Raw genomic sequence first — 144,179 nt, 5'->3', positions numbered from 1 at the left:
TTCAGATCTGGATTCCTCAGTGTGTATGCCTAGAAGTGGTATTGCTGGGTCATATGGCAGTTCTATTTCCAGTTTTTTAAGAAATCTCCACACTGTTTTCCATAGTGGCTGTACTAGTTTGCATTCCCACCAACAGTGTAAGAGGGTTCCCTTTTCTCCACACCCTCTCCAGCATTTATTGCTTGTAGACTTTTGGATAGCAGCCATCCTGACTGGCGTGTAGTGGTACCTCATTGTGGTTTTGATTTGCATTTCTCTGATGATGAGTGATGTTGAGCATCTTTTCATGTGTTTGTTAGCCATCTGTATGTCTTCTTTGGAGAAATGTCTGTTTAGTTCTTTGGCCCATTTTTTGATTGGGTCGTTTATTTTTCTGGAATTGAGCTTCAGGAGTTGCTTGTATATTTTTGAGATTAATCCTTTGTCTGTTTCCTCATTTGTTATTATTTTCTCCCAATCTGAGGGCTGTCTTTTCACCTTACTTATAGTTTCCTTTGTAGTGCAAAAGCTTTTAATTTTCATTAGGTCCCATTTGTTTATTTTTGCTTTTATTTCCAATATTCTGGGAGGTGGGTCATAGAAGATCTTGCTGTGATTTATGTCGGAGAGTGTTTTGCCTATGTTCTCCTCTAGGAGTTTTATAGTTTCTGGTCTTACATTTAGATCTTTAATCCATTTTGAGTTTATTTTTGTGTATGGTGTTAGAAAGTGTTCTAGTTTCATTCTTTTACAAGTGGTTGACCAGTTTTCCCAGCACCACTTGTTAAAGAGATTGTCTTTTTTCCATTGTATATCCTTGCCTCCTTTGTCAAAGATGAGGTGTCCATAGGTTCGTGGATTTATCTCTGGGCTTTCTATTCTGTTCCATTGATCTATATTTCTGTCTTTGTGCCAGTACCATACTGTCTTGATGACTGTGGCTTTGTAGTAGAGTCTGAAGTCAGGCAGGTTGATTCCTCCAGTTCCTTTCTTCTTTCTCAAGATTACTTTGGCTATTCGAGGTTTTTTGTATTTCCATACAAATTGTGAAATTATTTGTTCTAGTTCTGTGAAAAATACCGTTGGTAGCTTGATAGGGATTGCATTGAATCTATAGATTGCTTTGGGTAGAATAGCCATTTTGACAATATTGATTCTTCCAATCCATGAACACGGTATGTTTCTCCATCTGTTTGTGTCCTCTTTGATTTCTTTCATCAGTGTTTTATAGTTTTCTATGTATAGGTCTTTTGTTTCTTTAGGTAGATATACTCCTAAGTATTTTATTCTTTTTGTTGCAATGGTGAATGGTATTGTTTCCTTAATTTCTCTTTCTGTTTTTTCATTGTTAGTGTATAGGAATGCAAGGGATTTCTGTGTGTTAATTTTATATCCTGCAACTTTACTATATTCATTGATTAGCTCTAGTAATTTTCTGGAAGAGTCTTTAGGGTTTTCTATGTAGAGGATCATGTCATCTGCAAACAGCGAGAGTTTCACTTCTTCTTTTCCTATCTGGATTCCTTTTATGTCTTTTTCTGCTCTGATTGCTGTGGCCAAAACTTCCAACACTATGTTGAATAGTAGTGGTGAGAGTGGGCATCCATATTTAAGAAGAAAGATGATATTATCAGATCTATAATTATGATCAATCAGGCTGGATGCCTCTTGCACAATTTAAATATTACAAGGTTTATATATCAGGGCTTCCCTGGTGGCTCAGAAGGTAAAGAATCTACCTGCAATGATGGAGACCCAGATTTGATCCCTGGGTTGGGAATATCCTCTGGAGAAGGGAATGACTACCACTCCAGTATTCTTGCTTACAGAATTCCATGGACAGAAGAGCCAGGTGGGCTACACTGGTCTGTCAGAATAGTGCCTCTTCCACTTTTTAAATATCAAAAGGTTTACATGTTATAGTTCCCAATATGTGACATTCTCCTAATCAAAATCCTTCAGTAACTCCCCATGGTGCACTGAATAAAATCCACCTCCTTGCTTGATACTCAACGTCTTTCACTTTTTGGCCTCAAATATATTTTGAGATCTATCTTCCTCTACTCCTTTTCATACATTCTATAATCTGATGAATTATTTCCAAAACTCAGCCCAGGCTTTTGTATTTGCCTTTGATTCTTTTACTCACTGAGGCTAGGAGATTCTTCCACATTATTTTCATTTGCTACAACATTCAAGTGTGTGTTAGCTGCTCAGTTTTGTCTGACTTTTGCGACCTCATGGACTGTAGCCCACCAGGCTCTTATGTCCATGGAATTCTCCAGGCAAGAATACTGGAGTGGGTTGCCATTCCCTTCTCTAGGAGATCACCCCAACCCAGGGTTCCAACCCCGGCCACCAGGGAAACCCAAGGTCATTCAAAGTCCCATTCAAATGTCTTCTTTCCTCTAAAGAGTTTCTTGATTCCCTAAGGTGGTATTACTCTCTTTCCACAGAACATCAATAATTCACTTTTTTAAAAATTTTATTGGGGTATCATTGATGAACATTGATTAACATTGATTAACAGTGTTGTCTTAGTTTCAAGTGCACAGCAAAATGAATCAGTTATTCACGAATCAGCTACACATGTACATATATCCACTCTTTTTAGATTCCTTTCCCATATATGTCATTAGAAACTATTGAGTCGAGTTTCCTATGCTATACAGTAGAACCTTATTATCTACTTTATATATAATAAAGTATATAAGTCAATCCCAATCTTCCAATTTATTCTTCCCTCCCTTTTCCCTCTGGTAACTATGCTTGTTTTCTGCACCTGTCACTAGTTTTAGTCTTTTATCCTTTCCTACTAAAATTTGAATTGTATATATTTGTCATATATTTTAATTGCAAATATGTAAAGGCACTCAATATAAATCACTTGATAGCAAAGGATAAACTTTCTCAAGTTTAATGCTTCCTGCAAATCTAAAGGCCATTCCTGGATGACGATAGATGCACAATTAATTAGTGAATAGATGGATGAACGATTGCTTTACCACTAGAAGAAAAGATGTCTCTGTTTCAAAGCTATAAATGGCATTATAATTTATGGTTTCACTTTCTCAGAACCTTGTACCAAGTTTTCATATTATAAGATGTCACAAAATGCTTGAATTTATGTCTAATTTGAGAATATTTATGAATTAATAAGATAATAAAGGAGGAAAAGCCTCAAAGTTGGATCATTGTGAGAAGCAGTTGAGAAACTTAAGAATTTTTAAAAGTATAAAAATTTATCACCTTTAAACAATATTTTAATATAATTTCTTATATTGAATATTGGCTGCCTGATAAAGCTACCTACAAATAGATTACACATTATATCTGTTCTGGATAAATTATGCGTACATGTTTATGTTGTTATTAATTTTGTAGCTTACGAAATGAGCCTTAGTATAGTGAGATGAGAGCTTCCCAGGTGGCTCAGTGGTAAAGAATCCGCCTGCAACGCGGGAGACGCCAAAGACAAGAGTTTGATCCCTGGGTTAGGAAGAGCCCCTGGAGTAAAAAATGGCAGCACCTACTCCAGTGTTCTTGCCTGGGAAAACCCATGGACAGAGGAGCCTGACAGACTACAGTCCATGGGGTTGCAAAAGAGTCAGACAGGACTTAGCAACTGAGCACACATGTCATAGTGAAAAGAATATGGGACTTCGAGTTGCTAGAATTGATCTGAATAATGAACCTATATATTACTTCTTACTTATGTGAACAAGTTACTCTATGGGCTTCGATTTTCTTAAAATGAGGATGATAATCCTACTACCTCATAAGATATTAAGGAGTGAGATAATGACTATAACAGTGTTTTTGTAAACCAGAACATCCTTTGCAAATATTATTTATTATTCCCATTGATCCACTGAAGATCATGATATACACAAACTATGTTACAAACCCCATCTCAAAAGTAGGAAATGCCTCTCCATAATCTATATTGTGTGAAACAGGATTTCATGTTTTGTCTGTTTATTGAAAAGTTCCGCTGGCATGCCTGGAATGGTTTTTAAGGTTGTAATGGGCAAAACATGAGATGTACAGTAGGCTTAAATGTTTCTTGATGAGAAAGATGGAAAGAATAACTACACCACGAATACCAAGTAAATATCTCTCATTGTAGACTTCAATTTAACTATAAAAATTCCACCCATATTACAATCTAGTCAAAGTGCTACTCCATCTCCCAACTTGTACATAGCATTCTGATTTTAGGAAAATAGCATAAGCAAATTAGCTTATGATGTATATTGTGATATATATTACATATATTAGATTATGATTATATAAGTTATATATTTATTTATTCTATAGATTTTTATTGAAAGTCCCATCAAGCATGCTGGATAGCTGAGAAATGATAAGGCAAGGTTCTTCCCCTTAAGATTATCATCAGCACAAAGACAGAAAATGCAGCTTGCAAGTGTCAAAATAAAGGTGAGTACAGAGTATTCTGAGTAAAAAAGACCAACTCTGGAAATAGAACAGGAAAAGCTTCAAAATATGACAAAACATTTGCCATGCCCCAAAGAATATGGTGCAGTGGTTAAGAACCAGCCTGCCAATGCATGAGAATTAAGAGATGTGGGTTCAATCCCTGGGTCAGGAAGAGCCCCTGGAAGAGGAAATGGCAACCCACTCTAGCACTCTTGTCTGGAGAATCCCATGAACAGAGAAGCCTGGTGGGCTATGATCTATAGAGTAGCAAAGAGCTGGGCACGACTGAACCGACTGAGCATACACAAACAATGAATTGGAATTTTCTAAGAGAATGGGCAAAAGGGTAGATGGGAGGAGATTCCAAGCCAAAGAAATAGCATGTAGAATCAAATCTCAACATATTTGAGGAAATAGAAATCCTTTTTTGCTATCTCTTTCTTTAACTGGAATGGAAAGCTACTAGGTGGTGATTACAACATAGATTAGACATAGGTCTCTTTCATCATTCATTTTATTTAACAACCAGCACTTAAATCTTCCCACCATCCTTAAAAGAGGGAATGATTCAGTATGACAGAATTGATGCTGACATATCTGCTTCGCTTTAATAACAAGCTAATTACTACACTTCATCTTATCTATATTACATGTAAACTTTACATGTGCAACAGTATATCAAATGAGATGTTCCCTCATCATGTTAATTTTGGCTGGTTCCCCAAACGTGAAACCAAAAGGTAATGAGTACCCCCAGTTCTAAAGAGAGATACCAGAGTATCTAACAGTTAATCCAACAAACAGGCTTGCTAAACATTGGGCCACGTAGAGGGCATACACAACCAAAGATGTTTGACAACTAGAGAGTAAGCATTTCTTTAGCAAGAACATTTCAAAATCTTATTTTTCTTTCTCCACCCCCACCCCCATCCAAATAAACTAGAATTTAGAAATCCTGGCACCTGTGTTTTCTAAAGTTTGGGGGAGGGAGCTGGTACCTGGCTTATAACCACCCCCACAACAAACTACAACAAAAACTTGTTAGAAAGAGAAGAAACTGTTTAGAGAAGATTGCATGACAGAGAATAGATGGGGTCACATTGAGAACATCTTTCATGTTGAGAATTTCTAGTTTCAAGGATAAGAAAAGATGTAGGCACTGGGGCAGGGAGTCAGACATGAGTCAGCTCAAAAGGAATCCTGTCCCAAAGGTAGACTTGGAGGAATAAGTCATCTTCAAGAAAGTTGTTTGGAGTAGATAGAGACTGACTGAAGGAGCTTTTCAGCAGATGACCGTGAAGACAAAGGAATGAGCAGATGGAAGATTCTCAGAAATAAGATGCTTTGAGAAACAGAAAAAGACCACAAGAGAGAAGCGCTAGCATTTCTCTCTGCCACACTGTGCTCACTGGTGTCTGATTCTTTGTGACCCCATGGACTGTAGCCAGCCTGTCCATGGGATTCTCCAGGCAAGAATACTGGAGTGGGTTGCCATGCCCTTCCTCAAAAGATCTTCCTGACCAAGGGATAACACCTGCATTTCTTACGTCTCCTGCATTGTCAGGCAGGTTCTTTACCACTAGCACCACCTGGAGAGCCCTGAAAAATAAAACTATATGCTAACACTTAAAAATGATCAGAAAACTTGTGTTTATTTGCTTGAGATTTCAATCAGCTGAAATCAAGGAATTGGCAGAACAATTTTATTTTTTTTTTCCATTTATTTTTATTACTTGGAGGCTAATTACTTTACAATATTGTAGTGGTTTTTGCCATACATTGACATGAATCAGTCATGGATTTACATGTATTTCCCATTCCGATCCCCCCCCCACCTCCCTCTCCACCCCATCTCTCTGGGTCTTCCCAGTGCACCAGCCCTGAGCACTTGTCTCATGCATCTAGCCTGGGCTGGTGATCTGTTTCACCCTTGATAATATACATGTTTCGATGCTGTTCTCTCTAAACATCCCACCTTCGCCTTCTCCCACAGAATCCAAAAGTCTGTTCTGTACATCTGTGTCTCGTTTTCTGTTTTGCATATAGGGTTATCATTACCATCTTTCTAAATTCCATATATATGGATCAGTATACTGTATTGGTCTTTATCTTTCTGGCTTACTTCACTCTGTATAATGGGCTCCAGTTTCATCCATCTCATTAGAACTGATTCAAATGAATTCTTTTTAATGGCTGAGTAATATTCCATGGTGTATATGTACCACAGCTTCCTTAGCCATTCGTCTGCTGATGGGCAACTAGGTTGCTTCCATGTCTTGGCTATTATAAACAGTGCTGCAATGAACATTGGGGTACACGTGTCTCTTTCAGATCTGGTTTCCTCAGTGTGTATACCCAGAAGTGGGATTGCTGGGTCATATGGCAGTTCTGTTTCCAGTTTTTTAAGAAATCTCCACACTGTTCTCCATAGCAGCTGTACTAGTCTGCATTCCCACCAACAGTGTAAGAGGGTTCCCTTTTTTCCACATCCTCTCCAGCATGCAGAACAATTTTAAAGAAATATTGGAAACAAAAAAGAAATGTGTCTTTTTGTCTATGCTCTATTGAGTCCCTAATGTTTATCAATCAGTTACACATATTTCATATAATTGTCAAGAAATCCTATGAGCAATGCATCATCATTCTGCTTCTGTAGATGATTTAAAACTAGGTCTTGCATAGATAAGGTAAATATTTGAGAATCAGAACCTGTAAGGGTGGATTTAAATGCAGATCTGCCTAACTCCAAATCTGGCATTTAACATCTAAGCTACTTTTGCCTTCTCATCATATACTTTATCAATTTAAGTTCTCAATAACATTTAAACATACCTGTCTGTGAAGGTTCTTAACAGTTGACTTAAAATTCAAGTTCTAGAAAAGGATGATAAGAGATATGGAAAGAAAGGACTAGAAATAGCTAAGGGGTGGGGCTTTCCAGGTGGTTCAATGTTAAAGAATCTACCCGCCAATGCAGGAAACACAGGATATGCAGGTAGGATCCCCTGGACAAGTCCCCTGGAACGGGAAATGGCAACCCACTCCAGTATTTTTGCCTGGGAAATCCATGGGCAAGAGAAGACTGGTGAGCTACTGTCTACGAGGTTGCAAAAGAGTCACACACAACTTAGCAACTAAACAACAAAAAATAAACATGTATTATAACTTGGCCAGAAGTTACCTTCACAAATTCCTCATTTGTTATATGAGATACAGATCAAGCATATTGATTTAACAAATATTAATTGAGTCCTTTTCTGTGCTGGGCACTGGATACTATGCTTGATCCAAAAATGAGCATGGTTTCCACTTACATGGGAATACAGGATCAGTGACTATTACAAACAGACAGTATGTTGTTTTACTATAATGTAAATGTAAAACCACACAGAAGGGACGCTGACCCTGACTCGATTGTCAGAGAAAGTTTCCTGGAGAAAGAAAGCTGTAAGCTGAGACCTGAAGGCAAAGCAAAGGGGGCCTAGACGTGTTTTCCAACAGAAGAAAGAGCCTATGCGAAGGTCTAGTTGCAGGAAAGGCTATGACAGTTCAAAGAACTGAGAGAAGCTAAGAAATGCCGAGTCACATAGGGTAAAGGAAGATGAGAGGGCTGAAGGAGGGTAAAGCTGAGAGATGGGGCTGAAGGAGGAGGGAAGATTTATAGGCCACGTTAAAAGGATCTGGACTTTATTCTAAGAGAAGTGCGAAGAAAACGAGGCTACAGCGAACAACTCATGGGTTACACAAATTCCTGAAATCATATAAACAGTTCAACTTCTAAAAAACCTCTCCCTCTGAACTCAATCCAAACCACAACTCTGGTCCAAAATATGGGGAAAGTGGGTGGAATGCAATGAACTGAATTTAATCACTCATTTCAAAAAGCTCTTCTTTTTTTTTTCAGATCTGCACCTCACGCTGACACGTGTCAGGGAAAGGTTCAGCTCCATTGAAAGGACAATACCGCAAGTGGTCCATGCATTTAGGCGTCCACATAGATACAGATCCACCACAACAAAAACCAAATTAAAAAAAAAAAAAAAATCCGGTCTTGAAAATTTCTAGAATTGTTGGAATTAAGGTTGAGAAGCCCTTTCCACTTCAAATCACAGATATAATCAATTCTGTCATGTTGACTACAATGTACACTTATCCATCATCGTATTATTAAGTATTCTTCCATGCTAAAAGGTTTTTTGTGTTTCTGTTTGTTTGTTGGCAGTATTTGCTTTGTTCTGTGTAGAAACAGAAAACTGATGAACGGAAATACAGATCCAAAACTCTGTCTAATCATTAGTTCAAAGTCCAAACAGTTAGTCCTTTGTTATTCCTAAACTCTTCTTTACTTCCTGCCTTTACTTACCTTTTGGGGCACTAAAAGGAAAGAAATGGGTAAGGGAACTTGTATTCATTAATAAATCATAATAAAGACAATAAAAATTAAATAAAACCATCATTTATTGAGCTACTATTCAGTAAGAGGCACAGCATTGGATGTTTTGCACATATTTTCTCATTAATCCTCTTAAAACTCCTATGACATATTATTTACCAGATGAGGAAATAAAGCTCAAGAAGATTTACTTAGAGATCTCTCTGACTCTGGCTTTCCCTGGTGGCTCAGCGGTAAAGAATCCACCCGCAATACAGGAGATGCAGGAGAACCGGGTTCAATCCCTGTGTTGAGAAGATCCCTTGGAGTAGGAAATGAAGACCCACCCCAGTATTCTTTCCTGGGAAATCCCACGGACTGAGGACGCTGGAGGGCTACAATCCATGGGGTGCCAAGAGTTGGACACGACTTAGCGACTAAACCACCACCACTCTCTGATTCTACCATCATTATATGCTCTTAGTTACTCTAGAAAAATTGGAAATAATCTTTGGTTCCTTCATAGTTTTATTCAGGGCTAATCTTGGGTAGGTGGGAGAGGAATAAAAATAGGGCTAGTCTTCTTCAAGACATATAATATATTAGCTTCAGAGACTATCTGCAATATTCAGGAAAAATATGCAAAACTTCAAACTTATTCTTAATCCCTATTCTTAATTTTGATAAAGGAGAAAATAAAAATTTTCTTTTGTGCTGCAAATCTATTTTTCATTAAAAGCAGACATTCTCTCAAGTAATATTAAATATTGGGCAGGCAACCAAAATATATTGCCAATTTCCGTTCTTAATTTGCTCATGTGAAGCGATTTCTAATTTTCTCTGACAACAAGTTTTCCAGACAGACAATTGTTCAGCAAAATTGCATTATGATAAGTCCTCCAGCCTTGAGAGATCTTGCAATAGCAAAATTAGAAATTTCAGAGCTATATCTCATGAAAGATTTCATTTTAAGGTGAGACACATGCAAAGGACTACTATGAAAATTAACACACAGGAAAGGCATCTGGTCCCATCACTTCATGGGAAATAGATGGGGAAACAGTGGAAACAGGGGCTGACTTTATTTTTGGGGGGCTCCAAAATCACTGCAGATGGTGATTGCAGCCAAGAAATTAAAAGACGCTTACTCCTTGGAAGGAAAGAACCTAGATAGCGTATTAAAAAGCAGAGACATTACTTTGCCAACAAAGGTCCATCTAGTCAAGGCTATGGTTTTTCCAGTGGTCATGTATGGATGTGAGAGTTGGACTGTGAAGAAAGCTGAGCGCCGAAGAATTGATGCTTTTGAACTGTGGTTTGGAGAAGACTCTTGAGAGTCCCTTGAACTGCAAGGAGATCCAACCAGTTCATCCTAAAGGAGATCAGTCTTGGGTGTTCATTGGAAAGGCTGATGCTGAAGCTGAAACTCCAATACTTTTTCCACCTCATGCAAAGAGTTGACTCATTGGAAAAGACCCTGATGCTGGGAGGGATTGGGGGCAGGAAGAGAAGGGGACGACTGAGGATGAGATGGCTGGATGGCATCACCAACTCAATGGACATGAGTTTGAGTAAACTCCGGGAGTTGGTGATGGACAGGGAGGCCTGGCGTGCTGCGATTCACGGGGTCACAAAGAGTCAGACATGACTGAGCAACTGAACTGACTGAACTGAACTGACCCTCACAAACCCATTAAAGAAATAATTTGTCCGAAAGACAAAGATTTATACTTAGACATTGCTAGTCAATTAAAACTAGTATTTATTTTATTAAATAGTAGCTTTAAAAAGGGAACTTGTTAAACATCTTTAATTTTTTAATTTTAATACAATTTAAGGAAGTATGAAAATTCTTAAGCAGACGGAAACATTCATTGAAATGAAAAATCATTAGATTAACAAATACAGTTTCTGGAAATTTAACAAAAACCGAGAATATTTAATTTTGAAAATATAATTGGGACAATTAAAAGCTGATTAATTATTATAGAAGCTGTGTTTATGAATAAAGAGAAAAACTTGAGATTCTCATAGAACTAACAGGAAAGGATAAAGATGAAAATGTTTGAGTCATTCAAGAAAAAGGAGTCCCTCTTCCCCTCCTCATCTATGCCAAGTAGCAGAATCATTGGCTCAAAGGTGCGTGTCAATGGTTTAATATCAGCAAGTAAAGACCTTAAAAGTCATCACTCCTGCCCTTAGAATAAGAGCATGTTAGGCAAAGTAAAAGTCCTAATAATCTTTCTTGAACCCATTAAGAGATTGAAAGTTGCAGGGAAAATGATCACCTCAAACTGAAAGAGAATTACATTCAGAGAGTCATATTTAAAATAGGTTTATCTGCAGCAGAAGATGCTAGAACCATAACCTGGTAGCAATCCTTAAGTGGTGATTTTGATGAATTGTTGGAGCCTGAATGTGAGCTGGTATGAGAGTAAGAAACTGCTAGGGAAAGCAATATCAGGGGCTGACCCCTGCTCCCCGCCTCCCACACACACACACAATTTTCATGGGTTTTACTACAAAGAACACCACCACCTTGTGGTCCTGATGAAAGAAGGGAAAAATAGTCATTGTAAAACATGTACGGTTGTGAGAGTTGGACCAAGGAAGGCTGAGCGCCAAAGAATTGATGCTTTCAAATTGTGGTGCTGGAGAAGAATCTTGAGAGTTCCTTAGACTTCAAGGAGATTAAACCAGTCAATCCTAAAGTAAATCAACCCTGAATATTCATTAGAAGGACTGATGCTAAAGTTGAAACTTCAATACTTTGGCCCCCTGAGGCAAAGAACAGACTCATTGGAAAAGACCCTGATGCTGGGAAAGATTGAGGGCAGGAGGAGGGAGCAACAGAGGATGAGATGGTTGGATGGCATCACCAATTCAATGCACAGGAGTCTGAGCAAACTCTGAGAGATAGTAAAGAACAGGGAAGCAGTCCATAGGGTTACCAAGAGTCGGATACAAGTGACTCAACAACAACAACAACAAAAGATACCCAGACTCTTCTGCATAAGAGAGCCCTACTCTCCAGGTAAGAGACCTTTCCAGAGCATTATCTCAGATGGACTATTGGGCATTCCTCCTGCTCTGGCGCCCTTTAGCTTTCCTATCTCATGTAAGTGGAAAACCAAAGTTAACATGCCACAGGGCTTCAAGGAATTAGATTGGAAATTCTGTAGTCACAGAGGGGAAGAATCATTGCTTAGAATTTCCCAAAACTAATGACAGACATCAAACCACAGATCCAGGAAACTCAGAGAACATTAAACAGAATAGGCACCAAAAATATCTATATGTAGGCAAATTGTATTCAAACTACAGGAAAACAAAGACAAAGGAAAATATTTAAAGAAGTCTAGGGTGGAGGGGAAACTGACTTCTAGAGGAAATGGGACAGGAACTACAGTGGACTTCTCATCAAAAATCATGCAAGCCAGAAGTGAATGAGATGGACTATTTTAAATGTTTCTAAAAGAAAAGCAATCTAAACATCTACATCCAGTTAAAGTACCTATCAAAAGCAAAGGAAAAATAAAGACTCCTTCAGGTCATTCATTGTTGTTACATCTGTCCTGCAAAAAAAATAAGGTTAAAACAAGTATTGAGGACAGAAGAAAACTGATATGTGTTAAATACTGAAAGTGAAGTGAAAGTTGCTCAGTTGTGTCTGACTCTTTGAGATCTCATGGACTGTACAGTCCATGGAATTCTCCAGGTCAGAATACTGGAGTGGGTAACCTTTCCCTTCTCCAGGGGATCTTCCCAACTTCGGGATCAAACCCAGGTCTCCTGCATTGCAGTAGGATTCTTTACCAGCTGAGCCACAAAGGAAGCCCAAGAATACTAGAGTGGGTAGCCTATCCCTTCTCCAGTGGATCTTCCCAACCCAGGAATCAAACTGGAGTCTCTTGCATTGCAGGCAGATTCTTTACCAACTGAGCTATGAGGGTCCATATAAAGAAAGGAAAAGCACTTGAGAAAGAATAAATGAGGGAAAAAAACTTTTATATTTTTCTTACTGTTAATTGATCTATAAAATATGTGTTTAAACTAATGATTAGGTTCTCAGTGATGTCAGCATCACAGTGGTATAAGATTTTGAGGTGGTGGTTTTCCCTGAAAATCCCTAAGGAGTTCCAGAAAAGTCATTAGGATTTTTTTATTTCATCCAAAGTGCTCTTTGTCCCAATTTTAAACAACTATTTAGGCATCCATTCATGAATGGAAGTGCCTCTCTGGGAATTGTGGGATCCAGCACCGTAAGCCAAAAGACCAGGGAGGAATCTCACTGACCTGTGCATTCTGCAATAGGCAAACAGACCTCCATGCAGGCTATGGAACCAGCAAACCCACCCCAACCCTACTCACCCTGGTCAGGGCAATTTTGAAGAGTGCTGACTTAGGGAGAAACTTAATGATGAGAGAGATTTTATAGACATCCATCCTTCTAGAGGGACTATTCCAACATATGAGGTTGCAAACATTTCGAAGAGGCTGAGTGAAAGCTTGCCAGCACTGCTTCTCCCCAGGGTGACAAAGTACATGGCTGAATTAGCCAGCAGCAACTCCTCCTGAAGGGGAAAGTCAGTGCCCAGCTAACGTACCTGTCCAAGACACTGCTGGAGAAAACTGTTTCCCTCCAGCAGCTTCCACAATGGGAACTCCATGACTTGGGAGGACGAAGATACTGGGAAAGAGGCAGATGAGCAGATCAAAAGGCATTAAAGTGATGCAGTTCTTGCTGCATGTCTTGGGACTTGAGCAGGAATTCCACCCACACGTCTCTGGGAGAACCTCACCTGAGGAAACCCCCCACACCACGTCTGCAAACACCCCCAGTACTCCAAGTACTAAACTTACACCTCCTCACACTCTGCAGCCAACTGCTTGGGCACCCCCACCCCTTGTGCAGCAGTGAGTTGAGCCCCTGTAACAAAGTGTTTTCAGAAAAACAGACCAGGTCTGTGGACAAGGGAGGAACCATAAATAGAAGTTATAGGGTCGCTTTCAGGACAACAAAAGCTTTCCCTCAGTTAGCCTGGTGACTTGAGAGGCAAGGACATAAAAATTTAAGAATTCTGCCACAAGAGGGAGCAATAAGTGTGGAGCAGGTGAATATACAAGGTTGGAGGAAACTAGATATAATAGGACAAATGAACAGTTAATTATTAAAGGCAACTAGTAAAGATTTGGCAACCCACCAAAGTTAGTCTCTCCTAAATTTAGCATCTGTATATATTGAGCTATCCCATCTTTCACTTCTAGCTTATTTCCTCCCTGTCTTTGTCTACTATAGAGACTATAAAAACCAAGACTCCATTTCCAGCCTTTCTGTGTACATGCGACACAATTCCGGCTAATGAAATGTACACAGACTTTTGCTGGTGTCACCTTTTCTGTTTCCTTTTCTACTGCCTGAAGTATGAACCCAGGATAGGAAACTACAGCTGTCATCTGCAACCACAAATTTCGGTCCACTCCTTGGACCGAAAGTGATAGAACAGAAAAAGTGGACAGCACCCTGGACTTCCACCACCAGCCCCAGACTGTCTAGCCTCATGTATCTCGTGATATAGCACAGCAAGTGTCTACTTGTTGAAGTCAATCTTTGCCAGGTTTTCTCTTACTACAGAGAGACTTTCTAAGTGATACACTGAACCCGGTAAAACTCAAAAGGTAAAAAGAGTGATGGATTGCACCCCAAAAGAATTTAAACTTTCTGAATAGTATAAGGCACCATAAATAAAGTCAAAAGATGAGTGAAAAGTTTGAGAAAAATAACCAACAAACAATACAAGCTTAAGAACCTAAAAATATATACAAGCACTCATACAAATCAATAAAAAATTACAAACAGCCAAATAAAAAGAGAAAAATGATATGAACAAGAAAGCTCACAGAGGAAATTTAAGTGGTCAAGATACATTTGTCTGTTTTGTTTACTACAGTATTCAGAGGATGGGCAACTAAAAATGGTTGAAAAAAATGAGAAATAAATGGAAGCATTTGAAAAAATTGTCAACAGTATTTGTATACTAAGGGGAAAAGACAAGTTTTTAAAATGAGGTATTTTCTCCCATCCAGTTACCTTTCCTTCACAATACATAGGAAATAAATATGAGATGTATTGTAGACACAAAAATCAAGTATAAAACAACATAGTTTCTAGAAGAAAACATTGTAGAATATCTTCATAAACTTGAGAGAAGAAAAGACAAAGTAGTAACCATATAAGAAAAACTGATAAATTGAGATTCATTAAAATTAAGAATGCTCATTCATCAAAAACATGATTAAGTGAGGAAAAACAGGCAAGCCACTGCTGGGAGAAGATATTTGCAATGCATGTTCTAATATAGTATTTATAGCCACAATGTAAAAAAACTCCCACAAATCAACAAGGCAAAGACAAAGAACTCAAAATAAAATTGGTCAAATATAGGTACAAAAAAGAATTTCTAACTGGCAAACGGGTGTATGAAAAGGTACCCAAAATTAGTACGGCTCAGAAAAGTGCAAATCTGAACCACAATGAGATATCTCTACAGAGTGCCCCACACTTAAAAAGACTGACAATGGCATAAGATACAGAGAAAGTAGAATGATTTGAACAATTGTTTTACAATACCCACTAAAGCCAGAATCATGCCTACCCCATGACCTGTCAGTTCTGCTCACTGGTATATTTACAAGAGAAATTAACAGGTCTGTCCTCCAAAGGACATACCATAGAAGTGTTATTCATAATAGCAAAAAACTTGAAATAACTGAAATATTCATGAATAGCAGCAAGCATTTTCAAATTATAATATATTCATACCATAGAGTATAATGAAATACTGTGTAACAATCATAAAAGAGAAAAACTATGGACTGAAGCAAGACAAATCTTCAGATATAATGCTGAATAAAGAAATCCAGTCACAAGGTCAATGTATAGTAAGGCTCCATAAAAGTTCAAGAACATAAAAAATTAACCAGAGGAGCCTGGTGGGCTACAGTCTCAAAAGAGTCAGACATGACTGAGCACACACACATGAAAGGAAACGAGCTATCAACTGAGAAGCTATATGATGGAACTTTCTGGGTTATGGAAGTATTCTATATTTTAATTTGGATGATGGTTACTGGATACATTGAAATTTTTCCTTGATTTGTGTATTCTATACACTACATTGCATATATTTTAGACTAATAAAAAGAATATTCAATAATGAAATACCATTGTTTTCATTTTTAAGTGCATGCAATATAATACTCTTAAAATCAGAATAAATATTCTTTAGAAAATTAAACCATACTCATAGCTTCAGGATGCAGTGGATATTATAAAAAGAAGACCATTTGTGCCCTTTTCAAAAGATACAGACTCCAGAACTAGTTCTTAGTAGCCAAGGGACTTTGAAAAGTCACTCACTTCACTTTGTCCTAACTTCTATATCTATGCAATGAGGTGATCAATCCAGCACGGATGCTGTGCAAATCAGACAGGATAATGCATGTGTCAGTGTTTTGTATATTCTAAAACTGTATTAACATAATTTTGATGTGGCTTATGCATTTCAGAAGTTCATCACTGGCCAAACAAGCAGAACAGTAAAATAGATTCTGCTTTTCATCGTGAAATGTTATTTTAGTTTTTATTTAAAAGAATTTTGATGGGTGATTTCTAATATTCCCCATATTTAAATATTATAAAGCAGAAAACAAGTCCCCTATAAAGTCATAGATTATTATTGGCATAAATTCTATCCTTAGTTCACATATTAAAGAATGAGCTACTTGCAGAAAGAAACTGTATTTATCAATGTTGTATTCCCATGCAATACCTCAAACAGTGCCAGGAATTCAGTCAGGCCTCAGTAATTATTGTATGGTGGATAAAAGAATTTTTGAAAATGAATGAAACACCTCCATCTGCCTCAAACTTTCTTAATCTAAATGTGTTCAGATATCTTTCCAACTCCACCTTTTTTTTTTTCAAATTGATTTTTATTCTATCTTCCTTTTTCTTTAAGGCACTCTTGCCCTTCCCATTTTCATGATTAACTTAAATCAGCTATTAATGGGACTCTAGGATGCTTTGTTTGTTTGATTCTTCTTAAGACTACTTAGTAATATCACTAAGAACTCAGGAGCTTCTTTCAAAATATCTCCATAAACATACTGAGTTCGAAATTCAGTACAAATTTAAAAGAAAACGAACTTACCTTTTTGGGTAAAATTATCCCCCATCTTGAGGCCTCCCCAGGGGCTCGGTGGTAAAGAATCCACCTGTAATGCAGGAGATGAGGGTTCATTCCTTGGGTCGGGAAGATCCCCAGGAGTAGGGCATGGTGACCCACTCCAGTATTCTTGCCTGGAGAAAGAATCCCATGGACAGAGGAGCCTGGCTAGCTACAATCATGGGGTTACAAAGAGTCGGACATGACTGAAGCAACTTAGCATGCACCCACGCATCCTCCATCTATGTTATGAAGTCAAACATTGACCTTAAGCACAATGAAATCTGGTAAGTCTAGTTTGCATAGGGGTTTAGGGCCTGGCCTTATAATAGGTAAGAATGAATTTGACTCCATATCAGATCTGTTCCTTCTAATTTAACCTCTATGCTTTGGTGCCTGTGTTTGGTCATTCTGGGGCTGCACGTTTTGTAAAAGAATGTGGCCTATAGACTGAAACATACAGGATAGCCTATTCTCAGGGCTCTGATCTTTAAGAGTCTATTCATAAAGAGATAAGTTGCAGAACAGAGAGTAACATTTGTCTGACTAGAGATTTATAGGAACATCATGACCTGACATAGGAGGACACCTACTAGAACAAATGATTCCAACACCAAGAAGTTTGCAACAACTAACCATAGTCCTTTCCTCACCTTGCCTTTAAAAATGCCTTCCCAAAACCCTTCTAGAAGTTTGGGACTTTTGCAATGCCCTGCAATTTCTCTGCTCCAAACTCCAATATTTTGGTTTGTTTGGTCTCACTGTGTGTCAGGCACACAAACTTGCATTTGTTTAATAGCATTTTGAGATCATCCAAGTACACACTTGACGTTCACTTGAATATCTCTTGAAGTAAATACTTATTGAACCAAAACACTTATTAGTGATGAGCTGGCTTCCTTCAAGTAACCTGCTTGGATTCTGGCTTCCAATGAAACTAGGCTTATATCTTTGATTTTCTTTCATTCTTCTCCCCACACCCACACATATGTGGACAGACACACATACTCGACTTTGTGTATCTATGCATATGATACTGGGCACAAGGTGGGTGAACATTTCTTGACTTCTCTGCTGCCTTCTCGTTTAATGCTGTTATAGCTCAACTTAACATTCCGCTACTTATAAAGAATTATCCTTTTTTTAAATCCGTATGGTTCTACTGCACATGTCTATTTTGGTAAAATATCCCTTGAGATAAAAAATCTTTCTGGATGCTGCTGATGTTAACAAAGAGGTGGGGATTTTCAAAGCCAACATTTTAGATGCATTGGTGGTAACCACATGAATTTAATCTTAGAGTTTTATAGATACCTATTCATAAATGGGTTTGGAAATGACCCCAGAAAGAAGAAACAAAAGTTGCATTTGGTCATCATCACATGTTATCTGAAAAACTTGGATTACATGATCCTTAAGCAACAATCTAGCTTCGATAACGTACCAATCTAGATAAGAAAGCAGCAAACTGATATTTTATTCTGGGAGAGGAAAAGATGGAAGGGAAGGAAGTATTTATTGATGTAAGCATCTCTTTTTACAATTCAGGGCAATGAAAAGACCAAAGATTATCTAATCAGATGCTGTGTGAACTCATTTAATTAAAAATGAAACTTTTCACTGATGTAAAAAGGAGGTCTATTTTATAATAGACAATACTTTTGAAGTTATATTCCTCAATTTTTAAGTAGAAAGTTAAAAGTAATATTTCCAATATTTCTTAATTCAGCTGATTTCTTCACTTAAGCAACTCAAGACTCCTTTGGTTACAAATGAATTACAGAAATAGTGTCAAACATCCTTATCTAAGGACATCATTTTTATTTTAAGATAAGTGGGGAGTTATGCAATTTTTTAAAAAGCACACCACACAATTTCCAAAATGACTGTATCTCTGGTTATGTTACCCCATTAATATTAAGCATCAAGTGAAAAATAAATAAAAAAGATGCTACTGAGTCTTGTAAATCTGTTCTAAAGAGCTATTACAAATGAAGGTGATCAAACTTGAAGAACTGCTGTAAACTTCCTGAAGATTAACAGAAAATTAGCAGCCACTTTGTCTTCCCGTTTGTGCACTGGGCAAAATTAAATTCACAGGAAAGTCTAGGATCCCTTTAAATTCCAGTTAGTCATCTTCTAAGAAGGGGCATGGGTGCTTGCACCCTCCTACCCTCACCCCTCCCCCTCCCCCCAGTCCTTGATGTTTCCTAGCGATAAAGGTTTATAAGTTCTCAGGCTGCTTCTTGCCACCCCTCCCCCCAAGCATCTGACTTGTTTGTGCCTTTCTCTCCCTGCGATTTCACTGTGTATTTAGCCCTCCCAGAGCAGCAGTTTCCTTAGCAACAAGCTTGCCCTTTTAGAGGCTCAAAAGATGACAGCGCTTTATGGGCCTGCGTTCGTTCTCCCAGGCCTCCTTGCTGCCTGCTCCTGTCTCCCTCATGAATGCTCAAAGGTCAAAAAGTAAAGTCCGTGTTGTTTCACTCTTTTCAAACAAAGGGCAGGAAGCTACACCGGGTTGGGAAAACATTTTCACAGGGATATCTCATGTAGAAGTCATATTCTAAGGTTTAGATGAAAAAGAACCATTTCCTCTGACACAAGAGGACAGAGAGGTTAGAAACGGATGACAGAGGTTAGACCTGGAGGGCTGGCTATGTGGGGAGATACACGTGGGGACACAGGATGAGGTGGTGGAGAAGCAATGTCATCGTTTCCCTCCTCTAGATCTTAGAGACACAGTAATGGAAGGAATATTGGGACCACTGCACAACCAGGTACAAGCATGGGTTCCGCACTTTGGGGTCTGTGCTCTGAGTCTTTTTATTTAAAATTCACCTTTTAGTAGTTATGACTCTGTACTTCCCATGCAGGGGCACAGGAACTAAGGTCCTACAGCCTGCGCTGTGCCATCAAAATATTTATATATATATATATATATATATATATATATATATATATATATATATTCACTTTTTAGGCATGAATTTTGGACATTTAAAAGCTATAATCAAAGAAACACTCAGTGAGTCATTTACTGAATTTTAATAAAGTGCCATTAGATCAATACTAATTTCTATGTACAGAATTTCTAATTCTTTCATGGAGTCATCAAATATTCTTCACGGGCCTACAACACAAAAGTGAATCTTCTAAGCTTTGGGGAATGTCATTGGGCAACACAGACTTTCAAAATAGAAGAGCTGAAAAGCCAAAGGAGGGATGGTGACACAATCAGATATAATCCAGGCAATATTTGTTACCACCTTTAGGATCAGAGGGGACCCAGGGCAGAGATAGTATTATCAGAACCCATAAGCCAGAACCCGTTAAAAAAAAAAAAAAATCAATTTCATTTTCAGACCCTAATACAGTAATTTTGAAGGTCAAGTTTGAGAGCCTGTATGTTTTTTCAGTAAAAATCACAAATGATTTTGATCAGGGCTGTCTTCAGAGTTTACTTAATAAACACCAGAAAGAAAAGTAGACACAGGAGTACTGATGACCAAGGAAATACAAGTGTTTTGGGAGGCTGTGACAGCAGGGGGCTTCCCAGGTGATGCTAGTGGTAAAGAATCCATCTGCCAATGCAGGAGACTTAAGAGACTTGAGTTCAGTCCTTGGGTTGGAAAGATCCCCTGGAGGAGGGAATGGCTACTCACTCCAGTCTTCTTGCTGGGAGAAACCTATGGACAGAGGAACCTGGAGGGCTACAGTCCATGGGGTCACAAAGAGTCAAACACAACCAAGTGTCTGAACACACAGCACATGACTTCAGGGGTGAGGGGTGCTGATGGTAGTCTGTAGAATCACAAGCCCCTCCCTGAGGGTTGAATTGCGCTTAGGAAGAAAGCTTGACAGAAAGAGGAGAGAGTGGGTAGGACACAGGGCCTGCATGTGTAAAGCCTCATTGAGCAAGGATGATGAGGGCTCATCTGGGTTGCTGACAGATGACTGGAATAGCTGGAGTTTGGAGAGTAGAGTGGCTAGTCATCAAGCAGGAGAAGTGGGCAGGGACCATCTATATGAAGCTGTTTCAACTTCAGAGTAAGAAAAGTCAGTAAAGGGCATTAGGCAGAGAACAATTTGTGTTTTATAATTTGTTTTGCAATAACATTGGGTATTTTCATTTTGGTTTGCTTATTCTTTTCCAGTGTCCTTATACTGCTTGGGGCTATTTCCTGCCCAGCCTTTTCACATTTCATTACATTTCAGTTCATTCATTCACTTAACCAATATGCCTTGAGTACATTCTCCTTACCAGCCATTGTTCACACATTTGAGAACGAATGATTTTTTTTGAAAAAAAGCAAAACAATCACTCACAAAGCTTATATTCCACTGGCAGAGGTGGGGCTGGATACAAGTAAATAAACAAACAAAACACAGTAATCAAGTGAGGTAGTTTCAAATTGGGATAAGTGCTCTAAAGAAAAGGAAAAAATGTGGACACAGCAGGGAAGGAGAAGGTGGGACAAATTGGGAGAGTGGCATTGACATATATACACTACCATGTGTAAAATAGAAGTTAGTAGGAACCTGTTGTATAGCACAGAGAGCCCAGATCACTGATCTGTGATGACCTAGTGGGGGTGGGGAGGGATGGGAGAGTGTAAAGAGAGGCTCAAGAGGGAGATGATATATGTACATATATAGCTGATTCATTTTGTTGTACAAAAGAAGCTAATACAACATTTTAAAGCAATTATACTCCGATAATAAAAAAGAAAACAAAATGACAGAGAAATAATGGAGGAGGTTTCCGAAGTGGCTCAGCTCCTTACCTATAATGGTACCTCTCTGAGGAATTTACCTATGATGGTACCTCTCTGAGGAACTTGTACTTACCTGAAATCTCAAAAATAAAAAGTGGAGATCTGGACAAAGAGTATTTAAGCAAGAGGGAACAGTGTAAAAACCTATAGCACGCCAGATTAAGGAGGATGAAGGGCTCTGGGATGGGAGTATTTTAGATTAAAAATGCTTCATTAGGATGACCAACAAAATGATGCATTTGAAAAATGTTGAGGTTATGATGATGCAATATGACATAATAAAAAAGGAACTTTAAGAAAAAAATTAAACCTTAAAAAGGAAATAAAGCTTAGCATACTAGTTATCTCTGAAGTGAATATTTATATGGTAGTAATAATTGAACATCCCTTGTGACTCAGCTGGTAAGGAATCTACCTGAAATGCGGGAGGTCTGGGTTCAATCCCTGTGTTGGGAAGATCCCCTGGAGAAGGGAAAGGCTACCCACTCCAGCATTCTGGCCTGGAGAATTCCATGGACTGTATAATCCATGGGGTCACAAAGAGTTGGACACAATGAAGTGACTTTCACTTTCACTGTTGTAAATAAAAATGTAAGACCAAAAGAACGGTGTGTGCAAAAACAGATCCTGAGGAATTCTCTGGCACTCCAGTTGTTAGGACTCCTTGCTTCCACTGCCAGGGGCTCAGATTCCATTCTCTGGTCAAGGGCCTAAGATCTCACAAGTCCATGATGAAACCAAGTAATAATAAAAACTCAGATCCTGGGAGGGGAGGGTTCAATTACAAGTAATTCATTGAAGAAATAAACAAGAGAAAGAGGAAAGCAGTATATGGATGGTTTCAGGTCAAGTCCCCACTGAGCACGACTCAAGTCAGAAGGAGGAAAAGAGGCTGGGATTTCATAATCCCTACATACAGCCGCCTGGGGTGACATTAAATTTTATGTAGTTAAATTTAATGTAATTTAATTTAACATTAAATTCTTTGGACTCTCTGGATGGTAGGAACACTAAGCATCTCCAGTGGCCAGAGTCTGGTAGAGAGAGGGCAAAGTGAATAACAGAACAAAAAGCATACAAAATCTTCTGGGGAGTGGCATGACAGTAGGGGGGGATGGGAAAGGGAAAAGAAATAAATGTGACCTTACTTTGTCACCATGATAACATAGCATTTATTAAGTACCTAATAATCACCAGACTCTGTTAGGATTGGCTGGCATTTATATTAATTATTTAGCCCTGAAATTGACTTAAACCCTTTCCCCCTAATTCTTACATTTTATTTCCAAAGTATGCTTAGTTGTTCCACTTGGAACTGTGCTCAGAATTTGTCATATGTTCTTAAATTTTCAGGATATTCAGAAACAGTCTAAATCCCTTCACAGCTGAGTTTTCTAATATGGTATGCAGTCAAACTCAGTTAAAAATTTAAATGTACTTTTGATATGCTAGCAGTAGTTTCTCTGAGTGGCTAGTGATGAATTCTAAGGACAACTAAAAAATGGAATTTGTAAAAATCATCCTATGCAATGACAGCATTACTGGTATAAACATGTTGTCCTTGAAGAGGTCTCCCTTTAAGGAGACACAACACAGTGGGATGATATGTTGGTTTATTGTGAAAAAGCAAAGGGATGAATTCATTCATAGTCATGCCTTCATGGTATGTCTTTAACCAAAGATGCAGATAGAATGTAGATAAGCCTGGAATGTTCTTTTCAGGCTCTAATTATGTCAATCTAGCACAATTCATCCCTTACGATTATACAGTGGTGGTGGTGGTGGTGGTGGTGCGTTAGTCGCTAAGTCGTGTCTGACTCTTATGACCCCATGGACTGTAGCCCACCAGGCTCCTCTGTCCATGGGATTTTCCAGGCAAGAATACTGGAGTGGGTTGCCATTTCCTTCTCCAGGGGACCTTCCTGACCCAGGAATCGGACCCAGGTCTCTTGCATTGCAGGCAGATTCTTTACCAACTGAGCTATGAAGTGACAAATAGATTCAAGAGATTAGACCTGATAGACAGAGTGCCTGATGAACTATGGACAGAGGTTTGTGATATTGTACAGGAGGCAGTGATCAAGACCATCACCAAGAAAAAGAACTGCAGAAAAGCAAAATGGCTGTCTGAGGAGGCCTTACAAATAGCTCTGAAAAGAAGAGATGCTAAAAGCAAAGAAGAAAAGGAAAGATATACCCATTTGAATGCAGAGTTCCAAAGAATAGCAAGGAGAGATAAGAAAGCCTTCCTCAGTGATCAATGCAAAGAAATAGAGGAAAACAATAGAATGGGAAAGACTAGAGATCTCTTCAAGAAAATTAGAGATACCAAGGGAATATTTCATGCATAGATGAGCACAATAAAGGATAAAAATGGTATGGACCTAACAGAAGCAGAAGATATTAAGAAGAGGTGGCAAGAATACACAGAAGAACTATACAAAAAAGATCTTCATGATCCAGATAACCACGATGGTGTGAGCACTCACCTAGAGCCAGACATCCTGGAATGCAAAATCAGGTGAGCCTTAGGAAGCATCACTACAAACAAAGCTAGTGGAGGTGATGGAATTTCAGTAGAGCTATTTCAAATCTTAAAAGATGATGCTGTGAGAGTGTTGCACTCAATATGCCAGCAAATTTGGAAAACTCGGCAGTGGCCACAGGACTGAAAAAGGTCAGTTTTCATTCCAATCCAAAGAAAGGCAATGCCAAAGAATGTTCAAACTATCGCACAGTTGCACTCATCTCACATGCTAGCAAAGTAATACTGAAAATTCTCCAAGCTAGGCTTGGAGATATTGCCACATATTGCCAGCAACACCTGATCCATGAACTTCCAAATGTTCAAGCTGGATTTTAAAAAGGCAGAAGAAGCAGAGATCAAATTGCCAACATCCAGTGGATCATCAAAAAAGCAAGAGAGTTCCAGAAAAACATCTACTTTTGCTTTATTGACTACACCAATGTCTTTGACTATGTGGATCACAACAAACTGTGGAAAATTCTCTAAAAGATGGGAATACGAGGCCACCTTATCTGCCTCCTGAGAAATCTGAATGCAGGTCAAGAAGCAACAGTTAGAACTGGACATGGAAAAACCAGAATGATTATAAATAGGGAAAGGCATACATCAAGGCTGTATATTGTCACCCTGCTTATTTAACTTATATGCAGAGTACATCATGAGAAATGCTGGGCTGGATGAAGCAAAAGCTGGAATCCAGATTGCTGGGAGAAATATCAGTAACTTCAGATATGCAGATGACACCATCCTTATGGCAGAAAGCAAAGAAGAACTAAAGAGCCTCTTGATGAAAGTGAAAGAGGAGAGTGAAAAAGTTGGCTTAAAACTCAGCATTCAGAAAACTAAGATCATTACATCTAGTACCATCACTTCATGGCAAATAGATGAGGAAACAATGGAAACAATGAGACTTTATTTTGAGGGGTTCCAAAAGTCACTGCAGATGGTGACTGCAGCTATGAAATTAAAAGACACTTGTTCCTTGGAAGAGAAGCTATGACCAACCTAGACAGCATATTAAAAACCGGAGACATTACTTTACCAACAAAGGTCCATCTAATCAAGGCTATGGTTTTTCCATTAGTCATGTATGGATTTGACAGTTGGACTATAAAGAAAGCTGAGCACCAAAGAAATGATGCTTTTGAACTGTTGTATTAAGAAGACTCTTGAGAGTCCCTTGGACTGCAAAGAGACCAAACCAGTCCATCCTAAAGGAAATCAGTCCTGAATATTTATTGGAAGGACTGATGCTGAAACTGAAACTCCAATACTTTGGCCACCTGATGCAAAGAACCGACTCATTGGAAAAGATCCTAATGCTGGGAAAAATTGAAGGTGGGAGGAAAAGGGGACGACAGAGGATGACATGGTTGGATGGCATCACCGACTCAATGGACATGAGTTTGAGTAAATTCCAGGAGTTGGTGATGGACAGGGAAGCCTGATATGCTGCAGTCCACGAGGTCACAAAGAGTCAGACATGACTGAGTGACTGAACTGAACTGAGGATAATTAATGATTAAAAAATGGAAAAAGTCACCAGTTGCTCTGATCTCATTTTATCAACCTTTTGTTAATATCTATGTTTGAAAAAAGTGAAGAGAGGAAAGTCATCCTAAAGATTTTTTTATTCTTACTTTACCTCTGTAATTATAGCCTAAATAAAAGCTGGGAAAGTGGGAAAGCAACACATTTTACCTCAAATGGCCTCAACATACTGTATGGCACTTTTTAGTGAGTGGATTCTTCTGACTTCAGCAATGAGAAAATGGTGCAATAACAAAGATACGGGTCAATTAAAATGAGAAACTTGGAATTAAAACTCCCATGCCCAATTTGCCACTTTTCTGCTTTGAGCCAATCTGCTTGCCACTTTCAGGAATAATTGATTATGGCTTCAAGGTGAAATTTGGCTAAAGCCAAGTTAAACATGTTCCAGGACTAGCCTGGGGCTATCAAAGCCTAAAAAAGAGAAGAGTTGGACCCATAAAAAACTACTTTCAGGACCCAAAAAACTTAATTTAATTCCAAACACAATATTCCATCACCTTAGCCTCATTAAATATATCATTATTAATATAATTATTAGTAATACTTTAATGAGAGCAAATGGAGAAGGAAATGGCAACCCACTTCAGTACTCTTGCCTGAGAAATCCCATGGACAGAGGAGCCTGACAGGCTACAGTCCATGAGGTCCAAGAGTCAGACATGATTTAGCAACTAAACAATAACTATATACGTTTATATGGCTGATCCATTTGCTGTATACTAGAAACTAGCACTCTTGCCCCTTTTCTAATTCGTTCAGCCCACAGGAGCTGCTGTGACTTTTTAAATGACATTCCCTTGCCTAAAAATTCTTTCATTGGTTCCCTTTGTCTTGGAATAGCTGCTGAACGCTGTTTGTTTGTTAAGACTCCACCTAATCTGAATTCTCCTACCTATCTATGTCATTATATACAACATTCCCCTGACTCTCAATCCATAGCTACAATTCCTGTCATTCAATCCAAACACATCAATCCTTTCCTACTTCTTGGTCTCTCCAATTTCCTCTGCCAAGAATGCACCTCTTCTAGCTCTTTATATGGTGGCGTCATTTTTATTCTTTATGTATCTACTCAAATACCATCTTCCAGAAACTGTGGCAGACTTCATCATCCTCACCATATCCTCTTATCTTTGCCTTGCAGGCCTGACTTGCAACTGCTTGCACTTGCACTTCTTTAGCTGAGGGTTTTCGCCTGGCCATGTGTGCAGCATGATGGAAAAGCCAGGGAATGCCCTCTTTGGTGCCCTTCATCTGCAGCCAGTCTCAACCAATAACTGAAAATAGTTATTTTGTAAATATCCCAACTCTTGCTCCCCTGGAATAGGATAGTGCAGAGACCATGTTCAATACCATTTCCAAAAGTTCCTCAGCTGCAGTTGCCCAAGTGATAACATGATGGATAAAGCATCCTCGATTGGCTCTTTTCCCTCTTTGCCTCATCCACTGTCCTTCCAGTGATTCTTGGGATGACCTCCCAAGTAAACTACTTGTGCTCAAATTCTTATCTCAGAGTCTGTTTCTGGAGTAACCAAACAAAGAAAAAGGCCTTTCATGGCCACTCTCTCTAGAGACCACCCTCAGTTACTCAAATTTATTACCTACATTGTTTCTTTCATAAAACACATCATAATTACTAAAAGTCTTGTTTGTTTGGGTTTTTCTGTATACTTGTTTTCTATTTGTTTTCCTGAGACTTTATCTTCTCAACTACTGTGTCCCCTTAGTTGGTGGTCCTATGTCAGAGAGATTAATAGATACTCAGTAAATATTTGTAAAATGAATAAACAAATGATTAAACCAGTAATCTACTTCTTCCTTGTCATGCCATGATTATAAAGTAGCTACATTTTTATTAAAAGATTTGTAGATTGTCTTTTTGCCTTTTCATACTGTTCATGGAGTTCTTACTAAGGTCCATACAGCTAAAGCTATGGTTTTTCCACAGGTACAGATGTGAAAGTCAGACCATAAAGAAGGCTGAGAGCTGAAGAACTGATGCTTTGGAATTGTGGTGCTGGAGAAGACTTTTGAGAGTCCCTTGAACTAAAAGGAGATAAAACTAGTCTATCCTAAAGGAAGTCAACACTGAATATTCATTGGAAAGACTGATGCTAAAGCTGAAATTCCAATACTTTGGCCACCTGATACAAAGAACTGACTCACTGGAAAAGACCCTGATGCTGGGAACAATTGAGGGCAGTAGGAGAAGCAGGAGGGGATGAAATGGTTAGATGGCATCACCAACTCAATAGACATGAATTTGAGCAAACTCCAGGAGATAGTGAAGGACAGAGCAGCCTGGCAAGCTGCAGTCCATAGAGTCACAAAGAGTCTGACATGACTTAGCAATTGAACAACAAGATTGTATTAATGAAGACTTTTATGCTATTTCCAGCCATGTCAGGTAACCAAAGCACTGAAACATTCTGAAATGTTCTGAGAGCTTTAAGAGAACAATACAGAGAGAGATTGCAATTCAGATTTTCCAAATCTAAGTCTAGTAGAATTTTTACTGTACTTCACTATTACAAATTTTATAGAGATCTGAGTTTCCTTTTCAGGCATTGAGATGGGTCCATATCAAAACATTCACAGCTCTAGCCTGCCTGATTTGCCTTGTGTCAAAAATTATGTGAGAGTCAATTGGTAGCCCAAGGTCAGGGATGCAGCTGTGTCCAAAAAAATAAATAATAAAAGCAACAAAGTATTCATTATGGAAGGCTAGCTGGACCGAATGGCATCTGAACCCTTGGCCTTGTTAAAGTATCCTTCAAGTGGGTTGCAACCAAAATCTGCAGTCCTTATCTTTTTATTTCTTCCTTTCATTTGGCTTAAACCCACTTTATATTTCTAGCCTAAAAAGCCCCTCACAGAATATTTTGTCCTTCTTATACTTGTAAATTTTATTTCCTTTCACAGTCAAATTCAGATCCTCATTGTCTCCAGTGCTCACAATCCATCACAATTAGCCTATGTTTCTCACCTCTTCTCATGAGGAAATCACCCAATAATTTCCAAATTGAAGTATCCTTCCATATTAAATCACCTGCCTATCCCTCTTTTCCTGATTTTTTTTTTTTTTATTACACAGCAAAGGTGATCATATTGCAAGTATTCAAAAAGTTATCTGTAGACTGGCTATGAGAAACTCGTGCCTCTGAGGGTATTTCTCTGTCTTCTTCACTGTGTCCCCATTTTGTGAGGACATTTCTCAAGACTGTGTCCTTGGTCAAAACCTTTTAACCTCAAGCAGTGACCAAGGAATCATCTATGGGTAGTTTGGCTATAACATGTGTTATATGAAGAGATGTTTATAGGAGATATAGATGAAATGGCTGATGAATTAATTGAAAGTCTAAAATACTAAGCCATCAAAAGTGGTTTTAACTGTATAAGCAAGAGGGGTCACGGATGGTTCCCCATGTATATAACACTCTCCTGAATGTCACAGGAGTTGAAACAGATATAAACCTATGTTTTACACCTAATATACACACACATTCTCACAAACATCCATTCTTCTGGAGATTCTTTATTATATAGTGTTTGAAACATTTTAAATTTCTTTTTTAATAATTTTATTTATTTATTTTGGTCTGTGCTGGGTCCTCACTGCTGCACAGGATTTTCTCTAGTTGTGGCAAGCAGGCGCTACTCTCTAGTTGCACGTCTTCTCGTTGCGATGGCTTCTCTTGTCATGGAGCACAGGCTCTTAGGGTGCACAGGCTTCAGTAGCTGTGATGCACTGGCTTAGTTGCTCCGTGGCATGTGGGATCTTCTTGGATCAGGGATTGAACCCGTGTCTCCTGCCTTGGCAGCTGGATTCTTTACCACTGAGCCACCAGGGAAACCCTAAATATCTTTAAAAATGTTTGAATCAAATTCTCATTAACATGTGGAAAAGAATGTGGTGCTAAGATAATCTAAGTCATATAGGTGGGAAAAATGACTACATTCTTTTTTAAGCAGATTCAATTTAGAATTATATCAATTTCTCATTTTATTAGCATGCTATGTGATAAATATCAAAGGCTATTTCTAAATGACCCAGTGTTTTATTTAGATCATTCCTTTTTTATTTAGATCTCCCTTAATTATTTCTAGCAATGTACTTTTCATTGTACAAGTCTTGCACATCTTTTGTTAACATTTCTAAATAGTTCTTCTTTTGATGCTATTGTAAATGGAATTGTTTTTGAATTTTATTTTTTAATTGTCCCACATCAGTTTATAGAAACACAATTACTTCTTACATATCGATTCTGTATCCTGCTGCATTGCTGAACTTATTTGTTCAAATATTTTTAGTGGATTCCTTATGAATTTCTATGTATGAAATTATACACAAGATCATCTGGAAGTAGAGATGTTTATATTTCTTCCTTTCCAAAGTGAATACCTTTTGTTTCTATTTATTGACTAATTTCCCTGGCTAGAACTTCCAAGACAAGTTTTAATAGAAATGGCAAAAGCAACTCTTTGTCTCATTCTTGATCTTGAAAAGTGAAAGTGAAATTTGCTCAGTCATATCCGACTCTTTGTGACCCCATGGACTATACAGTCCACGGAATTCTCCAGGCCAGAATACTGGAGTGGGTAGCCTTTCCCTTCTCCAGGGGTCTTCCCAACCCAGGGATAGAACTGGGGTCTCCTGCATTGCAGGAGGATTCTTAACCAACTAGGCTCTGAAGGAAGCCTTGCTCTTAGGAGAAAAGTAATCTGTCTTTCACCGTTGTTTTGAAATGGTGAAGTATCTTTGAAAATATCTTGATTTTTCCTGATTTTAAAAGAAGAGATTATGCAAATTCAGGATTCTTGGCTGACAATCTTTGATCTCTTTCATCAATTTGACTATGATTCATATGTCTATGTGTAGATAGATATCCCAAAGTTCATTGACTTTCTTGAATGTGTAAATTAGTATTTCAAGTTTGAGAAGTATTTGGTCATTATTTCTTCATCTGTTTATTTATTTATTTTTGCCATTTTGTTCTCTTATCCTTTTGGAATTCCTATTTTGTGTATGCTTATGGTTTCCCACAGATCTCTTAGACTATTCATTTTTACTTATTCATTTTTCTTTCTATTCCTCAAACTAGATAATGTCTATTGACATTTTTGAAGTTCATTCCTTCTTTCTTCTGTCAGCTCAAATCTGCTCCTCTCCTATATTAAATTTTTGTTTTTGTTATTGTATTTTCAATGTCAAGACTTCAATTTGACTATTTTTATAATGTTTACCTCTTTAGTAATATCTTTTATTTAAGGTGACATTATGTTCATCTTTTCCTTTAAGTTTTGATTTCTTTGAGCATATTAAAAATAGCTGATACAGTCTTTGTCTAGTAAGTCCAATATCTGGTTTCCTTAGGGACTTATTAGACAAGCACTTTATTATTTTTTAAATGATTAATAAATTTCCTAAAAATATATATTGTAACAACTGTGGTATCAGTTTCCTTTACTCAGCCACCCCCAAATTTTCTTGTTACTCTTATCATTTCTGATTATTTCTTAGCAGCATTTCTAGATTCTGTATACCCTGAAGTGTGTTGCCTCTGAGTTCTCTGCTAGTTTCTTTACTAAGTTCTAGTTTTTATTTTTAAGTCTGACTTCCTAGGCATCACACGCCTGGTTCAGTATAATTTAGTGGTCAACAATCTTATTAGTCGTCAGATAATCTTATTAGATATTTTACCTTTAAAACTTCTACCCCTTTCCAAGGGGATCTGTGTGAAAATCTAGCCTTAAAACTTCAGTCAGCTTATAAAACAGTCTTAGCTTTTATGTCCTACTTACCTAGGGCCTCAAGATCATCCAAAGGTGAATGAATGGTATCCTCCTCTCTTCCCAGGTCTTTCCTGGGCATTAGCAAATGTACAGCCTTTTAGATTTCCAAGAGTATGTCTGAGTTTTTTAAAGTTTGCTGTGACTGTCAAGTTCTGCAGGATTTCCTTTAAAATTCCTCCTTTAGTCTCTTGTTTGCCCAATTGAAATGACAACCTTAGGCAACTGACATTTTGCCAGCAGTTTGCTATAGTAAAGGCCTGAGGTAGGCTTCTCCCTAAACACAGACACAGACACACACACACACACACACACACATATGTGCACACACACTGAGTTGAATTCTAGTCCAATAAAATAATCACTACAGTCTGAGAACAGAGATTTCCCACAGTTCATCTTTGAACAAAATGTTGACTGTGCTCTGTGGATGGTGCATTTAGCAAATTTCAAAAAGCAGTCAGGTCTTTTCACTATCTGCAATGTTAACAGATTTTGGCTACCATACTACTGAACAGGGGAAGGTGAAGAAAAGGAAAGAGCTACAAGTTAAAATGTCACAGACCCCATCATCTCACTGAGTTTCAACAGTTTCTCCTTGATGGATCAATTTCAGTTTATCCTATGGCTTTGATTATTGCCAGATTTGTGCACTTGATTTTAGATTATTGATTTTAGTTTTTTCCCATAATTGTGTTGTTTGACACAAGGGCAAAATTCACTGAGATCTTTACTTTGCCATTCCAGGTGTTCACTCTCTAGTTCATTTCTCTTTCAACTGTTAAAAGCTTCTGTCTTGTTGTACTGTTTGGCCAAGTAAGGCAGATTTTCTCTCTGTGCTGTTTCTTTCACCCAAAATGCATTCCTAACGAATGCTATACATTGTAAAGGGCCACTGAAAAACCAAGTATTAAAAAGGCCTAGGAAACTTCATTGAATATGTATGTAAATATGTGGTGGTAGTGGTTTAGCCGCTAAGTCATATCCAACTCTTTGCAACCCCAAAGGCTGTAGCCTGACAGTCTCCTCTGTCCATGGGATTTCCCAGCCAACAATACTGAATTGGGTTGCCATTTCCTTCTCCAGGGGATCTTCCCGACTCAAGGATTGAACCCACATCTCTTGTTGGCAGGTATTTCCTTAGCACTGAGACACCTGAGAAGCCCATGTAAATATGTACCTACATATGTGTGCATGTCTGTAAATAAATAAGTACTTATACTTTCCTTTCTTTGTTCTAAAAATGATTTAAAAGAACAACAGCTATTTTAGCATGATGCCTTCCACTGAAAAAAATTGGCCAGAATAATTTGGCAGCTGATAGTAAACTTGGACCAAAATGTTACATGATTTTTCAAAAAGAGATTTATAAAGATAATCATAAAGTAACTATTTTTTCTACCACTAGTAATGCTATGGGTTTGTTTGTTTGTTTGTTTTCTGCCATTAGGTGAAAATTCAGTTAGCTCCTCTAGATACTTTATAGAAATTTTTTAAAAAGACAGAGCTATTATCAGTTTGAGTCACAAACACTCTCTCAATTCAGTAATCAAAATGATTCAGTTTAATAATCTATACTGATCAAAGTAGAACTTATCCTCATACATTTCCTAAGCTGAACTTACTGAAATCAGGTATACACCTTTAGAAAAGAATTGCAAGTAACTTTTCTCTTTCTCCCTCATTTCTGGCCCTTACACACAAACTACTAATTCTTATTCCCTCTTCTGAGGTTTCAGGAAAGGAAGAGAAAAGAAATATTGTGAACTGAAACAACCTTACTTGGGGAGTTGCAGTCCCTGCTGTGTTCTGTCCAGTCATGGGACTTTTTGCCCTCTGTTACTGAGAACCTCAGGCAGCCACACCCGTGGGCACATGCCCAGGGACTGTTCCTGCCCTGTGCTCCCTCCCTCTGCCTTTTACTACTCAGCTGCCAAGATCTTGGAGGGCTGAGTATTCCCCAGGTACTTCAGTTGTGCCTTATGTGAAGTTCAGAAGACCCACTGTTCTGGTTGCCACCCTGTAGATGTGAGTGTTGATCCAGTACAATTTTTGCAAGAATGAATCAGGATTTTCATGACCAAGTGGTAGGGAAGAGAGGTTTTTCCTCCTCAGTTTCTACCTGTTGTAGCCTGAAGTTTCTTTGAAGCTCACAAAGAAAGGAAATCCATTGAGAACAGTCTGCCAAGAGATCAAGCTCTGAGCCTTTGGAGTGGGAGCACTGGCACCCACTAGACTACCTAGACTACCCAGACAACTAACCCTAGAGAGTATCAAATAGTGAGAACTCACACAAAGGAAAACACGTGGCATGACCCAACCACCAGTAGTACCTTGTGCAGGATGCCTCATCTAAACAACAAGCAAAACAAAAATACAAACCCAATCATTAGCAGACAGGATTACCACCTCACTCAGTCTTGCCCATCAGAGGAAAAATCAACAAACAAAAACTCAGCACAAATCTTACCCTATACAAAGCTTACAGAAACCATTGGACCAACCTTAGGAGGGCAGAAATCAAAAGGAAGAAAGAATTCAACCTTGAAGGCTGGAAAAAGGGGACCTCAAACACAATAAGTTAAAAAAAAATAATAATGAAAAGATAGAGAAATACTACACAAATGAAGGAACAAACTAAAAACACAGAAGCCCAAATAAATGAAGAGGAACTAGACAACCTACCTGAAAAAGAATCAGAATAATGATAGTGAAGATGATCAAAAACCTTGAAAACAAAATGGAGAAAATGCAAGAATCAATTAACAAAGACCTAGAAGAATTAAAGAATAAACATACAAACAACACAATTACTGAAATTAAACATACTCTAGAAGGAATCAATAGCAGAATATCTGAAGCAAAAGAATGAATCAGTGAGCTAGAAGATAAAATGGTGGAAATAACTTCTGAAGAGCAGAATAAAGTAAAGATTGAAAAGAACTGAGGATAGTCTCAGAGACCTCTGGGACAATATCAAATGCACCAATATTCAAATTATAGGAGTCCCAGAAGAAGAAGAGAAAAAGAAAGGGTATGAGAAAATTTTTGAAGAGATTATAGTTGAAAGTTTCCCCAACATGGAAAAGGAAATAGTCAATCAAGTCCAAGAAGCACAAACATTCCCATACAGGATAAACCCACCAAGGAGAAACACACCAAGACACGTACTAATCAAATTAACAAAGACTAAACACAAAGAAAAAATATTAAAAGCAGCAAGGGAGAAGCAACAAGTAACATACAGGGGAAACCCCATACACGTAACAGCTGATCTTCCAGCAGAAACTTAGCAGGCCAGAAGGGAATGGCAGGGTATATTTTAAGTACTGGAAGGGAAAAATCTACAACCAAGATTACTGTCCCCAACAAGGATCTCATTCAAAATTGATGGAGAAATAATAAGCTTTTCAGAAAAGCAAAAGTTAAGAGAATTCAGTACCACCAAACCAGCTTTACAACAAATGTCAAAGGGGCTCATATAGTTAAGAAATACAAGAGAAGAAAGATCTACAAAATCAACCCCAAACAATTAAGAAAATGGCAATAGGAACATATATATATCAATAATTACTTTAAATGTAAATAGATTAAGTGTTCCAACCAAAAGACACAGACTGGCTGAATGGATACAAAAATAAGACCCGTATATATGCTGTCTACAAGAAATCCACTTCAGACCTAAAGATACATATAGACTGAAAGTGAGAGGATGGAAAAATATATTCCATACAAATAGGAAGCAAAAGAAAGCTGGAGTAGCAATCCTCATATCAGACAAAATAGACCTTAAAATAAAGAAGATTACAAGAGATAAGGAAGGACATTACATAATGATCAAGGCATCAATCCAAGAGGAAGACAAAAATTCTTTGACAAAATTCAGCACCCATTTCTGATTAAAAATCTTTTAAAAATGGGCATAGACGGAACCTACCTCAACACAGTAAAGGCCACATATGATAAGCCCACAGCAAACATTATTCTCAGTAGTGAAAAATTGAAAGCATTTCCCCTAAGATCAGGAACAAGACAAGGGTGTCCACTTCCACCACTATTATTCAACATAGTTCCAGAAGTCCAAGCTACAGCAATCAGAGAAGAAAAAGAAATAAAAGGAATTCAGATTGGAAAAGAAGAAGTAAAGCTCTCACTGTTTGCAGATGACATGATACTGTACATAGAAAACCCTAAAGATAGTATCAGAAAATTACTAGAGCTAAGGAGTGAATTTAGCAAAGTTGCAGGATACAAAATCAATACACAGAAATCACTTGCATTTCTATATACTAACAATGAAAAATCAGAAAGAGAAATTAAGGAATCAATCCCATTCACCATTGCAACAAAAACAGTTAAATATCTAGGAATAAACTTACCCAAGGAGACAAAAGAACTGTACACAGAAAAATATAAGATATTAATGAAAGATACCAAAGACATACCAAAGACATAAACAGATGGAGAGATATTCCATGTTCATGGGTAGGAAGAATCAATATTGTGAAAATGACTATACTACCAAATGCAATCTACAGATTCAATGTGATCCCTATCAAATTACCAAAGGCATTTTCCCTGAACTAGAAAAAAAACTTTCACAATTCATATGGAAACACAAAAGACCCTGAAGAGCCAAAGCAGTCTTGAGAAAGTAGAATGGAGCTGGAGGAATCAACCTTCCTGCCTTCAGATTACACTACAAAGCTACAGTCATCAAGACAGTATGGTACTGGCACAAAAACAGAAATATAGACAAATAGAACAAGCTAGAAAGCCCAGAAATAAACCCATGCACCCACGGGTATCTTATTTTTGACAAAGGAGGCAAGAATATACATTGGGGCAAAGACAGCCTCTTCAATAAATGGTGCTGGGAAAACTGGACAGCTACATGTAAAATAATGAAATTAGAACACTTCCTAACGCGATACACAAAGATAAACTCAAATGGATTAAAGACCTGAATGTAGACCAGAAACTATAAAACTCTTAGAGGACAACATAGGCCAAACACTCGATGACATAAATCAAGGCAAGATCCTCTATGACCCACCTCCTAGAATAATGAAAATAAAAACAAAAGTAAAAAAGTGGGACCTGACTAAACTTAAAAGCTTTTGCACAGCCAAGGAAACTATAAGCAAGGTGAAAAGACAACACTCGGAATGAGAGAAAATAATAGCAAATTAAACAACTTGACAAAGGATTAATTTCCAAAATATACAAGAAGCTCATACAACTCAATGCCAGAAAAACAAACAACCCAATCAAAAAGTGGGGAAAAGACCTAAACAGACACTCTCCAGAGAAAGCAAACACATTAAAAGATGTTCAACTTTGTTGATTATTAGAGAAATGCAAATCAAAACTACAATGAGATATCACCTCACACCAGTCAGAATGGCCATCAACAAACAGTCTACAAACAATAAGTTCTGGAGAGGGTTGGAGAAAAGGGAACACTCTTGCACTGTTGGTGGGAATGTAAATTGATACAGCCACTATGGAAGACCGTATGGAGATTCCTTTAAAAACTAGAAATAAAACCACCATATGATCCAGCAATCACACTCCTAGGCATATACCCTGAGGAAACCAAAATTGAAAAAGACACATGTACCCCATTGCTCATTGCAGCACTATTTACAATAGCTAGAGCATGGAAGCAACCTAGCTGTCCATTGGCAGATGAATGGATAAAGAAGTTGGGTACATATACACAATGGAATACTATTCAGCCATAAAAAGGAATGCATTTGAGTCTGTTCTGATGAGGTAGATGAACTTAGAACCTATTATATAGACTGAAGTGAGTCAGAAAGAGAAAGATAAATATCGTATTCTAACGCATATATATGGAATCTAGAAAAATGATACTGAAGATTTATTCACAGGGCAGCAATGGAGAAACAGACATAGAGAATAGACATATGGACATGGGGAGAGGGCAGGAGAGGGTGAGATGTATGGAAAGAGTAACATGGAAATCTACATTACAATATATAAAACATAGCCAACAGGAATTTGCTGTATGGCTCAGGAAACTCAAACAGGGGCTCTGAATCACTCTAGAGGGATGGGATGGGGAGGGAGATGAGAGGGAGGTTCAAAAGGGGATATATGTATATCTATGGCTGGATTCATGCTTAAGCTTGACAGAAAACAACAAAATTCTGTAAAGCAATTATCCTTCAATAAAAAAATAAATTAAAAGAAAAAAGAGATATCAATTTTGGAGATACAATGAAAGCATATTCAATACTGAATTTGTTCAAAAGATGGGAGGAAAAAAGAGAAAATGGAGCCAAGAACAGATGAAACCATAAATTAAAAAGCAAAACCTCTTACTTGACTAGTATAATCAAAAGACACCTTCTGGCCGAGAGATAGTTAAATCTGAGTCTTTTTTCTATGAAACTTCCAAGCTTGGGTTTTTCGTGATACCCTCCATCCAGGTTTTTTACTCAATAGAGTGTTGTTCCTTTTGCTAAAGACTCCAACTTTGCCTCAAAATTCCTTGAGAGGCCGCTTGCACTTCTATAGCTGTTCCATCCCACATGCCCCCCCGTTAGCCTAACCTTGAAAGCCAACTGTTTCAGTCATGTCCAACTCTTAGCAACCCCATGAATCACAGCATGCCAGGCCTCCCTGTCCATCACCAACTTCCGGAGTTCACTCAAACTCATGTCCATCAAGTCGGTGGACATCCAGCCATCTCATCTTCTGCCATCCCTTTCTCCTCCTGCCCACAATCTCTCCCAGCATCAGGGTCTTTTCCAATGAGTCAGGTCTTCGCATGAGGTGGACAAAGTACTGGAGTTTCAGCTTCAGCATCAGCCCTTCCAATGAACACCCAGGACTGATCTCCTTTAGGATGGACTGGTTGGATCTCCTTGCAGTCCAAGGGACTCTCAAGAGTCTTCTCCAACACCACAGTTCAAAAGCATCAATTTTTTGGTGCTCAGCTTTTTTCACAGTCCAACTCTCACATCCATACCTGACCACTGGAAAAACCACAGCCTTGACTAGACAGACATTTGTTGGCAAACTATTGTCTCTTTTACTGCTACTTTTCCTTGTTATTTAGCTATTTGGGCATCATTCTTTGACTCTTGAATCAGACCTAAGCTTCTTACAATCAGAAATTAGGTCACTTGTTCTTTATGACCTAGAATCATCTCTATTGCTATCAACATTTGAGTAAAAATGTGCAAAAAAAAAAAAAAAAAATGGGCTTCCGAGGTGTTTCAGTGAGTAAAGAATCCACCAGTAACGCAGGACACAAGAGATGAGGGTTTGATCCCTGGGTAGGAAAGATCCCCTGGAGGAGGGCATGGCAACCTACTCCGGCATTCTTACTTGGAGAACCCCATGGACAGAGGAGTCTGGCTAACTATAGTCCCTAGGGTTGCAAAGAGTCCTACACGACTGAAGCAACTGAGTGTGCACACAAATGTACACCAATGAAATTCTAGTTGGTGTAACAATAACTAATAGTAGCTAACACTTACTGAACACATATTAGGTATTGCTCAAGAATATAGTTACTTCACATATATTGATAATTTTACATATATTATCATATGTAATCACTTTATAGGGCAGGTAAAGCAAACCCTTAGAGAAGGCAGTATCTCCATGTTATATATGATGAAGATGAGTTCCAGAAGATCAGGCAAATGACTTAAGAATATACAGCTAATGGGTGGCAGAATTAAAGAGTCCAATTCTAAAATACCTATACTTTGGTATTTTAACATTCTAGTTATCCCTAACATACTCAACATACTAGTATCCCTAACATATTCAACACACTACTATGTTTGGCATCCCTAACAATCTCAAGAATCAAAACACTAAGATCATGGCATCCAGTCCCATCACTTCAGGCAAATAGATGAGGAAGCAATGGAAATAGTGACAGACTTTATTTTGGGGGATTCCAAAATCATTGCAGCTGGTGACTGCAGCCATGAAATTAAAAGACACTAGCTCCTTGGAAGAAAAGTTATGACCAACCTAGACAGTATATTAAAAAGCAGAGACATCACTTTGCCAACAAAGGTCCAGCTAGTCAAAGCTATGGTTTTTCCAGTAATCATGTATGGATGTGAGAGCTGGAATATAAAGAAAGTTGAGCATTGAAGAATTGATACTTTTGAACTGTGGTGTTGGAGAAGACTCTTGAGAGTCCCTTGGACTGCAAAGAGATCCAATCAGTCCACCCTAAAGAAATCAGTCCTGAATATTCATTGGAAGGACTGACGCTGAAGTTGAAACTCCAGTACTTTGGCTACCATCAGCAAAGAACTGACTCATTGGAAAAAACCCTGATGCTAGGAAAGATTGAAGGCAGGAGGAGAAGGGGACGACAGAGGATGAGATGGTTGAATGGCATCAGCGACCCGACGCAATGGACATGAGTTTGAGCAAGCTCTGGGAGTTGGTGATGGACAGGGAAGCCTGGCGTGCTGTAGTCCATGGGATCACAAAGAGTTGGACATGACTGAGCAGCTGATCTAAACTGAACTGAACTGAGCTGAACATACTAGTGGCTCTGACACTAACTTTTCCCATGGTCCTAAAAAAACCTTTTTTTCATCCTCAATTGTCCTTTTTACAAAATGAGGACAGACTGAAGCACCAAAGACCACACTCCTGCTTTGTCATGCTATGGTTCAGTGAAGACATCTCTAATCACATCCTCTCTATAAAGCTCTGCCCATTAAAACTGTCATGGGCGAATTGCCTTGAACAACAATAAGAACAGTCTCTTCTCTCCACACCTATCACTTCACTTCATTCTTAAAGCATTTCTAAGCTATAACAGAATCTCCAGGAATAGAGCCTTAAACACAGGTGCAAAACTAACAAGAAAATGCTGCATTCTGACTCTTTAAAACTTCAATATTTTAGTGTTCCTTGACCTTGAGATACCTGAATTCAGCACATGAACTTATGTAGCCCTGAAAACCTAATAGTAGGACCAGAATAAATAAGAAGCAGCAAAAAAGTGCAAAACACTATTATCTGCTAACTCTTAAAAAAAAAAAAAAATCATTCCCTATCACTTTCTTCAAGACAAATTTTCTCAGTGGTTATATCATCTCTGCCCACCTCCCATCCATCATTGTTCTCTTTCCTTGGTTTTCCAAACTCCTCCTTCTTAATACATAAACAGGTTTGCTTAATCCTTTAAAATACACTTTCTTTTGTGTGCTGATCCGAACTTGACACAGAACTCTCATTTGTGAGCTGTCTGAAGAGTATCAACAGAGGTCTTGGCAGTACAGCACATGCAAGTTGGAAGTATCCAGAATACAGGTGTGACCTAAAAATGTCTCAAGTGTGAGAAATGCAGGCTTATCTCTTGACAAAACATAGATTTAATCTCATCAAAGTGTCACTTGACAAGAGTTTATAGGACTGATGCTGAAGCTCCAATACTTTGGCCACCTGATGCAAAAAGCTGACTCATTGGAAAAGACCCCGGTGTTAGGAAAGATTGAGGGCAGGAGGAGAAGGGGTCAACAGAGGATGAGATGGTTGGATGACATCACCGAGTCAATGGGCATGAGTTTGAGCAAACTCCAGGAGATAGTGAAGGACAAGGAAACCTGGCATGCCACAGTCCATGGAGTCTCAAAGAGTCAGACACAATTGAATGAGTGAACAGCAAACAACAAACAAATCAACTATGGAGAAGCAGGAGAGCAGCTTGGATCTGCTGCCATCTTCAAAGTCAGCATTCAGCCTAGACTGACAGGCAGCATGTTTTCAGCTCTATAGCTCACTATCATTGAGTTTCATGAATGGGATTTGTGCATCTGTTCAGTATCTTGCACCCACTTCAGTAGTTTCTGGCCTGGATATCCATAACAAGTTGATATGCAGCAAGACCGATAAACACAGTTGGTAGAGGTTTAGGGATAACAAGTACCATGGAAAAGTGTCCATGCGAGACAAAGAGCTCTACTTGGCTCCAGAGATCCAGACCGTATCTTGACCAGGTACGTCTATCTTTTATTAGCATTAAAAGTCAGGGGCTTCACAATCTTCAATGAGAAAATTGTACTGAGTTTGCATAATATGATAAGCAAGACAAGTTAGAATCTATAGTCAACTAAAATGATTCATAACTACCAGAACATGCTGTGCTTATCCAAAAATCAGTTCAATTTGGCTTTGGATTATGTCACTTGAAAAACAGATAAAGCAAAATTTACTTAACAGGTTCACAGTTATGCAATTAGTCAAAGAGGGCCCTGAATCTAAAGTCTAGGTCTTCTCACTCCCATTAAGAAGATCTTGTATTTTTATCAGATTACTGTCAATTTGTCAGCAAATTCTAGTATTTGACAGAATAAGAAATTAGAATAGATATGGTTGCAAAGAAAGGAAGAAGATATAGTCTTGGGGTTCTCAGAAAAGTTAGATCCTACTGAAGATAGTAACAGAGGAGAATAAGAAAATAGGCTAGAATGTTTCATGCAGAAGGAATAAAACACATCCACTCATTTTGGGCTTCCCAGGTGGTGCTAGGGGTAAAGAACCCAACTGCCAGTGCAGGACACATAAGAGACATGGGTTCAGTCCTGGGTTGGGAAGGTCCCCTAAAGGAGGGCATGCATCCACTCCAGTATTCTTACCTGGAGAATCCCCATGGACAGGGGAGCTTGGCAGGCTACAGCCCATGGGGTTGCAAAGAGTCAGACATGACTGAAGTTACTTAGCACACACTAATTATTTTAGTTAATTATTTATCTATTATGATTTAGCAACAGGCCTTCCCTGGTGGCTCAAACAATAAAGAAGCAGGAGACCCAAGTCACCTACATGACTGCAGGACTTAGCAAATCAGTTTATTTCTTAAAATTCTGTAAGTCCATGAGTCTTATATATGACATTCCAGTTAATTATTACCTAAAAAGCTTAAGTCTGAATGTGGGATTCTGTCACAAACATTCATGTAAGCCAACTGCTCCTCTTGCAGCAACCTCCTCTGAAAAAGCAGACAGAGCAGAATTGATGCAGCTGGAAGTCTAAAGCATTTTATAGAAGAATCTGAGTTCAGCAGAAAATTTTATCATCAAGTTTCTTTTCTAAAAATTTCTATACACATGTGAATTATAAGAGCCAAAATAATTAGATCACATATAATAGTAATGCATGCATTATAAACTCAAGGTAGTGTGAATGATAGCTGATATTTATGCCCTAAGAATTATGAAATAATTTTTCTACCTCCTCCCATTTAATGAGCTTCTTCTTCACATATCCATTGGGTTTTCAACTTCTGACAAGTGCCGCTATGGAAAAGGAAAAAGAGGGGAAAAAATGAGCACTTCTCAAAGTTTGAAAAGCTTATTAACACCAACAAACTTCACACCTGATTTTTTTCTCACGTAAGTATTAAATTTCAGCAGAATTTATTAACTCAGTTCAAAAAACGTTTCCAGGGACACGGCTTCTTCCTATCTTCTAGTTTTGCATCTTTGATCTGTTTTCTTTCAACTATATGCTTGTTTCTCATTGTCACAAGTTAGCTGCTGCTGTTCTTTGTAGGACAAACAATGCATTGTAGGAGTCACAAAAGTGTTGAGCTATAGGAGAAAACAAAAATAGTTCCTCCACTGTCAGTATTTACCAGTGAGAAAAAGCTTCCCAAAAAAACCCTTCAATAGACCTTCTCTCACATCTCATTTGCCAAAATTACCTTAAATGTCAATGATAAAATCATTCATAGTCAAGGACAATGGTTAACATCCATCAAGATCCACTTCCTCCTTGCGCAGATAAAATCAAGTTTACACGTCTGCCTGCATTCAAAGGAAGAATAACCAAAAGTATCTTCTCATTTGACATACCTACTTGCCATCCAGCAGCTTTGCCTGAGTACTTTGCAGTAAACCTCAAGCATGTCATTTTCCCCATAGATTAGCATGCAACCTAATAAGAACACCATGCCATAATTACACCTCATAGAATTAACAGTGACCCAGTGCCAATGCAGGAGACATGGGGTCAGTCCCTGGGCTGGGAAGAACCCTCGGAGAAGGAAGTAGCAACCCACTCCAGTATTCTCACCTGGGAAATTCCATGGACAGAGGCGCCTGGCAGGCTACAGTCCATGGGGTCGCAAAAGAGTCGGACACAAATTAGCAACTAAACACCACCACACCATTTGATGAAGGATAAAAATTCCAAAGAGCAAGACAGGATGAAAATCCAAGAGGTCAGGAGTCACAGGAAATGACTATGGTGTGAAGTATGGAATAGGAGCTAATATGGCAAAGTGTGGAATAATTAAAACCAGCAGCTGGAGCAGTTTTTTTAAGTTATATGAGAAACACAGATAAGGGAAAACCTGAGGCCAGATATTACTGCCAATTTTATTAGTGTGCAAATGTTACCATGTGACTTCATTTAAATAAGTTAACAACCCCGCACCTTCAGGCACCATCATGCTTCCTTCCCTCCCCCCAAAAAAGGCTCAGACGAGATTTAGCATATGCCATTACTTTTAAGAACATTAAGATACTTAAGTGCTAATCTTTCATTATTATGAGATGACATCACATGGAAAAGGTGCTAAACAGCTCTTAAGCAACATTTTTAAAATAAAAATTGAAGATAACTGGAGTGATCACCAACTGCCACAGAGGTGCCAAACCATGAATTAGACATTTAACTTGGAGCAGAAAAGAAAGAAAAAGAAAAGCATTTTTAAAACTTGAAGATAATCAGAAGAATTAATGTTTTTCAGCTGTTGTTGTTGGAGAAGACTCTTGAGAGTCCCTTGGACTGCAAGGAGATCAAACCAGTCCATCCTAAAGGAAATCAATCTTGAATATTCATTGGAAGGACTGATGCTGAACCTGAAGCTCCAATATTTTGGCCATCTGATGCTAAGAGCCAAATCATTAGAAAAGACCCTGATAGAAGGCAGGAGGAGAAGGGGATGACAGAGGACGAGATGATTGGAAGGTATCACCTACTCAATGGACGTGAGTTTGAGCAAGCTCCGGGAGTTGGTGACAGACAGGAAAGCCTGGCATGCTGCAGTTTGTGGGGTCGCAGAATCAGACACGATTAAGCAACTGAATGGTGACAACCAAGATAGTCAGAAAGACATTTGTGAACATGCTAATAATAGGTTTATCTTCATAGGCACCGTGGGCATCCAAGGTAGGCTTTGGAAAGTGAATTGTTAAACTAACAGAGGTTTTTTGATGGGCTATTCACAATAGTTAAAAGATCTTTAGGTTTGGAATCAAACAAACTTAAGCTTGTATGCACTCATTCGTTTTAGTCGTGTCTGACTCTTTGAGACTCTATGGACTGTAACCTGCCAGGTTCCTCTGTCCCTGGGATTTCCAGGCAGAAAACTAGAGTGGGTTAGCATGCTCTCCTCCAGGGGATCTTTCTGGCCTAGGGCTGGAACCTGTGTCTCCTGCTTCTCCTGCATTGGTTAGATTCTTTATCGCTGAGCCACCAGGGAAACCCTAAATTCAAGTTTACTCCCTGGCTTTACTGATCACTAACTTTAATCACATTACCTAATCTTTGCAAGGATCAGTGTAATCTCATAGTAGGAGGACAGCAATGTAGGAGTCTTGGATACTTGGAAAAGAGCTAGAGACAACGCCTAGCACAGTGGTGAACGTAACAGCCAAGAGTGAGAGCAGTAATGGAAGCAAGTAGTGTTGGAGGCGGCAGTGGCTGTGCATGGCCAGAGGTGGTGACAGAGGAAGAAAGTGTCATAAAGCCATGTTAGCAACCATACAGGGCATCTGTTAACATATCATTGACTATATAGAAGAAATATACTAATGAATAAAGAATAGTCTCTATATATCAATGAGCATTATCCTTTGAGAAAATGTTCTCCTTAAGAAATGCCATGAAATAGTGAAGGAAGACGAGAATACCTCCACAACCACTCAGATGCTTCCATCAGAGAGGTGATAGACCACTTCTACATAGAGTTTCAGGCAAGAACTATGGAGTGAGATCACTGGGCAGGTCAGGGGAATATTAATTAAGGCTTCAAAAGCAGCACAAGTTGTGATATGAGGAATGAATTAGAGATATACTTTAAAAGAGAAAAAATCTAATATGCAATAAAGCAGCAGGACTGAAACAAGAGAGTGTGGAACTAAGAAATATTTGTCCTTTGAAATAATGCCATTTGCAGCAACAAGATGCAGCTAGAGATTATCATACTAAGCAAAGTAAACCAGAAGGAGAAAGACAAATACCATATAATGTGTGTGGTATATGATACAAATACCATATAATTCGACTTATACGTGGAATCTAAGATACAAATGAGCCTATCTATGAAACAGAGAATCACAGACATAGAGAAGAGATGAGCCAAGGGGGAGGGGGTTGGGGAAAGGATGGAGTGGGAGATTGGGGGTAGCAGATGTAAGCTTTTACATTAATATACAGAATGGACAAACAAAACAAAATCTTACTGTATAGCACAGAAAACTATATTCAATATCCAATGATAAATTATAAAAGAAAAGTATGTGTGTATATATATATATATATATATATATATATATATATATATATATATATATATATATAAACTGGGAACTGGGTCACCTTACTCCAGAAATGAACACAACTCTGTAAATCAACTATAGTCCAATTTTAAAAAAGAAATAATTATTGTTTTTCAAGCAAATTTTTCTCAAGTCTGAAAGTGATATTCTCCACTAGACTCATTATTACTTTCTCCATAGCTGATTAAACTCTCTGCCTCCCAGTTCTGCTTTTCTCACTCCAGTAATTCATTAACAATTATTAGACACAGCTTTATGAAAGTAGAGTTGCTTTTGGAAAGCTGTGTAACAAATCACTGCTACCAAAAGGAATGGGATGGAATAGCAGAAAAGGATGAGCTGCAAAAATATAATTTATAAAATAATGAGACACTGCTCTACAAAAACATTTTGCTTAATGTCACAAAAGTATTATGCCAACCTCTCTGAAATTATATGCTACCATTTGCAACTTGAATTTCTCATTCTAGACAAGCTTATTTTCACTAAACTACTTCTACCAAATGCCAGAATTGCCATCTTGTTTACTCTTGTTTAGTTAATAACTGTTTTATAAATCCTTCTTTTGAGTCCCATTCACTTTGTGGAGTCTTTCTTGGTCACTTCAATCCATGCTAACCTCTCCTTAATTCCTTTTGTGCTGGTATTTGATCCAGCCATTAGACATTTACCACACATATTTCTTTGCTCTCTTGTAATCACTTTTCATTTCAGTATGTTCCATGTTCTCAAGCAAGCATCTTAGGGATGAGGTCTATGTCTTAATATCCCTGGCATCCATCACAGTTGTGTTTTATTATGTTTTAGCATTTCCATGACAGACTATTCATTATATTTCCCCAAGCACAATTTTTAAGGTAGCTTGCCTGTTGGTGGTTTAGCCTCTAAGTCGTGCCTGACTCTTTGTGACCATGTGGACTGTAGCCCGCCAGGCTTCTCTCTCCATGGGATTTCCCAGGCAAGAATACAGGAGTGGGTATCCATTTCTTTCTCCAGGGAGTCTTCCTGACCCAGGGACCACATGTCCTGAGTCTCCTGCATTGACAGGTGGATTCTTTACCACTGAGCCACCTGGGAAGCCATCACAGTATGCTGTTCCAAATGACCTTCAACCAAGAAACAAATTTTGATTTAAATGTTTGTACAAGGCAAAGGACAGAATAAAGGATATGGAAATTCATGTTGTAAGAGTCTTGAATCATCCATGAAATGGTAATCTGTGAAAAGTTAAAGATTCATACTGTAAACTTGTTCAAAATTGTTCAAAAAATAAAACAAACCCTGAGGAAACCAAAATTGAAAAAAGACACATTGCTCATTGCAGCACTATTTACAATAGCTAGAACATGGAAGCAACCTAGCTGTCCATTGACAGATGAATGGATAAAGAAGTTGGGTACATATACACAATGGAATATTATTCAGCCATAAAAAGGAATGCATTTGAGTCTGTTCTGATGAGGTAGATGAACTTAGAACCTATTATACAGACTGAAGTGAGTCAGAAAGAGAAAGATAAAGTTTGTATTCTAATGCATATATGCAGAATCTAGAAAAATGATACTAAAGAATTTATTCACAGGGCAGCAATGGAGAAACAGACATAGAGAATAGACATATGGACATGGGGAGAGGGGAGGAGAGGGTGAGATGTATGGAAAGAGTAACATGGAAACCTACATTACCATATGCAAAACAGATAGCCAACGGGAATTTGCTGTATGTCTCAGGAAGCTCAAACAGGGACTCTGTATCAATCTAGAGGGATGGGGTAGGGAGGGAGATGGGAGGGAGGTTCAGAGGGGGGGGGATATATGTACACCTATGGCTGGATTCATGCTGAGGTTTGACAGAAAATAACAAAATTCTGTAAAGCAATTATCCTTCAATAAAAAAATAAAGTAAAAGAAAAAAGAGATGTCAATATTTGAGATACAATGAAAGCATATTCAATACTGAATTTGTTCAAAAGATGGGAGGAAAAAAGAGAAAATGGAGCCAAACAACAGATGAAACAAATAGAAAACAAATAGTAAGATGCTAAATAGAAACCAAACCATATCAATAATTATGTTACTGTAAATATTTTAAACATTTTGATTTAAATACAGTGATTTTCAGATCAGATAAAAAAGGTAACTCCAACCAAATGTTGTCTAAAGGAACCTCACTTTAAATATAAAAACACAGATTAAAAGGAAAAGGAGAGAACAAGGAGGTAAATACTAATAATAAAGAAAGCTACAATGACTACACTGATATCAGAAATAGTAAACTTAAGTCAAGAAAAATTACTAGATATGTCAAAAATTCTTATTTTAATGACTAATGTGAATTTTACTATAGATTCAATGATTGCCATCCAAAATCTCAATGGGTATTTTGCCAAAGCTGACAGCTGATCCAAAATTTTCGATGGAAATTGCTGGGTTTTGAGGAAAAGATTAACCTTAGATTGGAAGAGAAAATGTTATTAACAGAAACAAAAAGTGGAGATTAGGATGAATGCACAAAAATACATTGTGGAGCATGGAAAAAATTTGTCATAAGTCCCACCTGATGGCTATAGGCAATGAGGTCATCAGCTGAATAAGTAGCTGGACAGTAGTCTGAAATTTTTAAAGAGATGTTTGGTGTATTGGGATATCCTCTGAATTTAACTGTAGAATAAATGGTCTTGCAACTCAAAGTCAAATGAACAAAGTTAGTGGAGGTGATGGAATTCCAGTTAAGCTATTTCAAATCCTAAAAGATGATGCTGTGAAAGTGCTGCACTCGATACGCCAGCAAATTTGGAAAACTCATCAGTGGCCGCAGGACTGGAAAAGGTCAGTTTTCATTTCAATCCCAAAAAATGGCAATGCCAAAGAAAGCTCAAACTACCACACATTTGCACTCATCTCACACGCTAGTAAAGTAATGCTCAAAATTCTCCAAGCCAGACTTCAACAGTACGTGAACTGTGAAATTCCAGATGTTCAGACTGGATTTAGAAAAGGCAGAGGAACCAGATATCAAACTGCCAACATCCACTGGATCATCGAAAAAGCAAGAGAGTTCCAGAAAAACATCTACTTCTGCTTTATTGACTACACCAAAGTCTTTGATTGTGTGGATCACAACAAACTGTGGAAAATTCTGAAAGAGATGGGAATACTAGACCACCTGACCTGCCTCTTGAGAAATCTGTATGCAAGTCAGGAAGCAACAGTTAGAACTGGACATGGAACAACAGACTGGTTCCAAATAAGGAAAGGAGTACCTCAAGGCTGTATATTGTCACCCTGCTTATTTAACTTCTATGCAGAGTACATCATGAGAAACGCTGGACTGGATGAAGCACAAGCTGGAATCAAGATTTCCGGGAGAAATATCAATAACATCAGATATGCGGATGATACCACATTTATGGCAGAAAGTGAAGAATCAAAGAGCCTCTTGATGAAAGTGAAAGAGAAGAGTGGAAAACGTTGGCTTAAAACTCAACATTCAGAAAACTAAGATCATGGCATCTGGTCCCATCAGTTCAGTTCAGTCGCTCAGTCTTGTCTGACTCTTTGCAACCCCATGAATCGCAGCACACCGGGCCTCCCTGTCCATCACAAACTCCCAGAGTTTACTCAAACTCATGCCCATCAAGTCAATGATGCCATCCAGCCATATCATCCTCTGTTGTCCCCTTCTCCTCCTGCCCCCAACCCCTCCCATCACTTCATGTCAAATAGATGGGGAAACAATGGGAACAGTGAGAGACTTTAATTTTGGCTTCAAAATCATTGCAGATGGTGACTGCAGCCATGAAATTAAAAGACACCTGCTCCTTGGAAGAAAAGTTATGAGCAACCTAGACAGCATATTAAAAAGCAGAGACGTCACTTTGCCAACAAAGGTCCAGCTAGTCAAAGCTATGCTTTTTCCAGTAGTCATGTATGGATGTGAGAGCTGGACTATAAAGAAAGCTGAGCATTGAAGAATTGATACTTTTGAACTGTGGTGTTGGAGAAGACTCTTGAGAGTCCCTTGAATTGCAAGGAGATCCAACCAGTCCATCTTATGGACTGTACATCATCCTATGGACTGATGTTGAAGCTGAAACTCCAATACTCTGGCCACCTGATGTGAAGAACTGACTCATTGGAAAAGACCCTGGTGCTGGGAAAGATTGAAGGCAGGAGGAGAAGGGGATGACAGAGGATGAGATGGTTGGATTGCATCCCTGACTCAATGGACATAAGTTTGAGCAAGCTCCAGGAGTTAGTGATGGACAGGGAGGCCTGGCATGCTGCAGTCCATGGGGTCGCAAAGAGCTGGACAAGACTGAGCAACTGAACTGAACTGAAGGAGTCTAGGGGCATGTAAAAGGATGTTGAGGGGAAGTCTGAGACCTGGAGTAAGGTTTGAAAACTTGTACTTGTAGAAGAACCACTTTGGTAATTTATCTTCAAAGATTCTGAGAGGCTAGGGTATTGCATGGTTTAGATAATGATAAAATTTGGGATTTACTGAAAGATTGAACACTCCAGGCCTTCTCTGGTGGCTCAAACAGTAAAGAATCTGCCTGCAATGTGGGAGACCCAGGTTCATTCCCTGTGTCAGGAAGGTCTCCTGGAGAAGGGAATGGCTATCCACTCCAGTATTCTTGTCTGGAGTATTCCATGGACAGTGGATACTGGCAAGCTACAGTCCATGGGGTTGCAAAGAATCAGACACGACTGAGCGACTAGCACTTTCACTGTACACTCCAAGGTCCCAGTGGACATGCTATAGTGACCAAGAAGTTGGTAGATGATGACAGCACAGTCAAGGGAGCAAGGAAGGTATACATAGCAGAATGAATGGGTGTTCAAAATATTTGTATTTTCTTTTCATGAGCTTGGAATAGACAGGAAAATGCTAACTTCTATATATGGCTTGCTCTCTCTCTTTCTCTCCCTCCCTCCCTCTGTGTGTGTGTGTGTGTGTGTGTGTATACACTATACATAGATTTATATATTATTAATATATATTATATATTATTTATATTTATAAATCTCTATATATTTATAAGTATATGTATATATAAATATCTCTCTCTCAGAGACATGCACATGCATGTACACACAGACACAGGTGAGACTGATTTAAGATTAATGTTAGTTAGATATAAGAAACCTTATTTTGGACTGCAATCAGCTAGGGAGTCCTATTGCTAAAATATGCCAAACCTCTTCTTATAGGACATACAAGCAGATAATATTAGAAACACCTAAGAATTTTGAGCCCTTGGAAATTAACCCTTCATAATTACAAACGAGAAATTTATATTTGAAGAAATTTTCCACAAGCATATAAAGTCATCTACTGACAGTGTTGAAAGTAAACTGCACCATTTTTTGGAATCTCTTAGATCTATTCAAAATAATTGCTTGTATTGAGTTTTTTTTTAAATGAACAAATAGAATTCTAACTTGGGATTAGTTTCAGTTTGAGAAATAATTGCTTTCACCCTTACAACAATGATAGCCAAAAAAAAAAAAAAAAAAAACTGTAAATCCATAACTTCATAAGTTCATCATAAAGCTAAGGTTCTAAGGCAACAAATAAAAAGAAATCTAAAGAAAGGCAAGCACTTGAAAGGCATTTGCAAAGAGAGACAGAATTGCAGCCATGCTTACCTAGAGTAGATGTAGTCAGACAAGATTTAAAAAATTCAAAGTTGTCAATGTTAAGGTCAAGGGTGAGCTATTAAGAAAATATAGAATCATTGTGGACTGAAGATATAAGGAGACTCACATTAATTCCAAATTCTTCTCTGTCCAGCAATCCCACCCAGTGGAAACAGAAACTTATGTTTACTTCCATAGCTATATGAGATCATTTATAGCAACTTTACTCACAATTGCCCAAGCCTAGAAACAACCTTGATGCTTTACAACACTCAAACAATGGAAGACTATTTCACAAAAAAAAGAAACAAACTGTTGATACAACATTATAAGTTTCATATGCATTTTTCTAAATGAAAGATGGAAGGATAAACCAAAAGACTACTTAAGACTACATGATTATGGTCTTATACTCTTACTGCATGATCCCTTTTATATGACATCTGGAAAAGCTAAAGATATAGGAATGAAGAAGAGATCAATGTTTGCCAGAGACTGGGTAGGAAAAGAATTTGACTATAAAATAGCACTGTTGAGACTGTCCTGTAACTTGATCAAACTTTTACCTAGAATATCTGTCACCATTCCAATGAACTCATATTCCATGGAACCATTTTGGAAAATGCTGGTATAACAAGGAGAAGATTGGCTTTGGGGGTCCAAGATACTAGAGTTAGAAGTCTAGTTCTCACAGAAATACGACCTTGAGTGAGTTACTTAACATTTCTGAGTCTCAGTTTCCACATCAGTTAAATAAGAGATGTTGTCAGGGTTAACTGAACAATGAAAGGAAAATACTTTTAAAAATATTGATTCATTTCCTTTCTTTCCCTTGCTTGTTTTGAAAGGTCACTCCTAATGTCAGCAAATCCTGGCATTATTAAGCAGTTCTCTCTTCTTTCAGAAATCTAATTTTCTCCTTCCATGTGGTGTGCGAATTCAGGTAATAACACACATTAGAATGTGTCTAATACACTATCACCTATGTTTAGATTGAAGGTCTGAGGATCTCCTCTCTGAATAAATCATGCATTCTTTTCTAGGATTTATGTTTTGTGGAAGCCATCAATGGATTTAGCTGTGAGGCGCTTCTGCAGCAAGAAGCAGGGGAAATGAGCAGGAACTAAAAATCTTGAATATTAAAAATAACCCCCCAGAAGGCAAAATGACCTCCATTTGTTTATGCTCTCAAGCCCACGCTGAACAAGCTGCCACCAAAAGCTTTATTATACAACTGCAGAGCAAGATAACTTCCTCCACGTATTTGATAATAACTCAGACGTTTGAAAATGAGAAAGAAAAGCTAATGGCAATTTTTCAGAGTATCCTTGAATCTCACACAGAAAGAAAAGTAGGCAGGAGCCTACCACTGCAGCCTAGGTGAGAGTCAGTGAAGAGTTAAACTGGAGAGACTGGAGTGAGCTAACACAGGGGCATGACTTAAGAGGGAACCAGGTGGGGAGCATTCTCAGTGCTGGCATTGCCTTAATCCTGCCTTCACCTCGAACCTGTGCATTAAAGAGGATTCTAGTATTTCAAGTGTGGCACCCTGAGCAGAAATGGAGAAGTTGAAGGACTTCTGGTGGTCCAGTGCTTAAGTAAGACTATGCACTTCCACTGCAGGGGGTGCGGGTTTGATCCCTTGTCAAGGAACTAAGCTCCCACATGCCGCTTGCTGCAGCCAAAAAGAAAAAAAAAAAAATGGACAAGTTGGGAGGAAGTGTTCTGGAGGACAGAAAAAATTGAGGAGCTTGTTTCAGACAGGTTAAGTTTAAGGTACCAGTGGGATGTCCAGGTGGAGATTCCAGAGGACTGTTAGAAATAAAGATTTGGGTGCTCTGGTGAAGACCTATGTTTGAGAGATATGTTTGAGAAAAATCCCCTCAGAAATACTACAGCAATTCCACTACATACAAATCTTTAAGTTGGAACCTTTCAACAATGTGAACATATGTTCCATCCACATCAGGCGTGAGTGAAGTTGCAGCTTGCCCTGTATCTCTGATTGCGGATGCTCCTTCAGCTCCATCATCTCCCACCCCGTCTCCTCCTTGAGTCAGTAACTGTTCTTGCCTGTTCACTCAGTGCCAGCCCCTGTATACCAGCTGTTGCACTGGTGTGGTGGCTAACTCATGCCCAACTCTTGTGATCCCATGGACTGTAGCCCACCAGGATCCACTGTCCATGGGATTCTCCTGGCAAGAATACTGCAGTGGGTTGCCATTTCCTTCTCTAGAGGATCTTCCCAATCCAGGGATCAAACCCAGGTCTCCTGCATTGCAGGCAGGTACTGGACTCCTGTATTTTGCAAGGAACTGTACTGTAAGATTTGGAAAAGGAAATGGCAACCCACTCCAGTATTCTTACCTGGCAGGCTACGGTCCATGGCATCGTAAAGAGTTTCAGACATGACTGAGCAACTATCCCTCACTCACTCACTGTAAAATTAAAAATGTTTTCTTTATTTTTGTGTTTGTTGTTTATGTATTATTTGTCTGAAAAGCATCATTGTAAACCTGCAACATCACAGTACTATATAGCCAATTGTGTTAGCTGGGTATCTAGGGTAACTTTGTTGGACTTATGAATAAATTGAACTTAGGAACATGCTCTCGGAATGGAATTCACTCATATGTAGGGGACATACTATAGTTGATGCCCTGGGTGTGGTTGAAATCACCCAAACAGAGAGAGCAGAGAAAGAGTCAGGGATGGGAAAAGAGAACAGGGAAAGAAGTTCACTGAGAACAGAGATCAGAGGTCAGGTGGAAGCTAAGAGAGGGGGAGTTTCAAACAGGCAGCATTAATCAACAGGATCAAATACTGTCACGTGACCAGGAGGTGCAGCTCAACCAAGCATGTGCACTCATTTTTCTGATTCTATATGAAGCCTAGAGATTCACTCTTAAGAGAAGGGTTGGAGCAAAATTCACTCCTATCACTCATAGATGAAAACCAACTCATATTACCTATAGATGAAAATACACTCATATCACCTACAAGCCAAACAATAAAACAGATAAATTCACCAAAATCTTCTTACCTCATACTTCCTGGATGTCCAGGAAGAAAAGAAAAGAACTCTACATTGTTGGTTAACTCTTTTTCTCCCAATTCAGTATAAGCAGATCTGATTTATTGAACTATTTCTCATATTTGTACTCAGTCTTTTTTTAAAAACTTCATTTTGAATAGTGAGTTTCTTGAGAGCAAGGGTCTCATTTATTTAACACTATACACCCAGTAGGGCTTCCCAGATGGCTAGTGGTAAAGAACATGCCTGCTAAATTCAGGAGACTTAAGAGACGCATGTTAGATCTATTGGTGAGGAAGATCCCCTGAAGGAGGGCATGGTAACCCACTCCAGTATCCTTGCCTGGAGTATTCTATGGACAGAGAAGTCTGGCAGGCTACAGTCCACAGGTTCGCAGAGTCAAGCATGACTGAATGACTACCGCTTTCACACATTTATCTACCCTGATAAAGCAAAGCACTGATTCAAAAAGATGCATACACCCCAATGTTTACAACAGCATTATTTATAATTGTCAATGTATGAAAGCAATCTAAGTGTTCATTAACAGATGAATGGATAAAGAAGATATATAGATATATATATATATATAGTATATTTTTTATTTATATATATATATAGCATCTTCTTTATTTATCCATATATATATATGGATATATATGGAATGAAATACTACTAAACCATAAAAAAGAAGGAAATTTTTGAGATTTGCAGCAACATGAATGAACTTGAAATGAAATCTCAGACAGAGAAAGACAAATACTGCATGACATCACTTAAATGTGGACTCTTAAAAAATATGACAAACTAGTAAATATAACCAAAAAAAGAAGTAGATTCACAGATATAGAGAAAAACTAGTGGTTATGAGGTGGGGGCAATTTAAGGGTAAGGAATTAAGAGGTACAAACTATTAGGTTGAAAATAAGCCACAGGATATCTTGTACAATTTGGGGAATATAGCCAATATTTTATAATAACTATATGTGAAGTCTAAACTTTAAAAGTTTTCATCACTATAATGTATACCTGTAACTTATATAATATTGTTCATCAACTATACTTCAAGAAAATAAAAGAAAACCAAAGCCAAACCAAACAAAAAATAATAAAAAGTAAAAGGCCCTCAGTAAATATTTGTGAGGGGAATGAACATAGGGGAAGATGACTGTAAAGTAATAGGAAGGAATCAAACCTTATTTGAAAGTCATCTTGTCTTAATTCAAGTGTATATACAATAGGAGATTTTTAACTATAGGAAATGATTGAGATTATTGAAGGGGGTGATAGAGGATGAGATAGTTGGTGGCATCATTGACTCAATGGACCTGAGTTTGAGCAAACGCTGGGAAATAGTGAGGGACAGGGAAGCCTGGCATGCTACAGCTCATGGGGTCGCAAAGAGTCAGACACGACTTAGTGACTGAACAACAATTAAGAATAATATCCCTGCCTTTTGAAATTTTCAGTCAGTGTGCATTTATCCTGGTTCCAGGTCTACTGTTCGTCTGGCGGTGTATAACCAAAGCATAGCTATAATTTCTTATACCCATGAAGAGCTTTTGTAATATTGTCTGCCCATTTGAAACCTGCTTAGCCTACTGACTGGAACAGGTGTCCAGGTATCAGAGGACAGTGAAGAGACTTGTACCTTTCCTATTTCACACCTGTTGGTAGGAGATGTTTTTTAAGTAGAATAATAAAAAGAAATAGAGGGGCTTTCCTAGTGGCTCAGTGGTAAAGAATCTGTCTGCCAATTCAGGAGTCATGGGTTCAACCTCTGATCTGAGAAGACCCCACATGCCATGGAGCAACAAAGTCCGTGTGCCACAACTACTGAACCCGAGCTCTAGAGCTCGGGAACCACAACTACTGAAGCCTGTGACCCTTGATCCCACGCTCTGCAACCAGAGATGCCACCACAACTAGAGAAAAGTCTTCTCAGCAACAAAGACCCTGCACACCAAAAATAAATAAGTAAAATTATTTTTTAAAAGAATAGAAGATTGAAGTGGAATTAGAGGCTGAGAAGTAAGCACAAATGATTCAGATTTCTTCAGAAAAATAATGTAGTTTTCCTAAGGATCTTCTTGATTTCAAGATAAAACTTAGATTTGCATGTCACCGTTTCCCCAGGCCACAGCCACAAGTGTATTCCCATATTTTCTGTATCCACCCATTTGGCGAAGTGTTACTATTTCAGAACAATTATTTTGATGACAAAATAATAGGTGGCGATGCACCCTCTCCTCAGCATAAGACAGCTGTGCAAACCTTCAGGCAGACCCAAGGGAGACTCGGGGGCTTCAGTGTTTCCGAGCAAACCAGGACACTCTGGAATCAACCCCAGGAAGTCAACACCCATCCTCCTCAACACTGTGCTCCCAGGAAAACCATAGACAGATCAATGGCAGGAACATGCTCGCCAAAATCCATGGTGGATAAATGGAGAAATGCAAGAGAAAGCCCTAATGAAAGAGCCATGGGGACTGGCTGCCAAGTACAACTGCCCCTTTCTTAAAGCTGTTTGTGCAGGTGTGCGGTCAGACAGTTCTGAAAGGGGAGCCTCCCTTGGGCCCGTCCTGGCCATGGACAGTCTGATCATAATGCACCATGGCTTAGTTAAAGACAGTCATGGTGGGGAAACCCACTCCCTTACCTTAAAATTAAAAATTTCTCCACTGCATGTAACATGGCTCCATGTTTTGCTTGGTTTTATGTCTTACTTTTTGATACTTGAGGGGAGAAAAAACTTTGAGCTTTTTTTCTTTGCTTTTCTCTCACCCCCCCCCCTTTTTTTATTAGAATGAAGCCTTTGAAAGTTACCAAGGCAACAGCAATTCAAGCAAATAGAGAATGGTGTGTAGTGAAGCTAAAACAAATGCAATCAATCATTGATTTGGCACCTACTATATTCTAGACACATAGTAAATGGACACTTAGAATGATGGAACAAAAAATTATAGCAATCATAATGCTATATTGCTATAATGCTTTTCTGTATCATGTTTTCTGAAATTTATTCTACCACCTAGAAATCAAATAGTGACAATTAAAATTTTAAAGGACACATCTTTAAAATTAGCATTCCAATGAAAATCAGAATAAAGATGTTCTAGGAAAAAAAAATTAGTCCATACACTAATTCTATATCCTGTTTGTCCCATCTAGGTCCACTTTTTATCCTTCTCCCACCTACTCTGTGTTATAAGATACTGATCTCTAAGAAATCAGTTATAATAAGGAATCTTTTGTCTACTGGCTTCTGGTTGCAGTTGGCCTATGGGAGGCTCTGGTAGGAAACCAAAGGGAGAAGAACAGTGTTGGGCTATTCATTGCTCAGAAATCTTCCTACAAAGCCAGCTAGGACTAGCACTATCCCTTGACCAATTCCTCTTAAGTTGCGTGTGTGTGTGTGTGTTTTAGCCACTCAGTCGTGCCCAACTTTTGGCGACTCCATGGACTGTACCCCACCAGGATCCTCTATCCATGGAATTCTCCTGGCTAGAATAATGGAGTGGGTTGCTCTGCCCTTCTCCAGGAGATCTTCCCAACCCAGGGATCAAACTCACAGCCAGGGATCCAACCCAAGTCTCCTGCATTGCAGGCAGGTTCTTTAATGCTGAGCCACCAGGAAAGCCCAGAAGGAGAGCTAGGTTTCAGTTAAAATGGAAAGTGAAATAATCCCAAACATTAGACCATAAGGTTCTTTCTTGATGAAACAATATAAAAATAAATTTCAGTCTAGTTTCTAAAAAAGCATGCTTTAATTTACAGTAAAATTAAAAGTATGTTCCATTTTTTAAATGGGAAAAATTAAAATGTGCATATGATAAAATATTTAAATAGATATAGGTAATAATGAATAATGCCTATTATATATGTAAATTTCCATTTTTCTCCTTCTTGGTTAGAGAATCCAGTGTAAAGATTTATTTTAATAAAATTAAGATTATAAACTTTAATAGTATGCTGACACAAGCTAAGCATTTTACTTGAAGGCATTCCTTTATCATATGTCAATACCACTCAAAAATAATTAAGTGAATTCTAAACCCAAAAAAATAAACTTATTTACAAAACAGAAGTGGAGTCACAGATGTAGAAAACAAACTTACGGTTGTGTGTCTGTGTGTTAGTCACTCAGTCGTATCCAACTCCTTGCAACCCCATGGACTGTAGCCCACCAGGTTCCTCTGTCCATGGGTTTCTCCAGGCAAGAAGACTGGAGTGGGTTACCATTTCCTCCTCCAGGGGATCTTCCTGACCCAGGGGTCAAATCCACATCACCTGCTTCTCCTGCATTGAACCAAGAATGTATCTAAAGGCACAGGAGGCCTGGGCTCCAAAGAGGATGCCATGGGCCACAGGTTAAACAGAGGAGATTAAAAACAAAGATCATCTTTCAATGTCTTTCAAATACATACTAAAACAAGGAAAACAGGTTTTTTAAGGCATAAATCTACAAGGACAAAGCAAAAGAAATATGTATTTTTCCTCCCCAGCCCCTCAGGGAAAAAAAAAAAAAAAAAAAACACACAGAAGACTGGATGTTTCTTAGGAAGTGGAGTAGAAAGGCTTAAGGAACTCCAGGACCAGAGTCCTGAATAGGGATTACAGAAAAAGTAAATGTATTGAACAATGAGACTCACTGCTCCATACCTTATTTGACTCCTAGAATAAAAGCAGCCAGCTTATAAACCCCCAACAGAAGATTAAAAGACTCTTTTCTGGTGAAACTCATCAGCCCAGTGAAACAGCCTGCCCGTGTCATCCTACAGCAAACCCACCGGTTGACAAGCTTTGCACAAAGGTTACCTTTTAAAATGTCACTCCCAAATATTAAATACTGTCATGGATCATCAGATATTTGAGGAAAGCCTGAAACATGATGGACAGAGACCAAAACAAACAAAAGGTCCTAAAGGAAAGGGAAGAAAAAGAATTTTTTAATATGATTAATGTTCTTATAGAGATAAGATATTGAATCTGTGAAACAGAACATGATGCTATTTTTAACAAGGAACATTCCAAGAACTAGAAAAATTCTTGGAAATTAAAAATAAGAGCACAAGTACAACACTCAAAATAAGGAAACTGGAAGAAAAGATAAAATATCTTAAAGAGTAAAATGAAAACAAAGAGATTAAAAAACAGAAGCAAAAGTTGAAAAGGCAGTATGTTCAATACTGAATATGTTGGTACTCAGAAAGAAGAATTGATTTATTAATAATACAAAAGATTTACAGAACTTCTGATCATGAGTTTGTGTACTGAAAGGACCTACCAACATAATAAATATCTCTTAAAACATCCACACCTTAGCATCTCATTATGAAACTCCAAGACTTTCAGGATAAAAAGATCAAAACATTTTCCAAGAGAAAATACAAATTCACACAAATTAGAATGGCAATGGCCTTCTTAATGGCATCTCTGGAAATTATGAGGTCATGGATCAATTTCTTCAAAATTCTGAGAGAAAATAATATCTACCTAGAATTCCATATGTAGCCAAAAACCTAAAGTAATACTGAAATAAAGATAATTTCATACATGAAAAGTGTTGGTTAATTTACCTCCCAAGCTACCGAGTAAGGTTGTCTGCCAGAATAAAGGAGTAACCCAGGAGAGAGGATAACTCAGAATCTAGAAATTCTCATAGCATCAGGAACAAAGACCCTAAAACTATCTAAACAGTTAAAATGTATATCAAGAATCAAAATATATCAGTCTTTTAAAGAGCAATCCTGCATGCTAGAAGAAAATGGAACACAGACTTTAAAATTCTTAGGGAAAATCAGTTTCAACCAAGAATTCTTTATTCAACCAAACTATCAATCGGGTGTTGGAGTAGGTAAAGGTTGGTTTGTCCCCACGATATCTAGGGTTAGATATTCGGCTTATCAATTCCTCCTGCAGCTAAGGCATAGCTTCTATCTACTTACATCATTCTCAAGCAGAGTCATTATAAATGGCACAGACTGTGCACTGCACTAGTAATGGAGATAGAAGATGAGCTTTACATCAAGCAGGATGTCGGTGACGCCTTCTGGAGCTGTTCAGTTTTGGAGCTGGTAGCAGTCACAGTAAGTGTGAAGAGATGAGCTTCTAGCAGTTTCAGGTTGAAGATTACAGGACTACAAAGTGATATTCAGTATCATACATTTGGGGGAAAGCCAGATAGCGATCTGCTACTAAATAAATAAGTTTAATTATCATAATGCTGTGGATCTGTGTCTACTGATTATTTCAACATATATGAGCTGATCATATTTTCCCTTTTCTATAGTCTATCAATTCTAAACAAAAGCAGAAAAAAGAATGTAAGCAAAGGTTTTAGTACTCATCCTGGATGTTAAAACATCACCAAAACTGTTATCTATAATTCATTAGTAAAAGCACATGCTTCTCCTTGGGTGAAGTAGGAATAAAAGAATACAGTACCATGTGTGAGTCACTGGCTTGCATTTCAGAGGGAACTATTCTGGGCTTGAACGCTAAATTAGCCAATCTGAAATTTAAAACCACAAAGCAAGGCACACACCAATCAAAATTCAAAAGAAAAGCAAACAAAATATTTCTCCAGAAAATTTCAAAACATCAAAAGATATTTTGAACTGAATATCAGGATATTCAAAGGCATCTCGACTAGATAAGAATTTGGAATACGACAGTTATTTTAAACAGCATTCAACACCATCACGTTTACACATTTTTCCATCATTAAAATCTCTTAAATGTATATTGCTTATTTCATCCTCTTCCTCTTTTCATAAGTCCCAACCTTCACTTAAAGTATCTTCCCTACCACTCAGACCCTACCCAAGCTTCAGAGCCAAGTGAAAACTTCACTATCCCCACCTATGACTGACCTCACCATCTTCTAATTTTCACCCTTATCTCCTGTAGCATCATGTATTGGGGTACTTAGATGATGGAAGGCATATCTAATGAAGTAACAAGTCTTATTTCTTCAAGTAGGTTTTAAGCTTCTTGAGAGCACAGACCTGTCCTTGGCTTCCATGCAACCAATAGCACTTAGCTGAGAACTGGAATAGAGTAGATATTCAGTAGATCCTCACCAGTTATTTTACCATTGTTTTCTGTGGCAGAAGGCCATACTTAACCCAGATGCAAAAAGAGACCATTTCTTTTTCTCTTGTATCACATAGAAAAAATAACTGGTAAGGATCTACTGAATATCTACTCTAATCCAGCTCTCAGCTAATTGCTATTGGATGCATGGAGGCCAAGGTGAGGTCTGTGCTCTCAAGAAGCTTAAAATCTACTTGAAGAAATAAGACCTGCTACTTCATTAGATATGCCTTAGTACCCCAGAAAGCGAAGAAGAACTAAAGAGCCTCTTGACAAAGGTCAAAGAAGAAAGTAAAAGTTCAGTACAGTCACTCAGCTGTGTCCAACTCTTTTCGACCCCATGTACTGCAGCATGCCAGGCCTCCATGTCCATCACCATCACCCGGAGTTTACTCAAACTCATATCCATTGACTCAGTGATGCCATCCAACCATCTCATTCTCTGTCATCCCCTTCTCCTCTCACTTTCAATCTTTCTGAGCACCAGGGGCTTTTCAAATGAGTCAACCCTTCACATCAGGTGGTCAAAGTATTGGAGTTTCAGCTTCAGCATCAGTCCTTCCAATGAATATTCAGGACTGATTTCCTGTAGGATGAACTGGTCAGACATCCTTTCAGTCCAAGGGACTCTCAGGAGTCTTCTCCAACACCACAGTTCAAAAGCATCAATTCTTTCTCTCACATCCATACATGAATACTGGAGAGACCATAGCGTTAGTCAACGGACCTTTGTTGGCAAAGTAATGTCTCTGCTTTTCAATATGCTGTCTAGGTTGGTCATAACTTTTCTTCCAAGGAACAAGTGTCTTTTAGTTTCATGGCTGCAGTCACCATCTGCAGTGATTTTGGAGCCCCAAAAAAAGTCTCTCACTGTTTCCCCATCTATTTGCCATGAAGTGATGGAACCGGATGGATGATCTTAGTTTTCTGAATGTTGAGCTTTAAGCCAACTTTTTCACCCTCCTCTTTCACTTTCATCAAGAAGCTCTTTAATTCTTCACTTTCTGCCTTAAGGGTGGTGTCATCTGCATATATGAGGTTATTGATATTTCTCACACAATCTTGATTCCAGCTTGTGCTTCATCCAGTCCAGCATTTCTCATGAGATACTCTGCATATAAGTTAAATAAGCAGGGTGACAATATACAGCCTTGATGTACTCCTTTCCCTATTTGGAACCAGTCTGTTCCATGTCCAGTTCTAACTGTTGCTTCTTATGAACCATGCTGTAGGGCCACCCAAGATGGACAAGTCATGTTGGAGAGTTCTGGCAAAAAGTGGCCCACTGGAGAAGGGAATGGCAAACCACTTCAGTATTCTTGCCTTGAGAACCCCATGAACAGTATGAAAAGGAAAAAAGATAGGACACTGAAAGATGAACTCCCCTGGTCAGTAGGTCCCTATATGATACTCGAGATCAGCAGAGAAATAACTCCAGAAAGAATGAAGAGATGGAGCCAAAGCAAAAATAGCACCCAGTTGTGGATGGGGCTGGTGATGGAAGTAAAGTCCGATGCTATGAAGAGCAATATTGTATGGGAACCAGGAACGTTAGGTCCATGAATCAGTGCAAATTGGAAGTGGTCAAACAAGAGATGACAAGTGTGAGCATCGACATTTTAGGAATCATCAAACTAAAATGGACTGGAATGGGTGAATTTAACTCAGACGACCATGATATCTACTACTGTGGGCAAGAATCTCTTAGAAGAAATGGAGTAGCCATCATAGTCAACAAAAGAGTCTGAAATGTAGTACTTGGATTCAATCTCAAAAACGATAGAATGATCTCTGTTCATTTCCTAGGCAAACCATTCAATATTACAGTAATCCAAGTCTATGCCCTAACCAGTAACGCTGAATGAAGCTGAAGTTGAATGAAGACATACAAGACCTATTAGAACTAACATCCAAAAAAGATGTCCTTTTCATTATAGGGCACTGGAATGCAAAAGTAGGAAGTCAAGAGATACCTATGCATGTATATTATCTGTGGTGAAACAGACCACCAGCCCAGGTGGGAGGCATGAGTCAAGTGCTCGGGCCTGTTGAGCTGGGAAGATCCAGAGGAATCGGATGGAGAGGGAGGTGGGATGGGAGACCAGGATGGGGAATTCATGTAACTCTATGGCTGATTCACATCAATGTATGACAAAACCCCCTGAAAAATAAAAATAATAATAATTTTTAAAAAAATTAAAAATAAATAAAAGTGTGAGACTTCAAAAAAAAAAAAAAAGAGAGATACCTGGAGTAACAGGCAAATTTGGCCTTGGAGTACAGAATTAAGCAGGGCAAAGGGTAACAGAGTTTTGCAAGAGGACGCACTGGTCATAGCAAACATCCTCTTCCAACAACACAAGAGAAGACTCTACACATGGACATCACCAGATGGTCAACACCAAAATCAGATTGATTATATTCTTTGCAGCCAAAGATAGAGAAGTTCTATATCATCAGCAAAAATAAGACTGGGAGCAGACTGTGGCTCAGATCATGAACTCCTTATAGCCAAATTCAGACTTAAATTGAAGAAAGTAGGGAAAACCACTAGACCATTCTGGTATGACTGAAATCTAATCCCTTATGATTATACAGTGGAAGTGACAAATACAGTCAATGGATTAGATCTGTTAGACAGAGTGCCTGAAGAACTATGGACGGAGGTTTGTGACATTGTACAGGAGGCAGGGATCAAGACCATCCCCAAGAAAAAGAAATGCAAAGGGCAAAATGTTGTCTGATGAGGCCTTACAAACAGCTATGAAAAGAAGAGAAGTGAAAGACAAAGGAGAAAAGAAAAATACCCATTTGAATGAAGAGTTCCAAAGAATAGCAAGAAGAGATAAGAAAGCCTTCCTCAGTGATCAATGCAAAGAAATAGAGGAAAACAATAGAATGAGAAAGACTAGAGATCTCGTCAAGAAAATTAGAGATACCAAGGGAAATTTTCATGCAAAGATGGGCACAATAAAAGACAGAAATGGTATGGACCTAAGAGAAGCAGGAGATATTAAGAAGAGGAGGCAAGAATACACAGAAGAACTATACAGAAAACATCTTCATGACCCAGGTAATCAAGATGGTGTGATTACTCACCTAAAGCCAGACATCCTGGAATGTGAAATTAATATGTAGTATTAATATATATATATATTGAATATATATTATATCTATATAATTCCAATAATATAATATTATTATAGATTGTATTATAGTTCAACTTATCTCTCTCGCCAGTCTTACTTTTTTCACCTGCCCATAGGTATAGATCCATAGAGTACTGATCAATAAAATTCCTACATGTTGATCTGCATCTCAGAGTCTGCCTCTTGGGAAGTCTGACTTGTGATAATTTCCTTGACACGATCTAGATCATACAACATCTCACCTCTGCTGACACTTATAATATGCTTCTCCAAGCTCTCTATGCTACTGCCACCCTAGCCTTCTTTCAGCTCCTTGAATATGGCATTTTTCTCCCTGCCTCTGAATCTTCATGCACTTTATACCCTACCTACCCATTTAATCCCAACCCACCTCTACTGCCATTTTTTTTCCCGTCATTTCACCTCTTTGCCTTATCAATTCTTACTCTATATTCAAATCTGTACTCCAGCTCAAAGAAGTCTTTCCTTTCCCCCAAGACTATTTAGTTGCCCTTTCATTAGCTCTTACAGCCTACTATACTTCTCTCTCAAGGCACTTTAAAGGAACTATAATGAAATTTTCTGTAACTAATTGTAAAATATTTGTCTCCATTGATATAACATCAGATCTATGCTTTTATCATTTGCTACTATTTTTTTGTTCGGTCACTAAGTCATGTCTGACTGCTTGCAACCCCATGAACTGTAGCCTGCCAGGCCTCTCTCTCCATGGAATTCCCCAGGCAAGAATACTGGAGTGGGTTGCCATTCCCTTCAGGGGATCTTCCTGACCCAGTGATCAAACTCGCATCTCCTGCTTTTCAGGCAGATTCTTTACCATCTGAACCACCTGGGAAGCCCATTTGACACTATAGTTCTAGCACAGAACTTTGCATGTAGTAGACACTCAAAAAGTTCTAACTCATCATATATAACACATTCAATAACCATTGACATCACTGGAGCTATATTGCCCAATCATCTTACAATAACAGTGAATAAATAAAGGGATACAAAGCAGTCACCAAAGTCATACTTGTATATCTACACAGAAAAGCTAAACCTATAGCTTAGTTCAATCCCTGGTCCTCCTAGTTATAAAAGAACCCGTCACTCCCCACTTTTCAACAAAAATTCCAAAGAATGTGCATGAGAAACTACAACCGACAAACAAAATTACCAAAGCCCATTAACAAATCTTTCTAGAAAATGTGTTTGAAGCAAAAACAGGAGGGAAGTCAGGATTCAGTATGTGTTAGGAAGATTAGCTAACCCGAAGTACAATAAAATAAAGCATCTTGAATAGTAGGAAATATTCCAGGTTGAAAGCAGTTGGGAAAAGTAGGGATAAAGCTACGTGGGTGTGTCAGAATGCTGGGAAAGAGAGTGATGGAGATATATATGCTCTACTTATTTTCATAGTAGAGTGCATGACCAGCTTGAATGTGGTTATTTCACCTAAACCTAGAGGAGTGCAGACACAGAAGACAATAATAAATCCGTTAACTACATAGCAAATCTGATTTTAAAATTTTTGCAATCACTGAACATGTCGGTTTTAAGACTCTTCTAAACTATGGTTTTGCACACTGAACTTGAAGATAGTTTGGTTTACATGGACACATTTTTTGCTACACACAGAACAACTCTGGGAAGCACCATCCCCATTCACTCTCTGTTAACGGAGTCCCCCACAGCTGTGTTGTGGCCACTCTGGTCTTAGAATGTGGTTGATTAATTTCAGTGGAAGTTATCATAACTATACCTTTGGGATACCAGGGTGAGTCAAAAAATAGATGTGCAGTAGTAACTGTTTCATCACCTGCCCTGAAGGCAAGTTTCACAGTGAATAACCTCAAGGAGAGGTGGAGTCAGGAGTCAACTTAGGGTAGAAAATCAAGGGGGAAATCCTGAGTCAATCAAGACTAATTCTGGGACAGTATATGTGAAGCAAATACAAAATGTCGCATCAGCATTCAGGAAGGAAAGGCAGTACGTGTTAAGGTTTTGAAGTCAGTACAGGGAGTGAGTGGGGAGAAATAAATGAAACCAGAAGCTGAACAGCAAACAGAAACCAGAGATGAACTGCAGGTGATTCCAGAATAGATCTTAGAGTTGGAGGGCGAGTTAGGAATGCAAGAGTTAATTTTGCTAGTGCTGTGCTTGGAATACAGTGGGTTGGGAATTGTGAGGAGGGGGGTCTATTTATTTTTTCTTTTGTTGGAGGATAATTGCTTTACAGTGTGTTGGTTTCTACCATACAAAATGTGAATCAATTATATATATATAAATGATTCCCACTAGTTCCCACTTGTTATCTATTTTACACATGATAGGCCATATATATCATGCTACTTTCTCAATTCGTCCTCCCCTCTCCTTCCCTCATTGTATCCACATGCCTCTTCTCTACATATATGTCTCCATTTCTTCCCTATAAACAGGTTCATCAGCACCATTTTTCTGGGTTCCATATATATGTATTATTGTACAAGGCTTGTTTTTCTTTTTCTGACTTACTTCGTGCTAAGCCCCTTGAGTCACGTCAGACTCTTTGCGACCCTATGGACTGTAGCCCTTGCCAGGCTCCTCTGTCCATGGGATTCTCCAGGCAAGATCACTGGAGTAGATCGCCATGCCCTCCTCCAGGGGATCTTCCCAACCCAGGGATCAAACCCACATCTCTTATGTCTCCTGCGCTGGCAGGCATGTTCTTTACCACGAGTGCCGCCTGGGAAGCCCTCCTGACTGACTTCACTGTGTATCAAAAGGGGCTTTGCGGTCAGGCACTCCTGGAACTGTCCTGCCTTTACACTGTTGTGCCTTTTTGATGCCAGAGAACAACGTCGGCGACTGATAAAAGCAAATACATGCCTTGAACATCAATTACACTCATTCATTGAAACGGACATCTTGGCTCATTTACATCCCAAGTCACCTTCTTTTTGACAGGGCAGTTGAACACGGTTTTTGTTTTTTTGTTTAACCCAAAGAACCTGAAGAAGGGCCTCAACTATTCTCTCCCTTTGTGCCAATGGCAGACTGGATGCTAGAAAAGCATCTGTGACTAATCAAAACAGGTTCTCCACACCCCCACTCCCCCACCAAACACTTAACTGGAGTTTCCTTGGCTGTGATGGAGCCTAAACCTCATCACAGAGGGTTTACTCCAGGCCTCCAGGAAGAGGAAAATGACCCATGGCTATTTCAAGAAAGCATAAGCGGACACACAGTAACCCCTAAATAAACGGCATTCTCTCTAGGCACTCATCTTTAAAACTGGGTTCATATAAAATTTGAATAGAAGGAACTGATGGTTGAGTACACATACTCTTCAGAGATCAAGTCTCTGCTGCATTTATTTTAAACTTATCAACCCACTCCAGTATTCTTGCCTGGAGTATTCCGTGGACAGAGGAGCCTGGTGGGTTACAGTCCATGGGGTCACAAAGAATCGGACATGACTGAAGTGACTTAGCACGCACACACAAACTAGGAGAGAACCCCAGAATGACCTAGATGACAAGAGAATTAAGAAATCTAGGGTTTGAAGGAAGAAAATTTTAGATGGGAAGATGAGAAAGAAGACCACTGGTCCACCTCCTTCAAAGGCCAAGGCCCATATAAACACTGTCACAGAATGTTCTCTGTGCATCTTACATTTTCAGCAGGGTGCCAAGCCGAGTTTGCTCTCCCAGCTATCCGATTCCAAAAGCTGAGTCTGAGAGCCAAGCCACACCACAAGGATGGGATAGATCCCAGAAGCAGCAAGTTCCTGGCTGCCAGCCAGCTCTTTTATTACTTATTAGCTTATTTTATATAGCCTTCAGCATGGCAAGAAAAGCTTCCTTTAATTATCAACAGGAATGAAGAAGCCACAAGGGGAAAATCAGAGTCAGGGAACTGCGGCTGCACAGATTACACCCGGGCTCTTATCAAAGCTGACGCAGGGGCCAGGCTGGGAAGATAGGGTGCTGGGAGCCAAAGGCTGTGTGGGGGTGGCACGTCTCAGTGCTGGGTAATTGTCCTGGAATGAATTCTCAACCAGGAGGATTTTTTTTTTTTTTAGTTCTTCTTTCCTCTTCTGCCAATTCAGAGAAGTTGAACACCAAAGTTGCCAGAGACAGAACAGATAGAAAAGATGCAACGTTTTTTGTGCAGTTGGTCTACACAGCAGAGGGGGATGGAGCTTCCAGATAGTGATGGGGGTGAACTGATGCTCTTGATAAAGGCAACCTCTAGGTCTTCCCTGATGGTTCAGTGGCAAAAGAATCTGCTTGCCAAGGCAGGAGACACAGGTTCAATCCTTGGTCTGGGGAGATCCCACAGGCCTCAGAGTGCAGCTAAGCCCCTGCACCACACCTACTGAACCTGTGCTCCAGAGCCCTGGAGCTGCAGCTGCTGAGCCCCTGGGCCGTCGAGCCTGCGCTCCTCGACTAAAGAAGCCACCACAGTGAGAAGCCTGCGCACCTTAACCAGAGAGGAGCCCCTGATCCCGCAATGAGAGCAAAGCAACAAAGACCCAGTACAGCCAAAAAGAAATAAATGATTTTTTTTATTTTTAAAATATTAAATAAAAGGCAGGCTCCAGACTTTGCATAAGTACTAAAAATTACCATCTGAGCCACCTTATGAGCAAGCAGAGACAATGAGAGTGTAAGCACCTGGAGAACATTTGGGAAACCCTGCCCACACTCACCCATATCTCTTCCTCTGAGTTTCATGGTGTCTAAGAAATTGGTAGGAGAGGTTCCGAGAGAGGACTGCCTTCTCCCTAAAGTTACTGACACCTTTTCATAAATGTCTCTGTTTCACCAGCAAGAGCCTTTTGGGGAGAGAAGTGGAAATAGGCACAACAGGATCTCAGAAAGAGATGTTGGGAGTACTGAGAGCAAGCTCCCTGACTTCTCAGGGCCAGAAATTTTTCAGAATGTAGCCCTGAGGGGATCTTCTGATTGTGTACAACAGTACTATTCTCTTATGAGAAATTTCCTATGCTACACATTCTCTTAGCCTCCAGAAAGAAGACATGCCTAGTGCAATTCCAGGGGAATGGTGAGAAGAAGCAAAGGCAGGGAGATGCTGAGAAAGGTCTGTTTCCATGGGCACTTGCAGAAAGAAAGTTAGCCTGCTGTTTGCAAAAAGTCCTGGCACATATGAAAAAGGCCACCAGGACCTACAAAACCTTCGCCATGCAAAACTGAGACGTCCTAGTAATAGGAAAAAATACTCCGCTGAGAGTCAAGTCAGCCTGTCTCACATGATAATCAGTGTAGTGAAAGGCTGGCTGATGTGGGTAGCAGACATCAGGTGGCTGGTGAGAACTTGTATCATTCTCCAGAGGACCAAAAGTTCCTGCCTAAGGTAGAGAAGACATGAACTATAAAATTTTGACAGTGAAAAAATTTGGAGAAACAGAGCAATGCTTTAGGCTCGAACTTTGTGAAGCTGTATTGAAAGAAGATGATCAACGGAGTCATGGGAATAATGCTCCTGACCTCTGGCAGGGCAGAGGCTGAAACGAACAAGCCTGTGAGCGAGCAGCAGGAACTGTAATCTGTGCCGCGCTCAGTCACCCGGTGCGTCCGACTCTGCGACCCCATGGACGTCACCCGCCAGGCTCCTCCATCCATGGGACTGTTCAGGCAAGAAAACTCCAGAGGGTTGTCACCTCTCTTCTCCGGGGGATCTTCCCCACCCAGAGACTGAACCCATGGCTCCTGTGTCTCCTGCATTTCAGGCAGATTCTTTGTCTGCTGAGCCTTCAGGGAAGCCCAGGAGCTATAATACAAGATTGGAATATGGGAAAGAAAGAAAAGAGAAGAAATTAAAACATGTATTTTCTTCATTTTGATAAGAACCTAAAATGTAAAAATGTTTGGCTTGCTGAACAGAGGCAAAGAACTACAAATTTGTATTTAATGTAAGTGTGGGGTTTCCCCTGTAATCCAGTAGCTAAGACTGCTTCCACTGCAGGGGGCATGGGTTCGATCCCTAGTCAGGGAACTAAGATCTCACATGCTGCGTGTTGCAGCCAAAGGGCGGGGGCGGGGAGGGGGGGCAGACTGTATTTCATATAACTGTGTTTATGACAGGAAATACCTGTGAAATCAAGTACTTCGAAGCACTTTGATATATAACTAAATATGTCTCCCCTTATTTTAATTTTTTTTCTTTTGTTGACCCTTTCTTTTAGGGTTTCTTTCCATTTTGAAACATGTTCTGAACTTTCGTATCTTAAAAATCAGAAAATACAGAAAGCTTTCCTTTGGTGTTTCTTCCTCGTCTACCTTCCCATCTTTCAGTCTCGTAGAATAGTCAGAAGAGCTGTGCGCACATGGTTACCATATGCTGCCTTCCATTTCACTACAAGTCCTGCTTCCTTCCTCCCTCACTTCCTGACTCCCCGAAATCTGGCTTTTACCTCCCAGCTGCTACTGAAATCTATTGTCCTTCCATGGGGGCAGTAACCTTCTAATCACTGTTACTCCCTTTTTCAGGCTTCATCCTTTTAAAATGCCATGTTTTAGGGGCTTCTTTAAGCAGTGGTCCAGTGGTTAAGACTCAGGGCTCCCAGTGCAGGGAGCCCAGGTTTGATCCCTGCTCGGGAAACTAGATCCCACATTCTGCACCACACACTGCAGCTAAGACCTGGAACAATCAAATAATTTTCTTTTTAAGCCACATTTTAACCTGTTGAAAGCCCCATCCTTCCTAAATTGTCCTGGATTTCTTCTCTTTCTCCCTTGTTGGCAGTACTAAATGTGTTATTCTTTTGCAGTGATAAATACTACAGTTCTGTATGATGGACATGGGGATTGCTTTTGTTTGTTTTTAATAAAAAAAAATTTATTGAAGTATAGTTGATTTACAATGTTGGGTTCATTTATGCTATACAGCAAAGTGATAAAGATATCATTTATATACACCCTTTTTCATATTATTTTCCATCATGGTTTATCACAGGATATTGAAAATAGTTCCCTGTGCTATAGCATAGGACCTAGTTGTTTATCCATCCTGTATATAATAGTTTGCATCTGCTAACCCCAAACTCCCAATACATCCTCACCCTCCCCACCTGCTCATAATTACAAGTCTGTTCTCTATGTCTATGAGTCTGCTTCTGTCTTGTAGATAAATTCTACATATAAATGATATATGGTATTTGTCTTTTTCTTTCTTTTTTTTAAAGCATTTTATTTTATATTGGAGTATATCCCATTAACTGGTGGCTCACCTGGTAAAAAAAATCCACCTGCAATGTGGGAACCTGGTTGTGATCCCTAGGCTGGGAAGATCCCCTGGAGGAGGGAATGGGTACCCACTCCCATATTCTGGCCTGGAGAATTCCATGGACTGTATAGCCCATGGGGTGGCAAAGAGTCGGACACGACTGAGTGACTTTCACTCTGACTGTAGCCCATTAACTACGTTGTGATGGTTTAAGTGGACAGTGAAGGGACTCAGCCATACACATACCTGTATCCATTCTCCCCCAAACTCCTCTCCCATGCAGGCTGCCACATAACATTGAGCAGAGTTCCATGTGCTATAGAGTAGGTCCTTGTTGACTATACATTTTAAACATAGCAGAGTGTACATGTCCATCCCAAACTCCCTAATTAGGAGACGGGGACAATTGAACCTACAGCAGCACAACCTCAAATATGGGGAAACCACTATAGGGAGGAAACAGCTATAATTAGTACTCAGATTTTCACTGGGCAGAGGGTTGTGCCCTCAGCCCTCCTGCTGCTCACTGACCGACTGTACAGCACACCAAGGCCATTCCTTGGAACCTCATGCTCTGGAGATACATTTCAGTTGCCTCTGACCCAAATGAAACATTTAAGGACATGGATCTTGGCCAGTGTCCAGGGAATCGCCTACATTTCCACACTGCTGCTGTTTTCCTTAGCTTTGCTAAGACAGATATAGATTACTCAGACCTAAAGGATACATTGACTTTGATCAGCCCTGATTTTTTTCTATCTCAACTTTGCCTCCACAAATGGTGTGGCTTTTAGAAAATGTAGCGGATGGCTGGGAGGGAAGCAAGACACTGGGTTTTCTATGCTGCCCCCACTCTCTGTTCCCTAATTGCTAGAAACAAACAAGCCCTGAATTTTAGTCACCATCTCCTATACCAAATATAGGATAGACCATCATTATACATGCACGACTCTAATGTCATAAAGTGAAGAGAAACTAAAGAGCCACTTGATGAAGATGAAAGAGGAGAGTGAAAAATCTGGCTTAAAACTCAACATTTAAAAAATGAAGATCATGGCATCCAGTCCCATCACTTCATGACTAACAGGAGAAAAAGTGGAAGCACTGACAGATTTTATTTTCTCGGGGTCCAAAAAAAGTCACTGTGGATGGTGACTGCAACCATGAAATTAAAAAACACTTCCTCCTTGGAAGGAAAGCTATGACAAGCCTAGACAGCATATTAAAAAACAGAGATATCACTTTGCCAACAAATGTCCATACAATCACAGCTATGGTTTTTCTAGTAATCATGTATGGATATGAGAGTTGGACCATAAGGAAGGCTGAGCACCAAAGAACTGATGCTTTCAAATTGTGCTGGAGAAGACCATTGAGAGTCCCTTGTACTGCAAGGAGACCAAGCCAGTCAACCCTAAGGCAAATCAATCTTAAATAGTCATTGGAAGGACTGATGCTTAAGCTGAAGCTCCAATATTTTGGCCACCTGATGTGAAGAGCCAACTCAATGAAAAAGACCCTGATACTGGGAAAGATTGAGGGCAGGATAAGAAGGGGGTGGCAGAGAATGAGATGGTTGGATGGCATCACTAACTCTGGACATGAGTTTGAGCAAACTCCAGGAGATAGTAAAAGACAGGGAAACCTGCTGTGCTGCAATCCACGGGGTCACAAAGAGTCATACATGACTTAGCAACTGAAACAGATCACCAGCCCAGGTTGGATGCATGAGACAAGTGCTCAGGGCTGGTGCACTGGGAAGACCCAGAGGGATGGAATGGGCAGGGAGGTGGGGGGGGGGGGGGTTCGGGATGGGGAACCCATGTAAATCCATGGCTGATTCAAGTCAATGTATGGCAAAAACCACAACAATATTATAAAGTAATTAGCCTCCACCTAATAAAAATAAATGAAAAAAAAAAAAATAGAATTAAGATTAGGTAAGAAAAACCTTAAGAGAACTATTTTGGCCAGACTTTTTTTAAATGTTTATTCAGTTTCTTTTTGCTGTTGTTAAATTTTTGCCTAAAAATTCTATTTACAGACCAAAATGACAGCATTACTGGGTTTGGACTCTTTAAGAGTTAACAGAAGCAGCAACTGTTAACTGATTTCCCTTATTGGCGCTTATGGGTTTTTTTTAACTACAGCTTGCAGAGCAATAAGTTATAGGACCACTGGGAATGGCAGGAATCAATCAATTAACAATGGCTTCCAAACACATGCAATGTTTCTAGCACTGGCCAGACATCACAAGGGAGAAAATGAGGCAAAATATCATTCCTTCCATCTGGAAGCTTGGCACACAGTTGCCGGGGATGGGGGTTAGGAGGAACTAACACATCCAGAGAAAGATAACAAACAATACCAGGTAGCAAATGAAATGAAGACGTTGAATCCACAGTTCCGTTCAAGGATAAAGTTTCTCCAGGTGTTCCAGCTGTTCTTACGCCATCTACTCCCCCATTTCCTGCTGGGTCAAGTGTCCCATAGTAAATTACCCTGCAGAGAGGAAATGTTACTCAACCTGACATCGCTGTGCTCCATCACACCCTCTCACACACCTGCTCACAACCTCACATCCTTCACGCACCTGTCATCACCCACCAAACACTCCTCTCCTCTAGCCTATACGTCAGTCTATAAATTTAGATCCTAATTTTTCCATGTAGATCGGACACTCCTCCTAAACATGCAAGCCCCGAATGAGGAGGAGATGTCACTTTAAAAAAAAAAAAAAAGAACTGTGGGAAATACATCCAAGCAAAAGTTTCTACTTCTCCTTTGACAATAACTGGGAAGAGAAACCATAGTGCATGCGAATAATGACAGAGAGGACAGGAGAACTTCGAGAAAGGAGAGTTTCCTAATGAAGAGAGCATTTTCTGGGGAGTTAGAGGTCCTGAGTTCTAAAGACGACATGGATCTTTTCTCATGCTGTAACTTGAAAAAGTCCCCGATGCTGAGAAAGACTGAAGGCAAAAGGAGAAGAGGGCAGCAGAGGATGAGGTGGTTCGACAGCATCACCGATTCAACAGATGGGAACTTGGGCAAATTCCAGGAGATGGTGAGAGCCCAGGAGGCCTGGTGTACTGCAGTCCACAGGGTTGCAGAGAGCAAGACAGGACTTGGCGACCGAACAACAACAACAAAATTTGGGGCATGGCCACTGTGCCTTTGAGTTTTCTCATCTCTCAAATGAAAGTAGTGAATATTATATCTCCCCCACCTACCTCATAGGGTTGTTATAATTTTCCAATGTGATAAGTATGTAAAATCATCCTGTAAAATGCAAATTACTATATAACCTGGTTAACAGCTCTATTGAAAACCAGGGATGATACTCAAAATATTTATTGAGTCATGTGGTGTTAGCAGAGATTCATGCTAGCAGTGGGGAAAAATACCAACCGGCATAATGTCATCCTTGTCTCAGCAAGTCTACAGACAACACAGTGGTGTATAAGCAGTACACTCTGTATATGTACTATACACGCAGCATGTATAACCAGAAAAACTTGGGCAAAGTCTTCTGTGGGAGCTGCCCCCTTCACAAACAAGCATTTGTTAAGGAACCCCATGGACAGAGGGCCACGGCCCATGGTGTCACAAAAAGTCGGACACGACTGCAGCGACCGAGCACACACATACACACCTAATGGTAATATAACTTTTTAAACCAAAACAAGAATTTTTCAAAGAATAATAAAAGTTCAATACATGGATAAAAATCTCAGTTCAATCGTCACATTTCCACATACATTTTTTTTTAAATTAATTTCATTGAAGTAGAGTTGTTTTATAATGAATCAGCCACACATATATCCCCTCCCTTTTGGACTTCCCAGTGAGGTCACCACTGTGCATTAAGTAGAGTTCCCTTTGTTACATGGTATGTTCTCATACTTTTAAGCATTGTTCACCATATAAAAGCATAACAACTGTCCACAGGACTTCTCTATACTTTCACCTCTAAACCAGCTAATTAGCAAATAGCTAGCAACTGCCGTATAAGTTCCTTGTCTTAGCTGATGCCAACCGAAAGTTTGTCTCCTTCAGACTAATGATCAAACAGGTTTCAGAAAGCATACCAATCCTTCAGCAGATGTCAGCTTTTTCCAAGTTACTGTGAATCAAATACATGCCACCCTAAACCGGTAGACTTCCCGGTATCTAATATGCGAGATGCATTCTCATATGAAAGAGAAAAGGTCTGAACTTGGGCCCTATAATCACCTAAAAGCCCCACTGTTAGGACTGATACATATCTAGGCACGTCTGGCAAACCGATGCACTACACTTGCCAATTGTCTATTTGAATGAAGGATGAGGAAACCTCCCAGGGGAGAATTCATCCCAAGGGAAGAGAAGGTCAAACAGATAAGCGTGGCTAATGGGGTCAAAGAAGGGACAGTCCTCCTATCGGCATGGTGTTTGTCACTAGACTTGAGGCCTACGGATGTGGTGGGGGTAAATAGCTGCAGGAGGGACAATTTGAAGCTTTCAGCTATTAAATTTGGGGCCATAAGCCATACTGTTTTAGTAAACCTGTATGCCTCTACAAACACGCCACCACTCTCCCACCCACTTCTGGGGCCTCATGCACCCAGAACAAAAGCAGCTCTGTGAGAGCACTGTGGCATCCCCAGGGAGCAGCTGTACCCACGAGTGCCCAGCAGATGGCAGCGGTGCCTGATCCAGGTAGTGGGGTCTGTGAACGTCGTGCAAGGCAGGAGAAAAATGGTCAGTGCCTAGCAGACTCCACATGGCAGCTCACTGGCTCCAGAAGCTGGACCAGAAGTAGCTTCCAGGGAACAGAAGTCCAAGGGCCCGGAATAGAAATTAATTATTGAATTTGGATTGCTCCCTAAGCTCAGGACTCAAATCTAGGATTTTCCTTCTTTTCCATCTCATCCCATTTTTAGGTGGTTTTCAAAGTCTATCTCAATGCCAATAACTTCAGTTTTATATCTCCATCCCAAACCTTTCTGCTGTCCTCCAGACTCAGATGTCTAACCAGATGCTAGATATCTCCATGTGGATGGGCATTGTGCATACTCAGTCGCTCAGTTGTGTCCGACTCTTTGTGACCCCTCCAGGTTCCTCTGTCTATGGAATTTTCCAGATAAGAATACTAGAGTGGGCTATCATTTCCTTCTCCAGGGTATCTTCCCAATCCAGGGATCAAACCCACCTCTTCTGCATTGGCCGGTAGATTCTTTACTGCTGAGACACCAGGGAAGCCCATGTGTATACCAAATGAAATACATTCAGAACCGGACTCCTAATCTTCTCCCCTCAACGTATCCTCAATCTGCAGCTGGTGGGGCCTACATCCTCCCAATTCATCAGGCCAAAATTCGTGCAATCATTTTTAACTCCTGTCTTTTTCTCCCCTTCACATCCAATCCATCAGCAAATACTAGAATCCAGTAACTTCTTTCAGTCTATGCAGCTTCTACTTTGATCTAAGGGACTACATCTCTTGCCTGATCACTTCAGGGCATTGAAGCTTGGAACTGGAGCTCAAACGCTTATCTCTCTAGTGCCAGAAGACAGTGGGAAAAAGTAGGCCAGCGATTTGATTTCAATTAAAACCCTGAAATTAGAAAACTCATGAAACCTCTAAAGGATCAGCCAGTTCAGTTCAGTCACTCTTCAGTTCAGTGTCCAACTCTTTGCCACCCCATGGCAGCACACCAGGATTCCATGTCCAATATCAACTCCCAGAGCTTGCTCAAATTGATGTCCATCGAGTTGGTGATGCCATCCAACCATCTTATCCTTTGTCGTCCTTTCTCCTCTTGCCTTCAATCTTCCCCAGCATCGGGGTCTTTTCCAGTGAGTCAGCTCTTCACATCAGGTGGCCAAATTATAAGGATATGCATGTTCAATATTCTTCAAGTAAAATTAATGATGCAGGGTCCCTCCTATCAAAACCCCTCCATTGCTTTAGAACTCCACATACTGCTGTCCTCACAGGTGGTCTTTATTAAGGACACTAGCCAGTAGGGACCTTTTCTAGCCCTTAAACACTATAGAACTTAAAGGACATATATTTTGTCTACCATCTGACTACACTCTGTCTTGGGTTGTACACTGAGGGAGACCTGGGTTTGATACCAGGGTTGGGAAGATTCCCTGGAGAAGGGAAAGGCTACCCACTCCGGTATTCTGGCCTGGAGAATTTCATGGACTGTATAGTCCATGGGGTCACAAAGAGTCAGACTTTCACTTTCACTTCACTTTGGATCCTGAGCTAATCTCTTCACAGGCATCTTGCTGCTCCAGTTAGATGAGGAGGCAGAGGTTCAGCTTGAGCCAGAAGTGGGATAGTCTGAGCAGTCTAGCCTGTGTGATGACTCATAGTTACAGTCACCTTACTTTACCTGCATAGGAGGTCTCTGCTGAAAATTTTGAGCATGTGGGTGTGTGCATCTCAAGATGCGGAGAGCAAGACCAGGGGCTGGAGAGAGCCGAGTGTCTGACTTCAGATATCAATTCCTTGCTCAACCTGAGAGTTCAAGTCTGAGCCCAGCAGAAAGGAGATGTGCTAGCAGAGCTGAGGGAATATTTTTTTTTCTTGAGGAAAAGGGAGCTAAGCTCGCATGCTTTGATTTGTTGTTGTGTAGTCACTCAATCCTGTCTGACTCTTTGCGACCCCATGGACTGCAGCATGCCAAGCTTCCCTGTCCTTCACCATCTCCCAGAGCTTGCTCAAACTCATGTCCATTGAGTCGGTGATGCCATCCAACCATCTAGTCCTCTGTCATCCCCTTCTCTTCCTGCCCTCAATCTTTCCCAACATCAGGGTCCTTTCCAGTGAGTTCGCTCTTCACATCAGGTGGCCAAAGTATTGGAGCTTCAGCTTCAGTATCATTCCTTCCAATGAATATTCAGGGTTGATTTCCTTTAGGATTGACTGGTTTGATCTCCTTGTAGTCTAAGGGACTCTCAAGAGTCTTCTCCAACACCACAGTTCAAAAGCATCAATTCTTCGGTGCTCAGTCTTAATTACGGTCCAACACTCACATCCATACATGACTACTGGGAAAACCATAGCTTTGACTAGATGGACCTTTGTTGGCAAAGTAATGTCTCTGATTTTTAATACGCTGTCTAGCTTTGTCATAACTTTTCTTCCAAGGAGCAAGCGTCTTTTAAATTCATGACTTCAGTCACCGTGTGCAGTGATTTTGGAGCCCAAGAAAATAAAGTCACTCAGTGTTTCCACTGTTTCTCCATCTATTCACTATGAAGTGATGGAACCAGACACCATGACCTTCATTTTTTGAATATTGAGTTTTAAGTCAGCTTTTTCACTTTCCTCTTTCATTTTCATCAAGAGGCTCCTCAGTTCCTCCGCTTTCTGCCGTAAGGGTGAAGTCATCTGTATATCTAAAGTTATTGATATTTCTCCCAGCAATCTTGATTCCAGCTTGTGCTTTATCCTGCCTGGCATTTCACATGATGTGCTCTGCATAGAAGTTAAATAAGCAGGGTGACAATATACAGCCCTGACACACGCCTTTCCCAATTTGGAACCAGTCCATTGTTCCACGTCCAGTTCTAACTGTTGCTTCTTGACCTGCATACAGGTTTCTCAGGAGGCAGGTAAGGTGGTCTGGTATTCCCATCTCTTGAAGAATTTTCCACAATTTGTTGTGATCCACACAGTCAAAGGCTTTAGTGTAGCCAGTGAAACAGATGTTTTTCTGGAACTCTCTTGCTTTTTCGATGATCCAACAGATGTTGGCAATTTGATCTCTGATTCCTCTGCCTTTTCTAAATCCAGCTTGAACATCTGGAAGTTCTTGGTTCATGTCCTGTTAAAGTTTGGCTTGGAGAATTTTGAGCATTACTTTGCTAGCATGTGAAATAAGTGCAATTGTGCAGTAGTTTGAACATTCATTGGCATTGCCTTTCTTTGGGATTGGAATGAAAACTGACCTTTTCCAGTCCTGTGGCCACTGCTGAATTTTCCAAATTTACCAGCATATTGAGTAAAGCATTTTAACAGCATCATCTTTTATGATTTGAAATAGCTCAGTGGAATTCCATCACCTCCACTAGCTTTGTTTGTAGTGATTTGATGACCATATGATAAAGACAAGTGCATGATAAAGAGAAGCATTCAATATGATAAAGAAGCCCATTTGATAAAAAGAAGCATACTGCCTGCATCTGGAGGTTTCAGCCTATCAGGCAGGTTTAGGGAGGGTTAGAGCTACCAAGAAGCTTCTCTGGTGACTCAGAAGGTAAAAAAATCTCCCTGAAGTACAGGAGACTCAGGTTCGATTCCTGGGTCACGAAGATTCCCTGGAGAAGGGAATGACTACCCACTCCAGTATTCTTGCCTAGAGAATTCCAAGGACAGAGGAGCCTGGCAGGCTGCAGGTCACAGGGTCACAAAGAGTCAGACACAACTGAGCAACTAGCACTTTCACTTTCACAGGGCTACCAAAAGCAGACTTGGAGCTCATTAAAATAAAAAATAAAAAAGAATTTCAGGGCGGTCCACTGGAAGAATCCACCTTCTCATGCCAGGCACACGGTTTGATCCCTAGTTAAGGAACTAAGATCCCACATGTTGCAGTGTAACTGAGCCCATGTGATACAATAAAGAACCCTCAGCCACAATAAAGACCCAGCCTACCCAGAACTTTTTTTTTTTTAATTGCATTCCCCCTTCAATCACAGGTAGGCTAAACTCTTTGCTACCTTATATTGGTAGCAAATATATATATCTTATATTGGTGATTTACAGAGTCAGACTGATTCCTGTCTGAATCTCTAAGTTCAATCATTAGTAACAGCATCTCCTCACCTCTGCTATGCTGGTAACTGCCAGGTTGGTAACACAGGGCCAGAGCAAAGGCCCTCTCATCAGACACAGCATCCCAGGAGGGCATGGTGGCAATAACAGTAGTCTGGGGCTGCCCCCCAAGTACCATCAAGCACGTGGGCCCCGAGTGAGATGAAATGAGATCATTCATGAGAACTCACAGAACATGCCCAGAAGGAAATAACAGGGTGGGTGGTAGGGAACTGAGGGTTGAAGTTCCTACTTTGTTCAAGGAGTTATCCTGATCTGGAGGAATTTGAATGATTTCTTTCACAGTGACCTCATTTGAGACCATAGATCAGTGAGGGTGTGAGAAGCTTGAGGCTGATGCAGACTTAGTAAGTAGAAGGTCCAGGAGGTTCACTTACCTGGAGCATCTGAGACCATTAATATAATGGATTCTAGTAAGTGGGTTTTTCAAAAGTGGAAATAAGTAACATGCATCCCTTTTAAATCAGGGAGCTCAGAAGCTGAAGTGAGGGTCAGATTCAATCTCTAGGAGTGGAATTGGGAAAGTCTTGTAATCTCACTGAGCTTTCATTTTCTTTAAAATGTTTTTTAAAAAAATAGCAATTCCTAGTCTGATTTACTTGAGAGTTAGCAGGCTGAAATCATGTATGTGAAAATGCATTACAAACTATGCAGTGATAGTCACTCAGTCGTGTCCAACTCTATAGACCTCATGGGCTATTATAGCCCACTAGGCTCCTCTTTCCATGGAATTCTTCAGGCATTTATACCAGAGTGGGTTGCTATTCCCTTTTCAAGGGATCATTCCAACCCAGGAATCAAACCCAGGTTTCCTGCATAGAAGGCAGATTCTTTACCATCAGAGCCACCAGGGAACCATTACAAACTATAAGGCACTATTAACTTAAAATATTATTATTCATATAATAATGTTTCTACGCATATAACTTAAGGTTGAAGAGACACTGAAATTTTCTAATTTTATCTCATTAGCTAAATATTTACCATTAGTTATTTGCCCTCATTAGCCAAATAACAAAACATAGTTGATTAACCATCCAATTCACCTTGCAACACTGAAATTTAAAAGAAATCCTAAGAAATAAGCTCTTGGCCTTTTCAGATGTTTAAGGCCAGTTACTCATTACTGAAGTGCCCCATGGCTTCCCTGGTGGCTCAGTGGTAAAGGATCCACCTGCCAGTGCAGGAGACACAGGTTCGATCCCTGATCCAGGAAGATCCCATAGGCCACAAAGCAACTAAGCCCATGTGCCACAACTTCTAAGCCTGTGCTCCAGAGCCCGGGAGCTGCAACTACGGAGCCCACGTGCCACAGTTACTGAAGCCCACGCATCCTAGAGCCTGTGCTCTCTACAAGAGAAGCCACCCAATGAGAAGCCCACACACCACACCTAGAGAGGAGCCTGCGAAACAACAAAGGCCCAATGCAAACAAAAATAAATTAAAAAATTACAAGAAAAGAAATGTCCCAAATATCCTGAGTATCTTTCACATCAAACACGAAGGGAGAAAAAAATCTTAATTTGAAAGTTATCTTATTACTTACACAACATAAGGTATCCCATGTAAGCCGTCTTGTTTTGTATCCTCCTTTGAGTTTTAATTTCAGATGATGCTTTGTAACCGTCAAACATGTTCATATCACTCAGCCTCTTATTCGGTTCGCACGTGTCAGCCTCCCCATACTACACCTAAAGGACTTGGCTAGGGACTTTCTTCCCCCATGCTGATGCCCTCCACTGGGAGACAGCATGTCTCAGGCTTCTGTTTCTTAGGGAAGAGGTAGCCTAACTGCTTTTATTATTTTCTGCCATTTAGTTGCTAAGTCGTGCCCGACTCCTTACGACCCCATTGACTGCAGCACACCAGTCTCCCCTGTCCTTCACTATCTCCTGGAGTTTGCTCAAACACATGTCCATTGAGTTGGTGATATTTATCCTATTTTCCAACCTAGGGAAATGAACCACATTTTATGTTTTGGTTCTGGCACTACATAAATAACAGACTAATACTCTGTTCCCATCAGGCTTTTTTTTTTCCTGACCAGTTTGTGACATAATCTCATAGACATTACAAAGATCTGGAGAAAGCACATTCTTCCTTACATTGACTTTGAATTTCTATTTCTTTTTTATTGGTGCATAATTAAAAAAATCATAAAATGCACAGATCATGAGTGTTTAGAGTTTTGACAAGTGAGTTCACCACATAACCAGCTGAAACGTGAGGTAACACCATGAACAGGAGAGAAATCCATCAGCAGCACTGATGACAAAACAGTCCACTGAGCTGTGACACAGCTTCCACCTAAGCCAGCTTTTGTGACACTCAAAATGGGTTTCCCGAGCCAATGAGATTCAGGTAGATTTGTAGAGAAAAGACTCTCAAAACTGATTCTGTCCAAATCTGATGCTAACTTGGGGTTCAAACATCTAGTAGATTTGTACACATCTGTAGATATTTTCTGATTATAAAGGTAACTTACATTTTTTTAATCAGAAAATCTTTTAAAAAGTAAAATACACAAAACTATTTTATCAATTCAAAATTTGACCTCTATGTAATGCAAAGAAAAAAAAAAACCATAATCCTACCACCCAGTCAAAATCAATATGAGCTTTGTGTCTTACAATCTTCTTTTAAATAAACATTTTACAGATAGAGAGGTGTATGTGCATGTGCATGCATGCTCAGTTGCTCAGTCGTGTCTGACTCTTTGTGACCCCATGGACTGTAGCCCACCAGGCTCCTCTGTCTATGGGATTTCCCAGGCAAGATACTGGAGTGGGTTGTCATTTCCTTCTCCAGGGGATCTTCCTGACCCAGGGATTGAATCCATGTCTATTGCATATTCAGGTGGATTCTTTTTTTTTTTTTTTTAATTGGAGGTTAATTAGTTTACAACATTGTAGTGGTTTTGCCATACATTGACATAAATCAGCCATGGGTGTACATTTGTTCCCCATCCTGAGCCTCCCTCCCACCTCCCTCCCCATCCCATCCCTCTGGGTCATCCCAGTGCACCACCCCAAGTATCCTGTCTCATGCATTGAACCTGGACTGGCGATCTGTTTCACATATGATAATATACATGTTTCAATGCTATTCTCTCAAATCATCCCACCCTTGCCTTCTCCCACAGACTCCAAAAGATTGTTCTATACATTTGTGTTTCTTTTGCTGTCTCGCATATAGGGTTATCATTACCATCTTTCTAAATTCCATATATATGCGTTAGTATACTGGGAGGGATTGGGGGCGGGAGGAGAAGGGGACGACAGAGGATGAGATGGCTGGATGGCATCACCGACTCGATGAGCATGAGTTTGAGTAAACTCCAGGAGTTGGTGATGAACAGGGAGGCATGGTGTGCTGTGACTCATGGGGTTGCAAAGAGTCGGACAGACTGAGCAACTGAAATGAACTGACTTATGATACTGTATTGGTGTTTTTCTTTCTGGCTTACTTCACTCTGTATAATAGGCTCCAGTTTCATCCACCTCATTAGAACTGATTCAAATGTATTCTTTTTAGTGGCTGAGTAATATTCCATTATGTATATGTACCACAGCTTTCTTATCCATTCGCCTGCTGATGGACATCGAGGTTGCTTCCATGTCCTGGCTATTATAAACAGTGGTGTGATCAGCATTGGGGTACACATGTCTCTTTCAATTCTGGTTTCCTCAGTATGTATGCCCAGGAGTGGGATTGCTGGGTCATATGGCAGTTCTATTTCCCGTTTTTTAAGAAATCGCCACACTGTTTTCCATAGTGACTGTACTAGTTTGCATTCCCACCAACAGTGTAAGAGGGTTCCCTTTTCTCCACACCCTCTCCAGCATTTATTGTTTGTAGAATTTTGGATAGCAGCCATTATGACTGGCGTGAAATGGCACCTCATTGTGATTTTGATTTGCATTTCTCTGATAATGAGTGATGTTGAGCATCTTTTCATGTGTTTGTTAGCCATCTGTATGCCTTCTTTTGGGAAATGTCTGTTTAGTTCTTTGGCCCATTTTTTGATTGGGTCGCTCATTTTTCTGGAATTGAGCTACAGGAGCTGCTTGTATATTTTTGAGATTAATTATTTGTCAGTTACTTCATTTGCTATTATTTTCTCCCATTCTGAAGGCCATCTTTTCACCTTGCTTATAATCTCCTTCATTGTGCAAAAGATTTAAACTGATTAGGTCCCATTTGTTTATTTTTGCTTTTATTTACATTACACTGGGAGATGGGTCACAGAGTATCCTGCTGTTGAGTATCCTGGAGTTGTATGGTTTCTGGTCTTACATTTAGATCTTTAATCCATTTTTAGTTTATTTTTGTATATGGTGTTTATTTTTGTGTATGGTGTTAGAAAGTGTTCTTTTACAAGTGGTTGACCAGTTTTCCCAGCACCACTTGTTAAAGAGATCGTCTTTCCTCCATTGTCTATTCGTGCCTCCTCTGTCAAAGATAAGGTGTCTACAGGTGCATGGATTTATCTCTCCACTTTCTATTCTGTTCCATTGATCTATATTTCTGTCTTTGTGCCAGTTCCATACTGTCTTGATGACTGCAGCTTTGTAGTAGAGCCTGAAGTCATGCAGGCTGATTCCTCCAGTTCCATTCTTCTTTCTCAAGATTGCTTTGGCTATTCGAGGTTTTTTGTATTTCCATACAAATTGTGAAATGATTTGTTCTAGTTCTGTGAAAAATACTGTTGGTAGCTTGACAGGGATTGCATTGAATCTATAGATTGCTTTGGGTGGTATACTCATTTTCACAATATTGATTCTTCCAATCCATGAACACAGTATGTTTCTCCATCTATTTGTGTCCTCTTTGATTTCTTTCATCAGTGTCTTATAGTTTTCTATATATAGGTCTTTTGTTTCTTTAGGTAGATATACTCCTAAGTATTTTATTCTTTTTGTTGCAATGGTGAATGGAATTGTTTCCTTAATTTCTCTTTCTGTTTTCTCATTGTTAGTGTATAGGAATGCAAGGGATTTCTGTGTGTTAATTTTATATCCTGCAACTTTACTGTATTCATTGATTAGCTCTAGTAATTTTCTGGTGGAGTCTTATAGGGTTTTTTACGTAAAAGATCATGTCATCTGCAAACAGTGAGAGTTTTACCTCTTCTTTTCCAGTCTGGGTTCCTCTTATTTCTTTTTCTGCTCTGATTGCTGTGGCCAAAACTTCAAAAACTATGTTGAAGAGTAGTGGTGAGAGTGTGCACCCTTGTCTTGTTCCTGACTTTAAGGGAAATGCTTTCAATTTTTCACCATTGAGGATAATGTTTGCTGTGAGCCTGTCATATATAGCTTTTACTATGTTGAGGTATGTTCTTTCTATTCCTGCTTTCTGGTGGTTTTTTATCATAAATGGATGTTGAATTTTGTCAAAGGCTTTCTCTGCATCTATTGAGATAATCATATGGTTTTTATCTTTCAATTTGTTAATGTGGTGTATTACACTGATTGATTTGCGGATATTGAAGAATCCTTGCATCCCTGGGATAAAGCCCACTTGGTCATGATGTATGATCTTTTTAATATGTTGTTGGATTCTGTTTGCTAGAATTTTGTTAAGGATTTTTGCGTCTATGTTCATCAGTGATATTGGCCTGTAGTTTTCTTTTTTTGTGGCATCTTTGTCTGGTTTTGGTATTAGGGTGATGGTGACCTTGTAGAATGAGTTTGGAAGTTTACCTTCCTCTGCAATTTTCTGGAAGAGTTTGAGTAGGATAGGTGTTAGCTCTTCTCTAAATTTTTGGTAGAATTCAGCTCTGAAGCCATTGGTCCTGAGCTTTTGTTTGCTGGAAGATTTCTGATTACAGTTTTGATTTCCATGCTTTTGATGGGTCTGTTAAGATTTTCTATTTCTTTCTGCTTCAGTTTTAGAAAGTTGTACTAAAAATTTGTCCATTTCTTCCAAGTTAGCCATTTTGTTGGCATATAGTTGCTGATAGTAGTCTCTGATGATCATTTGTATTTCTGTCTTGTCTGTTGTGATCTCTTCATTTTCATTTCTAATTTTGTTGATTTGATTCTTCTCCCTTTATTTCTTGATGAGTCTGGCTAATGGTTTCTCAATTTTATTTATCTTCTCAAAGAACCAGCTTTTGGCTTTGTTGATTTTTGCTATGGTCTCTTTTGTTTCTTTTGCATTTATTTCTGCCCTAATTTTTAAGATTCCTTTCCTTCTACTAACCCTGGGGTTCTTCATTTCTTCCTTTTCTAGTTGCTTTAGGTGTAGAGTTAGGTTATTTATTTGACTTTTTTCTTGTTTCTTGAGATAAGCCTGTTTTGCTATGAGCCTTCCCCTTAGCACTGCTTTGATAGTGTCCCATAGGTTCTGGGTTGTTGTGTTTTCATTATCATTCGTTTCTATGCATATTTTGATTTCTTTTTTTGTTTCTTCTGTGATTTGTTGGTTATTCAGCAGCGTGTTGTTCAGGCTCCATATGTTGGAATTTTTAATAGTTTTTCTCCTGTAATTGACATCTAATGTTACTGCATTATGCTCAGAAAACATGCTTGGAATGATTTCAATTTTTTTGAATTTACCAAGGCTAGATTTATGCCCAGGATGTGATCTGTCCTGGAGAAGGTTCCATGTGCAATGAGTAAAAGGTGAAATTCATTGTTTTGGGGTGAAATGTCCTATAGATATCAATTGGGTCTTACTGGTCCACTGTATCATTTAAAGTTTGTATTTCCTTGTTAATTTTCTGTTTAGTTGATCTATCCATAGGTGTGAGTGGGGTATTAAAGTCTCCCACTATTATTGTGTTATTGTTAATTTCCCCTTTCATACTTGTTAGCATTTGCCTTACATATTGCAGTGTTCCTATGTTGGGTGCATATATATTTTAATTGTTATATCTTCTTGGATTGATCCTTTGACATTATGTAGTGTCCTTCTTTGTCTCTTTGCACAGCCTTCATTTTAAAGTCTATTTTGTCTGATATGAGTATTGCTACTCCTGCTTTCTTTTGGTCTCTGTTTGCATGGAATATCTTTTTCCAGCCCTTCACTTTCAGTCTGTATGTGTCCTTTGTTTTGAGGTGGGTCTCTTGTTGACAACACATATAGGGGTCTTGTTTTTGTATCCATTCAGCTAGTCTTTGTCTTTTGGTTGGGGCATTCAACCCATTTACATTTAAGGTAACCATTGATAAGTATGATCCCATTGCCATTTACTTTGTTATTTTGGGTTCGAGTTCATACAACCTTTCTGTGTTTCCTGTCTAGAGAAGATCCTTTAGCATTTATTGGAGGGTGGTTTGGTGGGGCTGAATTTCTCAGCTTTTGCTTGTCTGTAAAGCTTCTGAATTCTCCTTCATATTTGAATGAGATCCTTGCTAGGTACAGTAATCTGGTTTTTCTCTTTCATCACTTTGAGTATGTCCTGCCATTCCCTCCTGGCCTGAAGAGTTTCTGTTGAAAGATCAGCTGTTATCCTTATGGGAATCCCCTTGTGGGTTACTTGTTGTTTTTCCCTTGCTGCTTTTAATATTTGTTCTTTGTGTTTGATCTTTGTTAATTTGATTAATATGTGTCTTGGGGTGTTTTGCCTTGGGTTTATCCTGTTTGGGGCTCTCTGGGTTTCTTGGACTTGGGTGACTGATTTCTTCCCCATTTTAGGGACGTTTTCAACTATTATCTCCTCAAGTATTTTCTCGTGGTTTCTTTTTGTCTTCTTCTGGGACTCCTATGATTCGAACATTGGGGCATTTAACATTGTCCCAGAGGTGTTTGAGGTTGTCCTCATTTCTTTTAATTCTTTTTTCTTTTTTCCTCTCTGCTTCATTTATTTCTACCATTCTATCTTCTACCTCACTTATCGTATCTTCTGCCTCTGTTATTCTACTGTTGGTTCCTTCCTGAGTGTTTTTTTATCTCATTTATTGCATTATTCATTATATGTTGACTCTTCTTTATTTCTTATAGGTTCTTGTTAAACATTGCTTACATCTTCTCAATCCTTGTCTCCAGGCTACTTATCTGTAACTCCATTTTGTTTTCAAGATTTTGGATCATTTTTACTATTATTATTCTGAATTCTTTTTTGGGTAGACTCCGTATCTCCTCCTTTTTTGTTTGGTTTGGTGGGAATTTATTCTGTTCCTTTACCTGCTGAATATTTCTCTGCCTTTTCATTTTGTTTATATTGCTGCGTTTGGGGTGGCCTTTCTGTATTCTGGCAGTTTGTGGTTCCTCTTTATTGTGGAGGTTCCTCACTGTGGGTGGGGTTGAACGGGTGACTTGTCAAGGTTTCCTGGTTAGGGAAGCTTATGTCGGTGTTCTGGTGGGTGGAGCTGGGTTTCTTCTCTCTGGAGTGCAATGAAGTGTCCAATAGCGAGTTTTGAGATGTCTATGGGTTTGGTGTGACTTTGGGCAGCCTGTATATTGAAACTTAGGGCTAAGTTCCTGTGTTGCTGGAGAATTTGAGTGGTATGTCTTGCTCTGGAACTTTCTGGCCCTTGGGTGGTACTTGGTTTCTATGTAGGTATGGAGGCTTTTGGATGAGCTCTTACCGATTAATGTTCCCTGCAGTCAGGAGTTCTCTGGTGTTCTCAGGATTTGGACTTAAGCCTCCTGCCTCTGGTTTTCAGTCTTATTCTTACAGTAACCTCAAGACTTCTCCATCTATACAGCACCAATGATAAAACATCTAGGTTAGAGATGAAAAGTTTCTCCACAGTGAGAGGTACACCCAGAGAGGTACACAGAGTTACATGGAGAAGAGAAGAGGGAGGAGGGAGATGGAGGTGACCAGGAGGAGAAGAGGGGGAATCAAAAGGGGAGAGAGCAAGATAGCCAGTAATCACTTCCCTGTGTGCTCTCCACAGTCTGGACCCCTCAGAGATGTTCACAGAGTTACACAGAGAAAACAAGAGGGAGGAAGGAGACAGGTGACCAGGAGGAGAAAAGGGGGAATCAAAAGGAGAGAGACAGATCTAGCCAGTAATCATTTCCCTAAGTGTTCTCCACAGCCTGGAACACACGAAAAGATTCACAGAGTTGGGTAGAGAAGAGAAGGGGGAGGTAGGAGATAGAGGCGACCTGGTGGAGAAAAAGGAGAATCAAAAGGGGGAGAGAGCAATCAAGCCAGTAAAAATGGGTACTGAAGATTGGCTTCTTAAAGGTATAAAATTTGATAACAAATACCAAAAAGCAAAGATTAAAAATCTAGAGTAGAGGTTAGAGTTTCAAAAATACAATATTAAAAAAAAAAAAACAAAGTCACAAAAATTATAAAATATATATATGAAGTTTGCTTTAAAAATAGGGTCTTTTTTTGCAAGGAAATAGTAGGTTATAAAAATGAAAACTAAATGAGTAATAGAGGACTTAAAAATAAAAAATATATTTTAAAAAATTGTAATGATAATAATAAAAATATATCTAAGAATTTTTCTGGAACTATTGCGGACAGTGTGGGGTCAGTTCAGTTTCAGAAAGTTCCTTGATTCATATACGTCTCAAGATCTATAGGCCCCTTCCAATGTAGTCAGTGCTAACTACAGGGTTTTAATCTGTTGTACCTGTCATTTCCAAAGCGGTTCCGTCTGTTTATTTTAGCTTCTTCTGTTTGCTGGTCTCTTCAGTGTCTAATTTCTGCCCTGACACAAGGGGGCAAAGGTGGTCGCTTATTTAGGCTCACTTGTTCAGTCCTGCTGTGGGGAGGGAGGAACACTGCAAGCAAATCTCACTGGCGTGTGTGCGGAGCGCTCACTGTGTCTGGGCCACACTGGGTTTGCCCCCACTCACGGCGTGTGTGCTTTCATGGTCTACACTGCTCAGGCTCTAGGTTGCTCTGCCAGGGAGCTTTCTGAAGTGGGCCTTGGGTTGAGTGCACTTCCCAGGTCTAAGCCGCTCAGGTTCAGGTTCTCGGGTACTCCACAGAGGCGCAGACTCCGTTGGGCCTGCGTTTTGTGCCCTGCCATGTCCGAGCGCTCAGGCGACCAGGCGCTTGGCGCAAGCAGTCTTCCCCAGGTGGGGGCTGCGTCTTATCGGCTCCCCCGTCCCAGCCGCTCCGTTTTCTGGGTGGCAGGGGCACGCCTTCTCAGGTGTGCCATGTGTCTCCTCTGGGGAGCTGATCTCAGTCTGCGACCCTCCTTGCAGATGTCAACTGCTCAGAATCCCAAGAAGTTAGTTAGCAATGGAGCCTGCTTGCAGTTTGGTAGAGGATGCCTCTCTGGGGCTGAGATCGCCCCCTTCTGGCTGTGGCTGCCCCCCGCCTGCCTGCCTCTGGCAGGGGTTGGGCCAGTCCAGCCTGCTAGCTCTCCTCTGGTATTCGCTCAGTCCTTTGTTCTGTGAATGGGCCTGGCAGTGCCTTAGGTTAGGGCTTTTCGTGGGAAAGTTCTCTCTCTCTCTCTCTCTCTCTCTCTCTCTCTCTCTCTCTGGCTATCCCACAGTTTGGGTTGCTATCTCACGTTAGTTCCCTCAGATTGTCCTCAGGGCATTCAGGCTTGGTCCTTATCCTAAGCAAGGCAGACCGCGCCTCCCTGTTCAGCCCCCGCTTGCTGGTGGTGGCTGTGAGCGCTGGCAGTTGCCGTTAGGCACCTGTGGGTTTTATTTATTTATTTTTCCTCCCAGTTAGGTTGCCCTCTGAGACTCCAAAACTCCCCACAGACCTGCCGGTGAGAGTGTTTCCTGGTGTTTGGAAACTTCTCCTCTTTTAAGACTTCCTGGGACAGATCTCCATCCCTACCTCTTTTGTCTCTCTTTCTATCTTTTATATTTTGTCTACCTCCTTTCGAAGACAATGGGCTGCCTTTCTGGGTGCCTGATGTCCTCTGCCAGCATTCAGAAGTTCTTTTGTGGAATTTGCTCAGCTTTCAAATGTTCTTTTGATGAATTTGTGGGAGAGAAAGTGGTCTCCCCTCCTATTCCTCTGCCATCTTAGGACCACTTCTCAGGTGGATTCTTTACCACTGCACCACCTGGCAAGTCCCAGACAGATGTATATGTACTTTTCTTAAAAATGAGATCCTCCTATGTCTATGCATATTGTTTTATATTCTTGGTTGAAATAAGACATTTCTGACTCGAAGCTCAGCACCCACTGTTCAGCCAATATGTCTTTCTTTGCAAAGAGTCTGCTCCGTGGAGAAACCAGGCTTGCACTCAATCTCAAGGTAACCTACACCTAGCCCTGGACCCAGCCTCAGGCACAGTCTGTAGCTGAACCCTGTCCAGCATCTTATAAACTGTCTGAGAAACTGACAGGAACATTCTGAATGTCAAATTCAAGACCTATAAACCATCACAGGAAATTGAGACATCAGTGTGCATAAGTCTCTGTCTTCTGTCCAATTACTGAGCTCCCTGTGTGAACAAATGCTTCTCAACAGTTCCTGGCATTAGATGCCTGTCACTGGTGCCATAATAGCCTGCCTGTGAAGATCAGCATGGAGTTCTGCAAGTATTTCTAATCCTATCATCAAAACTCAGTGTGATTCTGAGGCTGTGCCCTGAGAAATTCGATTTCTAAGACAAAATGGCTACAGCATAAACCAGCAAGATGAATTTCTGTGGGTAAATGTATTCAAGGTCATTATTTCATCTGTATCTTTGGTTAATGTTTCCACAGACCTTCAAACTCCTTGTTTCCAATTTTTTCCACCTTCACTACGAGATCCCTTGTTGTATTCTTGCAAAGAAACATTAGCTTTTTAACCTTCAAGCAGCAATCCCCTCCCCCAAATATACATTCCACACTCTTGGGTAAAGCATACATCCCAAGATAAATGAAGTAACAAGGGATTGTCTCCAGGCAGTATGTAAGTTAGGGGCTGTGTTGACAAAGGGTTGGGAGGGAGAAGAAAAAAAAAAGAAGAAGAAATTGATTTCGAGTGAATTCAGCAAAAGAAAGCCCCGTGATTCAGCAAAAGAAAGCAATAGCTGATTTTGTTTAGCTCGCAGACACACATATAACTGCAGCTGGGAAAAGACTGCTCTCTGATCTCAGCCTTCTCAGCCTGCCAGAAGTCAGGAACATTCCTCATAAGCTATTCTTTCTATCTTTTTCCAAAAGCAGCTCCAAGGAAAGAGCCCATGCTGTCTAAAAGAAGCTACCTATGAAGAAAAATGAGAACAATTAAGCCCTAAATCTGTACAAGAAACTTGAACAGCTGAGACTCTAAAACGAAAATGGAGATAATGCTAATGATTATGTTTTATAGCCTCAGTCTGCTTTACATCTGGAAGAGTTCCAAAGCCCTCAGCAGGTTGTCACATTGATAGAAGGGGCCCCTGCTGAGACGCAGCTGTTTCTGGGGAAGCCAGCATCTGGACAACAGCTGCATACCAATCCTGAACAGGAAGGCGAAAGAAGCCGCCCTCAAGGGCACCCCTTCCACCTGGAGCCTCCCTCTGTGGCTCCTCATATTCAGACAGGCTGAGGCATCACATTTGCTAACTCATGGAAATGCAGTAAAAGCTTAACCATCTGTAAACTCTGGGGCAGAAGCCAGTCGGGACAGTCAAGCGTTCTACTTAGCGAAGGGTTTTGACACCTTGAAGCACCAACTTTAGTTTAATCATTACAGAGGAAAACTTTTCTAAAAGGTATCCCTGGATACCCTTTCTCAATTCAAATTAACCAAATGTTCCTAATGTCACACCTTCAATTCATCCAGTATCCACTAGCATGAATAGATTTACAGTGTATCAGTGGGCTTTTGTTACAGTTGTTGCTCAGTCGATAAGTCGTGTCTGACTCTTTGTAACCCCATGGACTGCAGCACACCAGGTTCCTCTGTCCTTCACTATTTCCCAGAGTTCACGCAAACTCATGTCCATTGAGTCAGTGATGCCATCCAACTATCTCATCCGCTGTTGACCGCTTCTTCTCCTGCTGTCAATCTTTCCGAGTATCAGGGTGTTTTCCAATGAGTCAGCTCTTCACATCAGGTAGCCAAAGTATTGGAACTTTAGCTTCAGCATCCGTCCTTCCAATGAATATTTAGGGTTGATTTCCTTTAGGATTGACTGGCTTGATCTCCTTGCTGTCCAAGGGACTCTCAAGAGTCTTCTCCAACACCACAGTTCAAAAACATCAATTCTTTGGTGCTCAGCTTTCTTTATGGTCCTGCTCCCATATCCATACATGTTACAGAAAGGTTTCCAAAGCACCTTCTATGTATACTGTGGTGCACATGCTTGTACACACACATGCACACCCTGACCCACTCAGGCTTTAGGAGAAAGAGGTTTTAGTAAGGGAGGGAGAGAGAGAGAAATGACAGCGTAACAGGACTTTACAGACAAGGTTACTGGCTCCACTCTTTCAATAACTAGCAGTTTGACCTTGAATGAGCCATGTCAAGTTCCTGCACTAAAATAAGGGAGAATTGATCACTAGATGTTCTTTAAGGTCTGATCAAATTTTAATCCTGGTTATTCTTTAAGAATTCTATTATTCCAAATTCCTTCATTCCTTCTCCCTCCTTCTCCTTATATTCTGTCTCTTTCTTTTCTCCTCCCTCTTTCCTTCTGTCAATCAGTCCCTCTCAAGCTATCTATCTGTCTGTCTATCTCTCCTCCGAGTTGTTCATTATTTGATGTTTTAAAGCAATGAATCAAATAAATCTTAAATATAAGGCAGCCCAGTGAACTCCCAGGTATAAGATCTATGCCTGGTAATGAACTTCACATCTTCAATGAAATGGCATGGTACCTGCCCTCAGGGATCTTAAAGTTTGTCATAACATTGTTATAACATCTTTTAATGATCACATTTCCTCTGTTTCCCCCCTAGTATTTGGGAATTACATGTGTTGGGAAGACAGGGAGAGGAGAGATCACCATGGACCAAAATAACCTGAGAAGACTTCTTGGAGACAGTGTATGAGATACATGAGATTTGGATTGGAAGAAAGGGGTAAGGAAGATATGTTAGTTGGGGCTGCAATGTGCAAAGCCAAGCCATAAAGCTTAGAGTGTACCTGGTCTGCAAAGAGCATAGGGAGACTCAGAGAAGGAATCACACACTTGGATTCCCATAAGCACAACAGTCAAGAGTAGTGTTGTTGTACACTCACTTGTGTCTGACTCTTTTGCAACCTCATGGACTGTAGCCTGCCAGGCTCCTCTGTCCATTGCATTTCCCAGGCAAGCATACTGGAGTTGGTTGCTGTTTCCTTCTCCAGGGGATCTTACTGACCCAGGGATCCAAACCATGTCTCCGGCATTGGCAGGTGGATTCTTTATCACAGAGACACCTGGGAAGCCCCAAGAGTAGTGTAGACTATATTAAACTTGACAGCCTGAATCCAGCCTCAGGACTTCAACTGAAATTGTACAAAATACTTATTGAGCAAAACAGATAGGTCTCCAGGCAAAACAGGCTCATAGGACCACAGTCTGACCTGACATAATTATTTAAATGGCTTGCTATTTTATTTTTTTTAAAAGGAACTAAAAGCAATCAAAATCGCATGGCCTTCATAAAAAAAAAAAAAAATCCACTTAAGGTCTTGATGAATAAAATGTGACAAGGTTAACTTTAACCCTTTTATGCTATCTGTCTCCTGGAGAATTTTCCATTGTCCTTGTACAATAACCTGAATTATCACATGGAGTTTTTTGTTTTTTTTTTTTTTTTAGTTCATCTATAAATAGCTCCTTCACCCTTAACCTGGGAAGGACAGCCTAGTTTGATTATTTAAGCATCTCTCCAACTGTGAAAAAAAATTATCTCTAGGAAGTCCTAACTGCCACAGCAACACTGCTGTCAGTCTGAGATGCATCTGTTGGGCAAATATTGCAATAGAGAAGGTTACTGGGCTGAGGCTTTTTCTGATTCAGCAAAAGAAGGAAAAACGAGAAAAAAAAAAGAAAAGCATACACCAGACAGCTAGGAAGAAATTTTGGCAACTACTGCTGAGGGTAATTACCCAAATCAGAAGCCAGAAGGGTTCCTGTTTTTTCTTCAGAGGGTCCCCAGGATTCAGGAAGGGCCAAGAGAGAAACCAAACTATATTATAAAGATCTATCTTGTGCTTCCCAGGTGGCGTTTGTGGTAAAGAATCTGCCTGCCACTGCTGGAGATGCAAAAGATATGAATTTGATCCCTGGGTCAGGGATCAAATTTTTCTTCTCCTCTGGAGAAGAAAATGGCAACCCACTCCAGTATTCTTGTCTGGGAAATCCCATGGACAGAGGAGCCTGGTGGGCTACAGTCCATGGGGTGGCAAAGAGTCAGACACAACTGAGCACACATGCATACATACACACATATTGATAAACTATGTTTCCAGTTAAAGGTGTCTCTATCTGTGAATTTGATTATACTCTCCCTGAGAAATCTGGTCTAAGAAAGAGGAAGCGTTCACCATCAGAATTTCAAGATTCCCATTCTAGAGTGAAATTATCACTAAGAACTGGAAGAGAAGAATGGTAGGCTGTAAAGACTGAGTATTTCCAGTTATGTTGGTGAGGCCAGAGAGTCTCCTGACACTTGGTTGCAGCCCACTGGCAGCCCTCTGGTGGCTGCATACCCTGAGCCATGTTTGACTCCACAAGATTCCAACAGGCCAAGCTCAAGGCTAGACCCACCACTGCGAAGGACTTGTGACTAATCACAAACATGGATTTGTAGAAACCTTGGACTGGATCGTGCATTTAGGTCAGCCTTGAGAAACCAGGGATCTGACCACCGAGGTACCATCTGAGACTGCCTTTGCATGCTAGATCACTCCCCTTCTTCATGTCTTAGGAATCTGTTGCCAGCAGCCTCCAGGTTGACAGCTTCTCCCTGGAGCCTGCCCCAAAATAAAAAATAAACTAAAACTAGAACTTACTGGAGAGCACAGGGAACTCTCCTCAGTGCCCTGTGCTGACCGAAATGGGAAGGAACTCTAAAGAGGGGATGTATGTGTACATAGAGCTGACTCACTCTGCTGTACATACTCCAATAAAAGTCAATATTAAAAAATAGCAAATAAACTGAAACTGAGAATACACAGTCAACCCAGCGTGAAGTTAACCTCTCTTCAGACAGACTGGCTTCTCCTTATCCACCAGAGAAGAGAAATCCCTTACAAATACTGTAATGCAGTGCATGCAGGTCTTCATTGGCTCATCCTGAAGCTACATTCAAATCTCCTCTCCCACAGTTTGGGAGCTTAGAGCTCAGACTCTAGAGTCCCATAGCCAGGAGCAAAATCTTGTCCTGCTGCTAGCTAAACTGTAATAGCACCATTCACTTCTGCCTCAGTTTCACCATTGCAAAAAAAGATATCAACCTAGTGTCTCCTCATAGAGCTGTTGTGAGAGTAAAGTGGGCTCACTTATAGGAAGCACTCAGAAGAGGGTGTGGCATATAAGATGCTCAGCAACCACTCGGTATGCTTACTGGGTTGGCGAAAATTTCCTTCTGATTTTCCCATAAGAGGTTATGGAAAAATCCGAACAAACTTCTTAGCCAACAAAATGCTTTCATCATCTTTCAGAGAACTGTCCAGACTTATTCGGTAGAAGAGATTGTTCCCCCACTCCCTACACTCACATTGTCCCACAAAACTGATTATAAACCCAAACACTGTTCTCTCCAGCACTTCTTCATCTTAATATGGCCACATGCTTCTTCTCCTCTGCCCGCTGTTGCCAAGCCTCCCTCCCCTTTCAGATCTTTCTGCCATGCTCTCTCAAATCCCTCTTCTGTGGGATCATTTGTCTCCCAAACCCACATCTGCCATCATTTTGGTTGATGTAAGTATCTCTTGTCAAATCTAAGATTGTAAACTGACATGCCAACAAGAGCAAGGCAGAGTGACTGAACAAAGCAGACTTATGGGATGATGTAAACGAGACGCCAAGCATCAGTAAGGGCTCTGGAGTTAACTGAGTGAGGCAGGGAGAGTGGTAAACAGGAGTGACCACCTCTGGGGACAGCAGCCCGTCTCAGCACCAGCAGGATGTGCCACGCAAGAATGCAAGTTTCCAAAGAAGATGGAAACCCAGGACTTTTAAACACTGACAACCATTTCATTTTTTTTTATTCCATTTATTTTTATTAGTTGGAGGCTAATTACTTTACAATATTGTAGGGGTTTTTTGCCATACATTGACATGAATCAGCCATGGATTTACATGCGTTCCCCATCCCAATCCCCCCTCCTGCCTCCCTCTCCATCTCACCCCTCTGGATCTTCCCAGTGCACCAGCCCTAGCACTTATGCATCCAACCTGGGCTGGTGATCTGTTTCACCCTTGATAGTATACTTGTTTCAATGCTGTTCTCTCCGAACATCCCACCCTCGCCTTCTCCCACAGAGTCTAAAAGTCTGTTCTGTACATCTGTGTCTCTTTTTCTGTTTTGCATATATGGTTATCATTACCATCTTTTTAAATTCCATATATATGTGTTAGTATACTGCATTGGTCTTTATCTTTCTGGCTTACTTCACTCTGTATAATGGGCTCCAGTTTCATCCATCTCATTAGAACTGATTCAAATTTATTCTTTTTAATGGCTGAGTAATATTCCATAGTGTATATGTACCACAGCTTCCTTATCCACTCGTCTGCTGATAGGCATCTAGGTTGCTTCCATGTCCTGGCTATTATAAATAGTGCTGCAATGAACATTGGGGTACCCGTGTCTCTTTCAATTCTGGTTTCCTCGGTGTGTATGCCCAGGAGTGGGATTGCTGGGTAATATGGCAGTTCTACTTCCAGTGTTTTAAGGAATCTCCACACTGTTCTCCATAGTGGCTGTACTAGTTTGCAGTCCCACCAACAGTGTAAGAGGGTTTCCTTTTCTCCACACCCTCTCCAGCATTTATTGCTTGTAGACTTTTGGATAGCAGTCATTCTGACTGGCGTGTAATGGTATCTCATTGAGGTTTTGATTTCCATTTCTCTGATAATGAGTGATGTTAAGCATCTTTTCATGTGTTTGTTAGCCATCTGTATGTCTTCTCTGGAGAAATGTGTGTTTAGATCTTTGGCCCATTTTTTGATTGGGTCATTTATTTTTCTGGAATTGAGCTGCAGGAGTTGCTTATATATTTTTGAGATTAATCCTTTGTCTTTTTCTTCATTTGCTATTATTTTCTCCCATTCTGAAGGCTGTGTTTTCACCTTTCTTATAGTTTCCTTTGTTGTGCAAAAGCTTTTAAATTTAATTAGGTCCCATTTGTTTATTTTTGCTTTTATTTCCAATATTCTGGGAGGTGGGTCATAGAGGATCTTGCTGTGGTTTATGTCCAAGAGTGTTTTGCCTATGTTCTCCTCTAGGAGTTTTATAGTTTCTGGTCTTACATTTAGATCTTTAATTCGTTTTGAGTTTATTTTTGTGTATGGTGTTAGAAAGTGTTCTAGTTTTATTCTTTTACAAGTGGTTGACCAGTTTTCCCAGCACCACTTGTTAAAGAGGCTGTCTTTTTTCCACTGTATATTCTTGCCTCCTTTGTCGAAGATAACGTGTCCATAGGTATGTGGATTTATCTCTGGGCTTTCTATTCTGATTCATTGATCTATATTTCTGTCTTTGTGCCAGTACCATACTGTCTTAATGACTGTGGCTTTGTAGTAGAGCCTGAAGTCAGGCAGCTTGATTCCTCCAGGTCCATTCTTCTTTCTCAAGATTGCTTTGGCTATTCAAGGTTTTTTGTATTTCCATACAAATTGTGAAATTATTTGTTCTAGTTCTGTGAAAAATACCATTGGTAGCTTGACAGGGATTACCTTGAATCTATAGATTGCTTTGGGTAGTATACTCATTTTCACTATATTGATTCTTCCAACTCATGAACATGGTATATTTCTCCATCTATTTGTGTCCTCTTTGATTTCTTTCATCAGTGTTTTATAGTTTTCTATGTATAGGTCTTTTGTTTCTTTATGTAGATATACTCCTAAGTATTTTATTCTTTTTGTTGCAGTGGTGAATGATATTGTTTCTTTAATTTCTCTTTCTGTTTTCTCATTGTTAGTGTATAGGAATGCAAGGGATTTCTGTGTGTTAATTTTATATCCTGCAACATTACTATATTCATTGATTAGCTCTAGTAATTTTCTGGTGGAGTCTTATAGGGTTTTTTATGTAGAGGATCATGTCCTCTGCAAACAGTGAGAGTTTTACTTCTTCTTTTCCAGTCTGGGTTCCTCTTATTTCTTTTTCTGCTCTGATTGCTGTGGCCAAAACTTCCAAAACTATGTTGAATAGTAGTGGTGAGAGTGGGTACCCTTGTCTTGTTCCTGATTTTAGGGGAAATGCTTTCAATTTTTCACCATTGAGGATAATGTTTGCTGTGGGTTTGTCATATATAGCTTTTTTTATGTTGAGGTATGTTCCTTCTATTCCTGCTTTCTGGGGTGTTTTTATCATAAGTGGATGTTGAATTTTGTCAAAGGCTTTTTCTGCATCTATTGAGATAATCATATGGTTTTTATCTTTCAATTTGTTAATGTGGTGTATTACATTGATTGATTTGTAGATATTAAAGATTCCTTGCATTCCTGGGATAAAGCCCACTTGGTCATGATGTATGATCTTTCCATTTCATTTTTTTAAGGGAAAAAAAAAAGCAGAATTCAGGCCAGATAAAGTAAGTCCATGGGCCAGATCCTGTTGATGAGTAGCCTGGCTGAAATCAAGGGCCTGGTTCCAATCTCCCCAGCAGCGTCCCTTCTTCCTGACTTCTGCATTATCCCTATAGTGGGCCTCTATGTCTCTTTTTTAACCTCATTTTCATCCAGTTAATGCTTATACATCCTCTGAATCTCATCTGAAACTCCCCCCCCACACACACAAATTCTCATTTCCTAGGGTATTATGATTTTCTCATTTTGGTTTCTTATTGACTTAACTGAAATTTTCTCTAGGATGTAAGCAGGATAAAAACAGGCACTTTGTTTGTCTTATTCACCCCATCTTTCCCCAACTCAGCAGATTGTCTGGTGCATTGAAGATACTCAAAATGCAATTCTAAAATAAACCAGAAAAGAACTCATCAACCCCTGATTTGCACTCTAACCTCAGTCCTGAATTCCATATGAACAATTCCTAAGGGCCACTGACTGTCATCATCTAGGTAGATTCTCAGCAGCTAAAACTTGTATCTGATCCTGCGGGGCTCAGACATTAAAGACTCTGCCTGAAAAAATAAATAAATAAATAAATAAAAGAATCTGCCTGGAATGCAAGAGACCCAGGTTCAATCCCTGTGTCAGGATGATCCACTGGAGAAGGGAATGGCAATCACTCCCACTCCAGTATTCTTGCCTGGAGAATTCCATGGACACAGGAGCCTGGTGGGTTATAGTTCATGGGATTGCAAAATGGTCCAACACAACTTAGTGACTAAACAGCAACTATATAGCACAGGGAACTCTACTCAGCTCTCTGTGGTAACCTAAACGGGAAGGAAATTTAAAAAGGAGGGGATATATGTATACACATAGATGATTCACTTTAGTTAGTTAGTTTTAGTTAGCTAATTTAGTCATTCAGTCGTGTCTGACTCTTTGCAACTCCATGGACTGCAGCACGCCAGGCTTCCCTGTCCATCACCAACTCCCGGAGCTTGCTCAAACCTATGTCCGAGGAGTCGGTGATGCCATCCAACCATCTCATCCTCTGTCATCCACTTCTCCTCCTGCCCACAATCTTTGCCAGCATCAGGCTCTTATCAAATGAGTCAGGTCTTCACATCAGGTGGCCAAAGTATTGGACTTTCAGCTGCAGCATCAGTCCTTCCAATGACTACCCAGGACTGATCTCCATTAGGATGGACTAGTTGGATCTCCTTGCAGTCCAAGGGACTCTCAAGAGTCTTCTCCAACACCACAGTTCAAAAGCATCAATTCTTTGGTGCTCAGCTTTCTTTATAATCCAACTCTTACATCATACATGACCACTGGAAAAACCATAGCCTTGACTAGATGGACTTTTGTTGGTAAAGTAATGTCTCTGCTTATTAATATGCTGTCTAGTTTGGTCATAGCTTTTCTTTCAAGGAGTAAGCGTCTTTTAATTTCATGGCTGCAATCACCATCTGCAGTGATTTTCGAGCCAAAAAAATAAAGTCACCCACTGTTTCCCCATCAATTAGACATGAAGTGATGGGACCAAATGCCATGATCTTAGTTTTCTGAATGTTGAGCTTTAAGTCAACTTTTTCACTCTGCTCTTTCACTTTCATCAAGAGGCTCTTTAGTTCTTCTTCACTTTCTGCCATAAGGGTGGTGTCATCTGCTTATCTGAAATTATTGATATTTCTCCCAGAAATCTTGATTCCAACTTGTGCTTCTTCCAGCCCAGTGTTTCTCATGATGTACTCTGCATATAAGTTAAATAAGCAGGGTGACAATATACTGCCTTGATGCACCCCTTTTCCTGTCTGGAACCAGTCTGTTTTTCCATGTCCAGTTCTAACTGTTGCTTCCTGACCTGCATACAGGTTTCTCAAGAGACAGGTCAGATGGTCTGGTCTTCCCATCCCTTTCAGAATTTCCCACAGTTTATTTTGATACACATAGTCAAAGGCTTTGGCATAGTCAATAAAGCAGAAATAAATGTTTTTCTGGAACTCTCTTGCTTTGTTGATGATCCAGTGGATGTTGGCGATTTGATCTCTCGTTCCTCTGCCTTTTCTAAAGCCAGCTTGAACATCTGGAAGTTCATGGTTCAGGTACTGTTGAAGACTGGCTTGGAGAATTTTGAGCATTACTTTATACCCCAGGTTCAAGGTCAGGAGCGGTAGCTGCGCTTCGCTGGATCAGCCGTGAGGAGATAACCCACGTCCAAAGTCAGAGAAACCCCAGTAACACAGTAGGTGCTGGAGCAGCTGTGAGGAGATACCCTCACATTCAAGGGCAAAGGAGAAGCCCCAGCAAGATGGTAGGAGGGGCGAATTCACGTTTAGAAACAAACCCCTTCCTGCCAGAGACGCTCAGAGGGTTCAAATGAACCTTGTGAGCACCAGGACCCAGCGGAGGCACGGGTGGGCAGCGACCTGCTGCAGGGCTGGGGGCACTGAGTGTAGCAGTGCATGCTGGGATCTTTTGAAGGAGGTCGCCATTATCTTCATTACCTCCGCCATAGTTTGGCCCCAGGTAAATAGCAGGGAAGGAACACAGCTCCAGTCATCAACAGAAAATTGGATTAAAGATTTGCTGACTATGGCCCTGCCCATCAGAACAAGGCCTAGTTTCCCCCTCAGCCAGTCTCACAGGGCTCGTGTCCGACTCTTTGTGATCCCATGGACTGTAGCCTACCAGGTTCCTCCATCCATGGAATTTTCCAGACAAGAGTACTGGAATGCCATTTCCTTCTCCAAGGGATCTTCCCAACCCAGGGATCAAACCCAGGTCTCCCATATTGCAGGCAGACGCTTTACCATCTGAGCTATCAGGGAAGCCCTATGATTCACTTTCCAGTAAAGCAAAAATTAACACAACATTATAAAGCAACTATACACCAATAAACTTTTTTTTAATGAGTTCATTATCATTGATCCTTCCCCTCCCTTCCTTCACTTCCCAACTAACTTCTCCTCTGAAATCCCCTGGTTCTACTAATGGCTGATCTTTTCAAGTCACCAGGGCTTACAAACTCAGGTTTCTCTTGGACTCTCCTCTGTACTTCCTCGCACCCCCAGTCTAGTTGGTTGTCAACTTCTGTTTATGATAATCCTGTCAACACCCTTTGCCCAGTCCCCTCTCTCCATCTCCATTGCCATTTTCTTACTTTTCACCCTCCTTATTCTTTTGCTGGTTTCCTAACTGATTTCTCTGGCTCTGTTTTTTTCCTCTCTGATGCACCAGCCAGATTTCTAGGCAATTTTTTATTCAAATAGGTCATTCTCCTAATCAAAAACTTTAATAGTTTTCCATCAGTAATGGAAAAAAACCCAACTGTCTTAGAATAATACAATCTGGCCTGAATTCTCTTTCCAGTCTTGCAACCCACTGCCATTTTTTGTATATCCCAAGCTTCCACAGCAAACACTTCTGGTATAATATTGTGGCTTGGTGGTACTTATTCTTGTTATCCACTGCACCTTAAACTCTGCCTCCCAAAATTTAGTGACATAAACAACTATTTTTGTTTGATCATGATTCTGTGGGTCTGGGCTTCCCTAGTGGCTCAGATGGTAAAGAATCTGCCTGCAATGTGGGAGACCCAGGTTTGATCCCTGGGTTGGGAAGATCCCTGGAGAAGAGAATAGGTACATTTACGGGCTTCCCTGGTAGTTCAGATGGTAAAGAATCTGCCTGAAATGCAGGAGAGCCAGATTCTATCCTTGGGTCAGGAAGAAATGGAATTGAGTTTTAGGAAAATAAATTGGGGACAGAAATACAACTAATTCATCAAAGGTGCACACTTAATCCATGTCCCCACTCCCACAAACGACCTCTACTAACCGAAATTTCACTTCAGATAATAACTTCCCTAACCCAATTCATTAATATCTGGGATAGAAATGAAGCAAATTCTTCCTATCTACTGCTAATCCAAACCTCATCATTCTTCAGTACCCAAATGAGTCCCCTCTCATCCATCAGGTCTTCCCGATCACCACGATTCTTCCCTTTTTTTGGACACATGCAGTACATGTCTCATCCTCACAGTAGGTTATAACCATTTAGCATTGCTGCCTTGTGTTTAGCAGAATTAGAAGGGAAAAAAAGATCTGGCATGGCAATGAAATACCAAAGCAAATTCTTTTACTGTCAGATGGGATCATGAAGACTGGATATGAGGTCACATCAGAATCAAAGAGCAGAGCTGATCTCCAAGCTCCTTCTCTAATGCTCCGTCCCCATCAGAGCACCTGTCCATTGGTCTTGCTTGTCTTTTTGTTGTTGTTCATTTGGCGTTAAGTCATGTCCGACTATTTGTGACCTCATGGATGGTTTGTTTCTCAGGGAAGGTAAAAAAAAAATTCCCCTCAAGAGTTAAAATGTGCTGTCTCTTTTAGTTTCTGACAGAACACATAGCAGGGTAAACAGTGAGAGCTTCGTATGTATTCCAAGGGTCTTCCCTAACAGTTCAGTTGGTAAAGAATCCGCCTGCATTGCAGGAGACCCCAGTTTGGTTCTTGGACAGGGAAGATCTGCTGGAGAAGGGATACACTACCCACTCCAGTATTCTTGAGCTTTCCTGGTGGCTCAGCTGGTAAAGAATCTGACTGCAATGCGGAAGACCTGGGTTCAATCCCTGGGTTTGAAAGATCCACTGTAGAAGGGAAAGGCTGCCCACTCCAGTATTCTGGCCTGGAGAATTCCACGGACTATTCCATGGGGTTGCAAATAGCTGGACACAACTGAGCACCTTTCACTCCCTTCAAGAGTTAAAATGCGCTGTCTCTTTTTGTCTCTGACAGGGCACCTAGCAGGGTAAACAATGAGAGCTTAATATGTATTCTGTGATTTAGGGGCTGAGGGATACATGTTTCTTCATATGTATCCAGCTATATAAAATTGGTTAAAGAAAGTGGGGCCAGAGTTAAACCAGACTGCTAGCATTCTCCCAGACAGTTAAGGGAGACTAGAGATTCCTGAGAATTTAATAAAACAGAATCTAAGCAGCAAAATGGTTTGTGAGCAGACATACCCCTAAGATGACAAATCTCTGTGTGTGTGTGTGTGTGTGTGTGTGCGTGTGTGTGTGTGTGTGTGTGTGTGTGTGTGCTCACTCAGTTGTGTCTGACACTTTGTGACCCCATTGACTGGAGTCCACCAGGCTCCTCTGTCCATGGAAGTTTCCAGGCAAGAATACTGGAATGGATTGCCATTTCCTCCTCCACGTGATCTTCCCGACCCAGGGATCAAAACTGTGTCTCTTGCATCTTCTGCATTGGCAGGTGGATTTTTCACCACAGTGCTACTTGGGAAGCCTTCATACTACACTTGATCTCATCACAGGGAAAATGAGCAGCAGCACTCCTGTGGAGTCCATGGCGGGGGACATGAGGGTAGTCACCAAGACATGGCTATGACACAGAGAACAGACCTGTGGTTGCCAAGGCGGGGGAAGGACAGGTTGGGAATATGGGGTTAGTAGATAGAAACTATTATATATAGAATGGATAAACAACAAGGTCCTACTGTTCAGCACAAGGAACTATATTCAATATCCTGTAAAAAATCATAAGGGAAAGAAATATGAAAAATTATATATATATATAATACATATAACTGAATCACTATTCTGTACAGTGAAAATTAACATAACATTATAAATTAATTGTACTTCAATAAAATATTTTGTTTAAAAAAAGGAGATGGGATGGAACCAGAAACCAACACATCATTACTCTAATAAATCTAGGATAAATTATTTTTAAATGGCTATGCCTAGTAGACCAGGAGTCCACAGGTAAAGACTTCATGGAGTATTACACCAACAATGGGGCAAACTCCCAGAAGTAACTGGGGGACATTTGGGTAAGATTGGGACATGCGGGAAAAGCTAACTTCCCACAACAATGCCATGAGTTGAATCATAACTTGCGACAAAGGTTTAATTATGTTCTAGATGTAGGCTCATGACCATGATTCACCTTATCCCTCTTTGACTGTTAGTAGTAAACAAAGATTTCTTTTTTTCTAAAATAGAGCCTAATACAATAACAATTTATTTAAATACTAATTTAAAGAAATTAAATTTATTTTCTAAAGGTCAAAATGAACAAAGTAACAAAAAACAATTAAGTTACTGCAAGTTTAGTTGCTTGAAGTTCAGCTGGATCCTTTTGAGACTTGTCTTTAAATATTTTATAGATAGGTCTAGAGTAATCTTTATACTAGGGCTTGTTTAGCCATACTGTTAATCCATGATTCTCTGGATTCTCTATGAATGTCCCAGAAATTCAACAAGTTCTCTCCATTCTGGATGAAGGGAATTCAGATGTCTCCACCCAATGTTATCTCTGAAAATTGTTTAATCTACAGTTTCCTTATTGCTTTTATTTGGACTTCATGAGTATTTCAGAAATGCATAATATAGTGTTCAACAGTTAATTCATGGGGACCCTATTCATATTTGTACGAGTTTTTTGTTAAACGACACTCTTATCTCTGCTACTCTGTGCCACAAATTCCAGCCTCCTTAGGTTCCTCCAAAGTCTATCCCCTCAATTCAGTGAGACTACCGTGTTCTCCTTGGGTTTTTACCTCCCTACATCATGATCTAGAAAATACTTCCAAGTAAAACTCAGGTTGATTGTAAGGCTAAGCCAGTTTGCTTCCCTCCTCTTAGGGATCACATTCATACAGGGCCTATTGTCCAGCGTCTAACAGAAACAGTTCTGCATAGTAAATAGGGATTTCAAATCATTTATCCATGGTGTGCTAAGTTGCTTCAGTCATGTCCAACTCTTTGCAACCCCATGGACTCCTCTGTTCTTGGGATTCTCCAGGCAAGATTAGTGGAGTGGGTTGCATTTCCTTCTCCAATTTATCCAACACTGGGACTGCTAGTCAGTTTGTGCCCACCTGTACTGGAAGACCAATGTTTCATGCCAAAACCTGTTCTGGCTGGTCAATCACTTACTGTTAGAATCTAATGAATTTAACCCATCCTTCAGACATCTACCATATTGGGTATTTGTGCTCTTTGCTTATTCTATGTGATGGAAAACCCATTGAAGGCATAGTATAAAATAACACAGCATCTTCAAGAGTTCAATAAATTGTTAATTCTTCAAGGGATTATCAATATTTCTCTGTTTAGTTGAGATGCTACAGTCAACAATAGACAGACCCGAGCTCAAATCTCCACTCTGACATTAAGTATTCTGTGACTATAAGCTAGTTATGCAACCTCTGTCAGCACTAGTTTTCTCCTTTGAAAAACAGGGTAATAATACCTCCCTCATAAATCTGTTTTGATGATTAGATTGGAATAAAAACATGGAAAACACAGTAAGTAAAGCATAGAACTCAGTGGATAAATGAAGCTATTAGTATTTGGGGCATGTTACTTATTAACCATGAAAACAGTCATCTCCCTTCCCAACCCCCCCCAACTAGAGGTGGATATAATCCTAAAGAATTTTAGGGACTGGGAACATTTCCAGCTCTCTAACACCAAGACCCAGAGATGGGAACCATTATGAACTTAAAAACTGATGTTTGGACTTCCTTGGTGGTGCAGTAAATAGGAATTCACCTACCATGGCAGGAAACACGGGTTTGATTGCTAGTCCAGGGGGATTCTACATGTCGTGGAGCAGCTAGGCCCAGGAGCTGCAACTACTGAAGCCCATGCACCGAGGGCCTGTGCTCCACAATGAGAGAAACCACTGCAATGTAAAGCCGGAGCATCACAATGAAGAGTAGCCACCTCTCACCACAACTAGAGAAAGCCCATGCATAGCAACAAAGATCCAGTGCAGTCATTAACAAATAAATAAATGGATAAATAAGTAAAAATTTTTAAAAGCTGATGTTGGCATTAATCCCTCAGCTGAGCATCCTGTGAAAGACACATCTTATAGTCTTAAGATAAATCCACCAGTATCACGTCGTGAAAGAAAACCACTTGAATGTGACTCCTACATGAGCTCACTTGCTGGCTGAAATCTTTCTAGAGCTCTAATAGCAAGACAAATTCTGCATATCATTTCAGGAAAAAGATCAGGGTACGGAGTCATGGGAGGAACACATTGGCTTCTCCATGTCCTGTGCTGGATCCTTCTTGCTCTAGCAGTTCAGACAGGGTCTCCAATTTTCCACATCCTCCTATTCTTGAAGGATTTACTCTTTTTACTTTTGTCTTTTCCCCACTACACCAAGAAAGGTCCTGAGCAAAGCCTAAGCAAATTAACTTCCTCCTCAGGTTTTTGGGACTGAACACAGAAAACCTCTCCCACTTAATTTAGTTTCTCCAACCCCCTCTCTCTTGAAAACAGCTGACTTCTCCAGGATGCGTGTAGCACAGTTCAGCAGCACCGGGCCATTGCGCCTTCCAGAAATGCCTTCCTCAGTGGCTTTACATTCTTAACCACACCAACCCTGTAATTTTCCAGATGACTTGAGGTTTTGAAAGCAAATGAAGCAGCGAAACTGCTTCAGCTGCTGAATTCTTCCTGGATTCATTTGGAAAGGACAAGAAGCTGCCATAAACGGTGATGTAGGTGGTGCAGACACCTCCCTTTAGGTTTCCATCTGAAATCGCTAGCTGATCCCAATATCCTTGGCTATAAAGATCAGCTCTGCACTGAGTACATAAAAACAGATGTGGACCTCTTTTTATTGAGCCATAACCAGATAATAATATTTCTAGGGTATTCTGTAACTTACAGGACACTTTCACAGACATTAAGCCCATGTGATCAACACAACCAGGCTGTCAGGTAGGACGGCGTCTTTATCCCTATTTATGGACCAGGACACTAAAGCAAAAGTCTTGCCTGATATTAAAGCATGGGTATAAAGCAGAGCTGAAACACAACACACATTTACTGATTTCAAATGCAAAGCCCTTGGCAGCCTAGCACTATTGCCCAGACGTTCAGTCTGAAACTCATGTCTACACAAAACATACACTTTGGCCACCTGATGCAAAGGGTTGACTCACTGGAAAAGACCTTGATGTTGGGAAAGATTGAGGGCAAGAGGAGAAGGAGGCGAGAGAGGATGAGATGGTTGGAGGGCATCATTGACTCAATGGACATGAGTTTGAGCAAACTCAGGGAGATAGTGAAGGACAGGGAAGCCTGGCGTGCTGCAGTCCATGGGGTCACAAGGAGTCGAGCACAACTGGGTGACTGAACAACAACAACACAGATTGTGACCCATTTTGTTTCTAATTCTTCATTTGTTTATAACTCCCTCCATCTTCCCCATTGGTCCCAGTTTTGGAGATTTAGATGTCTAATATTTTGTTCAAATTGATATCTTAAAGAAGATTTTAGGATACTCTGGTTTCTCTTCAGATCATGTAAATCTCTTACCTTTTAAGGAAGATATTAGGTGGGTGTTTTTTAAAATCTTAGATAGATTTGGATCATTTAGCAAACTTTATAACAGATCAGCCATAATCTTCCCTTTAAGCAATGAGAACTACAAATTATAATTCCTCTCAGATGATAACAGAAATAGTGCCCTATCTTGTCAGAAACATGCAAAAGAAAAAAAAAAAATGGAGGAGAGATGAAACAGCATCTAAAAAGGGCTACAGAAAGAATTGATGTAAATGTTGCAGGACAGAGCATCTGTCTATCCAGGAGGGGTCAGACAGTGCAATGAAATGTCCCCGTTATTTTAATGTGAACAGCTCCTCTCTGAAATCTCTGAGATGTCCCCTTTAAGACACAAGTCCGTGGGGACTGGAGCACCTCAACCAAGTGTGCTGGGGAAGGGCGCTCAGCCTTGAGGAAGAGTGCCCCTTGCTGCCTCTTCCCTCTGCCGCCTACCCAGTCCCTGCATCTTGGGCACCTGAGGCTGGGCAGAGGCCATGATATCTTTAGCTAGCCAGTTTCCTAGGAGCCTCAAGAAAGTCCAAATGCATTAACGAACAAAAGAACTGCAGCTGAAATGTGACTGAAGGTGACTCAAAGATTTCTTACCTCTTAAATAAATGAATCAGCCTAAAGGAAGCTTCCTCTCATGGAAGATTCATTGAGATCAAGCCTGTGTGTAAAGACACAAAGATGATTGCTGTCCTTTTTAAAAATGATAAGTGTACTTCTTAACTTAGCTTACTCTTTGCCAAGCATTGCTTTAGGTACCATATCTCTAATCTTCACAGGAATCCTGAGAAGTGGGTAAAGTGGTCATCCTTTTACAGATGAGGAAACTGAGCCCAGGGAGGTGAAGTAACTTTCCCAAAGTGACACCTCTGTTTAAGTCCTAGTGCCACTCAGAAACCGGTCCTTTCACTCAGGTGCATACTTGGAAGGGGGAATGGATGCTTATGACTGATGTGAATATTTGAGACCTGGTTTTCCTGATGGATCAGATGGTAAAGAATCCGCCTGCAATGCAGGAGGATCAGGAAGATCCCCGGGAGAAACGAATGGCAACCCACTCCAATATTCTTGCCTGGAGAATTCGATGGACAGGGGAGCGTGGTGGGCTATAGTTCATGGGGTTGCAAAGAGATGGACACTTAAATACTGGCTTATTCCTTACCTAGAGTAAGTAAGTAGAGTAGAGTAATCTGGGTGGAAATTTTGTAAAACAGAAGTATGGGTGGCGGCCGGCCCAGTGACAATCCCGAGTTCTCTTTCTAGAACAAGTTTCATAACCAATCATCTTTGGGAATAGCAAAATGAGAGAGTATGAATTGTTCAAGCCATTTCTCTGCTACATTAACCTACTTTTTCTTTCCAAATAATGTATCCAGTAGCCCCCACAGACAAAAACTAGTGAATAGATTAAAAAAGTACATTTACCTCTAGATGTGTCCCCAGGGTTGACTGGGGAGACATTCAACCCTCTCAATAATTTTCAAGCTTCATTAGAAACATTTTTCCCCCTGTGGATTGGATATGAAACCAAGGTCATAAAATTTCTGAGTGAATGGAAAAACTGAAATATAATCTGAAATTCACCATCTGGCAATCTGCTAAATAAATGAGTCTAGGGGAAGAGGAGAAAATTTTTTAAATTTTCCCAGACACACCAACCCGATAGAGAAAACCTTATCTCCAGCATCTATGCTGCTAGAATCTGGGGAATAAAAACCATGCCATTCCTGCCTAACACAACCAGCAAGCAGGGAGCTAGATGGAAGGATCCTTGATTCAGTCTCAACTCTGGTGCTGACCAACTTGAGATATTAGAAAACCAACACTCCCCTCAACTTTTGTATCAATACAATAGAAAAATGTATTAGGTTTGCCTCTCCTTTGCATTAACATTCTTATAAGTACAACTAGAAGTACATGCGGATAAAATTCTGGTTTATTCACACAGTCATTACCTTCTTACTAATCTTTGCCAAAGAGGTGAGGCCAAGGAATCACAACTGGAGCATGAGTTAGCAGTTCCATGTGGATAGATACAAGAGAATGTTATAAGGATCAAAGCCTTTTCTAAAAAGCATGTTGGAAATAACACAAGTGGAGGAGGGCAGCAGGTAAAGATGGAAAGGAAGACAACCATAGCCAAGGGAATTACCAGCATGGAGGGATTAAGCACCAGGCAGAACAACCTGATGGGAAAATGTACCAAAGCAGAAGGCGAAGAAGCCAGTGACTATGGAAACTTGGCATTGCTGCACTGCCATGGCAAACCACAAGAAACTGGGTGGCTTGAAAGAACAGAAATGAATCCTCTCAGAGTTCTGGAGAGCAGCGTCTGAATTCAAGATTTTGGTAGGGTTGGTTCTTCTGGGGAGTGGGAAGGGAGACTGTTCCAAGGCTCTCTTATGGTTCCTGGCAACATCATGCCAAATTCTGCATCCATCTTCACATGGCCTTTCTCCCTGGGTGCTTCTGTGTACCCTTCACTCTTTTCATGGGGACATCAATCATTGATGACTTAGGACCTGCCCTAATCTGATAGTACCTCATCTTAATTCCATCTGCAAAGACCCTATTTCCCAATAATGTCATATTCTGAGATTTAGGTGGACATGAATTTTGAGAGGACACCATACAACCCATTACAGCAACTAACCTGTGAAACTCTTCTTTTTGTGGGATTTCCATGGGCAGTCGTCCTGTGAAGGGCCACAGAGAAAAACAGAGTGGTCCTTTAGGTTCATTTTTCATAGTGTTCTTCATTTATTTTGTGTCTTCTCCCACAGAAAAAGAGTTCCTTAGTGGCATGAGCAATATTGATTAGTTTCTATATCCCAGCATTTGGTCTAGAGCAGACAATGAACATTTGTTGAGTGAATGAATTTTCACAGGAATAGAATCTCTAAGCCCTGCATTATTTCACTGAGATTTCTGTGTGAACTTGAGATCAATGAGTTCTTACTACTTTGATGGTTGGAATTACGCAGATCATCATTTTTTTTTTCTTCTTCTCTCTCTCCAAGGAGGAAACAAAGTTCATGAATCAATCCATGGGAACACCTCCCTCCATGGAAGGGACCAAAAATTCACGTGACTCAATTGTGGCAATAAAAGGAGGGTCTTGCCATTTTAAAGGAAGTTCTTTGTCACCATTTCCTCTTTTTTCCCGGATATCTATTTTGGGCTTTCCGCTCCATTCCAGGAACTCTACCACAGCCTGCTGAATTGTCTGAAACCTCCTTGTGCTTGGTCTGAAAGCTCTCTTCCCCTTCTTGAAGGATGTCTGTGTGGGAGCTAAGAGGAGAAACCACAGACGCGTCACTGGGAAGAAAACATATCCCTGATCCTGTGGGCTGAGTAATACAAAGACAGAGTTAAATTCAGGAAATGCAATAAGTTAATTCATGCCTGTTTCTGATCCTGCCAGCAAACACGCAATTTAGGCTCTAAAAGGTGACTGGAGTGGGAAAAACGTTCCCACCGGCCCAATCCACGGTCAGAGTATGTTTTCTAAGTCTCCCATCGTGTATACAGGGGTTTCCGTGGTGGCTCAGATGGTAAAGAATCCACCTGCAATGCAGGAGACCCAGGTTCGATCCCCGGGTCATGAAGAGCCCCTGGAGAAGATACTAGCTACCCACTCCATTATTCTTGCCTGGAAAATCCCACAGACAGAGAAGCCTGGCGGGCTACAGTCCGTGGGGTTGCAGAATTGGATACAACTGAAGCAAATGAGCACAACATGATCAAAAACAGATAGAAAAAGAGTTGTGGAGATAGATGGTGGTGACGTTTGCACCACAATAAGAACATACTTAATACTATTGATGTGTACACTTGACAGTTAAGATGGAAACTTTCTTGTGTATTTTATCATAATAAAAGAATAGGAAAAAAAAGATACTGAGGTTCAGAGGGGTTCACTGACTTGCCCAAGGCTATTGTGCTGGGAAGTGGCAGCGTCCAGTCTTATCCCAAGTCTTCTGATTTGAAGTCCCCAGTGTGCTGTATTGTATCCCATGGCCACCTCTGATCGCTGACCCGGGCATAGCTTGAAGGCAGGTACCAAATCACTGAAGTGAACTACAGTTAAAATTAGACTGCTGGATGACTGACAGGCCAACGCCAGAGGCTGTGACTTATTTTCCAAAGTGGGACTGCTCAGCCCCGTTGCCCTTGACTTCCTTCCCTGGGATATGGGGAGGTGATTAGCCACCACCTCCTTTGTTTAACCCAACCCAGCCCTTACACAGACAGACTCAAACTGCTAAGCAAAGACTGAGGGCTTCTAAAAAGGATGGCAGGACTATCGATATGCAACAACCCCGGGGACACTCCTTCATCCATTGCTCAGGGACATTTCCCCCAGAATCCTGCAAGCATGGACTCTGGATAATTCGTTCTCCTACGAGAGCTGCCCTTGAAGCCACGTGAGCTCCCACCTGTACAAAAGAACTTTTAAAAAAGCAGGAGAGAGAAGAGCACAAAATACGATTTTTCCATGAACCCTCTCCCCACCCCCTACCATCCAGAAATAGCCCTGATCTCAAGCAATAAAAGTAAAGATAACATTTTCAAGGTCTGGGATAGGGAAATAAGTAAAAAATAGAATGTTTAATCAATGCAAACATTCTTGGAATCTGAAACATCTGGGAGAGCTGGATGGGGGAGAGTGTGGGGAGCCAGAAAGGCGGTGGGGAGGGATGCTTAGAGAGCTGACATTCTTATCCACTGTTTACCTAAAGCAGGAGCTGAATAACCTGCTCTCAGTCGCCCCCAGCAAGCTCATGTGCTGGCAGTTCATTTTTGTTACTAAATACAAGGATATCTCTCACTTTGAGAAAATCCAAGACTCTATCATATGACTTTACAAGATGAATAAATTCAGAGATTGATGACATCTATGTTTAGAACTACCCTTCCCATGTGGTGCTAGTGGGTATAGAACTCACTATGCCAATGCAAAAGACATAAGAGATTCTGGCTCTACCCCTGGGTCGGGAAGATCCCCTGGAGGAGGGCACAGCAACCCACTCCAGTATTTTTGCCTAGAGAATCCCATGGACAGAGGAGCCTGGCAGGCTACAGTCACAAAGAGTCAGATGTGACTAAAGCGACTGTGTATGCATGCACACACAAGTTTATAAGCCACAATTGTCCTAGTGGGTTTCATAAGGCGCTCTCTCTCTCTCTCTTTTTTTTTTTTTTTTTTTTTTGCTAACATGTGTTTTCTTAGGAAAGCAACTGCTTTGCAAAATAAGACCTCTGCACACTGGAAGTTTAATTCAGAGATTAACTTCCCTGAAGGCTAATGTCAATCCTGTAGGAATATCAGAGCTAACTAGATATCCACAAACCTAGGCTTCCCAGGTGGCACAGTAGTGAAGACTCTATCTGCCAATGCAGGAGACACAAAAGATTCAGGTTTGATCCCTGACTCACAAAGATCCCCTGGACTAGGAAAAGGCAACCCACTCCAGTATTCTTGCCTGGAAAATTCCATGAACAGAGGAACTTGGTAGACTACAGTCCATGGAATAGAAAATACTTGGACACTACTGAGCACACGCATATACACACACACACACACAAACTAAGACATGAGTTTTCCCTTCAATCTCTGTTTTATACCACTCACCCTGAGAATGCTGTTAAACTCTTATTTATTTATTTATTTGGTCCCTCTGCTGTTGAGAGGCAGGTGGGATATTAGCTCCCCAACCAGGGATAAAGCCTGTGCCCCTGCATTGGAAGCCTGGAGTCTTAACCACTGGACCACCAGAGAAGTTCCCTGCCATGAGAATACTCTCATGATAAAGAAAGATGAAATACATAAGCCAACGTACCTGAATCCAGGGAAGCTAATTCTTAATCCGGTCCTTATATCCTAACCTGCCATCGAACACAGATCTGGGCCCAAGCTGTATTCCAAGCCCCAGGACAGCTGTGTTTCACCCTAATGTGTACTGCAGTGGACTTGACCTCTATGCAGCAAAAGCTGTGCTGCTCTCTGCTAAGTCACTGGATCCTAGCACATGGTAAATGAAAAACAGCAATTGTTAGGGCAGACACACCAACTGAAACCATCCACCCTGGCCAGCCACCATAGTAAATATTTGCATGAATTATTTTACAGCAGGAGGTCTCGGTAACAGGCATGGAATTAACAAGCCACCACCAACCAGAAGAATTTGGGAAAGGTCAAAAGGAGAAGCCACATGTCCTACCAACTCTCAAAACCCTTCTCACTGGTATTCATCTTGGCTGAGCAACGTGTGCCCCACCAGGAAGGACCCTGAGCCGAGTGATTGGCCAAAGATAATGTGGAAACTAATCTCATCACCATAAAACCCAAGACTTCGCGTCACGTGGGAGAGCAGTCCTCCTGGGTTCCCTTACTCTGCTGCTCTCCCTCCAGGCACCCCGTTCCAATAAAGTTTCTTTCTTTGTCAGCATGTGTGTCTCCTTGGATAATTCATTTCTGAGTATTAGACAAGAGCCCACTCTCAGACCCAGGAAGGGAGTCCCCCTCCCTGCAATAAAAGGTGCTTTATAAATGGATGAAGAATCATTGCTAGCATGTTCAGTCCTTTCCTTCACCTTGCCCATATGTCACTTCATTGATCCTCACCTCAGTCCTAAGACGGTCCTAGGTCTCATCCTCTCCATTCTCCAAAGGAAGCTCCGAGAGTCCAGTAACCTGTCCATGGTCACACACAATGAAGGCAGAGAAGTGAGATTTCAACTGCAATTTACTAACCACACTTCTAGGATTACACCATGCTGTGTTTCTCCTGTCACACATTCTTCCTCCTTGAACTTTGCCCTCAAAGCCATGACCTGAAGTTCTTATGTCTGGTTTTCCCATCTCCAAGCCAATAGCTCTTTCCACAGAATAGGTCATCTTTCTATTATTAAAGAAGGAATAGCAGGAATGCAGGAGTTGCCATATGTTTCTCAAATCTGTGCTGCTCTCTACCTAACACAACATCCTATAATAGTCAGTTTAACAAATATTCAGTGAACGCCATTAGTATCATCAACTCAGAGATGAGAACCAAGGGACAGAGCGGGCAGGGCAATTGCTAGCCCCGCACTTTGTCACTGCAATCCTGGGAGGGGGCTCTATGTCTTGGACCTGAGGGTCCTCCTCACAGTCTCTGCTCAGATGGGGCCCTACCTCCCCCTACTGTGGCTACGCTTGCTACTCCTAAACCTTAATAGTTGGCAGATGCACTTGGCCTTCAGAAGATGCTCCATGTTTCCATCATGATGCCATGCCTATGTTCTCTTTACTGCACTTACATAAAAAGAAGAGAGTGAGAAGTAAGGGACTTTGGGGGGAAATGATAAATGTTTTCCTTCCATTGAAGCATCCATTATATTATAGAATAAATTGTGAAAACAGCATGAGCTGGGAAGTATATCTGTGTAAAGTAAATATTGTTTCCCTATTGCTTCTATTTTCTAAATGTGCTATGAGGAAAAGAGGGCTTCCCAGGTGGCTCAGTGGTAGAGAATCCACCTGCCAATGTAGGAGATGTGAGTTTGATCCCTGGGTCAGAAAAATCTCCTGGAGAAGGAAATGGCAACCCACTCCAGTACTGTTGCCTGGAAAATCCCTTGGACAGAGGAGCCTGATGGGCTACAGTCTATGGGGTTGCAAGAGTCAAACACAACTGAGCAACTAAACAACATGGGGGAAAGAATCTAAAAAAGAGCAGATCTATGTATGTGTATAACAGATTCACTTTGCAAAACACTTGAAACTAACACAACATTGTAAATCAACTATACTCCAATAAAAACTAAAAAAATAAAATAAAAATAAAGTGTGTTATGACAATCAAAGTTTCATGTTAGGCTAAACTGATGATGTTCAGTATAGAAGGGGTTAGAATTTTGCCAAAGATATGGTATGTTAAGTGTGTATTACAGTAGGAGGCTGCAATGACTAAAACTGCAGCATCAGAGACTTGGGAAATTGAATCCTGTTCAGCACTTAACTTTTCCTTTGTAGAATTTCTAGTAACTCCCAACAACTCTTTCCTGACTCCGGACATCTGCAGTTCATCCGCTTTCCCAGATCCTAGTATTTAATTCGTTCCCATGGTGGGAGATTCCCTGACTCTCGACTCCAAATTCCCAGAATTGGAATTTTGTTTCCTTCTTTCCTTTGTCTTGATATTTATAATGTTTGGTAGAATGTCAGTAAGGACCATAGACTCACAGTATTTCTAAAGCTTAAGGTTATGCAAAGTGAATAAACTCACCACTCTAGCAGGAGATTAAGTCTGACATTTATTGGAATGTTTACGTGAAATGGAGACTGCCTATAAGGGTGTGACTATTTTATATTGATTTTTATGTATTAAGAGTCTCTCTGTGATTAAAAGTGTCATTCTATGCTTAACGATGACAAAACATCTAGATTGCTTTTCTTACACTGGAGAGTCAGTTGCTCACTCTCAAACCTAACAGTAGATCCTAAGCAATTAAATCCCATTCAAATGTACAAATCAGTAGACCCCAATATATTGCTAAATTCCCAGAGCAAAAAATCATTTTATTTATTCTTATTAAAGATTAAAATTTTATTGAAGATAAAAACATGATCTCAAAGCCCACCTTCCACAAACAGAAAGTAAGCAGCTAAGATTAATGTGCACCAATAGGATGGCACGCCTCCCTCAATTCTGAGTAACATTTTTTACTTTAACTATAGGCTTTCCAGGTGGCTCAATGGTAAAGAATTCGCTCATCAGTGCAGGAGACACAGGAGAAACGGGTTCAATCCCTAGGTCAGGAGGATCCCCTGGAGAAGGAAATGGCAACCAACTCCAGTATTCTTGCTGGGTTAATCCCATGGACAGAGGGGCCTGATGGGCTACAGTCCATGAGGTCACGAAAAGTCAGACACAACCGAGCATTTGCACAGGCAGGCACCTGAGGACCATGAAAAGTGTTTAATGTACATTTTATCTCTTTCAGATGTTAATGATTATTTTAGGTCAGTATTAATTCTTTTGATGATAGTGACCCTCGATCAGATTTTAAAATATAGAAATAGTGTATTTGGTTGTGGATATATGGCAGAAGACTATCCTACTAGAAATACAGACCTGAATGTTCACATAAGCAACAACAAGGCTAAATGAAAGAAGCCTGCCCAAAGAAGAATACACTCTAGTTTATGTATCCAAAGTTCAAGGACAAGCAAAACGGATCAGTGGTTAAAAAGTTTTAAAAATGTGTCCTTCCAGAGGATGGTCCAGCCTGGCTGAAGAGAAGCGTGAAGGGACCTTCTAGAAAGCTGGACAGGTTCTATATTTTGAACTGGATAGAGAACACACGTTTGTGGAAACACGGCAACTGTGCACTTAGTTAGCCCCTGTTAGGGACTGAACGGCTGTGCCCCCTCAGAATTCTTATGTTAAAACACCGGACCTCAGCGCGATTCTATCTGGTGGTGGGGCCTTTGGGGTGATTAGGTCATGAGGGTGGAGGCATCATGATGGAATTAATGCTCTTATACTAAGTGTCTCTCTCTCTCTCTCCCTCTCCTCCATGTGAGGATCCAAAGAAAACCATCTGCAAACCAGGAAAAGGGTCCTCATCAACAACCAAATTGGCCAACACCTTGCTCTTGGGCTTCACAGCATCTAGAACTGTGAAAAGAAAATGTCTCTTGTTTAAACCACCCTGTCTGTGGGCTTTTTGTTAAAGTTTCTTAATTTAAGATAGCACCCTTTGGGTAGGTATGTGCTAACTCAATTTAAAAAAAAAAAAAAAAGCAGTGGGGAGGGAGAAAAGTAAACCTATCCCTAGGATTCAAGAGTGGGGAGAGGTCTGGAGATACAGATGTAGGAGTCCTTGGCAGAGCTGAGACCTCGAAGGGAAAACAGGACCAACTGTTCTAGAATTGAGCTCCATCATTGGTAGTCTATGGAGTTGCACAGTTCACAGCCTTCACTACTAAGGGCAGCAGGCCTCAGGGAAATGTGTGAAATGAGGGGAACATTTAGTGAATGAATAAGGAATCTGGAAACTCAGGGAACATCAGCATGTATCGGACAGACAGAACAAATGAATCATTGAAAGATATGCATCTCACCTCTGAAGCCTGGTTCATCACCTACCAAGCAAACCAACTGATACACACAGATGCTGAGTTAAGGAATGGATCAAGGTGGGAAGGAGCAAATGAGACAAACCACTGCAGCTTCACGTCTGGGAGAATGAATGTTGTGGAATTGCTATGAGACGGTGAGAAAGCAGATATCAAGATGAGAGCATCCAGTTTCCCTGGTGGTCCTCTGGTTGGAATTTCACCTTCCAACACAGGGGAAGATCTGGATCTGGTGAACTGGATCCCCGGTCAGGCAGCTAAGATCCCACGTGCCTCGAGACCACAAAGTGTGTTAGTCACTCAGTCATGTCCAACTATTTGCTATTCCATAAACTATAGCCCCCCAGGCTCCTCTGTCCATGGAATTCTCCAGGCAAGAATACTGGAGTGGGTTGCCATGCCCTTCCAGGGAATCTTCCTGACCTAGGGATTCATGGGGTTGCAAAGAGTCGGATACGACTGAGCAACTGAACTGAACTGAACTGAGGGATCCAACCCAACTCTCCTAAACTGTAGACAGATTCTTAACCATCTGAGCCACCAAGGATGCCCCACAAAACCAAAACAGAAAACAGAAACAATATTGCAACAAACCCAGTGAAGACTTTAAAAAGATGAGAGGGGGGTAAATGAGGCCAGGACCCACTTTGGAGACAGTAGGACAGGAGGGGATGAGGGACAGAAGCAAGGGTTTGGGTGGACTGCTAGATAGCTGAGTCCTTGGGAAGAGTAAGGGGCCTTGGAAAGAGGAAACAGATATGAGCTAGAGATAAACCCCACTTTCTTCACATTTGTCTTGAAGATCAACTCAAGTTAAGAGATGGAAAACTGCATTCAAAGCAAAGGAAACCACATGGCTGTTTCTGACTCACTTACATTTACCTGAAGTGACTTCAGCTTTAGGAGAAGAGGGCTCAATTAGGCAACATGTGCAATTTAGGGGAAATGGGATCTGCCTCTTGGAACCTACAACCAAGCAAGGCCCCTGGAGCAAAAGTCTGGGGGTGTTTCTTTTTTTTTTTTTTTTTAATGGGTCACCTAGTGGGCCTTAACCCTCCCATTACATCTTTCCCCAGGCAGGTGAGTGGCTACCTGCAGAAAATGACTGACGTCAGTCTGGGCTTGTAATGGTGCTGTAATGGCCTGGGGATGGGCACAATCAAATGTTCCTTGGGACGATGCTTGGCTCCCACTGGCCACCTTTCATCTGGAACATCTCTTGCACTTTACAGGAGATAGTTAATTAGGTTTCCTGAGGCTTCGGGCAGGAATATGCATCACAGAGTGTGCTTACGTCGATGACTGTGTAAGAAGACATGCTCACAGACTAATTATTTTGCATTTGTATGTATCATCTCCTTTCACACGGGATTGCAAAGCAGTTTCCCAAGGTAAATTAATTGCTTTGTTCCTGGGAGGTCTGCAGCCTACCCAGGACAGGAGGGTCTAGCCGTATGTTATTTCTTCCTGGGCTCAGGTTGACACAGGAGTCCTTGAAAACTGATGGCCCAGAAGAAGGATAACGAACAAAAAGGGCAAAGTAGTCCAGGGGTGGCCTGTCATGGAATCATAGAATGTCATAGCTGGGTGTGCCTTCAGACCTCATCCCGATCCACGCTGTCCAATACGGTAGCCGCCGACCATGTGGAGCCACTGAGCACTTCAAATATGTTGGTCTGGTTGAGATGTGCCATGACACTCAACTACACACTGGACTCTGAAGAATTAATACCAAAAAAAGGATGTGAAATATCTCATTTGTAAATCTTATATGCATTTACAAATAATATTACCTGTTGAAATGGTAATAATATGGATATATGAAATTAAATAGAATATTGTCATTTGAGCTGTTTCTTTGGACTTTGTAAAATGTGGCTGCTAGAAAGTTTTAATTGTATATATTTCTCACATTATATTTCTACATGACTGTGCTGATCTAAATGACTCCCCTCATTTTAAACATAACTAAGCTAATACCTGGGCTTCCCTGGTGGCTCAGTGGTAAAGAATCTGCCTGCTAATGCAGGAGACATGGGTTCGATTCCTGGATTGGGAAGATCCTCTGGAGAAGGAAATGGCAGCCCACTTCTGTATTTCCCACTTCCCTAGGAAATCCCATGGACTGAGGAGCCTGGTGAGCTACAGTCCACGAGGACACAAAGTCAGGCATGACTAAAATAACAACACAATATCATTTCTTTAGGCTACAGATGGTGCTTAATTAATATTAATATTAATTTATGTTAGTTTAAAAAAGAAACTTTAAGAAAGAAAAAAGAAGCAGCGTGATCTCCATCCTGCCCCTGTGCCATACATTCTCTCAAAGCAGTGCACCTACTACACCCAACAAACCCCTGACCCACCCCAGCGCATGCTGTCCTATTCCAACCCATGCTTGCAAACAGACTGCTACTAAGGTAGAAATTTCTAGAGTCAATACTGCCTCTTCTGGTGCCCTCTTGCCCAGCCAAAGTTCAAGTCCAAGAGCTTACCTGTAATCATCAAATCAATCACCATCTCAAAAGTCAATTATGCATTGTCTCAACAGTCTAAAGTTTTCAGAACTATGTCATAAGGATCAGAAAAAGCCTTTCCTTCTCTTAGACTCTGCCCACCAGCCTGATATCAAAGATATTTGCAGTTGAGCAATTCCCTTTCTCTACTCCTCAACTCTCTTCCTCTGGATCATCCCAAAGAAGGAAAAGTGGCAGTTGAGCCAAAGATAGTTATTGACCTGATGCTCCCAGATGTTCGAAATTCCATTCTGGCCATCTCAAGAGTGACTTCTTTTTCCTAGTCCTTTTCTGTGGCCGTCAAGGCTAGTGTACCATGCAGGATTCCAGGGGCTGGGGTAAACCCCACACAGTCAGACAGAAAACAGCAGCCCTCTTTCATTCTCAGGGGGGCTTTGGTACAGAACCAGCTTTTAACCTGTTTTTCACTTGGAAAAACTGAAGCATTTCTGTCATTGGAGCAACCACGGCCCTCAAATCCACTCCACTGAGAGAGAACAGGAAGGGAAACTAGCCCATATTGAGAACCTCTACCTCTGAGCCCCCTAGAGTTGACCCTTGAAAGTGGAGGGAAAAAAAAAAAGTGAAGGTAGGTCAGTCATGTTCAACTCTTTGCGATCCCATGGACTGCAGCCCACCAGGCTCCTCTGTTCATGGGATTTTCCAGGCAAGTATACTGGAGTGGGTTGTCATTTCCTTCTCCAGGGGATTTTCACAACCCCGGGACTGAACCCAGATCTTGTGTGTTGCAGGCAGATTCTTTACCATCTGAGCCACCAGGAAAGCCCAAGTAGGGGAATGGGTCTTCAAGTAACTAGCTTCCCTTTAGCCTGTTTCTCCCTTACTGCCACTTCCAAACCCATCTTCAGTTCATCACTGTCTTTGGGTCTTTATATTCCAGGTCCCTTATCTAATGTTTTCAGACACTTTATCATACCTATCTCCTCATTAAATACTACTAAATATGTCTAATTTATAGAAACCGTTCATTTAAATTAATCCCTTAGAATCCTCACTCACAGTTGATAGGAATGTAAAATGGTGCAACCACTGTGGAAAATAGTATGGAGGTTTCTCAAAAAACAAAAATAAGGACTATCTTGGTGGTCCAGTGGCTAAGACTTCACCCTCCCAATACAGGGGACCTGGGTCCAATCCCTGGTCAGGAAACTAGATTCCCACATGCCCAACTAAAGATTCCACATTCTGCAATGAAGATCTAAGATCCTGCGTGCCACAACTAAGATACCGTGTAGCCAAATAAATAAATATTAAACAACAATAACAAAAAAAACTGAAATAGAACTATCATACAAGCCCAGTCATTACACTTCTGGGCATATATTCAATAAAAATCCACTAATTTGAAAAGATAACATGCACCCCAATGTTCTCAGCAGCATTATTTACAATTACCAAGACATGGAAGCAGACTCAGTGTCTATCAACAGATGAATGGATAAAGAATATGTGAAATATATAGATACACATAATGGAATACTATTCAGCCATAAAAAGGAATGAAATCTTGCCATTTGCAGCAACATAGATGGACTTGGAGTGTATTATACTAAGTGAAATGTCAGCGAGAAAAAGACAAATACTGTATGACATCACTTATGTGTGGAATCTAAAATATACAGAAACGTCATGAATATAACAAAACAGAAACAGACGCAGATATAGAGAACAAACTAGAGGTTACCAGTGGAGAGAAGGATGGGGGTGGGGAGCAAGATAAGGGTAGGGGATTAAAAAGTACAGATTATTACTTATAAAATAAGCTCCATGGATATAACATAGGGAATATAGCCAATATTTTGTAATTATTATAAATGAAGCTTAACCTTTAAAATTTTTGAATCACAATATTACCCTGTAACTTATATAACATTACACAGCAGCTATACTTCAGTAAAAGTATTTTAGAGGACTTCCCTGATGGTCCAGTGGTTAAGAATCTGCATCACAATGCAGGGGATGCAGATTCAATTCCTGATTGGGGAACTAAGATCCCACATGCCTCAGAGCAACTGTAACCCCTCACATCGCAACTAGAGAATCTTTGCACCACAGCAAAAGGTCCCGTATGACACAATGAGGACCCCGACTGCTGCAACTAAGACCTGAAGCAGCCAAATAAATATTTTTCAAAAAATTCATATGTGAACGCAAAAAATAATTCTTTAATAAAAAATATAATCACCCCCTAACGCTGAATGCCAAACCTCGCGTCTTAAGCTTCGGACTCCAAGGCTAGTAGAGTTCTCTTATACTAAATCACCACCATGATCCTTCTTTTATTGTTGCTCAGTCTTGTCTGCCTCTTTGTGACACCGTGGACTGTAGCTCACCAGGCTCCTCTGTCTACGGGATTATCCTAGCAAGAAAACCGGAGGGCTGCCATTTCCTTCTCCAGGAGATCTTCCCAACCCAGAGGTCGAACCCATGTCTCCTGCATTGGCAGATAGATTCTTACTGTTAAGTCACCAGGGAAGCCCATGAATCCTTCCTTGGCTCTGCCCAAACCTGCCCCCCAAATAAGCTTGAGCATCATTTATTTTCACTCTTACCTGAGCACTTACACTGCCTGCCTTCTGCAAGACAGTGACTTCTGAAGCAGTGTCCCTCATTTTGAAATAAAGAGATTCAGCCCCCAGATGTCTGGGAGAAGCATGAACAGAGCTTAGTCAGGGCAGGGCTTCACTCAGAGTGCTTTAATGTGGTCAGGGGTAGGCATGGGGTCTCTCCACTAAGTAGGTTTACCAGATAGGAAAGATCCTTTAAAAGGAGTAAGACCCCTGCATGCATCATCTTGGGCTGTGGGTGGGTTGAACTCTCCTGCAATCAAAGGACTAATCCTAAAAGAGTTCATAGTTGTACTCTGCTAATTTCATCCCCATCATGATGAAAAATTTGTGCCTTTTACAGTCAAAGATTCACGACAATTTAGGAGACTGGGTTTTTCATAGACCTGTCACACTTCCAACAGTTGTGAAATGTGCTCTGCAAGGTGGAGAGTATGTGCCCTTCTCCCAGGGCTCTCACTTCTGCCTGATGGATCTTTATGAGCTCAAGGCTGGATGAGGAGCCCCTCCAAAACCCCAGGGCTTTGGCAGTCAAGGGCTCTGCACCATCCTTGGAGAAAGTTTCTGTTTTCCCCTAGGCAACTGGCTAATTGCCTGCCTGCAAGTTCTCCTGCCTGGAGAAAGGGTTCTGCTCATTTCTCATTGTCAGTCATTTCCTTTGGCTTCTGTTGGGTCTCACTAATTGTACTGGTTTTGCAACAGTTCAAGAACATTAGGAAGATGGTATCATATATACATGGAATCTTAAAAAAAGTGCAGCTCATAGAAACAGAGTGTGGAAAAGTGATGGTGAGGGGCTGAGAGCTGGGAGAAACAGGGAGCAACCGATGAAAGGGTACAAGTTTCACTTATAAGATGAATAAGATCTGAGGATCTAATGGGACTATAGTGGAAAACATTGCATTGTGTTTTGTATTTATAACTGAAATTTACTAACAGAGTAGAATATAATTGCTCTCACCAAAAATAATAATAACGTAAATATGTGAGGTTTGATGTGTTAAATAACTTGATCAGGGAATCATTCACAATGCACATGTACATCAGATCATCACATTATACACATTAAATATCTTACAATTATACCTATCAATTATACCTCAATAAAGCTGGGGAGAAGGTAGGAGGGAAGAGTTTCATCTCTCACTTTGACTCAAATAACTTAATTGGCTCAATCTTTAGTTTTCTCATCTGTAAAATGAGAATAATGATGACAATTTTATAAGATTAGGTGTTCAATGAGATCACATACATGAAAGCCTCAGATATAAATCTTTTCGTGTAACAAGCTTTCAATAACTACCCACTGAACCTCAATCTGAAGTATTCTGAATCTTTCCAACCAGGATTTGTTTTATGTGAGACCATGTGTCATTAATTCTGACATGAATTCTAAAAGTTTAGAATTTTTTAATTCTAAAAAACATGTTTTTACCATCAACAATGCAAATCAGTCATAATTTTATATCTACATATGTGTGTATATATATATATATGTATATATATAAATTTTTTAAAAAACATGATGCTTTCCCAAGGTTCTTTTCTTTTAACCTTTCCCACGCTATCAAAAATGTACTTTTTCCTTTGGACTTTTATTCAGCCTTTGAGTGCTAAAAATGCTTTGCTAAAACCTGCCATATTTTGTCTATCTTCCATTGTCATCTTTGCCCCCATTTCTTTAATTAATCTTTGTTTGAAAGTAAAGAAAAAGAACTAGGATTCATGCCTCTCTCAATTCTCTCATACTTGTGTGACCTTTCTCTCCTCTCCTTTTCTCTAAAGAATTGGTAAAATACACAGACCATCACGTGCAAGTCAGTGAATGTCTCTGAAAAACAGAAGTAAAATTTACTGTTCTCCGTGGACAGGAGGGATAGTTAGTGGGTATGGGATGGACAAGTACACACTGCTGTATTTAAAATGGATAACCAATAAGGACCCCCTGTAAAGATCAGGGAACTCTGCTCCATGTCATGTGGCAGCCTGGATGGGAGAGAGGTCTGGGGGAGAATGGGTTCATGTATATGTGTGGCTGAGTTCCTTTGCTGTCCACCTGAAACTATCATAACGTTGTTAACTGGCTATACTCCTATATAAAAGAAAAAGCTTTTAAAAAGCTTACTGTTCCCCAACACTCCAACATTAGATTGTCCAGAGGAGGGGTGATGTGACTCGCCCACACACTGGCACATGCACCTACCTTTGGAGTTGAAGAAGTATACTGAGATGAGTAGATTTATTTGTTGGCGATGTGTCAACTTTGTCTGCACAAAGAAAAATCCATACGTCTTCTCTGCGTTGGGTTGTTGTTCATCACTCAGCCGTGTCTGACTCTGTCACCCATGAACTGCAGCACACCAGGCTTTCCTGTCCTTCACTGTCTCCTGGAGTTTGCTTGACCTTACGTCCATTGAGTCGATGATGCCATCCAACCATCTTATCCTCTGTCACCCTCTTCTCCTCCTGTCCTCAATCTTTTCCAGCATCAAAATTCCCCAAAATATATTCTCAACTGAAAACCTGACAGTCTAGAATTGCTCCTAATGTGTCAGCAGTCCATGAGGATGTGACTTCAGGTAACTGCAGGTGTCCGGTAGGGAGAAGCGGGGAGAGGCAGGACACCCAGAGTCATGAAGCAAGCTCTCCAAAAGAGTGAGAAGGATTTTCCTCCTGAAAACAGGCGGAGGGATAAAATGAATGGGAAATAGCATGGAAAAGTTCACATACACTAACTGTGATGGGACCTCAAACAGCTATAGGCGTAAAAGCAGGAAGTAGACTGTAGTCCCCATAGGGAAACCTGGGCATCAAGGAAGGTGCAGGACTGCACCCAGTGCTTCTGCCTCAAGGGCCAGAGGCAGGGTTTGCCCTCTCACCCTGGAGAAAGAGCAAGGTGAGAGCCTCATTTTTATGGAATTGGAACCTCCTGTTGACCCCGAGACCCTCTGCTTTCTGAGTCCAGAGAAGCACTGACAGCTAACCAACAGAACTCAAGTTTGTGAACCGGGATCAGTGCGTTGGTTTTTGTCTGGAGGGAGCATCGTGGAACGAGGTGTTGAAGAATTTACTCTTTCTGCTAGAAGGGAAGACAGAGTCTCACCTTAGCTGGAAGAGATGAGAGCAGGGGCAAAACAGACAGGAGACAGTGATATAAAAGCCCTGGCGTGAGCTCAGCAGAGAGCCTGGCCAGAGTAGAGGGGAAAAGCAGCAGGGAGGTGGAAGCTCGGCGAGGAGCAAGGGTGACAGATGACCCTGCAGGGAGGCGGAGCCCTGGGGGACCCGGCAGCACTGCGGCACTTGCATCAGCGGAGGTCCCTCCGGCAGGAAGTCCTAGAGGGCAGCTCATTGTGCGAAAGTCCCAGAGGCGTAGGACGCAAGGACGAAACAGGTTTTGGCAGTGTGTGCAGGATTTTCTCATACTAGTTTCTGCGTTATAGTTAACCCTTTGTTTGCATCTTTAAAATAGTTTAAAGGAATAGCTTGACCTCTTTCCACTTTTCTTCCAGTCCCCTGTTCAAAATCTGAATTGAGTCATTCTGGCATCCAGTTACCCTTTCAAAATTTCCTCTGGACTAGCATTTCAAGGATCAGTAGTATCAAGTTCTTTAACAAATTCTTCATTTTATAGTCATTCTCTCTCTCTTTTTTTTTCACTGTCTTTGAATGTGAAATAGATGTTTGCTTTATTATCAACGTTGTTTGGCTAGTAATATTATCACGTGTTAGGGGATTTCATCAACTACTATAAGATTCTTCAGGGACATCTAGCACGTGGGTCTGGGTGTCGAGGGATTTTTTTATGGCGATCAACAGAAACAAACTTTGACCTAAGAAAGGGAAAAAGATGTTTATCACATGAATTCAGTAAAGTTCACAGAAGGTGCACAGAGAACTGAAGGATGGGGGGTAAGGGCTGGGGTTAACTGCTCCTATTGAACACGAGAAATGGAGGAAGAGAAGCTTCCCACCCTCAAATTAAAGGAGGTGATGGTGTTAGAAAATGAAGAAAAAGATGTTGGCAGACTGAGGCAATACAAGGACACAATCCAGTCAAATTCAAACTCCTCTTAATTAGTAGGGAATTAGCTCCTTAAAAAGAAAATCCCTTAGTTACTCTTCTAGCCTTCTACACTACTTGATTTAGACAGAAAACACAAAGGGTTCATTTCTTATTGTCAAAGACAATGCTAAATAAACATCTCTCCTTTATTCTCCTTTGGACTTTGTCTTACTCTCACTTTTTTCCCCAAAAGCACACAGTTCGTAAGGCTTTTTGTTTTAAGTAGTTCAGTGTAAAATCAGATTACTACTCTCAAAAAGAAAATGTAGAGAAGTTGCTTCTCTTTGCTTTGGTTCTCCTTCCTGCTGTCCTCTCACTCCATACATCCCCTGATACTCAACCAGGGAAGCAGGAAAGAGAGATCTATCATCCTCTAGAATAAGGATGTTTATACCTCTTCTCGTTCTTTTCTTTCCTGGATACATCTCTACTTCTCTTTCTTCAGTATGTCTTCCACATCTGAGAAAACTGAGATAAAGAAACAGTTAAAAAGTCAGATCTAACCGTATATTCATTTTGCTGCCCATTTTTACATTTCAGGAGAAGAGATCAGTATCCAAAAATACTACAACATATTGTAGAAAATTTCAACTGCAAATAAAAACTTATGAGACATGCAAAGAAACAGGAAGGTGTGACCCATACATGCACAAAAAAGCAAATACGGAAAACACTCAGGACAGGGCCCGAATATCTGATTTAACAGACAGTAGAGTTGACCCTTAAGTAACACAGGTAGAAACTACACAGGTCCACTTATATGGAATTTTTTCACAATAGACGTAGTAGACAAATTTTGAGATTTTCAAAAATTTGAAAAAAACTCACAGAAGAACCACATAACCTAGAAATACCAAAATAATTAAGAGAAAGTTAGGTATGTCATAAGTGTATAAAATATATTTTATACATATAACATAAAAACATATGTTAGCTGATCATGTTTCAGTAAGACTTTCATTCAATAGTAGGTTATTTAACTAATAATTGTTAAGATTTGGTGGAGCAAAAGTTGTCCCCAGAATTTTGACTATGGAGCTGGTCAGTACCCCTAACACCTACGTTGCTTAAAGGTCAATTGTACTTCAAAGCAGTTATAAATGTGTTCAAAGAACTAAGGAAAGCCATATCTAAAGAATCAAAGAAAGGGAAAATGATAGAGAATATCAAAATGAGATGAAGGTTATTTTTAAAATAACTCAGTGGAAACTCAATAGAGTTGGAAAGTACAATAATAGAAGTAAAAATTTTACTAAAGAAGCTATACAGTAGATACAAGCTGGTAGAAGGAAGAATCAGATGCCTTTAAAATAGATTAACGGAGATCATGCAATCTGAAAACTGAAATAGAAAAGAATAAAGTAAAATGAAGACCTCTGACAAATACAAGATAGCATGTAAGCACTCAAATACACACTAAATGGAAGGATTAGAAAGGGAGGGGAGGGAGAGAGGGGAGCATAAAAAAAAATTCTAAAGCAGACTTCCCTGGTGACAGAGAGGATAAAGAATCTGCCCGCCAATGCAAGGAGCATGGGTTTGATCCCTAGTTTGGAAAGATTCCACACGCCATGGAGCAACTAAGCCCATGCTCCACAACTACTGACCCTGCTCTCTGGACACTGTGAGCTGAAACTGCTGAGGCCTGAGCGCCCTAGAGCTCACACACTGCAACCACTGAAGCCAGTGCCTACCGCCTGTGCTCGCAACAAGAGAGGCCACCTGATGAGAAGCCCCAGGCGCCACAGCTAGAGAAAGCCCACACACAGGAACAAAAGACCCGGCACGGCCAAAAGCAAGCAAATAATAAAACATTAAAGCAATAGCCGGTGCAAATTTTATAAATCGGATGAAGAATATTAATCTACACATCCAAGAAGCTCAAAACCTCAACATAGAACAGATGCGATGAGATCTGTACCAAAATACATCATAATCAAATGTTGAAAGACAGAGACAGTCTTGAAAGGACCAATACAATAGTGATTCAACATAATATACAGAAAGAAATCTCAGTAAGATTTGCAGTTGACTTCTCATAAAATAACAAAGGAGGCCACAAGTCAGTGGGATGACATGTGCAAAGTGCTGGTTTAAAAAAGTCAATCAAACTACTACACACTGCAAAACTATCTTTCAAAAATTAAGGCAAAATAAAGACATTCCAAGATATTAAAAACAGAGAATTCATTGTTAGTAGACCAATCTTTCAAAACATACAAAGAGAGGTCTTTAAGCAGAAAAGAAGTGACACCAAACAGATTCACACCCACAGGAACAAAGTGGGTCAGCATAGGTTATCGTATACTTAATTATAAAAGACAGGAATATTTCCTTTATTTCTCCTCAGAGTTGATTGTAAAAGCTATTGCTTAGAATTATATATATACATACTCATATATATATAATTTACTGTTGAGCCTACAAAATATAGAAATGTAACATATTTGACAAATATTTACATAAAGCTATACTCAGGTGAGTAAATGACATAAGAGGGCAACTCAAATCTGCAAGAAGAAATTTTTAAAGTCAAAAATGGTAAATAAGAAGGTAAATGAAAAAGAAAAACTATAAATATGTATTTACTCTTCTCTCTAAGCTCATAGACTAAAATATGCAAAGTAATACTATCAATAAGGTATAGTTGGGTTTATAACATATATATGTGATATGTATAAAAATAATAGCTAAAATGTGAGAAGAGGAAATAGAGCACATATGAGTAAATTTTCTCTAGTTCATTATAATCATGTTATGAATTATGTTAGACTAAGTCTGATTCTTACCTGGAAGCATGTATTTTCTGTTAAATTAACATATATACTGTAAGTCCTAGAGTAGCCACTAGGAAGATAGATCAAAAATATAGTTTTAAAAATTATTAATATTATTACAAAATTACACTGGAAAATATCCATTCAATGCAAATACACAGGTGTTGGAAACAAAAGCAAAACAGCAAACATAAATCAAATTATGTCAATAAGAACATTAAGCATGAATAAACTAATACTATTTAAAGGCAAATATTGGTAGAATGGATAAGAAGACAAGAGCCAGCTATATGCTGTTTAGAGGAGAAAACTTTTAGATTCAAATAATATATAGTTTGAAGAAAAGGGATAGAAAAAATATACCATGCAAATTGCAACTCTAAGAAAGCTAAATGGCCTATACTGTGTCTATAAGATATAGCACCTCAGAGACAAAATGGACTTTAAAACGAAAAAGTTACTAGAAATAAAGAGGGTTATTGTACAATTTTAAAAGACTCAAGCTATCATAAAGATGTTATAATTATAAATATATGCACATCTAACAACAGAGTCCTCAAATACATGAAGCAAAAATAGAATTAAAGGAGACATATGCAATTCAACAATAACAACTAGAGACTTCAATATCCTACTTTGCATAATAGTTAAAAAAACTGCACAGAAGATCAACAGGAGTGTAGGAGATGTGGACACACTATAAACTGACTAGACCTAAAAGACAACTTTAGAACACACCACCCAACACATTCTTCTTAAGCACATACAGAATATTCTCCAGAATAGAACATAAGATAGGTTATAAAACAAGCTGCAACAAACTTAAAACTATTGAAATCATACAAAGCACGTTCTCTGACCACAATGGAATGAAATGAGAAAAAAGTAACAGGGAATTTGGGAATTGTACAAATATATGGTTATTAAATAACACACTCTTAAATGAGTTAAGGGGAAAATCACAGGGAAACAAAATACTCTGAGACAAATGAAAACAAAAACAACATCCCAAACTTCAAGGATATAACTAAAGTAGTACTTAGAAGAAAATTTTTGTAAATACACGCATTTTTTAAAAGAAAGAGTTCCACTCATTAGTTTAACCTTTGACATAAGAAATGAAAAAAATAGGGGTAAACTATCCTCAAAGCAAAAAGAAATCATGTAAGAGTGAAAACAAATGAAGTAGAGAATAGAAAAATCATAGAGAAAATGTATGTGTTAGTCTTTTAGTCATCTCCAATTCCTGACGTCATGTTCTGTAGCCCACCAGGCTCCTCTGTCCACGGGATTCTCCAGGCAAGAATACTGGAGTGGGTTGCCATGCCCTCCTCCAGGGGATCTTCCTGACCCAGGGATCATACCAGCTCTCTTGCATTGCAGGCAGATTCTTTGCCATCTGAGCCAGCAGGGAAGCACACGGGGAAAACAGACAAAAGCAAAACACACAGACAGGGTGGCCTGAGCAACAGAAAACTATTTTCTCGCAGTCTAGAGGCCAGAAGTCCAAGATCAAGGTGTCAGCAGGTTTGGTTTCTTCTGAAGCCTTCCTCTTCGACTCCTGGGTCCTCATGTGTTAGCCCCTCAGGCTGTGAGTTGCTGATTCCATTTCCTCCTCTTATAAAGACACAAGCCATACTGGATTAGGACTCATCCTTACAAACTCCTTTTATCCTACTTAACTTTTAAAGGCCATATCTCCAAATACAGTCACATTCTGAGGTACTGGGTTTAGTATTTCAACACATGAGTTTTACAGGCACACGATTCAGCCCAAAGAGTAGTGATGGCTACACAAGTCTGTGAATATACTAAAAACTACTGAGTCATGCAGCTAATTGCATTGAATCATGCGGTTACAGTAGGAGAATTTTATAGTATGTGAATTATATTTCAAAAAAATTGTAAATAAAACAGTGGAGCTATTTAAGATTTTCAAAAAGAAAAGTAAAGCAATCCACCTGAGTTTTATAAATGTCTTCCAGCAGTCCCCTCTAGGATCAAAGTACAAGGAAAGTGAAAGTGAAGTCATTCGGTTGTGCCCAACTCTTTGAGATCCCGTGGACTGTAGCCTACCAGGCTCCCCCATCCATGGGATTTTCCAGGCAAGAGTACTGGAGTGGGTTGCCATTTCCTTCTCCAAGGGGTCTTCCCTAACCAGGGATCAAACCCTGGTCTCCTGCATTACAGGAAGATGTTTTACCCTCTGAGCTACTAGGGAAGCCCCAAGTATAAGGAAGCTGGAGGTGAAATGAGTAATAAGGAGATTATTACAATAATCTGGTTAGATGCCCTGGGAATCTTCACTAGACCAAGGACACGAGTTGTAAAGAAGAGAGAAGACAGGAATGACTTTGTGTGGTTAGATGCGACCATCTGAAAGAAAACATTTTTAAGGGAAGGCTACAAGGCTGACTCCATGGGCTGACAGTCTGGTGAGACGGCCACAGCCCTCAGAGCCTGTCAAGTGACCAGACATCCTTGAGAATCATCTGTGCCAAATACATTTGTGGTCATGCTCAGTTGCCCAGTTGTGTCTTGACTCTTTGAGACCCTATGGACTGTAGCCCGCCAGGCTCCTCTATCCATGGACTTCTCCAGGCAAGAATGCTGGAGTGGGTTGCCATGTCCTCCTCCATGGGATCGTCCTGGCCTAGGGATCAAACTCGTGTCTCCTGCACCTTCTGCTGTAGGAGGTGGATTCTTTATTACTGAGCCACCACAGAGGCCCACTAAATACACTAGTGAATGCTAATGATATAATGGGCTGCTTCTTCTAAGCGACAAAGAGGTTAAAATTCTATCTTATTCAAAGTGTTATTCACAATTTAAAATAAAGCAATATGAAGGTTTTAGGCACTGCTGGGGGTCAGATCTTCAAGACTTCAGGTCTTCAAGTTCCATAAGACTCCTCAGGATCATGCACACCACAGTCTCACAGGTTCTGTCAGGGGAGCGAGGAAGGCAAGAATGAGAGGTGCAAGTGTGACGATGTAGGCTCAGCAGGCTGCCTAGTGAACCCCAGAGGAGGAGGTGCATGGGAAGTTCAGAGAGTAGGACAGGAAAGGAAACAGCATCAGCCCGGCATGGACTGCCGTATTGGGGTACTGGTGCAAACTTGACTTTACAGGGAAATAGTTTTGTTTTTCAGCTGCTCAGCTGTGTCCAACTCTTTGCGACTCCTTGGACTGCAGCATGCCGGGCTTCCCTGTCCTTCACTATCTCTTGGAGTTTGCTTAAACTCATGTCCACTGAGTCAATGATGCCATCAAACCACCTCATCCTCTGTCACTTCCTTCTCCTCTTGCCCTCAGTCTTTCCCAGCATCCCAATCTTTTCTACTGAGTCAGTTCTTCACATCAGGTGGCCAAAGTATTAAGAGCTTCAGCTTCAGCATCATTCCTTCCAATGAATAATCAGAAATCAATAATAATGATTTCCTTTAGGATTAACTGATTTGATCTCCTTGTTATCTTTTTTTTTTTTAGAACTTTATTTTCTCATCTATTTCACAGCAGCAGCAGAAGTCCAGGGCAACCAAGTTGACTAAAGAGGGTTCTCTATGAGGTGATGCTTACTCTGGGATCATATATATACAAGTGAATATGATACTCTCTCTCTCTCTTTCTCACACACACACACCCTCACACACACAGACACACACACCCACAACCACCCATTCACCCACCCCCACCACACACACACACACACACACGATTGGCCCAAGAAGCACTTCTTGTGTCTGGGTTCCCAAACTTCCCTTACACTGCCCTTTCTCTCCTCTGTCAAGAGCTCACCTCCCTTCACTCGTCTCTTCTTTCTCCCTGTAACCACCCATGTTTTAAAAAAATTGAATTTGAATCATTTAAAGAGAGAATTCAGGCCAGTGGAATGAAAAAGTGTAAGAGGTTCTGCCCTTGAAGATGTCTATTTGGTCCAGCAGCTCTATCATTGACTGAGTGCGTAACCTCAGGGCTCTATTCTCAGTTTTCTTATCCATAAAACAACTATAACAACATCACCAGCTTTACGGGGTTGTTGAAAAGGTCTAATGAAATTGTAGGTGTGAAAATACATGTGTCTGTGTGTGTGCTCAGTTGTGTCCAACTCTTTGCGACCCCATGGACTGTAACCCACCAGGTTCCACTGTCCATGGGATTCTCCAGGCAAGAATATTGGACTGGGTTGCCATTTTCTCTTCCAGAGGATCTTCCCGACCCAGGGATCGAACCCATGTCTTCTGTGTCTCCTACATTGGCATGTGGATTCTTTACCACTTGAGCCATCAGGGAAGCATGCAAGGCTCTAAATAAATATAAGGCATTGTTGCTACTCCCTGGAGTATTAACGCCTGAACACCTTTAGGATTCTGTGGCATCAAAGATTAGCCTGGAGTCGGGAGGTGGAAGAATTTTGGGAGTGAGGGCAGAAGTCCTCCCAGATTCCACAGGTTGGCAAGTGCCTCCTTTCTGCCTCTAGAGAAGACCTCTTTACATACACACACAAACACAAGAGGGCACACAAGCACGGTTTTAATCCCTAAATCTACTCCAAAGTTTCTATTCAGATCTCATTTTCACACCCTTCTGGCTGAACTCAGAAGTGGAAAATTTCCAGAAGCGAAGTCCTCAGCTGTCCAGTTTGGGGTTGGATCAGTTGAACAGACCACGTTGATGACAGGTGTTTAATTTGTTTTGCACCCTCTGGTGGACTATGCCGGGAGGTACAGGGGTTACTCGGAAATTGACAAGCAGTTGCAGCACCCACCTGTCACCGTCCCAGGGCTTGGGTGGGCCGGGGCAGGGGGGTGGTTGGCAGGGAGAGGGATGAGGCCTGGAGGCTGGCAGGCCAGTCAGCATCAATGAGAAAAGAGGTTCTGCAGAAAGCAACAGAAGAGACCCCCGACTCATCTTTCCTGAACAATAAGTTATATTCACATGTAACTGCATGAACCCTGCCTACCCTACACCCCTAAAGCCTGGCTGGCAATTCCTTCCTAGATGATGGTGCTCCCCCTGGTTCTTCTTACCAGAGTGTAAGCCTCTTGAAGGTAGGTCGACATCCTCATCATCTTTGGACCTTCTTCCCCTTCCACTCCCACCACTCTACAAACACACACAGAGACACCACGTTAGACTGAGGCTGTGCTGTGCCTAGTCGCTCCGTTGTTTTGGACGCTTCGACTAGGACTCAGCAAATACTGGACTGCCCTGGTGGCTCAGATGGTAAAACATCTGCCTACAATGTGGGCGACCCGGGTTCAATCCCTGGGTTGAGACGATCTCCTGGAGAAGGAAATGTCAACCCACTCCAGTATTCTTGCCTGGAAAATCCCATGGATGGAAGAGCCTGGTAGGCTACCGTCCATGGGGTTACAAAGAGTCGGACATGACTGAGTGACTTCACCTTCACTTCCTTTTCTTTCAGCAAATACTTACAGTTACACTGAACTGAACCAGCAAAAGCCTCTCTGGCCTTAAAAGAGAGATTTTAGATGAGGTTCTCTAACCACCTTGGAGTGGGGGAAGCTCCTCCTTGCCCAGTCCAACCCACAATGCAATGGGTGCTCTCAGTGATGATGTAATGAGCTTACAGATGTGCATGGAAGCAAGGGGTTTCGTTCAGAATCAGGCGGATCCATCCACAGACACTTACGGACTGCATGATCTATCCTGAGCGTTGTGTGACATGCTTTGGGCCGAGGGGTAGGAGGGAAAAGGGGAAGCAGAGAATAAGACCATTGTGCTCATGTCTTCAAAGAGCTCATGAGACTAATGAAGAAACAAGATACACTCACAGGATGTAAAAGCAAGCAGAAGCATCAACAGCAGACGAGCTACTCAAGCCCAACTGCCCCAGCAGAGAAGAGACTAGGGTGGCCCGGGAAGAAGGCATGGAGGAAGTGCTCAGACCTCGACCCAATCCTAGAATTAAACTGAAAAACTGTGTTGAGTGTAGCATCTTTCAGAGTTGCCTGGGGCTTCCCTTCGGGACTTCATAATCCTGCCCCAATCACATGCTTCTTCCAGTCCTTTCCCCTGCATGATTGTCTTCCCCTCTCATCTCCATCTTTTCAAATTCTTTGGAAAAGACCCTGATGCTGAGAAAGATGAAGGTAGAAGGAGAAGGGGGTGGCAGAGGATGAGATGGTTAGAGAGCATCACCAACTCAATGGACACAAATCCGAGCAATTTCGGGAGGTAATGAAGTACAAGGAAGCCTGGGGTGCTGCAGTCCATGGGTTTACAAAGAGTTGGACAGAACTTAGTGACTGAACAGCAACAATCTAATTGCTTTACAATGTTTTAGTTTCTGATATACAACAAAGTGAGTCAGCCATCAGTTCAGTTCAGTTCAGTCACTCAGTCATGTCCGACTCTTTGCAACCCCATGAACTGCAGCACACCAGGCTTCCCTGTCCATCACCAACTCCCAGAGCTACCCAAACTTCTGTTCATTGAGTCCATGATGCCATCCAGCCATCTCATCCTTTGTTGCCCCCTTCTCCTCCTGCCCACAATCTTTTCCAGCATCAGGCTCTTTTCAAATGAGTCAGATCTTTGCATCAGGTGGCCAAAGTACTGGAGCTTCAGCTTCAACATCAGTCCTTCCAATGAACACCCAGGACTGAGCTCCTTTAGGATGGACTGGTTGGATCTCCTTGCAGTCCAAGGGGCTCTCAAGAGTCTTCTCCAAAACTACAGTTCAAAAGCATCAATTCTTTGGTGCTCAGCTTTCTTTATAGCCCAATTCTCACATCCATACATGACTACTGGAAAAAACATAGCCTTGACTAGATGGACCTTTGTTGGCAAAGTAATGTCTCTTCTTTTTAATATGCTGTCTATGTTGGTCATAACTTTCCTTCCAAAGAGTAAGCGTCTTTTAATTCCATGGCTGCAATCACCATCTGCAGTGATTTTGGAGCCCAGAAAAAAAGTCAGCCACTGTTTCCCCATCTATTTGCCATGAAGTGATGGGACTGGATGCCATGATCTTAGTTTTCTGAATGTTGAGCTTTAAGCCAACTTTTTCACTCTCCTCTTTCACTTTCATCAAGAAGCTCTTTAGTTCTTCACTTTCTGCCGTAAGGGTGGTGTCATCTGCATATATGAGGTTATTGATATTTCTCCCAGCAATCTTGATTCCAGCTTGTGCTTCTTACAGCCCAGCGTTTCTCATGATGTACTCTGCATAAAAGTTAAATAAGCAGGGTAACAATATACAGACTTGATGCACTCCTTTTCCTATTTGAAACCAATCTGTTGTTCCATGTCCAGTTCTAACTGTTGCTTCCTGACCTGCATACAGGTTTCTCAAGAGGCAGGTCAGGTGGTCTGGTATTCCCATTTCTTTCAGAATTTTCCACAGTTTATTGTGATCCACACAGTCAAAGGCTTTGGCATAGTCAATAAAGCAGAAATAGATGTTTTTCTGGAATTCTCTTGCTTTTTTGATGATCCAGCGGATGTTGGCAACTTGATCTCTGGTTCCTCTGCCTTTTAAAACCAGCTTGAACATCTGGAAGTTCACGGTTCACGTATTACTGAAGCCTGACTTGGAGAATCTTGAGCATCACTATAGTAGCCATATGCATACATATATCCTTTCTCTCTGAGCCTCCCTCCCACCCTCCTAGTCCCCTACAATGCCCCAGCCCAACCCCCGGTCACCACAGAGCACCAGTGCTGAGCTCCCTGCTCCACACGGCAGCTTCGCACTAGCTCTCTATTTTACACAAGGCAGTGTGAATATGACAATGCTATTCTCTTAGTTCATCCACCCTCCCCCTCCCACCCTGTGCCCACAAGCCCATTCTCCACGTCTGCATCTTTATTCCTGCCCTACAAGCAGGCTCATCAGCACCATTTTCCTAAATTCTGTATACGCGAGTTAACATATAATGTCTGTTTTTCTCTTTATATTCTATCCACTCATCTGGCTCTACTTGCCACAGTCTGGGAGAGTCTTTCCTAGACACCCCCAGCTCATTTCTCTAAGTATCTTAAACATCTTAACATCTCTATCCCAGGACAAAGGACAATATCCTCATCTGATTTTTTCTGACACCTTATACCTATACGCTCATTTCCTCAGTTTCGATTGTCAGCTGTGTAAGGTAAGAGTGAGGCTGTCTTCTGGGGGCCACCCCGGGAAAGCTAGAATGGTGTTGTACACTCAGGATGGAGCCAGTACATGCAGATGCCCCCTCCCTGGGGCTTCCTGCAGAGGAGACGGCGCCCCCTCCTGGCTAGGTAAGCAACTGCAGCCAGGCTCCTGGGCTATGACTCGGGAAGTCTCCTCAGCAAGACCCTTCCTGCTATATTAACGCACAGGAACCCCTGCGAATGCAGGAGACCCAGGTTCGATCCCTGGGTTGCAACGATCCCCTGGAGAAGGAAATGGCAACCCACTCCAGTATTCTTGCCTGGAGAATCCCATGGACAGCGGAGCCTGGCGGGCTACAGTCCATGGGACTGCAGAGTTGGACACGAGTGACAGACTAAACAACTCTTGCTGACAGGCTTTAAGTCTGACCTTTCCTCATGAAGGTATTCCTCCTCCTACCCCTAGCTGTGTGGGTTTTGGACTTCTTTTCCTCTTCGAGGCAAGCTCTAATATTCACTTTAGTAGATGTTCACCTGGACACTGACAGAGGAAAGAAGAAACATCATTGGCTGTTTCAGGCTCCAGAAGGCTTTTTCTGAGACCCACAGGCTTCCAAGGAGTTTTTGTATAACTCTCTTAGGGGTGCCCTAAAGTGGGTTTCAAAATATATTGGTTTGCTGGAATGTTAAGACACAAAAAAGTAGTCTCAAGTCAGATATGTTTTGAAATTCTGAGTTAAAAGAATTGAGACAAAATGTTGTGTTTTGTTTTGCTTCATTTTCCCTGCAGAAAGTTCAAGAGCCTTTAATGGGCATAACAATTTTCCAAGAAGAGCCTGGAGCACATCACTCCAAATTAATTTGGCCAGGGAATGTTTTTTCCAAGATCGCTTCCCACGAAACACTTTAGGAAACTCTGTTTAGGACTTCCCTTTCAATCTTCTGGAAAACTCTCCCCAGAGTTTTCAGGGCTACTTCCCCCAAGCATTTTATTTCTTTTAGAAATTGTGATGTAGATAGAGATACATATACATAGTCATGTACATATGTAAGAGTTGGACTATAAAGAAAGCTGGGCGCTAAAGAATTGATGCTTTTGAACTGTGGTGCTGGAGAAGACTCTTGAGATTCCCTTGAACTGCAAGGAGATCAAACCAGTCAATCCTAAAGGAAATCAATCCTGAATACTCATTGTAAGGACTGATGCTGAAGCTCTAATACCTTGGCCATCTGATGAGAAGAGCTGGCTCACTGGAAAGACCCTGATGCTGGGAAGGACTGAAGGCAGGGGAAGAAGTGGTCAGCAGATGAGATGGTTGGATGGCATCACCAACTCAACGGATATGAATTTGAGCAAACTCTAGGAGATGGTGAACAACAGGGAAGCCTGGCATGCTGCAGTCCACAGGGTCACAAAGACGTGGACACAACTGAGCAACTGAACAACAACAATAATTAATAGAATATTGGATGTAGGTCTTTCTAAGCATGACCAGCAAAGACAGAGCTTGGTTGGGCCCCAATCAGTTTATCTTCAGAACCACGTTTTTTATATTTCTTAATGTAAATATACACAAAATAAAAAGCTTTTATAGGTTAAAAAATCAGTAAGTATATTGTAAAAATCCTAAAACAACTCAGTCAGTAATAATCAAAGAAATTTACATACATATGTGACACACTTTTAATCTATCAAATTGGCAAAATTTTAAAATAATCCACCACCTACTATTTTCCCAAGTATGATTTGATGGGTAAAAGTATACACCGATATAACTTTCTTGGGATCAGGTAGGAAAATATCAAAACCCTTAAGTTTTTTATTCTCTTAGATTTTTATCTAAAGAATAGAGTACAAATGTTCACAAAGATGTACCAGTAAAGATGTTTAAAGCGCAGCTATTTAAAATTACAAAATGCTGTACATAAATTAAATGTCTAAAAAAACAATTAAATAAATTATATCTATATGAACCATATACTATAGAACCATGAAATACAATATTCTAGAAAATTTTTGTGACATGGAATGATAATCTTATATACTGCTGAAAGAAAAGGGAATTCAAAGAATATTGTGAATAGCATAATACTGCTTATGTTAAAAGATACACTTTAAAGAATAAAGAATAATATAAAATGTTATTAGTGGATATCTTTGGGTGCCAAGATTCAAGTGATTTATATGCATTTATTTAAGAAAAAAAAAAAGAAGTGCTAGAGAAGACTCTTGAGAGCCTCTTTGACTGGAAGGAGATCAAATCAGTCAATTCTAAAGGAAATCAACCCTGAATATTCATGGGAAGGACTGATGCTGAAGCTGAAGAGCCAATACTTTGGCCACCTGTTGCAAACAGCCAACTCATTGGAAAAGACCCTGATGCAGAGAAAGATTGAAGACAAAAGCGGGTGGCAGAAGATGAGGTGGTTAGAGAGCATCACCGACTCAATGAACATGAATCTGAGCAAACTCCGGGAGATGGTGAAGGATAGGGAAGCCTGGTGTGCTGCAGTCCATTGGGTTGCAAAGAGTTGACACGACTGAGCGACTGAACAACATTTGCTGCTTAGAGGCTTCCCTGGTAGCTCCTCCACTGACACAGGAGACTGGGGAGAGATTCTTGAGTTGGGATGATGCCCTGGAGAAGGAAATAGCAGCCCACTCCCATATTCTTGCCCTGGAAACCCCATGGACAGAGGAGCCGGGTGGGCTACAGTCCACGAGGGCGCAATAGAGCAGAACATGACCTAGCGACAAAACAACAAGAATAGATTTGTTGCTTATCTGTACTTTTCAGATTTACTGCAAAAATACTTCTGTAATAAGGCTAGCACAACAAACTTTAGACATAATAGAGAACTGCTTCTTTCATATGTAGAGTGATTTTGTACAAAATCATGAGCTGCTAAATGATGCCATCCAGGCCGTATCCCATACAACTGCAGGAGGAACATTCTTGGTTAGCCTGTACTTATGTCCAAATAAAAAGCATAATAATCATCATCATCAATTATAATTCAAAATAATTTTTTCAAGTGCAGGAAAGGGACAACAAGAGGTTTAAGTGTCTACAGACTCATAGACATAAAAGGCAAATTTATGGATACCAAAAGGGAAAGGTGGGAAAGGGATAAATTGGGAGAACAGGATTAACAGATACACACTTCTATATACAAAAGAGATGAGCAACAAGGACCTACTGTATAGCACAGGGAATCATATTTAATATCTTGTAAAAACCTATAATGGAAGAGAATCTGAAAAAAGAGATAGCTGAATCACTTTGCCATACACCTGAAACTAACACATTATAAATCAAGTATACATCAATTTAAAAAAAAAAGATACAAGTGACTTCATCACATCAAAAATTGGCAGCATGAAGCCAACAACCCTGACTTCTTCAGTTATCCTCCCAGGTTACAGTCTTTAGACCATGCTGCTTGGTATCAAAACTTCTAATGCCTACAAAACCCTTTGTGAAACTAAGCCACAGAAAGAAAGAACCCTTGTCTAGCTGCTAAAGGCAATCTGCCAGTTTATTTCCATCCTTCATCTAATTTTCAGTTGGCCAGCTAAGTGAAAAAGGTAACCAGAGACAGGAGAGAAGGCCGCTGATAAGAATGACAGATAAGGAAATAAAACATTCATAAGAGTTAGTTCTCTGTGTCTCAAACCCATTTTATGTGACTCTCAGAGAATGTGGTTGTTTAAAGAACCAATGTTGCATGAAAAAAAAAAAAACAAAAGTGAGCAAGGGGACAAAAATAATGACACAGAATGGAGATGTGCATATTATAAAACATGGAGCATGA

Source organism: Muntiacus reevesi, chromosome 10 (genome assembly GCF_963930625.1).
Source record: "Muntiacus reevesi chromosome 10, mMunRee1.1, whole genome shotgun sequence".
Taxonomy (NCBI): Eukaryota; Metazoa; Chordata; class Mammalia; order Artiodactyla; family Cervidae; genus Muntiacus; species Muntiacus reevesi.
This window is presented reverse-complemented; position numbering follows the sequence as displayed.